We start from the raw sequence: 122,351 nt of genomic DNA on the forward strand, positions 1-122,351 counted from the left end.
GCGGTCAGACAATGCAACTCGCAAACACTTCCTGAAACTCAGCGCTTCAGAAAACCACACGCTGAAAGCCCCCGCTGAAAAGGATCATTTATAAAAGCAGAATGCATGAACACGCACATAAACGCAGCACACTCTTACGCTCCTGTAACCTTAAAAAAAAAAAATACACATGTGGTATAGAAAGATTAATAGGTGTGAAATATTTCTTAAGAGACTCGTTTTGGTTTCCTCACACTGTAACACATTGTCTGTGCCTACTTCAAATTGTGTGCCCAGAAAACAGACGTGCAAGAGTCTCTGCTTTATGGATTTTGTCTCCCGTGCAAGTTATTTAAGCAGTCAGTGCCCCTTTGTGGTTGTTTAGCTGCATGGAGAGCAGCCTCACCTCTACATGACTGGCTGTGTGACTGGAGGCTGTGCAAAGGATTACGGCTTGGATTAAAGTCTTTAGAACAAGCTTAAAGTGATTATGCACACAATCGTACACATGTGTTATCCTCATGCATTATACGGTACCTGATGCAGCGCACATGAACTCCCAGTTGCGACAAACAGGGAATCAGTCGTGTACCCTACAACATCGCCAGACCTTTCTTATTATAAGAGTGCCTGATCGACACGTCAGTTCCCTAGGGTGTTAGAAATAATCAATATTTCTGTCTACAGTGCCTTGCAACCGCATGCAGCCACAAACTGCAGTACATGTTGTTGGGATTTCATGTTATTGTCCAACACAAAGTGGTGCGCTATTGTGAAAGGAAAGGAAAAAAATACTTTTCTTTATCAACAAAAATCTATGTGCATTCGTGTTCAGCCCTGCCTGAGTCAGTCCCTTGTGGGGCCCGTCTTTCGCTGCAGTTACATCCGGAGGCCTTTTGGGGGAATCTCTCTACCAGCTTTGCATGTCAAATATTCTGAACTGGATTTAAATGTGGACTTTGACTGAGCCTTTGCAACACACAATGAATTTGCTTTGATGTAAACACCGGGTCTCCGCCTGTGGTTCTTATGGACTTACGGTGTCCAGCAAACGTTTAGATGTGCATCTCTTTCAATGAACGTGAATGAAGTTATCAGGTCATTAACACGATCGCTATTAGACAGAACTATGTAGACGATCTCAGCATTATTTTATCCATCCATCCATTTTCTAACACGCTTATCCCTTGTGGGGTCATGAGGGGTTGCTGGAGCCGATCTCCAGCTGTCAATGGGCGAGAGGCGGGGTACATCCTGGACAGGTCGCCAGTCTTACGCAGGGCAACACAGAGAGAAACAGGACAAATTCTTGCACACACTCACACCTAAGGAGAATTTAGAGAGGCCAATTAACCTAACAATCATGTTTTTGGACTGTGGGAGGAAGACGGAGTACCCGGAGAGAACCCACGCATGCACAGGGAGAACATGCGGACTCCATGCAGAAAGACCCAGGACTTGAACCCAGGACCTTCTTGCTGTGCCACTGTGCTGCCCCCTTCCTTAATTGTATTTTATTCATTTATCTATTTATTTGCAGCAGGCTCTGTATTTATAGTGGAGGTAGAACCTCCACCCCTGTTTCAGGCCTTTTGTAGACATGGATGCATTTGTCCATCTTCCAGTCCACTTTGGCCCGATTTGCAAAAAAAAAAAAAAAAAAAAGTCCCCACAGCATGATGCTGCCACCACCAATGTTTAATGTTGGGACAAAGCGTTGAGGGTGAACTCTTCGGAGCAGCTTCTTCCACACTTGTTCCTTCTGTTTTGCTTTCAGCGGTCGCCTTCTGCCGCGCGTCTATCTGAATTAGCTCTGTAATGAAATGAGACGATGTAGCCTACTTTGGTTCGGCGTATCCTTACTGGCACTAATCTCGTGTAATCATCATTAATGACTTGTAATTACAGCCGCGTCACGACGTCGCAGCGGGACTGCGTCAGCGTCGAGCGTGCCGCGTTCAAATGCCAGTTAGAAGTTGGTACGAGCCGCCGTGTTTACTTCATCGGCACGAAGTAAATCGTGGTTTTAGCCCCTGTTGCAGCCCGGGCTGCGTCATCATCACGATTCACGACAATCATTGGCAACGTTGTGCATATTAAGCCACCGTGCATTTTTGGCTGTAGATGTATCAAGCTTTTTATTCATTGTGTTTTATGGAGCGTCATTAGTCTCATGTGCGCTGTAAAAGATGTTTATGGAGCATCGACATGGCAAAATGGCTTAATCAGCCATTTTTTTTGCCTTTCAGCGCGAGCTTTAATGAATGGGGAGAGCGCGTGTCAGCGCCACATTGTTTGTTTATAACTCAATCCCGCAGGGTGGGTCTCAACCGGCTTCTTGGTGCTGGCATTTCCGGGTTGCATTAAAGGCACCAGCCCGCTTGACGCTGCATCTCTCGCTTCACTTTGCAGCCGCAGCGGAAAAAAAAAAAAAAAACAATGTCAAGGATAAGGACAAGAGAGACAAGATAGTCCCTCCACACCGAGGAACCGAGCATGGCCAGAGAGGGTCCTCGCATCCGCTCCAAGGAGCGCGCCGCCAGCCTGGTAGCAGCTGCTGCGCCCCGGCAACAGGAACCGCTCGGAGACACCGGGGATGCCGGGGAGTCGTTGCGAGCGCTGCCGAGATGGATGCGGCTGTACCTCTACGGCATGCACGGCGTGACGCTGGATGTCCTGCTCTCCTCTCTGCAGGGGGCTTTAACCAACCCGGACGCCAAGTTGGTGGGCTTCTCCTCGCTGTATCTGTGCGCCATGCACGCACTGACCCACTTCGCGTTGGAGAAGATCTACTCCCAGAAGAAGTGCTTCAGAGGTCGGCCCCTGGTGTTCCACCTGGTCTTTTACCCGTCCGTCTACATCGGACTGCAGATCCTCATCGGGAACGTCAACACGCTGACGGAGCGGGTGAGGGTGGTGTCTGCGACGCAGCTGGTGGTCCACTACGTCCTGGCGTTGTATTTCTCGCAGGTGTTCCACCGGGGGATGGCGCACCTGCGGTATCTCCCCGCCTCCCGCTGCGCCGACCTCTGCCAGAGCATCAGCGGTCCCGACGGTCCTCCGTCGGCCGGACTCCCCGGCTTCGTCCGGTTCCTGTTTTTCGGGATGCACGGCTTTCTGGACGAGGTGCTCTTCACGTCTCTGTTCAACCTGGTGGAGAAATCCGACGGGGGCCTCGGGGGCCACACGTCCCTGTGGTCCTTCCTGATGTACGGCAGCTGCAGCTTTGTGGTGGAGAAGCTCTACTTCCACCTGCACTTCGGCCGAGGCTGGGGGACGTGGCGGCGCCTGCCCATCTACGTCTGCTTCATCTACACCTGGGAGTTGTGCTGGGGGCTGGCGCTGAGGCAGTTTGACGCCTGCTCCTGGGATTACTCTCACTACCCGCACAACTTCATGGGACTCATCACCCTCCTGTACCTGCCGGGCTGGGTGCTGCTGAGTCTGTACCAGGACGTGCTGTCCAACGTCCTGCTGAGAATAAGGCGCACCAGAGACCGAGACTGCGCGAGTGGGGAGAACGGAGAGGTCAACGGACAGCTGGAATCTAAGAAAAACTAACTCTTAATCTGAAAGATGTACCTGACTCCTAAAAGAATGGATTTAGATGTATCTCAGCGACTTAGAGTATCACCAAAAAGTTGATTCGTTTCTGCAATTCCATTCTAAACTCGTTTAATGGCTGACAGGGTAAGACATTCCAAGTATTTGTTAGTTTGGGGAATTATGGCTTCCATCTGACAAATTCCCAAAATTCACCTTCTCAAAAGCCGAGTCGTTGGCAAACAAGCTGACAGTTCGCCAAGTACTGTATCATGGGCATAATAATGGAAAGTTAGGTGGAAGGAAAAATTGCTTATAGGTAATGACACCCTAACTAAGGTTCCCAGAAGATTTGAATATTACATAAGACAAAAAGATTTTTTAATCCTGAATGCTGGCCTAAATAATGAATGAGGTAAGGCAGCTGACTTAGTTGTCCAGTAGGAGGCCACTGAGCACCTCTACAGGGAGGGAAAGCCATAAAACTATTGTTTAAGAATAGTTTTAATGTTCACAGAGTGCTTTATACAAGCAAATTAAGTCAAATGTTGAGTGGAACAAAAAAGTGTTGGGGGGGAAAAGGGGGCCATTGTTAAAGCAGCTTCTTCTGCAGTAATTCATGCTCAGGGGGTGATATAGTCCAAGTGTCTATTTCTGTTAATTTTGATTATTTTTCTCTTACGGTTAACAAAAATAAAATATATTTTTCTCAGAAAGCTTCAATATTTCATTGAGCAAATAAAGCATATTTTTTAGACGGACATGCTGGCCTACACAATCATGGGAAAGACTTGACAGTACAGCTGACTGCCTTTCCACATAAAGGCTAAGGCACAAAAAATAATCGTTAAAGAAGCTGGCTGTTCCCAGAGTGCTCTATCCAAGCATATTAAGGGAAAGTTGAGTGGAAGGAAAATATGTGGTGGGGAAAGGCCGTTTCTAAATGAAAATTCAGCTTCTCTGAAAATTCTATTTTATAAGATTAATTTGAATAAGGGTTTTTCACATATAGGTCGTACGCCCATGTACTGTACAATATATACACATCTCCTATTTTCTGAGAAATAAACACAATAAACACAGAAGACTCGTCATCTTCACGTCGTAATCGTCAATATTAACAGGACACTTGAAATATATCGGATTCTCTGTAACGAATCTATAAAATGCATACATTTCTCTTCAACTGTGTTAGAAACACCCATTATTGTCCCACAGTGGGGAAACTCAGAATTGCTGAAATAAATTAACTTTTTAAGGATACGGGACATTTTTAACATGGACCTGTATAATATATTGAACATTTTCTAATCGTTCACTTTTTTGCTCTCCAATTAAGACCCGTGACTGTTTAAGTAACCTATTTAAAGTCAATTAACTTACTGCCATTTTTATCTTTGCTGTGGGAAAAAAAGGGGGATTTTAATATTAGAACCTTTTATATAAATATATATATATGATTAAAACTGTAACTGTTCATTTTATTATAGAGTTCAGCTGCAGGCCAGGGTCGGCCCAAAGCATCATAGAAAACAAAACTTGTGATACCCGATAGTTTCCATGTTATGCACTTTAAATTACAGCAGTGTGAGTGAATTGTTTTGTTGCTGAATAAGTTGACATTTTAAAAGTAGCCTAAATGTTTTTCCCTACTCCTTTTATATGAGGTGAAATCAGCTAAAATGCAAAAGTGAAAGAAGATGGAGATCATGACTCATCCGATGGTTTCCATCATTTACTGAGCCAGAAATAACTTCGGAAGACAACAAAGTTTCCAAAAGTTATAGTATACTTTATCTCCAGTAGTAACAATGTAGAAATAGTGTGTTTTACTTTGAGTTTGTTAACTATAATAGTGGTTGGATTATATGTAAATTGTGTTTTAATTGGAACAAAGATGATTTAAAGGTGTGATGATGGGTGATGGTGGGAAGGCTTTGTTCAGGGCCCCATACAGCCTTGGCCCGGCTCTGCTGCAGACTTAATTTATGTGTTGTGGGTAGTTTTTAGTCACAGAGAGTCATTCAGCATGTTATAACTCCTACACACCTAGCATGCTAGAACTGTGATTGAAAAAACTATATTAGATTTTTATTTTTATTTTTACACACAAATAGAAACAGACTAAATGCTACCTGATGTTCCAAATTAAGTATTCACAGGATTTAAATTTATGTGTGAGATTCACTTTTTAGAAATAATCTCAATATTTTCCTCAAACCGCATAAAGGCATTAGTTCAGAATGAAGAAGTTCCAGTAAACTGTGACGAGTCGACATCTTACCAGGTGAGATATTAACCTGGTAAGATGTCGAATTATCGTCTTAATGTCACTGGATCAGTAGCCACGAGAAGACATTAACCCAGACATAAATGTAGCAATGGAGCACCTTGAGCAGAAATTGGGAACCAAGTGGGGTTATCCTGTGAATTTTTCATGAACCAAACTTTGCTGGAGTGCCTTCCCGTGCAAACAAGAGATTCAATTAAACAAAACCTGACTCCTTTACTCAGCTACAGCTGTGGGTCCCAGCATCCCGGACCCATTATAAAGGGAAGAGTTAGACCTGTGGGGTAAGGGGGGGGGGGGGGGCTTAGTAATGAAAAATGTATTCCCTTCTACAACTGAGACAAAAACATTGGTGTACATTTGATGTTTTTTTAATAAGAAAGTAGCTTTCCTTCCTGTTTATGATTTAGCAGATGCATTTAGAAGTACAATTGTCCCAGTTACTCAAAAGTCTTGTCTAAATTATTGAATTTCTTAGAGCACTGAAGCTGGTTTGATGATTGGGTCTTCTTTGTTTTGTAACTTTTTTTGGAAATCTGCTTGTGGTGGACTTGGCAGCGTCACCGATGTTCTGTAACGCTTCAAATATTTACACCATTTACTGCATGAGTCGATGATTTTGCACATCCTAAGCATATTCCCTGACCGCATAACTGTTCTGTAGTCATACTGTAAATTTGTTTGAGCACTTTTCTTTTTTGAAGAAAGGCCAAAATGAGCTTGAAAAACACATGAAAAGTTTGAGCAACGTACAAAAAAAAAAGAATCTTACCAACAGCATGCACTGTCTTAAATATTTTTTATTAAATCTGAAAAACTTCCTGTTGCAACATGTGCTTATTGACTTTATTATTAAAAATCTGTTGTCATCAGTGTTTCGAGAGACTCTGTCAACAAACCCACTTTCAAGTAAAAATCTGTTTGCGTAGCAAGTTGAACCAGTTGGTTCGGCTTTCACTTTCGGCCGTTATCTGTTTTGTTGAACCATCAAATATAAACCACAAAATCACATGCCACCCCGTCACAAGCTGTTCTCAACTATACCATAGCCCTGCATGGTAAAGACGTGTAAAAGGCCAGTTTTTATTGAAGTAGCATCATCTCTAAAATAGGTGTATCTATGACAAACTAGTGTAAGAGAGGTTTGGACAATAACTACACTGCAAAAACAGAACTAAGTAAGTAAGTAAAATTTTTGTGAAATTAGTGTATTTATCCTTGATTTGAGCAGGTAAATAAGACTATTTGCCAATGGAATAAGATTTTTCCACTTCAAATAGGAACAATTCATCTCCATAATCTTATTTCAAGTGCAGGATGTCTAATTATCTTATTTTAGGGGTAAAGATACTCATTCCATTGGCAGATAATCTTATTTACTGGCTCTAATCAAGGACAAATAGACTAACTTTAAGAACATTTTACTTGTTTTTAGATCCGTTTTTGCAGTGAACAAGTGGCTCTAGAGTGTAACAAAAGATAAATAGATGGAAAAGCACCTCATGTCCGGCGTTAAGTGAGCTGGAGGATCCGTGATGCAGCTGTGGGACCGGTTCTGCTCCACAGACCCTGGGATGACAGCATCAAACCTTCTCTGACATGCCTGGGACATTTTACACAACAACCTGTCGGCTTTTTCCAGGAGTCTTTCAATCAACAAATCAGGAGCAAGGGAAGAACCTCTAGAGCCGGTTGTTGTGACATCTGAGGGTTAACAGGACTCCATAACCAAAATTTACCTGAATCCTTTTAAGCAGCTTTATCAAGAGTCCTAACTAGCTCTGGAGTGGCTGTATGCTCAGCGTGTGCACTTTGTAAAGCTAAATAATGACAGGGGAATAAGACTGCAGGTAAACATCGTTCTCTTTACGGTGCCTTGGAGATCCCCACTAACCTGGGCAAGCATTCAGCCAGCACCCAACCCAAGGGAGGCCTGGCGGGTACCCTGGTGACTTTCAGCAAAACTTCACCGCGCCTCACAGCGGGAACACAGGAACTACCTAATCAAGGCCCATTAGCGGCCACAAACTGATCTAGCACACTGATGTGTAAGCATGACATGGTTCCAGGCATACACGGACAGGAAGTGAGGTGAAGCAGTTTAGCTCGCCATTACTCCGCCTTCAGCAACTTAAAGGCTTTCTCTACAGAACCCGTACCGGTTTATCACCTACTGAAGCTATAAATAATCCGCTCGAATAGGGGTCATTATTTATCTCAAGTGCATAGCCTGAATAGTGTAAGAGTAAGGAAACCGCTGTGATGTTATCCAGCAGTTGCTGTCTGGGTTGGTTAGGAGCCTGAAGCGCCATATTTGGACAAAGGGATGACTCTGTGAAAGGTGATACTTTGAAACAGGCTGAACAAAAAGCACATAGTGGATATTTGAGGCCTGATATCTGCTCATCTAAAACACAGTGTACAGCACGACTCTCTGCTACTGTCTGCTAAACCAAACTGAGTGCTAGACAATGTCTCAAGACGGTTGTCTAGCACTAATTTACAACCGTGTGAAGCAACACGTGTATCGGTGCATGCACAAAAGTGCCCCAGCTATTAAGGGCTGCTCTGTGTCTTGATCAGTAAGAAGCTTTCCACATAAAAAAAACATATATATGTATCTCATTAAAACACGATGTGAGCGTTGGAATCCGAAGTCACATTCCTTGTTTGTACCCACAAACTTGGTGAATAAAGTTGATTCTGGTCCTGATTCTGATCGTCGAGTCTGCAAAACAGTGTTTGTCACACATTAAAGAAGCAAGATTTCTGACATGTCCTATTATTAAGATTTATTTAGGATCGAGCAAACGCAGCAATTATTATGATACCAATAATTAATAAAGTATAGTCATACAAACATTATGTACACTTATAAACAATCGCTCTAATTTGTACTCTCCAATCTCTCTAGTTATTTCAAGTGAAACATTCATTTGACATAAAGAGGTTCAACTTTATTGAACAACACACCACACTCACGTTCAGGTTTTGACATGATTATCGTGAAGCAATATCTAAGCAGGCCCGATCATGAACTAACTGATCAGTTGCTCCAGCTCCCTCCTCACTGTGATGCTCAACCTAGTGGTAATTATAATCTATGTGTCATGGCTTGTGGGTTTGTCACGAGACCAAAGTGCAGACAGGAACCCGGGAGCAGCAAAGCAAGTTAAGGATTTTGCTGAAAACGAGAAACGGCACTCGCGTGCAATGCACGAGGACAGGAAGGACAGAAAGTACAGGAAGAGGACCGGGTGGGACATAATGAAGAAAGCAGCGGTGCAAAATGGAAACCAGGGAGCTTAAATACAGAGGAGGAGGGATCAGTGAGAGATGGATCTAATGAGGAGAACACTGATCAGCTGAGGGATAGTACGGAGCAGAGGGAACTGGGAGAAGAAGACCGGTTACACACAAAGCACAAAACAAACTACAAGACCAACACTCATAAGAGAAAAAAACTAAAATGCGAAAGCCAGAACACAAGCAATAAGTAAGAAACTCAACACAAAGGAGCAAACTAATATGATAGGACCTAAACAGCAATAAACATAGAGGAATGAACTGGATATGATTTCATGAGTTTATATGACATCCTGCTTCCAGTGGTTGTTGTTCTTACCCCTGTTAGGACCAGCCAAGTCCTATGAAATGTGAAAGATCTTGACTTTTGACCAGACCAAACACGTGACCATGTGCTGGTAGATGTTATTTTATGTGGTCACATAACCCCGTTTCCTGACAGCAGACTATCAGTAGATGATTGACAATAAAGGGATTTGTGTTTTTCCAAGACAATAAAAAAGGCTGATATTTCACAATTTAACACACACACCAGTTGGGCTTTGATCCGACTTTTAACAATCCTGAATTGAACATTGACGTCGGTAAAGCAAGGTCGTTCCTTTCATTTTGCTTCACTGCAAGGTAAAAGCTTTGCTTTGGGGAGGAAAAAAGGTGAAGGAGAATTTGTGCAGGTTCTCACTGTGGACAGACGCACTACTGCGTAAAAAAAAAAATAATAATCAAAACCCCTGGGTGCGTCAACTGGAACAAGCGCAGCGCCAGGAGGAAGAAAAAGGTTCAATATGTTGATTTAGGGAATACAGGGTGAGTCCAGGGGAGGAAATACAAACACTGTTGCCACCAATATTGTTTTGCTTAATTTACATATGCAGTCAAATCATAGGCAAATATCCACTGGGGGTAATACTGCCTCACACACCAAACACCTCTGATACAGCGTGGTGCCTGGCTGTTGCTGATTTATTCTGCCTGTTGCAGCTGCATAGAAGGAAAACACTAAATGAAAGGTGGAAAAACGCGTTTGTTTTGTTCGTGGGTTTTTCCCTTCTGATTAATGCTGGCTGTTCTTTATTAAATTACGCTTTAAATTGTCAGATTAGAATGGAATTACTGATCATTTGTCCAACAGTGAGAAGAATAAAGATCGGTTCGGCGACAAAAGCTTCGTCCCGCTTCGTCCCGTTACTTAACTATACGATTTAACTGATTTACATTCAGACTGGATGCAATAGACCAACTCGAAAGTGGGCACAGTTGTGAAGTGTAAGGAATATGATACATGGTTTGCATTTTTTTTTTTTTTTTTGCAAAAAACAGTGCGATGAAGATTAAGCAACAAAGCAGACATGTCAAGGAAGAAGCTGTGGAGAACTTCTGGGTTAGCTTAAAGCCACACGGCGCTCTGTCCTATCCATCACGTGAAATTGAGTCGAGCATGGCACGACTGCAAACGGCTCGCCAACTAAACCAATGAGCATGGTTAGTATTAAGGAGAAAAGCCGCCGTGACACTTCTGGAGGAGCTGCGGGGTTTCATCAGCTCCGATGAAAGAAGCTGTATATGGAAAAGGTACGAGTAGTGCCCTCTGCAACTTCCATTTTTGTGCAAGAGTGGCAAGAAAAAAGCCATTTTGGCTGAAAGAAGGCCAAAAGTAGTCTCGTTTGCTGTTTGCAATAAGACGCGTAGGGAACACGACAAACATGCAGAAGACGCGCTCGGATTTGACTTGAACCTTTTGGACCTACATGCAACAATCTGTGTGCTATAACTAACACTGCACAGAGCATCCCCATAGTAAAACATGGTGGATGCAGTATTATGCTGTGGAGAGGTTTTCCTTGGAATGGTTCTCAGGGGTCACACTGCAAAAACAGAACTAAAAATAAGTAAAATATTCTTGAAATGAGTGTATTTGTCCTTGATTTGAGCTGGTAAATAAGATTACCTGCCAATGGAAAGAGTAGTTTTACCCCTAAAATAAGATAATTAGATATAATGCACTTGAAATAAGTTGATGGAGATGAGTTATTCCTATTTTAAGTGCAAAAATCTTATTCCATTGGCAGATTATCTTATTTGCCTACTCAAATAAAGTACAAATACACTCGTTTCAAGAAAATTTTAACTTATTTTTAGGTAAGTTTAGTCTGTTTTTGCAGTGCACCAACCTTTTTGAAACTGAGAGGAGAAACTGAGTAAAATGAATTTTTAGCTGCAGCTCACTGGTGGGATGTGCTAGTTATAGAAGAGACTCGTAGGCGCCACACGTGGTCAGAGGGGGATACCTGGTGCCCACGACCCATAAAATCACACAACATCCAAGTAAAATACAGTAAATTTGAGGTTTTAATGCAAAAACAGTTTAAGGGTTATGAAGACTGTAGGGAGGTAGTTCGATTTAGTTGGACAAGCCCCTGCGCCATCATCCCTCCTCCCTGAACAGGTTCCAGTAACATCCACTGGACCTACCGTCTTTGTCTCACTACACCGTTGTATTTCACGTCAGTGGAGGTCCGAATCAATGATGCGCCATGTTACTTGATCAGCACTGTCAGCACTGTCCCCCTCGTCCTGCCGGATCTTCCTTAACTCGGTCAGCATCACTGATGGTTCTGGACCCAGGGGGGGGGGATGCATGAAACAAACGGTAAACCTTACTGGTGCTTTGCTTTAAACACGTTAAAGTGTGCATGTAGGGTAAGGTGAGAGGAGAAGAAAAGGCGGGTACCCCTGGTTCTGTGTGTGTGTGTGTGTGTTGGGGGTTTACCTCCTCAGCAGGATGCTGTTACATGAAAGAAACCAAACTCGCCAGAAAAAAGGATCCCCTGAGTGGAATCCCTTCGCCACAGCGATGGAAGACGTAACCTAAGACGGGCCTAATCTCACCGAGTGCCCCGTTCAAACGGATCACGTCTTTTAACGCAATAGAAGGAGCGCTGTTCGTGATGTTGACACTGATAGTTATTTATTTATTTGTTTTCTGTTGCCAAAAATAACTGCACTGCCAGAAGACCAGGAGGACAAGCAAGGGCAATATCCTGCAATACCATGATTACAAACTATAAATCTACACCAGACCAATGAAATCTACTTTAAGATAGAAAACCTTTACTAGAATCCAGTAGACAGTTGTCCGTTAGGCTTCCTGACTGGCACACATTCAGTCTAGATGTTTTTCCATCCTGAGCATTGCAAATATTATTTCAAGATATATGTCTCTATGAGCTTTGCTTCTCTGGCTTGCTATCTTTTTGGGTGAAAGGCCATTTTTAGGTCTGTTTGCAGTTATGCCGTATTCTTTTTTATTTTTAAATGATAGCTTGCACAGTGCATGTTTCATAACATTACCTTCAACCAAACTTTTAATCTGATCAACCTTCTCCCTGTCTTCCTTGGTTTCCATGATACTCCATTTGCTACTTAAAAGATGTCTGTAGGCTGTTGGCTGTGCTGGATTTTAAAAATGCATGGTCACATGTGAACGACACATTTATTTCCCACACATTTTTCCCCCTCCCACGTCACAATTATATAATACTTTATGCTAGTCTGTCGCATACAATTCCAATTAAAGAAATGGACATTTAGATTTGTGTAAAATTGTGAAAAGGTTCAATGTGTGTGAATGCTTTTCCTTTTACCAGATTGGATCAGATTACAATAGATTAGATCACAGTAGATTAGATTAGGTTAGATTAGATTAAACTAGATTACTATTAGATTAGTAGTTATTGTCACCTCCCTAAAAGCTTTACCTAGAACCACCAAAACATGCGCTGGTGATTTATTTAAAATACATTTTCTGAATATCTGATTTTAATATAGCATAACACAGCAAAGCTGCTGCCTTTGTTAGTGTTTAAAAATCACAAATCTTGATTTTGAAAAAAATAAAACCTTCACTTATTTTATGTATTTATTTTTCTCATTATGGAATTTTTATAGTATTGTTTTTATGTGTGAGTGCACTGTGACAGCCATGGTTTGGACTAAGCAGCAGCCTGTCTGTACCAAGATACCTTTCCTTTGGGACAATGAAGTCCATCATGATCACTGTGTCCTGTAGTAGAAACCGAGCAAACGGTACAATGCTGCCACCTTGTGGTCACACTGAAACTAACAAGGCAGTTGGATTTATTATCCACTGGAGGGCCAAAGCTTGCATATACTGCTGATGAAAGGTTCAAGACAACTTGATAAAGAATATTTATTAAAATAATATATATATATATATATATATATATATATATATATATATATATATATATATATATATATATATATATAAATATATATATATAAAAGGTTCAAGACAACTGGTTGTCATTTGATATGATCATCAACCACAGACCGCTCCTCTTTATTTATAATACTGGCTGACAGCTTTTTTTTTTTTGGCTGATATTTGTTTGTACACAAAATAAATAGAAACTGAAATATGCCCAGTACTGTTTTTTCTGTTCTGATAACACTATGGCCAAATAGTTCCTGTTTTGTTTGTTTGTTTGTTTTTTGTTGTTGTTGTTTTTTTGTAGTTAGTTAGGTAATGTAGTTCCTTTATTGACCAATAATGTTTTCAAAAATTAATTTGTTGATCATGTTGAAGTAAATCAGGTGATCCATTGTGAAAAATTCACTTTTTGCACGTTTTTGTACTTCCATTTGGGTCTTTACTGCTTCCAGAAACAGTCCAAGCACTAAACTTAAACACCCAGTGGTATTGTCGGCATTAAGTAAATGTTTTTTAGAAGACAAGCCTTTTTGAAAAACTTCCCATTATCACATCACAGTCGGTGGGCTCTGCCCCTCACCTAGCAGCCCCAGGCGAGTGTCTTGGCTTCTTATTTTTTACCAGATTCTTCCGACCTTAAACAGCCATAACACCTCATTACACAAACCAACACCTTATAAAAACCTAACACTCACAGTCAGATGTTTAAGAAGATGTAACAGGACAGTTAAAACACTGCAGAAATGTTTCGCTTTTGCTACCAACCATATAGAAACCACTTGATGCATCTTTGCTGGTTTTTCTGGAGGCTCCACTTCTTCATCTTCTGGGTCTGACTCACAGATGTGCTGTTATACCATTGTACATGTTTGCACCCATTTTCCATGTACAAAGCACGAGTGTAAAACATTGAGTTGGGGGGGCGGCAGCCAGCTACAGTTTATTTGCATAGAAGTGAAAGATCCCTAAAACAACTCTTTCTCAAAGAAGCTCAAAATAGGCTAAACTGCGGAGGTGAAATCTCATTATCTGACAATATTTTTGTACAAAAAATCAAATGAACATGCTTTGTATAGCCTGTAGACTTATCCTAAATATTTTAAAGGAAGCATAATAGACCACCTTTAAGCATTTCTATATCCTAAAAAAGCTAAACGACAACTTATGACTTGATATAGCTTTACTTTTAAACATTACAACAGACACCTTTGTGTTTTTCTGGGCAAAATAATTAATAATTAGGTTAGTGACTGCAAGAGAGGACCTTGCAATGTCTAAATGATGACGAGGTACTATGATAATCTTACTGCGTTTCAGATTAGTTCACCTAGTTATTTTTCAAAGTCTGACATTGCAGTTGTTGTACTTAAATTCCCTATTAAAGAGGAAACTTCAACAAACACTATGTATATTAACTATGAGAAAGATTGTCAAAATAATTTCTACATTTTCAAATCCACGTAAACTGAAGCCCACCGTGACAAAACAAATGTTTAGAGGATTGAAACTGATTTTTTTTAACCCAAGTATGTTGCACCTACTCAAAAGTGGTGGTTTGATCATGCTGTTGACCAGATTTCATGGAATAATGATAAAAGAGGACCAAAGTTTGCAGTTTAATCTCAAACCAACAGCTAGATGGTTTCAACTTGGACACAACTGAGTAATCAAACAGAAAAACGATCCCAAACACACACAGAAATGTTTTTAGAATGGATAAAAAAGGGTGAAATTGATCTTATAGAATGATCATGACCTCATCCAAAACTAACCCAAACTAATGATTATAAATAAACTGCCAATTATGTTAAGAAGAGGAGTCAAATAGCCCGATGGCTACAACAACAAAAAAATTAGCCGTCTCGCTAATTGACATCTAATCATGTAGGGGAAATGTGTGCGTGTATTTGATCCTGCATAAAACACTATGACTTGCGTGTTCCAGAGAAAATCTCATTCTTGCAACCTTTAATTCATTTATAAAAAAGAAATCAATCAAAGAAATCCTGAAACGGTTAAAGGCCGCGATTTTCCTGTCCATGATGTTTGTTTCGTTGTTTTCTATCCTTCGGACAGATCGAGCCGCTAAATGCTTTTTTTACTTTAACCGCCGAACAAACATGGGCAAATGTGGAGGAAGTGCTATTGTGGCTCAGTCCAGCTGGGATCTTCAAAGGTTTGCTTCCTTTTTTTTTTTTTTTCCCCACCCCTCACCAATCAAGCCTATGTTTGTTCATTGTCTTCACTTGATTTCAAAACAGACTACCACCTCTTGCATGGGACAACCCATTTGGCTGACCCCGTCGCGACATTTCCATAAAACAATGGGAAGAGATCCGAAAAGGCGGGCATGATTAAACATTCATGAAGAAGCCTGTAAGGGATGTCTTCCTCAGGAGTACAAAAATATAATATTCATGTTGCCCCCCGCTCCTTCTATCTCTCATAGTCACAAAAATGGGTCAAATAAATGTTTTAGCTGCAGGCTAACAAAGTGTTCTGATGCATTCATACACGGCCTTGTAGGGATGTCATAATCCAAATAGGCCCCTTTTATGAGTTTTATGGGGAATTTTAATCCAAAAAAAAAAAGACAGAATTTGATTAAGGAAGTAAAAGATTCACTCGTGCACATGGCAAACTGCAATATGTTGGCCGGTCACATAAAATAGGCCAAAAATGCCCTGAAGTTTGCGACATCAACCGGACATAATGGGGGAAAATACTTTTGCAGGATGGAAAAGTTGTCAATCAACCTTCTTAATTGAAAGATTTTAGAGTAAATTAGACGCCGGTTGCTTTGCACAAGCTACAGCGTCTGCTTTCAGTTCACTTCTTGTCACTGTTGAAGCGAAGCGCATACCAACCGGTATCAGCCGTCTGTGTCATTGAAATTCAGTGAATAGCATGCCAGTGTCCTTGTCATGTGAATGCGCGCGGCTTTTACTTCCTCCCTCAAATTGGGACCTTTTTTTTTCTTTGGAAAGGTCCAGAACAAAGTTAGGAAAAATGAGTTTCACGAACCAAAAGGAAGTGAATCCAGCTAAGTTCCCTGTAAAGTGAGGAAGACTGTGGAGGGTGGGGGGGGGGGAGGGGGTAATGGTGTTTTAACTGGTTTTGTGTACTGTATTCATCATCACACATCACCAACTCGTGTCAAGAATTTCAAATCGAAACCCTGAAATAAAAAGGGGGACTCTTTCTAAGAAATCTCCCATCAATTTAGTAGTTTTCTTCTGAGAGCTTTGCCTTCATTTTTAGCAGTATCATTTCTCCCGAGCTGAACATGACATCATGTTCACTTCGTCTGACTGGGGAAAGGTTGAGTCACAGCGATGGTCACATAGCTGAGCTTGTATAGGTGGAGTAAGGCAGCGTTTTCCTCAGGTGTTTCAGCACCTGTCGTACGGGTTTTTCAGGTCTGACAAGGAGCAAATGCTGGCCTCCGACCAGTTTAGGAAAATGCAAGACATCTGCTGAATGTATGCAAGAGGTTCATCCGCAGAACTGGGTCAGATTTGACCGAGAGTGAAAAAGAATCTACTCAAGAAACACGAGTAATAATTAATAATCAAAACAAAATTAGTTCTTACCCAAAAAAAAAAAAAAAAATGCTAAACTCATACAAGGGGTTTGTTACTAAAAAAAAAAAAAAAAAGACATGGGATATCCTCAGATGAATATGCAAACAAGGAAATACAGTCCTATGGACAAACAGTGTGTGAACAAAACTGTATTGTTCCGATTTTTTTATTTTTTTTTTCAATACTCCAACTGCGTTGAGTAATACTGAGGGCAGGAACAGACCTGCATCTCAGTGGAAAGATTTGTTCAAACTCTCTGCCAGGGTAGAAGCAATTTAATTACGTTTGAGGAGGGGAGCGTCACAATACGTTTTTTTAAATGGGTGGCCACTGTCGATCTGTTGGGAATAGCGCTCTGGAAACAAAAACAGAACAAAAACATAAGGCGTGCTCCGATGTTGCAGGGGCAGCGAGCCCGGCCCATGTACGGGGGCTCTTGTCAGTTCTTCACATGATTCGGCTGACCCAGGTTCCTTTACGGCCTGAGGTCTTATCCCCTCTCTCTTAAACCCCCTTTCCCTGTCAGCCTACTTTGAAAAAAAATCAACCACTAGTGCCACAAAAAAACACAAAATCAATATTTAAAGAATAAAAAAAACACAATGACAAAAACCTGTAAAAGAACCTCAGAATTTATACTGTGCTGTCATATTGAGGGGTGTCAGTCGGGCAGCTATTATGGGGGGAAAAAATGTATAAATTAAGAAACAAATGTTGAAAGTTGAGGTTTTAACTCCTATTTAAAAATACAGTACATCACAGACTGTCTGTTTAAGGCAGGGCCAGTGGACAAGCCAGTAAATATATGGGAGCCACTGGCCCCCCGGCCCATCGTTTTAGTGCCGCCTCTGATTTGAGGTTAACATGTCTCTTTTGACTAGTTGTGTTCAATTATCTAGCTGTTTCATTGATATTAAGGAGCACAATAATTGGACATGTGCTAACAGCATAAAATGTTTAAAGACTACCTTAAAATAGTAAATACGACATAAACATGTGAATACATCGACACAAAACTACACTTCTGCTCCTATTAATTGTGATTGTTTAGCCCTATATTTCAAGGCTGTACGCGTACGGATCAGAATAGCGAATCAGAACAAAATCCCACGTCTCAAACAGCTTCGGTTGGTGAGTCTAACCGAGCATGTTGCTGTGCTACAAACACCCCGAGGTGCTTCATTAAAACGTGCACAAACCAGACACACCGCCTTTGTTTGATGAAACTGCCTCAACATTACTGATTCAGAGCTTACAAACGTAATTTCAAACAATTATATATCACGCCCAGCCAACATTTCTGTAAGTGGCCAATCTGGACAGGCAATTGGTTAAATAATGGCTCAAGATGGGAATGTTGAAAGCTTACTACTGATTGGTCAACGTTAATTGCCTGTATTTGATGCAGCATCATTTTGGGTAATGACTTGTGCAAATTTAATTAATTTTTTTTTTTTTATTCCCTTTGGAATTAAAATTAACACAAATGCCTAACTGGCAAAACAAATTTAATTTCCTCAACCAAAGTGGGTCCGATACAGGAAGCCCATTGAGAGCCCGGGCCCGCTTAGTACCAAACCCTTATATAGGAAATTCTTAACCAATCTGTAAAATCTGACCCAATCTGTATAATATGATTGAATTTGACTTTGTAAAGTGCCTTGAGATGACATGTTTCATGAATCTTCTTCTGTACAATTGCTTTCAAAATAAGGCACTGCATTCACGTAACTGTGCTTTGATTTGTAATGCCTCCTTTTATTAAAAGACTGCATATGTTACATGACACACTGCAAAAACGGATCTAAAAATAAGTAAAATATTCTTAAAGTTAGTGTATTTACCCTGGCTTTGAGCAGGTAAATAAGATTATCTGCCAATGGAATGAGTATTTTGACCCCCAAAATAAGATAATTAGACATCCTGCACTTCAAATAAGATGATGGAGATGAGTTGTTCTTATCTTAAGTGCAAAAATCTTGTTCCATTGGCAGATCATCTTATTTACCTGCTCTAAATCAAGGACAGATACACTCATTTTGAGAAGATTTTACTTATTTCTAGTTAAGTTTTTGCAGTGCATAGTTGGGGGTAGGTTCTTATAAGTTCTTGAACTTCTACCTACTCCTTTTGAGCACTACTAAAATGTCTTAACATCTCAATGTAAATCTTACTTGTATTTTTGCTCAAAGAAATTGAAAATAATTTAAAAAAAATTTTTTTTAAATAAAATTGAATTGAATTGAATTCAAACAGGCCTGAGCAAAATAAAATGGGAGACTACATACCCGTGTTGGTTGGGTCAAGTTAAAGCTTGACCCAAATATTCACTTTAGAGCATACATGTCAGATTAGGCCTTGTTGTCCTTAAGGCAAACTTCACTAAGTGGAGCATTAATAATTTTGCTTTATTTGCAGGCTATTAATAGCTGATTGTAAATGCAAATAACATTTCAAGTAGGAGAGAAAAAAAACAAATAATGTTTAAAATTTCAGCAAGGAGAACTTTTCACCTTTCAGAAATTTAATTGAAAAGTTGTTATTTAATCATTATTTTATACGCCAAAAATACACTTAAGCCTTCTCTGTGACCTTTTAAACATTGATACGCTTGTGGGATTATATTTCCTGCTGAGTTTAATAATTCTCCTTTTCTTGAAGCTTTACGACATATGCGCGGCTTCACCTTATTCCTTATCTCCTCCCAATTCTGTGCACATTCCTGCCAGAACAAGCCACTGGTGGACAGGATCAAACCATCTCTGCGGGGGACGCCCCACGTTCTTAATCGACGCGTTGTGAAACATGCGCAGTAGAATTTAATTATATATAATTATATATCACAAATCCGTAATTATATACTCTTTTTTTTATTTTAATGCTATTTAAAGTTACTTCATATTATTTGGGGGAGAGCTGGAAGAGCCGAGCACCCCTGTTCCCAGATTATGGACTCGCCCTAACTCTGCCATGTTGGATGGAGCTGGCTCAGGGCTTCTATTACGGCAGGACTTCCAAGGAAAGTTTTCTCCTCGTCCCGTCTTCGCCCTGTTGGTCCAGTTTTAACCCTTTTTTTTTTTCTTTTTTGTTTTTTGGAGGACCGGGGAGACGTCAACACCACATTCCGGCACTTCGTTTCCCCCCGCACCTCTATCACGGCGGAGCGGCGGAATAGTCCAAGCACCGGCGTTGAGGGAGTCGTAGGGGAGAGGAGGAGGAGGGGGGGCAGGCCACGGATGACCGAGGGATTGTTTATGTGTCTCTCCGGGGCTCCTACACGCAGTCAGTGGACGCAGGCTTCAGAAACTGATCCTTGATCATGAGCGGAATGCAGCCGCCGCGGCGGCCAGTCAACGCCGGCTCCTCGCTCCTGTCGCCGCAGGAAAACGACAGCCTGTTCAACTACCTTGGCAGGAAATGCACCGTAAGTTTGTGTGATTAAATGCTGGCATTCGATGTTGTTAAAGAAAAAAAAATGGCTAATGTAGCTAAGTTGTACCGTCCCGAGAGCTGACCCTCCCCTCCACCACCACCACCCCTCTTTCCAGCCCTTCTCATGCGGGCGGTGAGTTTGTGGCCTACGGTTTGAAATGTTACGTTAGGACTCCCTAAGTTAAAGAGCTGGTTTGTACGTAAGCGTCGGCGGGGCTGCGTGGGGCTCGCGGGCAACTTTCGTGTCCGTGTTTTTAGTTCCGCGCTGGCTCCAGAAATCAAAGTTGAGCGCTTTGAATCGTGCAGGAAATCCCGACATTCCGCTTTCGGCAGCCCGACCGCAGCGAGCCCGGAGTTGTGTCGGTGCTGTTAAACCAATCAGCAGGGAGGGGGGAGAGAAAAAAAGGAGTGATTTCTGTACGCTCATTACGTAACGTGGCTGAAGCCTGCTTGTGTTGTTTTTTTTTTTTTTCGTGAAGTCTGGGATAACGGAGCAGAGCGGAGTCGCTTTTAAGATTTATTTCCCCCCCTCACCCCAAATGCAAACCGGTCCCTCAGAAATCTGGGAGTAGCCTCTCCCGGTCCTCCACCATGACCTCGGCGCCGCTGCTGTGTCACCGCCGTTCGCTTTCATGAGATAATCTCGTATTACGTAAGAGACGGCCTGCGTCGTTTTCACGTCCTCCTGGCCAGCGGCGGTCCTAGCCCGCGTGGCCACCTGGGTAAATGCCCGCTTCTGTGCCCCCCGCCGCCCACCCCAGCCCTGGTGCAGTTAATGTGCTTCCATCCGTCACAAAAGGATAAAAAAAAAATAATAATAATACAGTAAAACATTAAATCCTTCACAAACCGAACGCTTGCAAGGGATTGGAAATAAAATTGGACCAAAATAAAAAATGCTAAGCGTTCTCATACAGAGCAGGACATCGCGTCAACCCAGTTCTCAATTAACGGCGTGTTGGTGCCGTTTACCCATTGGTGAAACGTGCCTATTACCTTTGTTTTTATTTCTTTTTTTTTTACTAATTTAAGGGGCCACTAGCCGATAAGTCTTGCTCTCAATGTAATGCCACAAAGATATTTAAAACTGCCCTAAAGCCTTGCTATAGCTCTCTCTGTCCGTCCTCCCTCACCCCCGGCGGAGGCAGCTGCTGTCACCGCCTGCTTGGTGAGCAGTTTGCACAATTTCAGGGGGTTATAACTACAGAGGCCCATAGGTTGTTTTTTTTTTTATTTATTTTTTATGACAGAGTGGGAGGCAAAACTATCAATTAAGTTCTCTAACATCTTGAAAGCTGTAGTCCTATGTGTTTATTATCTGAAGTCAAAGGTCAATTGGGGCTGTTTGTGGTAAGCTGACTAGTAGTTTCCAACCAGGCGGTCAAGCAAAACATATCCTCCATTTCCCCGTCCCCTGCTGACTTTTTTTTTTTCAGTAAAAAGTTCAATAGAATAAAGAATTTCCTTCCTTATGCATTTTTGTCATGTAGGTTAATTACATCCTTCCAGCCAATCACAAACACAGACCCAGGAATGCTCTGTCGTCAAGCTCCGCCCCCTCAGAGAGTTCAGAAACTAGCTGTTTTTTTTTTTTCGTTTTTGGAAAAAAGTTGGTTGAATAATGGTGTTGAGTGTTTGTGTGTTCTGTATCTAAAAAACAGGTCGCTAAGCAACAGCATAAAAGGGCCAGGGCTGCACTTAAAATATATGTTTTGAATTTGTTGATTGTCGATATCGATCAATATGGTTTCCATTTAATAGATATGCTTTTTCTCTATATCGTCCAGCCTGCCATCGTTACTTCAGCTCCTATGTAAAGCGTTGGCTCGGAGTAGAAGTCGTTTTGATCTCGCAGATTCTTGATTTGATGGCATTTCATTGGACCCCGGTGTTTAAAATCATTAAATTACTCTTGACGCGGGGGGCGATAGACGTTTGCTTATTGTGGCAGCCTAACAGCTTCCATGGTTCGCCACAGCTAACATGCGGTTAACCATCTCATCGTTTTTTTATAGTATAGCTTTAGGCTTCTATGTTCCATTTTTTTGGAGGTGTCTCTTCTCAGCATCCCTGATCTAAATGGATGGACCTTCAGCGAGCTTCTGCTGAACTTGATGACCGACTCAGAAGCTCACTCGGTCACTGAAGTCGGCGGTAATAAAGCGGGGGAAGATCTAGTGCATGCGGCCGATTATGTCACTACATCCATGACTCAGATTGAAAGAGATTGTCATTGTATGACGACATTGAGCAAAAAAACAAAAAAAAAAAAAAACTAATTTTAGCATCCATAGGAACGATGTCATTGCTTTTGTACAAAACTGATGAGCAACCATTGTTCCTCATGCTGCTAAAAAGACGTAGGATATCAACCATCACAGTTATGTTAGCTATACTTATACATCTTTTGATATATAGATTTTAGCAACAAAATGAAAAAAAGAAAAGCTGTAATACAGCACCCACTTGGTTTTGGTGCTGATTTTGTAGATCGGCTCTTCATACAACAAATACGACAGGTTGATGATAGGTGAATGGTTGCAGTCTTATTGCCGCTAATTACTGCAATAGCAGCTCGTTGAGATTAACCCACTTTCTTTTCCTCTACGTCGTTATGTTCCCGACAGTTTCCTTGAGCTTTAGCATCTCAGCCAATCAGACGTTTGCATCAAACGGCAGTAACAGACCTTGCGGCAGGGACAAGGCGGGAAGGCCAGATGTTGCATGCAAGCCGTCCTGCACACATCAGCTTTATTAGTCAGGCTTCCTGCTCTGGTGACCATTCTGCAGTGGAAACCTTTGTAAACAAGATAAAGGAGGGGAAAAGAGGGGTGTTTTTTTTATTTTTATTTCTTTGTATCAGCCAGCTGTCTGGCAGTGCACAGCAACAGTGTTTTGAATGTGGCTGACCTGAAGCCCAAAGCTCTCTAGCTGATCCGGGGGGCTTTGACTCGGCCTGCTCTCAGGTTGGTTTTCCTCGTAGCGATGGCCGTTTCCTGTAATTGTGCACGGCGGAGGTGCTCTACCAGCTGAGAAGTTTCTCTTCCTCTTTAAAAAAATAAAAATAAAAAACGTGGATCGACCGGCCGCGTTTCTCTCCGCTCAGGTGCCAGCCGAGAGGCCTTCGCTTCGGGAGAGGCCGCACTTCCCGTCTCATGCCACGCTTGGCGGAGCCCGCATGAGGTCACGCGGTGACAAGCCTCACCTGCTTTCTTTTTTCTTTTCTTTTTTTTTTTTTTTACGTGAGCTCACAGGTTTCTTAGGCGTGTCCCACGACTGTGTAACCTGTTTGAACGGCGGTGACGGCGTCCCTCCGGCTTCCTGGCTGTGTTATCTCGCAGCATGTGACAGAGACGCGGAGTCGGGAACATTCCTCCCGGTCCCACGCTCTGGTGCGTCGTCTCCTGAGGAGAGGGACAAAGTGACGGACGGCGGGGAGGGGGAGACGGGCGGTTATTGACATTGCGCGTCTCCATGCTGGATCTAATTAGAAAGGCCGGCAGTGAGTGATGTCCTGGCTTACAGCATGATTGCACGTTATGTAATGTACTTGTTATGCAGAAAATGTAAGAAACACAGAGTCCTCTTAATATTTTGCTGCCGCTCCAAGCTGAGCAGCTCTGTTATGTCTTTAATTTAAAATGAATTATTATAACGGAGCTAGATTAGAGTTAGTTTTAAGCTTGATTCTTTATAACTGGATGTGAGTTGGCTCTGGTTTTCTGTCTTACAAAGTGCTTAAAATGGCATTGTAGCCATGAATTGGCTCTGTACTGCACAGATCAAGCTGAATTTAATATCACAGTGAAATTTATTGTAACTAAATTTCTCAGTTTCTAATATTCTGGCTCAATTAATGCTATTCTGTTGCCTGTTTAAAAGTAAAAAAAATGGCCAAAAAGTGTATTTATTTATTTCTTTGCTTTCCTCCTTAATAAAAAAAAAAGTTGAATGTGTCATCGCCGTTTCAAAAATCATTCCAATTCGGTGTCCTCGCCTTTTTTTTATGTGGCATAAACTGATTTTTAAAAAAAATAGCAACGTATGGAGCACAGGTCAGCCCTCCCCCTGCCTCCACCTGTTGCTGCAAGCCGTCGGGTGGCGGCAGGAAGTCGACCCTAAACGTTTCTGCTCGTCGAATTACGCTGGTACAGGTGTTTGACGTGGCTTTGTTTTTCGTCTCGTTTATTGTGGTTATCTGCGTGGGTTTTTTCCCACATCTTTTGTTGGATATGTTGCTGCGTTTTTACCCAGGGTCATCATTTTGTTAAAAGCTCACCCTGGCTGCTCTCAGGATAAAGCCACGTGGCTCATTAGCATGTCTCCAGCTGTATTCTCTTCATCGTGGCTTCTTGAAGCTCTGAAGTCTTAAATTCAGAAACCTTATAATTAAGATGATGGAGACGTGTACGATTCGTGTGGCAAAAATGTCAAAAAAAAAAAAAAAAAGTAAAGAAAAGAAAATTGCACAACATGATCAGACTGATTTTTATTTCTGCTCCGTTCACATATCAGCCTTAAATACTCAGATTACTCGAACACCCGATTTCAGTAACTTTATTGTTTAAGATCTACAGCTTTTGGCTGTTTTTGAAAACGGCAAAGACCAAAATAGCCGTTTTGTTTATAGGACAAAAAATTAGAAACGTCTCTTTTCCAATCAGCCAGTGAGTCGTTCCTTTGTGTCGCCCTTCACACGGCGACCAAAGTGCTTTATAATTAAATTAATTAATTAATTTAAAAAACATGCAGAGATGATCCACACAAACGCATAGAACCATAACATAAGCAGTGGTGAAGGGTGGATCCATAGGGAGCTGGTTCCAGAGCCTGGGTGCTGTTTGGACCTGGTCCTTGGTGCATCCAATCAAAACTGATCTGAACAGCTCAAAGACCCGGCAGCCACGGCAACAGAATAATGGCCGAAGAGGAGGAAGGCGCGGATTTGCCATCTCCACGTGAGGACCGCTTAGAAAAAGGTTTAACTTTGGTCTGAAGATGTTTTTATGATGTGGTCAGTTTTATTCTGGAACAGGAAATGTTAGTCAAATACGACTCCCAGGTTCATGACAGCACTGATTAAAAGTCATCACTGGCAGCGATGTCACCAGAAGACATGCTCTCAGCCCCCCCCCCCCCCCCCTTTTTTTTTCTTCTATTTAAAAATCTAAGCTGCTGAGCTGCCGTTTGATAGCGGTGACTCAGTTAAGGAGGGAGCGCTAACTATTTTAGCGTGGTGTTCGTAGTGAAATGCTGCTCTGATTGACACGCCGGACGCCCGCAGGGACACGGATGGACAACAAAGTCTCTGACTGGCTTCACTCATTAGTATTCCTCCTGCTGTTTTTCAGCATCAGAAGTGGTGGAAAGGGTCCAGTTCACTCGGCCTGTGTGTGTGTGTGTGTGTGTGTGTGTGTGTGTGTGTGTGTGTGTGTGTGTGTGTGTGTGTGCTGACTGCCTAATCAGCAGTCGAGTCCTGCAGGAAGTGCTGTGGTCGACCTCCTCTGGGTTTTTCTTCTATGTTTTTAGGGGGCTGGGAGTTTGAAAGAAAGGGGGTAAAATAAAAAAATGTGTTTCCTCTGCTTGATGCGGTTTCAGATTTTTTTCCCCCGAGGTCGTCTTTTTCTGCATTCAGCTCAGAGGTCGATCTGGACTTTTCTCTTTCTCCCCGCTTCCTTTTGCTCGCATGCCGGTCAACATTTAAGATGGCTTCGTTAACGTGTCTGCAGCGCTGCAGAGACGTCGTGGACTGGCAGAGCGTAACGAGTTTGAGAGCTGAGTTCAGTCCGCCGGCTCAGAGTAGACGAGTCCCGGCCGGTTACACAACGCCGGAGCGTGGCCGCTGCATGCCGGAGAAATACGCCATAAAGAGGAGGTCTGGCTATTGAGAAAGCTGCTTCATAAGCAACTTACGAAGCCCCCCATCTCTTTCTGTAGCCTTTAGCTCTGTCAGGAAATATCTGAGCATCATGGAAAGACAAAGCCCCCCCCGACGCCAGGGAGTCACATCAAAGATTCATTGTAATATTGCTGTAGGGGCTGCCACTGCTTCTTAGTGTGTTAAACCAAATTCTTCACTGTGTTGGGCTTTACTTTATTTCTTTTTGCTTTTTTTTGTTATTTGCCGAGCAGTTTGTGAGAAGATGCTGATGTAAGCAGTAGTTACTGGAACTGAGCTCAGACCTAAAGCCCCCACTGGGGTATTTCCTCTCCTGATGCTCCTGCTTCCAAGTGTGTGTGTGTGTGTGTGTGTGTGTGTGTGTGTGTGTGTGGCGCCCCCGTCCCCAGAGAGAGGGAGAGAAACGCCCTGCAGCCGCATGTAAACGCTGCAGGAGGCTAATCCGGCCTTATGATCTTGTGTCTCGGTGCTCTACAGGTGTGCGCACTTACACGACTTTAACCATCTGGAGATGAGAGGCGAGCTGAACCCCCCCGCACACACACACACACACACACCCCTGCAGCTTAATCGTCGGGGACGCAGCCACATGAATGCGCTTGAGATGGCAGATCGCGGATCCAGAGGGTCGGCCGGGGCGTCTGCTCTGTTTAACTTCACAGTGTGTGTCTAGGGAGGAGCACTAGTGTTTGGCTGCTGGTGACATGCTGGCTTTTAAAGCCTGCTGCATGCGTGCTCCGGTAAATGTAGTTTCATAATTGAGAAGTGAAGCCGTATTTGTTGTATAAGATGCACCATGCGGGTCGCTTCTGCCTGCTGCTGATAGAGATCTGGGTGACTGAGGTCATAGTCGGGGAGAGTTGTGGGAGATTGTAATGTTTGAACTTGGAGGCTGCAGAGAAAAATGTGGGCTCATCATAATCAAAATCATCAGTGCATTATTCAACTATACTATCGCAATATTATATTGTCCCAAAGTCATGTAGTTTGTAGCTACATAATTTCAGATGATATGCACGGAAACCCCAGTAATCATGTAGTTCTGCTCTATTTAATCATCAAATATAGTAGATTAGGAATGAGAAGCATCGTCCTACCTTGATGCCTCCATGATTCAGTCTTATTCTTGAATGTATTGTTTCAGGTTATCTACTGTCTTTACCCATAAAGAACAATTTTTGCTTTCATCAGTCCACAAGAAGTTCCTCTTTACTTCTCTTGTTACATTCCCGAGGCTTCTTGGCTTCAACTGGGTGTATTCTAAATATCACCGTAATTGATATTTAGAATAAAATATATATCTAAATATCATTTCACCTGTTCACCGTTGGTTTCTAATGGAAAATGTCCATTTTCGTTCATGGATTTATGGGTTTGGATCATTTTAGCTGAACGTTTTGGGTACTACTGCTTACATTTTCCCTCTTTGATCAACTTTTAAATCACATTGCAGACGACCAGCATCTTGGAGCTTAGGGATGCACCAATATGAAAGTCTGCACCAATACCGATATCTGATATTAATATTGTCCTAACTAACCCAACATTTACCCATACTGTACACGTTTCCCATCTTTTCAACTCCCTGAAAACTCCTACTGCCCTTCCCAAAACTTGAACACAAACGGCAAAAAGATGGAAATGGGCATCGGTTGTCAATGTCGGCCCAGTTTTTACTCATGGGACCCATACCGATATGGACAAAAAAAAGAAGACTTGGTAGCGATGAAAATGCCCATGTATCGTTCCTCCCCATGTTAAACCAAGCAGTGTACCTCAGCTTTTCTGAGAGGAATGCTCTTGGGCTGGGCAATATATCGAGATTTAATAAATATCGAGATTTTTTTAATGCGATATAAGATGATTTATATTGAGATGGTCTGTGTTGTGTTATAATTCTACTTTTATGTGTTCCTGCAGGTTATTTTTCAGCCGTTTCTCGTATTTATCTGAAGCTGCTTGGTTAAAAAAAATGTGCCTGTGAGACATTTGGGATAAAGCTTGGATTCAGAGACGCCGTTCTGTAATTACTTTATAAAAAGAAAAACATATTAATATAAGTGTTGTATATTAGCATTCAGCCTAAAAATACCAAGTTATTGTTTTTGGTTCATATGGCCCAGCCCTAGAACGCGCTAGAACCAGCATTTGCTGCCTGCTTCCTTAAATAAGGGCCTCTGGGGTTGACTCCTGTGTTTTCCCAGAGCAGAACCGACGACCTCGCTGATTGACCTCCAGCCTGAGCGTGAGCGTTTCTAGGGCTGAACAATTTATCGCATTTTCAATATAATCGCGATTTTAAAAAAACACAATTTCCAAATCGCAGAGTCTGCAATTTTTGGCTATGTAACAATTAGGGAATTAGACGCGTCCATTAGGTGTTGGTAAAATGTTTAAAGTGGGTTTGCCTCCACATGGAAGGGAAGACAGTTGCAGCAGTGAGATAATCTAATTTTATTGTTTTTAGAGTTTATATAATCATACAAAGCATTAAGTACAGGTCAATCAGTTTAATACATAGACTTGCTTGTTGGTTGGACTTTATGTTCAACAAGGATCGATGTCCAATTAAATTAAAAGCTGTTCTCTTGAACAATATTCTGATTAATAGAAACATTAAAAGTTATTGTTTTAAATAGTTCTTGTTTACAAACATCTTTATTTAGAGCCCATTTTTGTTGCTTGTGGTTAATGCAGAGAAAAGTCAAAATTGCAATTTTGGTTGAAATATATCGTAGGCAGAACGCGATCATTACTGCTCTGAGTTTAGATGCTGTGGGTCTTTTAGCAACTGATCTGCACAGCGAGGAAACAAAATGATTTGTTGCTTGTGGTTAATGCAGAGAAAAGTCAAAATTGCAATTTTGGTTGAAATATATCGTAGGCAGAACGCAATAATTTCTGTTCCGAGTTTAGATGCTGCGGGTCTTTTAGCAACTGATCTGCACAGCGAGGAAACAAAATGATTTGTTGTTTGTATATGTTTAAAAAGACATGATAAATTAAACTGGGGGGGAAAAAATCGCATTAAATCGCAATATTAAGAAAAAAAATCGCAATTAGATTATTTTCCAATGAACCACTCCCCAGTGATCCAGTCACTGATGTCCGACTGCTATCATTTCCGAGCGCCAACGATACGGTTCTGATTACAGAAGGTTAAACAACAAACTAAAAAAAAACCTCTCTCCCCCTGCTTCCTCTGCAGGCGTTGTCTTCAGGAGTGGTCCAGGTGTTCACAGCAGACCGAAACGGCAGCTGGAACAAAAGATGCTGCGGGGTGGCCTGCTTGGTCAAAGACAACCCCCAGCGCTCCTACTTCATCAGGGTCTTCGACATCAGGGTAGGCGCAGCCAGGATCCTTTTTATGTTTCAGTGGAGCGTTCCCACTAGGAGCGTAAAAATGAGATCCGCACCCACTTAATACCCATAAATAGCCTTTATGGCGTCGTTTGATCTCTGTGATTAACAGTGGAGTAATGGTTGTTAAACAGAAGGTTCTTGTCTTTTTTTTCCACAGGAGGGTAAGATGATGTTTGAACAGGAGCTGTACAATAACTTCAGTGGTAACCAACCCAAACCTTACTTCATCACATTTGCTGGAGACGTGAGTTGTCCCTGTCTGCTTTAAGTGACCGGTTGATATTCATTAGATGTTATCTTCTGTCCTTTTTAGGAATGTGATTTTGTAAACTACACAGACTTTTAGAGCACTTTTTAATAGGGGACCTTTTTCCAATTTATTATTATTATTTTTTTATATATCAAAGATGAAATAGCTCTGGGATCCCACTTAAGTTTAGATGGACCACAATGTAAGACTATATGTTGAGGGAACATGTTGTCGGTGGGTGCTGTGGCTCAGAGTCCAGCACGCTGTGTGTGTGGGATTACTCACGATGGCGACGGAGCTAAGTTTGCTCTCTGCGTGCGCCAATGAAATAACAATTAGGGTGGTGCTTCATTTGTGTCATTTAAAAATAAATGTTTCTGTTTATGTGCATCCGCAGTCGTGTCAAGTGGGTCTGAACTTCACCAATTCAGAGGAGAGCAGGAATTTTTATGCCACCTTAAGAGACCTGACGGAGAAAAGAAGCAGGAGAACCGGTACGGCCTTAACGCTTAATTCCCTGCAAAAAAAGCCACCGCTGCTCTGCCGTGTCTTACTAAAGTGTTCACACACTTTGAAGTTTTTCACACTTTTTTCCATGTCACAACCCCATACATCATTTGCAGTGGAAGGAAAATTATATCTTTTTTTTTTTTAAATAAATGAATTTAAAAAAATCTGAAAAGTGCGGCATGCATGTGTATTCAGGACCCTTATACTCTAATAAGCCTAAATGAAATCCAGTGCCGCCTTGCATTGGTCAGTCACATCAAATCTTCAATGCGAGTTCAGTGTGAAAAGCTTCAAGGGGTGCAAATACTACTTCTTTAAAATCAGTGACAAGGTTGGTGCATTTTACCCTGTGGTTGACACGGTTTTATTCAGTTAATGCAATGAAAAAAGCGATTGTTGATTGGTGCACAACATCAATTTATGTCCAAACGTGTCAATTTAATTATTTCTTTTTTTGATGCACTGATCTTGCCAAAGCTGTTTCTTGTTTTTTGTCTCTAACCTGCCTCATGTATATTCTTTTCCTTTTCTTATGTAAATTTCCTCCACTCTCAAACTGCATGCTGCACCACTTAAGTGTTATTAATTCAACAAGAAAATCAATTTGCCCAACAAAATTGAATGTCATGTAGAAGTTATTTAATTTTACTAATGGAGTTTGGTATTAGGTTAAATTCACACACAGGGATGTATTTTCAAGTGCTTGTTGGTGTTGCAGTGGTTATGGCTTACGGATAATGAATACACAAAACCCTGGTGTGTTGGAAAATTTTAATATCATGCAAGGAATAAATGTTTGAAATGTATAACTCCGTAATGAATTAATGAGTTTCATCTTTTTGTATTGAATTACTTACACCCTGTGACACTCTTAATTGTTGAGGTGCTCCATTATTTTTCTCTTATTCTCTTTTTTTTTTTTTTACAGTATAACTGCAGGGAAATATTGCCTCTGATTAACAACAATTCTTCTTTAACACCACATACTTTGGATCATGCTCTGTCTTCTCTTTCCCTTGGGACCTACTTACCTACACCTTTCTTAACGTGTCATGATCACTTTTCCATCACGCCTGTCGTCACAAGCTTGATTAAAAGCTCTTTCTCCAATTCTTTGGCTCATTTCTTACTCTGTTCCCCTTTTGAATCCACCGCGTTTTAATGACTAACGCCGTTTCCTCTTCAACCTTTAACTGGAAGACAAACTTGTGTCTTTGAAGTCGTTCTTTTCAGTCGTGCTGTTCAAATCTAGAAGAATGTGTATTTTTGTGACTTGTAGAAACAACATGGCTTGTCTTCCAGACGGTCTGGTAGTGTCTTAAACACACTAACTGAACTTTCTTTTTTTTTTTTTCTCGCCAACTCCACCTGCTGACTCCCTGCACTGAAAAATGCAACAACAACAACAAAAAACACCTTGCTCTTTATCCACATCTGCGCATTCCTTTGCGCTCGCTCGCTTTCTCCTCTAATTAACAGAACGACGTGTCAAACAAACGCAGGGTTGTAATGATATGATTTATTTGTGTTCACAGAGAGGAAGCGAGACCCTCCGAATGGTACGTTGTTGGCTGTATGTTTTTGAAATGCTGAATATTTCGTCTGAATTTGTCATTCCTCTTTGACAAAACGTTGTTTTCTTGCGGTCCTCTGCGCTGTCAGCAAACAACCTCATTACTGCCCCCTTGTGGTTGTAGTAAGGCATTACATCTAGCTACAACCAGATGTTTTAAGTTTTTGTTTTGTTTTATTCGGGGAGGAGAGGGGGATTTCAAAGCCAAAATGTGAAACTGAGGTGTTTTTTCCTGCTTAGAAACGTTTTTGTTTTTGTTTCATCTTATTTATCTTAGACCATACCATTTTTTTTTCTGTTTTTGCCTTATCCCATCTTAAATGTTTCAGATAATCAAACAAAACCTAATATCAGCCAAATATGACCATAAAATGAAGGTTTTTATATTATCTCTGTATTTTCAGGGGTAAAAAAGATATCCAAACCAGCCAGTACCCTAAACTTAATAACCGGTTGTTCCTCCTTTGACAGCTGCCAACAAAAAATGTACCAGGAGTCTCTTACAGCACTCCTGAGGACCAGTACTTTTTTTTTTTATTCTTCTTCTTCTTCTTTTGCAAAACCTTTTTCTAAGTCAGCCATTTTGGACCTTTGGTGGTGGAACAAAAGAATATTGATCCATTTACAGATTAACTTTGGATAATTGCACTGCTATGTGCTTGATCTTAAGGTCACACATTGTTGGTGTTTTAACAGAGGTGCGTTTGATTTTTATATCCACGTTCACCTCCATGTGAAAATCGGGCTTCGTCTGTCTCATCCCTGTCTCTCTTTTCTGTGTCCTTTTCCCAACATCCCAGCTCTGGCCTTTGCTTTCCTCCCATGCTCTTTTTTTTTTTTTTTTTTTTTTTTTTTTTTTTATACTGTGTCCTGTTCCAGCTGTTCTTTGCTCATTCATGACCTCAGCTGCTCTTTTCCCCTTTGCTCATCATTTCATCCGTCGCCATTTTCATCCCGTCTCAGCCTCTTTACTCCGTCTGCCTCCCCTTTTTTCTCCCATCCTGCGTCCTGATTCATCGTGTTTTAGAAAACGTCAGAGATTAATGTGGGGATTATGCCGTGGATGGGTTTTAATGGTTATGTAAAGGCTGGGCAGCACTAGCTTTCTGGGATTAGATGCGTTTGCGTGTTTTGCGGGGTGAGACCAGGGAGCTGGTGGCAGCGGACCCTGGCCGACGAATCGATCCTGGCAAGCCGAACTGCGCGTCGCTCTCCTACGAGTTGGGAATAAAAAGCAGCGTGGATATACGTCAGCTGCTGGCCGGCTGAATGTTGGCTGTTTTTACCCGTGGCAGTGTTGGACGTTTATCTTTCTAGAAGGCCAGGAAACTTGGCATTTCCACCAGAGGTCTATGCTGTGAAAACTGGACGCGTCTCTGGAACCAAACAACTAGATGTTCTTTTCCATTAGTTTTGGAAATCTTTTTGGATGCTCTACCTGCTTGGTACCCTCTGCAATATACTTCTTACCCTGCGAAAGAATACCTTTATCTGCTTCTTGCATCAATGCTATATTTTTCAGTCGGGATCCGCTCCAACAGCTGCAATGATGTTCTGCACGACCTTTCTTTCCGCCCCCTCTGAGGAGCTTCATTCTGAGGGTGGGGTTGGAGGAGGAGCAGCTCCGGTACCTAGTGGTGGTGGTGGGTTGGGTCCAGGCTGTCTTTCTTCATTTCACTGCCTGGTTCTCCCTCAGGACGAACTCTGCCCGCCTCTTTCCGTTCGCCCAGAGGAGCGAGCTCGCTGCCCGGCCGGTAAAACGCTCTTAGACGTGGGTTTGAGCGGCTGCCGAGCAGGAGAATCCAGGCGCGGTTGGGGCGGGGTAGGAGGGCGAGGCGCTCGGTCGGCGTCCCCATCGCCCCGCCTCACTCCCAAATGTTTGTCTAAAGAGAGATCCAGAGGTATCTGTCCAAGTGAGCAGACAAAATAGGGCTTTATAGCCTAATCATATGACAGAGAATGAGGTTAGGACAGCCTGGTGTTGGTATTGATAGAAAACCTGAATGTTTTTTCCGTTTCAACTTCAAGAAATTTACAAATCTGGTTTATGAACGTCATTCTGATTAATCTGATTGCATGAAAGGCGTAATCAGAAATGTGCAGGAGCCTATAAAGACATTTGAATAATATTGGGAAGTGTAATATGGCAAACATTTATATTGGCAGTTTTCTAGTGTTATGGCTTACATCTCGTGAAAACCCAAACTTTTGTTTACCAGAAAATGTGAGTTTGATGAAGTAATGGTAAGTAATGGCCTACGCAATCATGAATAAGACTGCCGAGTTGACAGTTGTCCAGTGTTGTTCATAGGGAGTGTAAACCACAAACGATCATTGCCCATAAGAAGCTGGCTGCTCAATGAATATCATATCTAAGCATATTCATAGAAAGTTGAGTGGAAGGAAGATCAACAATCAACAAGAATAACTGCAGGATTAAGGTGGTTGTAAAGTGCAGCTCTTTTAAGAAGTTGGATATCGACGAAGGCAGCGGCTGGGGCCGATCCTTCAAGAGTGACTGTACAAAGATGCATATCTAGAACATGGGCGACAATTAGTACATTTATTTATTTAGGTCATTACCAGGGCTAAGGAGGAAAAAAAAGGTATGCCCTCTTTAAATGAGTACATTTTCCATTTTGGAAGTTAAAATATTGTTCTATCAAGTCCAAAATCAGCTAATCTTCTAGTAAACCTAGGGGAGCATCATGCTGATTTTATTTTCCAGCAGGAGCTGCCAAAAGTACCAATACCCGTGTAAGAGCATGCACAGGAACTATTGACCGCTGATGATCTGAAGGAGACTAATAAAGTAACCTGGGCCTCCTTAACGGCTCAGCAGAGCCTGAGGCTGCTCTCCATGGCATGCTGCATTAATGCGGTGATTAATGCCAGGGGAACCCCCGATGGGGAGCATTTACTGCACAGTACATGGACTTTCCTGACATTACTGTGATTAGAAAGCCGATTTTTTTTTTGCTAGTTGGACATTTATTGTGAAACTCAAATTCACGGTTTCATCAGCTGTAAGTCATAATCCTCAAAATTGACAGAAATTAGTGCTTAATATCTTTCCCTGCGTAAACTGGTTATAGCATTAGATTTCTTTTTTTGAATACAGGTAAAGTTTATATTTACACATAAGTTCTAAGGCTTTCAACATGGTCAGTTCTCCATGCCAGTTTTCCATCACCTTCTCATGAACTTGTCTTTTTTTGTTTAAACGTCCAATCCCTGTTTCTCCAGGACCCGCGTTGCCCATGGCTACCATCGACATCAAAAACCCAGAAATCAGCAACACTCACCGTTTTCACAACAACTCTCAGGTGAACAACCTTATGCACACCTCCTTCCCAAGGCGGATCAAAAAGGACAAAGTCAAGAGGAAGAAGCTGACCAAGGCCGACATCGGCACACCCAGCAACTTCCAGTGAGTGACCTTCCTTTTTCCCGCCACGATGTAAGAGACTCAGCTGATTGTCTGTAACCCATTTCTCCGGCTTGTTTAGATTAAATGTGTTAAAGTATGGTTTCTGTTAGGAGAGTCATTTTCCTGCTAAAGAAGTTATTTATTTATTCAACGTGTGACAAACTTCTCTGTGGTAAAAGGACAGGGAGCGGCTGCTTTTACAAAACTGGCTTAAGATGACGGACCAACCTCTTAGCTGTAGTGCGCTAGCTTATTGACTCTGTGTATAACATCTGTGATAAGTTACATAGGAACATAAGTTCTGGTGTCTGAGAGCTAAACATATAAGTTCTCATGGAACCAGAGCATACGACAATGACTAATGTGTCAAAATTGAGAGAGCTGCTGAAGGGGCCCCCCAGAAAGCGGCTAAAAGTTCCACGTTGTATTATTATTATTAAGATTGCAATATATGCATTAAATGCAGTATTCAATCTGAATCAAACTATATGAAAAATTGTTTTAATAATTTGATATTGTTTAGACAACCTTAGCAAACAAACTAAAAAAAAAAAATCTGGCCTGTTTGTGCTTGTTAAATACTGTTAAATATAAACTTCTATTTTTTTATTGTTTTGTTTTTTTTCTTCCCTTACAGGCACGTTAATCACGTAGGATGGAATCCAAACACCGGCTTCGACGTAAGCGGCATCGATTCCCAGTCTGTGTTCGTTTCGCGTGTCTTCTCGTGACATGTGGACTTTCTTCAAACTCCTCCGTCTGACAGTCAGGCATGCCTCTTCGAAGCAGATTACTTAAAAATGTAACGTCGGCTTCCAAACGTTAATCCGAGCTGCCTGGGAAGCGCCGTGCAGGGAGATCAAACCTGCATCTGCATAATCTATAGCGCCGGTACCAAATAGCACGACGAGCAAAACGTCTGGATTCCGGATGATAGATTTTAGTTCATGCGGGTCGCAGGGCTCATTAAGCCCTAAGAGAATATTAACCACAGACCATCTTGGCTTGATGAATTAAGGAACCTTTTTTAATAGCTTAGTCATTTATCGGGTGCTAAATTTCCTCGCTCAAAGGTAAAAAGGAGCTATTTTTTGCACCACATTGATCATTTAGTTTCAAAGTATTTTCCTCCCATTTTTAATTTAAGAGCTTTGGTTAGGTCTCCACTACTTAACATCAGGTTAGATTTAACACAGATTTCAAGATGAGGGGAACTTTATGAAAGGTGTAAATAAACATCATAAATATTTGCCAGAATGTGATCCAATAACCAGGGACTTAAACTTCATACTTTTACTATCTGGAATATAGTGTGAAAAGAAGGTTGGATCAGGTGTTTTATTCACCGTCAGAATTTAGGTTCTGATGTTCACCACCAGGTGGAAGCAGAGAGCCAGAAAATGTTTTTTCTCCTGTCAATAAGTTAAGGCGAGTTTCAGCTCAAAATGTTGGACAAGTCCTTCAAATATGACATTCCCTCCTCCGTTCAGCTCCGAGTAGGAAATCATGACTACACTGACAATGATAGGAAGCTCATGTTCCAGCTTTTTCCTCCCATTTTTAACTGGGACATCAATCAAAACAAACGTAATCTTTTTATAATCTTTTTAGTCTGGATATTTATGATTGATGAAAGATTTTTTTTTTATTATTTTTTTTTTAGAGAACCAGATTACATTTATGACTCTTAAACTCGCAACATTGTTCAGATTAGTAGAATTTTTTTATTTTTTTTCTTCATGTTCTAATTAACATGAGGGTAGTTATTTATTTGACATTATGGCAGCTGGTTACTAAGGGGATCTGAAAAAGTATTAATATCCCTACCACACTACCAGATGTTGCCACGCTGCAACCACAAAGTTTGTGTATTTTTTGGATTTTTTTTATTAAACGTAAAGAAAAATGAAAAACTGTTTATCTGAGAGCAGTTTGGCTCAAAGCATAGACATGTTAGAATGGCCTAGTCAAAGCCCAGATCTTAATTCAGTTGATGACAGCCCTCCTCCTATCTGAGCTAGAGCTATTTTGCAAAATAAGTCATTGTTTGTGGTTGTAAACTGATGATTTAAAAAAAAAAAAAAAAAATTTGTTGCAAATTAACCGTGCATAAATGTGTTTTATTCTCCTTTTCTATCCCTTCTGTAGATGAATAACCTGGACCCAGAGCTGAAGAACCTGTTTGATTTGGCCGGCATCTCCGAGGCTCAGCTGAAGGACAAGGAGACCTCGAAGGCCATCTACGACTTCATAGAGAAAAACGGAGGCGTGGAGGCCGTCAAAAACGAGGTACGGAGACAAGGTAAGGCGGCCCCCCACTCTCTGCTCGGTGTCTGCATGCGATCCGGATTCAAAACGCCTCTTTGGAATGAGCGGGGGAAAAAAACAGCTGCTCAGTGGGACATACAGTCATTGTCAATAAATTAAAATATAACACATTACATTACGCAGGCTGGATGTTTAGAGCCTTTATTTCTGTTAATTATGATTATTTTACGCTTACAACAAATTAAACGTGATTAGAATATCACATTAGACCAATTAAAAGAATTTAAGGGGAAATGTGGGCTTAATGAAAAGTATGTTTATTACAACTGTCAAATCAGCCTCCTTGGAACCAATATAATTTATTGCATATGACTGTATTTACATATTTTTGAGGGTTGTGTGAAATGTTTTTTTATTATTATTTTACTATGGGTCTAACTGGTGTGGTGGTTTTATCCTCAGGTCCGCCCAGGTGGAGCGGTAGGTGTCTGTGCATGACCTGCTGTGAGAGCGCGTTCTGACGGTGTGTGCATGCGCAGTCACGCTCAGGGCTCCACCGCGAAGCGTTTGCCGTTTTGACACCTCACCTTTAGCTGGATGCCCTGTCACAAGACTTGCTCGATGCGTTTTTCCGACGTCTCGTTGGAGACTTGCAGAGCGTCTCTGTCCCTGAGAGCCTTAAGAATTTTCACGTTTTCTGGTTGACCTTGTTTAACCCTTTGCATGTGAGTTGACGCGGGATGACTTTGGGTTCACGTGCAGCTGGAACTTGATCACATCTCGTTTCTCAAGTTTTATTCACCTAAATCATTTTGTCACTTTATAACGACAAACTACCACGTTTTTTTGGGGTGGACGGAGTATTTTATGTGATGGATCACCACAAACAAGTGCACAGGTGCCAGTGCTTTCTCCACAACTACAGTTTCACGTCTTTGGGGGTCTCTGTAATCACTCTGAATTATCTAGAGATTGAGATCTTTTACATTCTTCTTTGTGAAATGGTTCATGCTCAGTCAGATTCAAAGTATTCAAAGTCTATGAACGGCAATTCTCAAGTCTTCCAACTGATCCTCCACTTTAAGGTCTGGACTTTGACTAGGCCACTCATGACGCATGACAATACTTTAACCTAAGCCATACCATTGGAGCACTGGCTGTGTGTTTAGGGTGAACCTCCATCCTTGTCTCAAGTATTTTGCAGCCTCTGAAGACTGTTCTGTTTTTAGCCCCGTCCATCTTCTCCCTTATCCTGACCAGCCCCCGTGTCGCGGCCGAGGAAAAACACCCCCGCAGATTGATTTAAATGCCACCTACTTGACTTGTGCGTATCTGGAAATGGGACTTTTTTTTTATTGTGTTCTTCTGGCCACTTTTCCATAAAAACCTGATTTGATGAGCGCAAGACTAATAGTTGTCCTTGTTGAAGGAGATCCTTGAAGATCCTCCCATGTTAAAATGGGCCTCCATGGCTGCTTCTCTAATTAAAGGGCCTTTCCCGACAGCATTGGCTAAATTCATTTATATGTATTGCATGCACCATGTAAAACTGGTTCTGCGTTATACAGAACAAAGCACAAGTAAAGGGACAGACACTTGCACAGCCAGTTTGAAAAAAGCTTATCGGTTTGCTCCAAAATGAGCAAACAAACGTGTTCCTCTATCACATAAAATCCCAGTGAAGGACATGCAGTGTTGTGGTTGTAGTGTGACAAAGGGACGAATGCTTTGTGTTTATCAGTTCTACTAACATTATTGATATTCGCTACAGGGAAGAAGGCTGATCGTGTATGGCTTAACTTAATGACTGCATGGTTTGGCACACGGAAAGTCTGCAGAGCTGCCAGACATTTGGCTCTGAGATCTCTAGTGACGGCGATCCTCCCGCCGTCCCGTCACAAAAGGGAAAAGCGAAAACCTGACGGTCAACGTAGCCGTCGGTGACTTGCGGTCATGAGAAGTCCCAATCATTTAATTTCCTGCTTTGGTCTGTTTTTTTTTTTTTGTTTTTCTTCTCTCTCTCTCAGCTCCTCCACCACCTCCACCCAGAAGTGGCCCCCCTCCTCCACCCCCACCCCAACATCACAGCGCTGCTCCTCCACCTCCTCCTCCTCCATCCCGGGTTACGCGGGGCGCCCCGCCACCTCCTCCCCACTCCAGACCTCCCGTCTCAGCGCCCCCACCTCCGCCCCCATCCCGACCGGGGATGCCGCCCCCACCACCCAGCCGAGGCGGCCCCCCGCCCCCGCCAACCCCGGCTCACGCCTCCATCCCCGTGGCCCCGCCGCCCCCACCACCTCCGCCTTCCTTAGCTCCATCCAGCAACGGCGCGCCTCCTCCGCCGCCACCTCCCCCGCCTCCCGGACCTCCTCCTCCACCCTCCCTGGACGGAGGGGAGGGCAAGTCTGCGCTGCTGAGTCAGATCAGAGAGGGAGCCCAGCTGAAGAAGGTGGACCAGAAGGAGAGACCGGTGTCCAGCGGCGGCGGCGGCGGCAGAGACGCACTTCTGGACCAGATCCGACAGGGAATCCAACTCAAACCTGTGAGTGTTCGTCTGACGCTCACAGCGTCACAGAGTTGGCTTTGGGTTACTGTGCATTTCCTCCCCCCCAACGTGGCAAGACTCATTCGTTATGACTTACCGTCTTTACAGAGGGATGATGCTTCTGAACCGGCGCCTGGTGACGCAGCCCCCACAGCGGGCATCGTCGGGGCCCTGATGGCAGCCATGCAGAAGAGGAGCAAAGCTATTCACTCTTCGGGTACATATACGTTCAGTAGTTTCTCTCCTGAACATCTTGAGATGTAGACATAGATCTCACTCAGTTACAATAAATTAAACCTATTTAAAGACGTGCAAATGAGTAAATATTTTTAGCTGATCTTCCCGCTAAAGCATGCATGTCCCCAGTTCATATAAAACGGGTTTTCCATATAAGCACCAGGCTCCTACTCTGTCTGGTGACGTGTTTGTTTTCATTTAAACATTTACAGGTCTAAATTAGTAACAAATAAGAAACCGAAGTGTGAAAAATCTTCTGTATATTAAAGCTTTCCTTACCTCCTCCCTTCCTGTAAAGCTCGACCTCTGTTCAAACATAATGTGCAAATTCACATTGAACATCTCTATTTATACTCTACTTAAAAATGAAGTCGATTGAGAACTAGAATTTTTAAATAAAATGTCTTTTAGGGGGCGTAAGTAACACAATGTTGGCTTCATGGCTACTACACACTCTGCTCAGCAGGGGGAGTTTGTGCATCATCTTTCCTGCAAATCCTAAACCTCTGAAGAAGATGCTCACACGAGAGATTGGAATAATTATTTTGCATATTCATGTTGTTTACAGAATAAAAGAAACATTTGTAATATTAAATAGGTTTTTGTGTGTAGATATTCATATAAATAGAGTGTTGTTAATATTACAGAAAAAACAAGTTATTATATTCAATATTTTGTTGTCAGATTTTACTTACATTGATGACTTGCAAGTTTTAAAATATTACAGGGGGAAATAAATCTGGAGCTTTCCCCTAATTTTTTCTTTTTATGAGGATGTCTTGATATGTATTTTGCCAGCATTTGTCCTGAAGGTCTTTCTGATATTTTTCTTCCACATTGGAGCTTTTTTGTCTTTCTTTCACTCCATTAACCAATCATTTTACACAGGAATAATCTGTTTATGTGGTAAAATCAATTAACTTGGATCTTTGAAAAATGTTTGTAAAAATCCTAGTTTTGTTCCTGAACTCTCCTTTTAACGAACGTTTACTTCAATCTTTTTTTTTTCCTCTCTAACCAATTTTTTCATTGCTCCACAGATGATGACGATGATGACGAAGATGAGGAGGACTTTGAGGAAGATGATGAATGGGATGACGAGTGAACCTTTTTGGGGCTTTTTTTTTTGTTCCCCCATGACACTAAAATTTATCCCAGTCTTTCTAAATTGAAATCGTTGACTTTATAATTATAAATGTTCTATCAGTTTGCTGTACATTTTTTGTTGCCTTTATGCTTTTTTTTTTTTTATTAATCTGTGCAATACCTCATTTAATCTATAAATGTTTGTCAGTCTAATCTTAGAGGTTGTTCTTTATCGCCGTTGGCTGCATCTGTCTCCTGATAGGATCGTTTTTCTTCCTTTTTGTTGCTCTATGGCTTCGACCTTCTGTATTCCCAATTGTGCTGATCACCATCAGTTGGCCATTATTTTCCTACCTGCTGCCTCCTACCACACGTGACCCATCTTTGTTCCCATCTCTTTCTTAATGTGCAATTTAAAATGTCTTCAGCATTTGAGCTGAATGTTTGCTACATATATATCTTTTCAGCGACGGATGAGAGGACGAACAAGATAGCGAGAGACTTTGCCACAGATTCTTAGTTATTTGTAACATTGTTAGAAAGGGAGAGACAAAAAAAGTTATTTTCATACCCTATTGTTCTGTAGTTTATTTTTACATATTCAAATAATTCTAGTTTATTGGTCATATTTTCTTAAAAAAAAATTGAGGAAAAAAAGAAGATGACGGCACTCTTTGGAAAATTTAGCTCCATTCACTGTGGACTGTAAATTTCCTTTAGATTTTGAGTCTTTATATTTTTGCACAGATTGGAAAAATGAGACTCGAGGAAGGAATATAGAACATTTTTAAGGTTTACATCATAACTTAAAGTACACGTGCTTTAAGTAACATTGCCGAATACATGAGGACGCGAACTGGTAATCTATCACTACAAACTGTAATAACATTAGCCTACAGTGTTATGTCTGGCTTTTTTTTTTTTTTATCTCAGCAACACTACACGTTTAATTGAACATCATCTTTGTTCTTTTCTTCTTTCTTTTTTTTACAGTAGAAACCGGAGTATTAATAAATGCCTGTTGATTGTAATCAGGTGATTCCTCCTGTGACGGTAAAATAAAGATATTTTAGTTTTGCACACTGATCTTATAATGGGTCCATGCTAAGTTTCAGTACATCTCAAGTGCTGGCACATTAATCACCTTCTGTCATGTATTCACTCAACTAGCATTTTATCATGAGCTGTAGCATTAGGGACTCTATGCATAACAAACACTAAGATATAATGCTGATATTTTATTTTCAAGTTGGAGTGAAATTCTTTACAATTATGCTGTATGGCAGGAAATGTTGGGTTTATTAGAGGGATGCATTATTGCAAGAAATATGAGGGAGAAAATGTTCTCAGCTCAGGGGTTCTTGAATTATATGTTAGACAGGAGAAAAAAGAAATGGTAAAGTATGTTAGCCATTAATTGCCAATAAAACTCCAGTTTTAGTTTAAGGTCAGGATTATGTTGAACTGCTTATGATGAATGTGAGGTGATGGTCAATTATCCCCTTCACCATTTGGCTTTATTTATTTATTTGTATTGGTTATTAAAATGGAAACCTTTTTGTTGGCACCAAAAAGTGCCATGTCAATTTTGAAATGCTTTAACGTAAAAAACAAAACAAAACAAAAAATAGCTATAAAGCAGTCTAGCTAGGGTTTCAAACTACTACTAAGATTAGTACTCTAGCACTTTGAAAATAGGATCTAAACAAAAAGATTTTCTTGTGGTTCTGGTCATGATGCAGGGAAGTTCAACATGATGGTGCTTGCATTAACTCCTAAACTGAAAAATCGAGCAAATGGCCTCAAAATCCTAATTCTGCTAATGTCAGTGTAATTTCTTAAGGTTATGTTGAAGGAAACGCATATCATTCATTTCGCACTTTCAACATATCAGGGTTTTTTTTTACATCATAACCCTAAAAATCAAAATACACACAAAAAGGTGCCGTGTGCCACAGGATGTTTCGTACCCATTGAGGAAACGTTTCTTACCTGCTTTAATGAAAGAATGAACAATTCTAACTTTTGTACAGGCGTCTTGAAAAGTCTGAAGTTTGGGACGTAGAAAATAACTGCTTTATAGTCTTTATAACCTCGCTATCAAGCTAGGTGTTTATAGCTTAGCCATCTAGCTAGGTGTTTATAACCTAGCCACCTAGCTAGGTGTTTATAGCTTAGCCATCTAGCTAGGTGTTTATGACCTAGCCATCAAGCTAGGTGTTTATAGCTTAGCCATCTAGCTAGGTGTTTATGACCTAGCCACCTAGCTACGTGTTTATTAAAGTCCCTTAAATGATCATTTAAGGGACTTTAGTGTTTATGACCTAGCCATCAAGCTAGGTGTTTATAGCTTAGCCATCTAGCTAGGTGTTTATGACCTAGCCACCTAGCTAGGTGTTTATTAAAGTCCCTTAAATGATCATTTAAGGGACTTTAGTGTTTATGACCTAGCCACCTAGCTAGGTGTTTATAGCTTAGCCATTTAGCTAGGTGTTTATAGCTTAGCAATCTAGCTAGCTGTTTATGACCTAGCCATCTAACTAGCTGTTTATAGCTTAGCCATCTAGCTAGGTTTTAAACAGCTAAAACAAGCTTTCTTTTAGGTTCAATGTTTTCTGCCATTTCAATTGAATAACAAAATATTTTAGAATAATAAGACGGGACTTTCAAGTAAAAGGTTTGGTTTTCAAAAACCCAAAGAAAACTGTTTTAATACTAAAATCTTCAATCCACCATTTCCTTTGAAGTTAGTTTAAAATTTGTTTGCATTTGTCCTTTTCATGTTGACTATACTCCCATCAGCCAAATACAAAATGGAACATAGGTGTTAATGGTTAAATCATTGGGAAAATTTGGTGAGTCTTTGTACCTGCAAAAGTCGAATATAAAGAAGCAAAACTTCATCGTGCACGAAAAGGAGCGATCTACCAGCGCACAATTCGTACTAACATAACCTTTTTCTTTCTACTTTGACAAAAAATGTTACAGAATTTTATTTTGAAGTCTGCCAAAATATATGGTTTTATGACTATGAAGAAATGTCCACCAGCAAAAGGTTGCATTTACATTTAAATATTTAATATTTAAAGTCAACTGGCAAAAATAGAGAACCACAGTCGAAGAAATTTTAGGTGTAAATTTAAATAATTAAAATCTTTGAAAATAATGTAAAAACTAAATTATGTGGGATTTAAGTCTTTTGGAATGTACCTCTAAACCATTAAAATGCTTGACAAACAAGAAAAATAAACTGTAAATACACAGATATAACATTTGTTTCTGGGAACAAATGAAAGCATAATCAAACACAGCTTAAAAAAAATTGTTTTTTTATTTTCTTGCTTACATTTTTTTTATCATTTCTGTTGGCAGCTATTGTAGCGCTATGCCACACTCCAGGTTCACTTAGCAGCTCATGAAGTTTCAGATATTCATCTTTGCTGGCCTTAAATGACAACTATGAATTATGGGGACTTGGCATTGATCATGTGTGCTCAAGATTTTAGCTCATGGCAGCTTGTGTTGTAATGCAAATGGACCAAGTAACGGCATCTTATTCTGAATACTTGTAGCAGTCCTATGAAAAAACAAACAGGGTTCTAACAATTATAGAAAACCATAAATAATGTCCAGACCAAAAAAATAATTTGGTGTCCTTTCTTGCTGTTTTTCTTTCTTTCTTTCTTTTTGCCTGTTGGCAAAAACCAGACTGTCAGTCTTAAATCTTATGACTAAGAAAACAAAGTGCCACTTGCTTGATTAAGGTGAAGAAGTGTTAAATATACTTTGGGAATTAATGAAACAACCATATTTTTCTGTCTCTGCTTCTTTAGGAAACTGTTAAAAAAAGATGCCACCAAGTCCTGTCAAAGAGACTTGACAAGTAATGAACTCCTTAATATTGTAAACTTCAATAAAAGTTTTATCTTCATGAATATTGTTTTTTTATGTTATGTATAATGCTTTCCTTAAATGTTATTTCCTGGGAAAACCTATTATTACATATTTTGTTGCTACTGTTTTGCCTCATAATACAGGTAGAAATGGTAACTGGGAAGCACTAGCAAACCATGCACAGCATGAGGGCCCCGGCTGCTCCTCTTCACCTATAAATAGAAATTAAGTTATGAAATAAAGCTCAACAAAAATGAAAAAACCAAGTGACCTCTTTCTTAATATGTATAGACAAAATGACCTATAATGAATAAGAGTCTTCTATGAGCAGGTTATATATTTTTAGGTAACGTCTACATCAGCTGAACTTTCATCAGGCCCCTTTGCTGCAGAGCTTATAAAAGGGATTAGAGCAGGTATGGCACTTTCCACTGATGTTACACCACAGTGGTTCCACAGAGACCAACATGTAAAAGCCAAAAGCTTTTATAGAAGCAGCGCTACAATATCATTTGGGTTTCGACTCGATGTTAGCATACAGCTGGGTAATTTGAATAGTTTTATTACATAACATTCTGCACCAATTTTCCTCCTTTGGGTAATGGCTCTTTTGCAGGGTAATGGACACATTGCGGATAATGTAGCTTGCTTGTAATCCATTTTTATCTGGAAAGCAGATGGAATGCTTTTATGGACAAAAAAAAAGAACAACGAAATGTTATCTAAGATCTGCTTTCTACACGCGCACATATCAAAGGTAAGAGAAGATTAAGTTTAGGAATACTATTGTAAAATGCAAAAAAAAAAAATCTTTATACCCTTCTCGATAAATAGAATAATCTTTTATAACTACTGACCAGATTTTTGCTAAAACCACCTTGCTGTCATTCCAATTTAGCTCTTTTTACAATCCAGTATAGATACAATGTATGCTAAATTAAACATTGATTTAAATCCTAAATCTGACAGAGGTGTGAACAGTTCTGGGCTTAAAATGTGTAAATTAAACACTTTGATCCACTTCAGTAAATGAACCAAACAACAGACAACAGTAGAATAAACTGTCTGGAGTCGGCATGCCCGGCCCACGCATGTATTTTCTTTGAAGATGAAGCGCCATTTAAAGGGAAACAGTCGGGCTTTCCTGTGGAATAAGAATAATTTTAGTTTGTCAAATAAAACCCAATGAAACCTTTTTTGAGTTTCTGGTTTTTACGTGAAAAAAATCTGAAAAACGACATTTCCTGAATTTGGTGTCTTTGTGGTAATTTCAATCATGTGTAGACAAGGATCTAGGGGAATATGGTTTCTTTTATTAACATTTCACTCAACTTTGACAGAGATTGCAAAAATTGGCTCGTATATAAAAGTCGCATGGCTAAACTCGTATGTAACCCGGTGTCCTTTATCCTCATGCCAGCAAATACAATGTGGAATACCCAAAGAGAGTTGAATATTAGGTCAGCTATTAGTGAAATGACCATTTGACACACAGTTGGCACAATGGACTCATGCATTGAACAGATAGAAAAGTCAGGGGGCATGAGTTATGGCTGGTGATCTTAACAGCCTCAGTGATATCGGGTGGTTTAGGGACATTTTAGCATTTTTAAGGATGTGGTTTGGAGAATGATGCTAAAATTCTTTAGGGAACAATGAAACTTCTGTACATTTCTCAAAATGATTCTTTATGGTTGTAATTTAATCGCCGAAAGTCTGTCTTCTATGGAAGAACTTTGAAAGGACTTCCCCCCCTTTGGCGGATATGACAAACCCCTATGGTTCTGGCAGAGGAAGCTAAACTTGTGGATTGCATACAACAGCACTGTCGCTACCTACCTGCTAAAAGTCTCTTCCTGAACTCTCTGTTATTCTTTGAACAGCTGTGCAGTCAAGAAGACGGAGACTTCTGAAGACCAGGATTAGAATGGCTCAAGGAGGAAGGTTAATCTCTCTATGTTTCCAATCAAACCCTCCTCACATGTTCTCAAGGTCTCTTCCAAAGTCATAAATTCATTGTCTTCTCTCTGATTGTGTCTCTTTTTATGCTTTTCTAACCTGAGCGTCTGACCGTGCTAATACCTTTTAATGTAGTTTTTCTGATCTTGCACACCTGTCACATTCTCCAGATGTTTTGGTTTTGTTTTTACTTTTACGATTATGTTCTCGGTGTTTCCTTGTTGTTTATGTGTGTTCATTTTAGTCTTGTCATATTAGCTCATGCGTGTATAGTTTCGTAGATTATTCTTGAGCTCTATTTGTTATATTGGATGTATTTCTCTCAGTTCAGGGTTCATCTTTTTTCCTTTGGTGAGAAGGTTTCTTGTATCTTAGTTCAGCTCATCCGTGTTAATTGGTGTCCTGTCTTCAGCGTCCCTGATTACCTTCTTCCTCAGCTGCTACTTTCCTTTCATAATCACGCTGCCTTCCAGTGTCATTCTCCTCATTTCCCTCAGTATTCAGCCATCGCTCCCGGATGGATACTCCCATTAAACTGCCCATTTCTGCCTGTGACTCTGCCTATGCTTTATGTCCTGTTCTCTTCTTGTCCCATGCTCTGTAAGTTTACTTTTTCATTTAAATCCTTCAATTTATCATGCTGCTCCTGATTTCCCATTTGCCTTTTGGTTCAGCTCCTAACCCACCAATTATGACAATACCAAATTGGAAGGGTAGATGTTTAATGTTGATATCTAAAATAACAATAAAAATCCTTTTACGCTGGGAGCTCTGAGCATAGTACTAATTGTAACAACAATAATAGTAACAATAATAATAATAAAAATAACTGTTTTTTATTGCAATGCTGTAAACTCCCTTTGAAAAACTTGGAAAAATCTGGCCTTACTCAAAGGAGGTAACACATAAATATAACTGGACCTTTTTTATATATATTTTTTTTTTTTAAGGTTACAAGAGTGTCTAAAATGTTATTATTTGGAATCCATGACTGCCAAATCCTCTTGGCTTTAAATATGACGTGATAGAGGCCCATTTGTTCAGCTACTGTTTAACACCGGAATAACAAAGCAACAAGTTATTGAAGTAAGGGTTAGTTTTCATATGTTAGGAAATTGCTACAATATATTAGTTACTCACCCAAACTTGCCCATGTCCACAGACATTACAAGTGGCGTCTCTGGCATGATAAGTTAAGTGGGGCACAAAAGCCCAATACCTATTAGAACCAACAATTTTATTTATTTTTTTGTGATGCATACAACCTGACTTTGATCAATTTTAAGTGAAACAGATAAATTAACTTAAACCAACACACTAGAAAAATCCATTTTATATAAGCGAAATGCAATAAAATTTCTATACATAAAATAAAGGCTCACTCATTGTTAATTTATTGAACGGAAAAGATTTACATCAATCCTTCAATGAGCTAGCATGGACAACCAACACTAGATGGCTGCACGCTTTACGTCACAATGTAAACATAACGTGTGCATTTCCAGTATTATGATTGGACAATCCAAGCTTGGGGCCAAATGTATGAGATGCCACAGGTCACTACAAGAAACCGGAATGAAGACTCAAGTTTATCTTACCCACTATGCAAACTGAGGAGGATGGTAAGGCAGTCCATATATCTTGAAACCTTACTGTTAGAGAACCGCAGCAAAAAGGGAAAACCTTAAATCCTCAAGACTCCGTACCTACAAGTTTTGACTAGTTTTGAGCATTACCAGGGGTGCCAAAATTTGTGATGGTGCCACAATGGCTGATGTTATACAGAGGGTAAAAAAAATTTGTTGCAGGTTGTTTACAGATCTAGAGTACATTTATTTTACTAATGAACAAAAGTTATTTTAAATTTAAAGTCATGTTAAAGAATTATGAAAGTGTTTTTGAAAGAATAGCTCACAAATTGGGGTCTAATTTTTTTTTTCATTATTTATCTCTCAGGGGGAAAAAAAACGCCAACTCCAAACACATAGTATTAAGCCCCTTTAGCAAAAAAAAAAAAAAAAAAGAAACTTCAGTGAGACATCTTCTGGAGCCATTTACCAGTCTCTGGCATGTCTGAGGTAATGGGCCTCACTCCTCACTTTCAGCTGTGAGATGCTTGAGGCATTTCTTCCATAAACGACATGTTTCAAGTCAAACCCCCATGGACATCAACATCATGAATTTGACTCTGCCCCAGTCTTTTTTTTTTATTCACAGATTGTCTCATATGTTCCTCAAGCATGGTGGAACATACGGGGGATTTCATGGTTATGAGCTGGCCAGCTCATGTTACAATAAAGCATTCCCCAACCATGACACTTCCACCTTCGTGCCTCATTGTTGGTATTTATTTTCCTGTAAATGTTGGATTTGGTTTGTAGCCAACATGTCTTCAGTTATGGTGTGCAAACAATTCTGTTTTAGTTTAATTTGTCCACAAAAAAAAAAGAAAAGTCCTCCTCTTGCAGCCTGTTAGTGAAACTATGAAACAAAATAAGTTATTCTATTTGTAGCTTTGAAAAAGTTGGATAAAATTACTTTAGATTAAAAAAATCCCCAAGAATGGATTTAGCTTATTTCCTATTCTGTATGTTTGTTAATGTATGAAATAATTCTAGTCAAGGATTTGTTTAGCTTATTCCTTTGTTTTTCCTGTTTGTCTGTAATGTTTTTCTGTTCATGTGCAGCACTTTAAATTGCCTTGTTAGTCAAAATGCTATATAAATAAACGTACCTATTTTCTGTAAAGTGAGGTGGCTGACTTCATAGTCTTCTGAGACCTCCATAAAGACCTACAACCTGCTACGGTGTGCGTTCTGAAGGTCTCAGACAGCTGTTTTGATCTCACCATGGTGTTTATTTTCATGTCAACAGTGCGGAGCCTGACCCAAACTAAATGTCTGACGCTTCAGCAGGGCAAACCTCGGTCATAACGCTGATCGGGATGGTCTAAACTTGTGCATCTGATGTCATGTGCATTGGTTTTTAGAGCCTTTTTGAAGGGAAAAAATAACATTGGAGTTGTCTTAGTTTATTCCCCGCCAGAACTTGCATTCTACAGAAACATTTTAAAGGTCGTTTCTTGACCTCAAGAGTTGTTATTGCAACGTATCCATCAGGGATTCCATGGCTTGGTGTCACATGATATCTGTAGGTCATTGCTAAATTTTCTGAGAAAGAGAAATAAACAAAATAAAAAAATTGCTGAAGATAGCAGATCAAGTCCATGTAATTAGAAACACACCTTTTTAATGACGTGAAAGCACAATAAGTCTGCAATTGACGGATGAAATATATGCTCTACAAATACACTTGACATTTAAAACTCAACAGTCTTTCTTGTTGCATTATTTTTACCTATTTGAATGAATTTATTCATCTTCTTTGATTTAAGGTGCATTAAAATAATTAGAAATGTATAATTTAATGTTACATTTTAAGAGACATAATAAAGCAGCCTCTTGGCTGACGCGGGGAATATTGATATCCGCACTGATGTCACAGTGAGTGTTATTTTTTCTCTCTCTCTCTCCTTCACTAGTTCTGCGTTGCAATTTGTTCAGTCAACGTGCGCAAAAAACACGGCTTAAAAACACGCTTGTTACACGAGTGGGCGTGTGTTGTCAGCGTCTCCGAGAGGGAGAGTGCATCAGCGGCTCCTCACCAATAAGCTGACTCACTCGGAGTGACAGAAAAAAAAAAAGGGGAGAAAAAAGATCCGCCTGTGTGTGCTTCCTATACGTCCTCATAACAGCTTGTCCCCTTTTGAATAAAACTCCTCCAGTGAACCAAAGAAGACACGGACACTGCTGCAAGTAGAAGCAAATGGGTATATTTAGAAATAATTCAACCAAGTAAAGATTGTATTTACAGCCGTACAAGAAAATGGACACTTAGAAAACGTCAGTAAAAACCAGACACTTAGAGATTTCAGAATAAGAAAACCAATTTCACTTTCTACTGTGAGTGGATGCAAAAACAGCGCTTAGTCCCTTACAGATTCTTTCTATTTATCCTTTTTTGTCACACTTCAACATTTAAGATCCTCTTTTTTTTTTTTTTTTTTTTTTTTACTTATTCCAGGCTAAGATAACCTGGGCAAATACAATATTCAGTTTTCAAATCAGAATGTTATCGATTTAAGGGGTAAAGTCCATTCAAACAATCCTTGCCTGAGTTCACATTTGGACCTGATTACTGCCGACCCTTACAATTAAGAAAATCCTTAAAACAGAACCCATCTGACAACATGAAGCTGGCTAATAAACATCGAACAACAACTCATTATGCCCAAATCTGAAGACATTTAAGAACAAATTTCCCTTAAAGTCAGGTTGCCTTGGACAGCGCATTACTCTTAAGAAATTAAATCTTCATTTGGAAACCGCTTTCTGTACTTTTTCTCGTTATGTGCCTGATATCAAAATGTGTTTGATGATCTGAGACATTTAAGAGTGATATTTTGCAAAGGAGGGGAGGGGGGGGGGCATCATATCTTGAAGTCTTGAACATAATTAGAACTGAGTACAAATTTCCAGCAAAGATTTTCATTTTCTTAGCGTAAAAAAGTCCGGTTTGTCTCCTCCTCCGTCATCGCGATCATTATGATGCAGAGCGGCTCTTAGTGGAGATGATGAGGAACCTCCACCTGGAAAAATGACAGATTATGTTAGAGGACAAGAAAATGAGGCGACGGAACGATAAAGAACATTACAAGGCAGGAGGGGGGGGCACTGATTTGACTCTAGAACGGCAGCAGCGGGGCTGCTTTCAGCCGAGCTAATGTGATAAAGTGTCAAGTCTGTTGTTATCCAAGCTCCGGTGAACAGTTTCTATAAATACCTGCGCTGAGTGGATGGAATTTACCAGCTACAGCCAGAGACCCCATTATCTGAGGGCACGGATGATTTTCCACAACACTGTAACGAGCCGTGCTCCAGCTGCTGGGATGGCTAACACTCCAATCTCCATTTACTGATAAAAAAAAAAAAAAAAAGGGAAAAACTCTAAAAATATAGGCTTTTAGGTTCATAATTTGCCCCGCTAGCTATGTTTTGCAGCTTATCATCCACTTCAGGGGGGAAAATGCAGGCTGTCTGACTTTATCGTTGTCTGTGTTCTCTGTCCTAGCCTGGCGGTAAAAGCAATGTGCTCATACCAGTGCAGGCTGGTGGGCAAAAAGCCGTCTCTTTGCCCACCTACTGCTGTCCAGAGACGGATAATACCACGTCGGCCACTAGATGAATCAGACGCCACTGACTCTGTGTCATCCTCGTCTAAATTAAACTCCCCGCTTGTCCAGTTTGCCTCCTGGGAGTTTTTGCCTGCGTCTGCTTTTCACCCAATGAGCAAGTCATCTCGTTAGGATTTTTTTGCAACCACCCCTCACCCGTCTGAGGTTCCTGATGCTGCTGCCGCGGATGGACTCCATCAGCTGGTCGTGGGCGGACCTCATCGGCGTGGAGGGCCTGCTGCCGCCCTCCTCCCCCCGCCTCTCTGTCGCCACGGGTCTCAGGGCGTTCTTGAGCTCCTTGAGGATGCAGCCCGTCTCCTCTTTCCCCTTGCCCCTCTTCCCCTTCTTCCCCTTCGCTTTGGCCGCCTTCTTGCTGCCCGCCTCGTGGGCCCTGATGACCTCCGCGATCATCCTCGTAGGCTTCTTCTTCTCCTGTTGGGGCGGGAGAACCGGAGGAAGAGGAGGAGGAGGCGGTGGAGGAGGCGGCGGCGGAGGAGGAGGCGGCGGTGGTGCAGGGGGGGTCTGCTTTTTAGCCAGGTCGTTTCGGGGAAGCTTGGGGGAGGACCAAGGGGAACTGTAGGGGGATGAACTTGGTGTGCCTCGCTTTTGAAAAGAAAACGCACACACAAGGAGTAAATTAATGGAGAAAAATGCAAGATAGAAACATGTTTAGGTGTAAACGTATAAATGTGCGATGTGCTGCTAAAAGGTAGTGACAAAAAACCCTTAGGAACCTGAATCTTTGCACACATTAAAGTCATTTTGTTTCATAGTTTCACTGATAGACGTTAAAGTCGAAAGCTGTTTGAAGCTTGTGAATAAATGTGAAAGCATCTCTTGAAGCAAATCATCTTATTCCGCTAGTTTAGAACTCAGCGAGCTTTCAAATGATCCATAATTAGTTCATTATCCTTTAAAAATGTAAATAGTTTGAGACGTGTTGGACAAGTGCCCACAGCTTCCCGCCAAATTAGAGAAATTAAACGGTATCTTCTCTGATTTTAAATCCCCTCCTAAAGCCTCCCTTTCACCCCAGGTCTTTGACACCTTGTGTGATGTTGGTTTTAGCTTATTTTTCTATTAGTCGTTGTAGTTCACTTTCAAGCTGTTTTATATATTGCTTTAGGACAGGGCTGTTATTTCTGTGTTGAGCATTTTTTTTTATACTGTTCTCATTTTAAAGAATGCATTTCTTGTTTTTAACTTATTCTAACGTTGGTCCTGCGTGGGTTGTTTTAAAGTACCTCATAAATAACGTTAGATTGGATTGGGCTGGATTCCCCTGTGGTTGTCTGGAACTCTTCAGTCGCAGAGTTGGGTGAACAAAAGATTAAATTTTCGGTGCACTATTTAAGATGTTCTTTTAACTGTGGTCATCGGAGCCTGAACACTAAAAAGCAGCTCAATCAGGTTGTCAAAGCTTGATCCCCCTGGCCATGATTTGGTTGGGGTATACAGTTGTCTGGGTCAACCTACAATTATTCACCTATTTCTTCAGGTTTTAGCAAAGTTCACCTCAGCACACCTGAGCGACTGTCTTTGGGAGTATTTATTGTCTTTGTGTCTAAGATAGCAGACTCATCCAAGTCTGAAGAGAATCCCTCCTTGCTTAGTTTTCTCCCACAAATGTCAGCCAGGTTAAATATAAGATGAATTACATGTGAACCCCTTCACTTTATCCAACTTATATTTTGCATATTAGTTTACCTGGAGCATTTTTCTTTCAGTTGCCAGTTTTATGGTCATTTATGCTATGTCTTTGTTTTTTTACTGGACTAATATTTAAATTGTTTCTGTGTAATCAGTGATTGGTTAAATCTTCACTATGTTAAGGTTTGGTTCCAACCTAATTATTCAGTGTCAGTATTGAAGGGTGAGGATTGTGATTCTCAAAAAAAAAAAAAAAAAAAAAAACGTTATATATTGCACAATCCACACTCCACACTCCACAGATCATGCAACACTATTGCTATCAGGGCTAAATTTATAGTCTGGTAAACTCAAGAGAATTATTTTTCTGTCTGAAGGTTTCAAAAATTGTAATTGGATTGCAAATAATATTACATCCATTTATCTAACCAAGATAACCAATGTATAGATTCTGTTCAAATGATCACTTTAATTTATCTTTAACTTTTTTCGATGGATGGACTTGACTTTTTTCAGCTGGATTTTAAGCTAAGCTATAAAGGTTTTAATTGGCTTTCATTGTGAATGATTGGATTTAAAGTAACATAAATTAAATAGAACCAAACCAAATCGAATGAAGTGAATTGAATCTGACCAAATTAACCAGCCCTGGTTGTATTACAGTTGGATTGAATCGGGCTGTATTCGGTGGGATTCTGAACTGAACTTGGGTGTGTTGGACTGGCCTGTAATTTCATTGTATTGTAAGTAGTTGGAGGGAATGGAGTTTAAATGAATTGACCTTAGCTGACTTATGTCCAGCTGTCTGAAGCTAAGATACTTACCAGGGCAGAGGTTCTTGGGTTGATAGCTCCATCTTGCGCTCCCTGTTGCTGTTGCCTCTGCTCCTGCAGCCGTTTCTGCCTCTGGCGGTCCTGGTTTCTGGTCAGTATTCCAGTCATGCTCATTCTGGGACCGGGAAGGTTAAACTGGTAACCCAGCTTGATCAAAGTGTGGTTTTCCCTCAGAATCTTCACCATCTCCATTTCCACCTGTAGCAGGTTGTGGCAGTTAACGGTAATGTTGGACACCACAGTCAAACATCCTCTACTGAGACGGAAACCAACCTGTCCTCCACACATGTGCCGCTGGTTGTGAAAGCGAAGCTCAGTCAGGGTGTTGTTGCCTGGAAGTGCTTGGACCAACGCCATCACGCCCTTCCCGCTCACATAGTTGGACTCGATGTTCAGACTGATGATGGATGCGTTCTCCCTCAACATCTTAGCAATGGCCACAGCAACGTGGTCATCAGCCCGGGTGTTTGCCAGACTGAAGACTCGCACGTGGCTGTTGGCTGTCAGTGCTTCAGCAAATCGAATAAGAGTTTCCTGCAAAAGCAATAACATTTAAACAGAGACTCCTGAACAAAGAGTTTTATTTCTTAAACCATTACCTTGGCACCAAATCTTGTAAACTCAACTTTTATTTAATTTCCAGTCACAACAGATGTCAGACAATATACATATCATTTCATGACCTCTGATTCTGAAAATAAGCTAGCATAGAATTGGCAAAGATTAATCAATCAACTTGATTTGTTTGTGGCTTTTGCAGCAGTTTGCAAGACTTCACTACTGGGTTTCAGGCACCCTGGGCTGCCTTCTTCGTCTGCTTTCCATGCACCCCACCCCTGATGGTGCAAATCAAGGTATGACACCCTGGAGTACAGAGCCATGTTATCCATATGAATTCTCCCTATGTTGGTTCTCTAGACTTTCTGGAGGTCTTTCAAACCTTGGCTGCTTTTTCCCTCATTTTGTTACAATCCTTAGGTGTTTGTCTTTTGAGATTCCTTTGGGAATTCTTTGCTGTTTTTTTATGTTTTCTAGTTGCTGCCATTTTAGTTCATATAATTGTTGGTTAGGTTCTTAGTTCGTTCTTGTGTTCTTCTATATTTTGTATTATTTCAGTTAGATTTCTTCAGTGTGTTTTCCCTCTTCAGGTCCCACACTTCCCCCTTCAGCTCCTCTGTCTTCATTAGTATCAGCTGTTCCTCAACTCCACCTGATTGCTCTCACCAGTTTCCAGTACGCCTTTCTCCACACGCCCTCTGAATGGAAGCTACCTGGTTTTCGTTACTCATTGCTGGTTTTGTCCGTTGATTTCCCGCTCTCCGTTGCTCTGCCTGTGCTTCATTGTGAGTTTTATTTTTGTTTAAACCTGATCCCTTCACTGCTCTGCATTTCAGGCCTGCCTAAACTGAATCATGACATCTTTCTACACCTGCATCAGCATCGAACTTCAAGCTGGGCTTGTTGGATTGAGATTTCTGCTTTTAAATCATACAATGAAGAGACAAAAGGTAAGCTGTTGGCTATTTATGGTGAACATGTAAATACTTGTTTGTCTGTTGTTACATCTTGACTTTTGAATTACTCGGGAATAAAATCATTCCCAGTCTGTCACAAGGAAGGTTTTCTTTCTTAAAGTGTATGAAAAATCCTAGAAATAGTACAGTATTGTTCAACTGCTTTATTTTCAAAGATTTTTGGGACAAAACTCTTCCTCTTTTGGCTTCAAGCTGTCAACCTACAACATTTTTAATTTATGCTCCACAGTGCTTTATCATCATCTGTTATATTTGCTGGAACACAGAAATACATTTAAATGAATAGCAGAAAACCAGAAGAAGCTTTGATTAATTACCTTTTAAAAAGATAATTTAAGTCAGGCTTCTTGGGAGCAAAGTAAATAGAAAGTAGGGATGTTTTGAGACTTTTGAACAGTACCATTCATACACTCAGCTGAGGATAATTTTCTAGGGAAAAGGTAGAAAAATCAAATATGTATGTATTTGTTAGTAACATGGAGATGTAAAAACTTTAAATGTATGTTGAAAAAACATTACTGGATTAATAAAATGCATCAGCTGCTTTCAGAGGGAAAAAGACAACTGCCAACACAATGGTCACTGGTTGAAAAGTCAGACAAAATGTGACACTTGTTTGCTGATCATGTGAAGCATAAATTATGCGTGCAATCTTGAATTTGTTTATTCCTCTTCCAATGTAATTCACTAACTTTTCACTTAAAAAAATTGCATCCTTTTTCTAAACTTATTAAACAAGTATAAAAATTCAGAATGGACAAATCTGCCTTTGCAGTTTTTAAGCCTGCAAATGGGAATATTCATTGGGTTTTCCACCTTTTTTAACTCATGAATTATCTTAAAATCCCTGTAGATGCTCAAATTAGCAATACAAATGTGTCTTCATTAAAAAGGAGAGAAAATTATGTTACCTGTTTGATGTCATCGATGTTGTTCAGATTCACCTCAGTGAGTTCGGAGTCATTATTGAGAACTCGTTGCAAAGCATCGTCAACAACTGTAGGGTTTCCACTGGAGTTTGGGTCAACTGGTGGTGGAGGTGGAGGTGGAGGAGGAGGAGTCCGCCTGATAGGCTCCACCTTCTGAGGCCTTAGGAGTGTTGGTTCAACCACCTGGGTTGTCAATAGACTTGAATCTGTCGGGGGTGTAGAATTTGATCTATCGTCTTGTTTGTCCTCTTCCATTTCATCATCGTCATCATCATCTTCTTCTGTTACAGGCTCCTCTTCCTCGCTTTCCTCCTCTTCTTCTTCATCTTCATCACTGTCTTCCTCTCTGGGATCTTCCTCCATAGAATTCTCCGACTTTTTGCTCTCCTTTTCATTCTCATCATGTTTTTCCTCCTCCTCTTCACTGTCCTCTTGGGTCAGACACTCGTCATCGTCTTCTTGTTCTTCATCCTGTGTTTTGACAAAACGATTAAACGCTTGGAATGGTAGACCGTAGGTTTGAATAAGGACGATGTTTAGGCTCAACAAGCACAAAGTGTTTAAGGCTAAATTATCTGACGTATCACTTGTCTAAGCTCTCACTGTGCTGAGAGAACAGATTTCCCCTGACAGATTTGTTCTATTTTTGCTTTCTTTGTCACATTCAGTTGCAACCAGATACACACATGCACTATATAAAAAGACACATGACTTTATTTTCTGATTGTCTGACAGTAAATCATGCTAAACCTTTATTGTTTTAGGTGCACTAAAGTTAATGCTGTTGCCCAAATGCCAGAATAATGAGATTTTTTTCATATCATTCTTCAAAATCAGAACTTTAGCCTTAGCCTTGTTGTCCTCAAGCCACTTTGTAACGGGTTTGGTGGTATGCTTTTGTCCATTTGGAAGTCCATTTGTACCAAAGCTTTCAAATTGTCCTGGGATGTTCCTTAGATATTTTTCATAAAATGCTGAATGCGTTCGCAAACTGAAATTTTGCTTATGTTGCTTTTGTGGCAATGGCTTCTTCATCACTGAATGGCATTTCAGCACAAGTCAGCCCTAAGAGGTTTGACTACATATTAAAAGCAGAACAAATAATTCATTACTGACAACCAGCTGTGACTGCTTCTCTTACCAGTTTGGGACTTCCTCCTGCTATCTCGTTCTCCAGAAGTTTACGGGTCTCATTTTCCCAGTACTTCATGAGGGCCTCTCTGCTGAACGTGCCCGTCGGGGTCTTGTCTGTCTGATCTCTCTGTCTGAGTCCAATGGGCACGTTGGCGTCGGGATCAATGTCCACCAACTCCTTTTCCAGCTCAGCCAGCTCCTCCGGGCTGAGTGATGCCAAGAGCTCATCCTCGTCGACATCTTCATATTTACTCAGCTCTCGACGATAACCGAAACAACTCATGGCCAAATCCTGATCAGCAGTCAGAGATTCACCGGTTGTTAATGAGGCTATGATCTAGCGTGTATCCCAGAAGGAAGAGGTTTGGATAAAGGGACTCAAACAAAACATAAGGTTCACCATAAGGCTTGGGGAGATCTATGAAGACCTCTGCAAAGTTAGATTAAAGATCGGTTGATCCATGCCAGGAGGAGATGTTTCCACAAATTGTGTCCAGTCAAAAAGTAGTCCTGATGAAAATCGACTCCAGTCTGAACTGGACTCCTCCTGGCTGACGGACTTTATGTAATGGTGTGTGTGTGTGTGTGTGTGTGTGTGTGTCTCAGTGTCCTCTCCTTCCTAATCTCGCCAGCTGCTGTTTAGGCTTTAAGAGGGGGGGATCAGAGGGGAACGTACCAACGTGTGGGCCCCATGATGCAGCGTCTTTTTTTGGGAGCCGTTGCCCTGAGAGGCAGAGCTACAAAAAGCCTGTGAGCTCAGAGGCTCTGTGGCCCGTCATTGTAGCAGCCAGTCACTGTGACTTGAACGGCTTTGTTCATGGCCAAAAAAAGACTAAACCTGATCAGAGTAGTATAATAAAATAGGGATGTGTTTAAAGAGTCCAACAGGTTTCAAGGATTGACTGGGAGTCCTTAAAAAAAGCCACAACAAGGTTAAATTTTTAATTCAGTTTTAATTTGGAAGTAAACTTACAAAGGTATACAGGTTCAGCAATGAGCTTTCTCAGCAGCCGTAAGCATACATAATAAACATTTCACAAAGCAAACATGGGAAGCAGTGGCTTATATGGGATGACACTGTTATACGTACAGTGATGTGGAAAAATGGTTGCCCCCCTAGCTGATTTATTTCGCTTTTGCTTCTATGTCATACTTAAATGTTTCAGACCATGAAACACATTTTGGAATCAAAGATAACTAGAGGAAATATTTAGTGCAGATTTCAAATTATCAAGTGAACAAAGCCACCCACCTACGCGGCCCCATGGTATAAAGTAAGTAACTGTGATCAGTCGCATGTTCTGGTTCAGTTTTACAAGCCAAACATGGACCTGATTTCTACCTAACCTTTGGAATAAATAGATAAATAAATAACACTAAAAAAATAACCTGTCTGGGAATATGAAGTAGGCTTAAAGACTTCACAAAGCTAAACATTATGACTGGAAATAAAGAAATTCAAGGAAAGTTAAGAGGCTTCTGACAAACTTCAGCATAGAAATGGTCACAAAGCCATAGCTAAAGCTCCAGGGAACAACTGTGAGAACCAACATCCAGAAACGGAAAAAGGAGGACGAATTCAGCTCTCTCGTCGAAAACTAAGATGGAGAATATCCCGCTATCACTTTGTGACCTCAAACCCACATGCACTTGAGTTCTGCAGCAACAAAATGATCCAAACCACATCAACTAGTCCCCGCCCCCCCAGAATGGCTTGAAAAAAAGACGGAAAGTTTAAAAGTTGCCTGGTCAAAACATAACCAGATGGAAATGCTTTGGTGTGACCTTTAAATAGGCGGTTTATGCTCAAAAAGCTATTTTGCAAAGAAATGTCAACCTAAATTCCCCCACAGCGATGAACAAGACTCACTGAAGGCTGTTGGTGCTGCCAAGGGTGGCAAAATCAGTTATTAGGTTGCTTTTTGTGTGTGTGTTTACATAGCACCAGGTTGGTTTGCATAGCTATTTCCGCTAAATTAATGAAACCATCATTTCATAACTGCATTTTGTATTTACTAATTTAGAAGGAGCAAAGGTAAAATACCTGCTAGAATCGTAAATGTTGCAGACTCCTACTCTGGCACATCGTGTTGATAATCTACCAATTATAAAGTCCTTTCCAGCAAACAAATAATAAAGCAAGCTAAGAACCTGTGTTCAAAGACAGGACGGTATAGACTCTGGATTCCTGTTCAGGTTTTTGGCAGAAGCTTGGTTAAAAACGCCTGGCTGAAGCATGCGGAGCAACCAGAAGTATTTCTGGTTCATGCATCGGGGATGTCCAAGTCAAGATTTTTTTTTCATAATGTTGGAGAACCTCTAGATTAAACCAGTAATAAGGCTAAATCTTTGTTGGGGAACCTATGTTGGTACTGAGACTCCTTTTCAAAAAATGCATACCACCACAGACAGCTAAAGCCTTTAAGGTCAGTACTGTCTCCCTGCGGAATCAGTATTATTCGATTACATTTATCCATTTGTAGGCATTTCTTTGGTCTAATGGGTCAAAAAAATATTTTTGTTTTAAGGAATATTCAAAAAGATTATTCTGAGACTGGAAGGTTTGATGAAAAATTGCAGCAGGGAGGCTTAAAAAATGGTTGAACTTCTAAAAAGAAATCTAAAAAGATACTTTTTAGAATTTAAGATGCGCTTCTTGAGGGTTTTGTGATCTTGATCAATTTTGAACAAATTGATTTTCACAGGGAAAAAATATTACTGTTTATCATTTAATTTGTACTGAATTTTCTGTGGGGGTGTTAAAAAATGTTACTATTACATCCCCCATTTTCAGATTTCTATTTACTGTGTGAAAAGGCCAGAAGGTAAATACTGGTTGTGAATAACAATACCTTTGTGCTTTAGCTTTCTCATTCATTATTATATCAAGTATTTGTCCCACAAATTCTGTTGCTCTTGTTTGTCTGCAGTTTTCTTCGTCTGCTTAGTGGCCTGACTGCATTCTCTAATTAATGGCTTTGCAGTCGTCTGATCCAATTCACCAGATAACCCAAATTTTGTTTGCTACTCATGCAGTTTTCGGTTGTACTGGTTTTGCAACGTGCTAAAGAATGTACATTCAGAAAATTGCAGTTTTTGTAAAAACCGCTTAAATTGCACACATACAAAACTCCTAACTAGTCCGATGGGAGCTTGTCGTCACTAGACTCCACCACAGAAGTCGTCCTCGCCGTAGGTCAGGTAGCTGATCAGCCTGGGAGGGAAAGTGAAAGCGGCCATGGCCTCCGGGTCGCTCAGCATCCTGATGTTCATTCTCCCTCTAATGACGAGTCGGCACAAGTGCTGCAGGGAGCGCGGCTCGCCTGGGGGCAGAGGCAAATTTAATTAGTCTCCAGCTACCCGGAATATCTAATCAAATCAGTGAAAATGTGGCTGCGGTTTTACTCAGTAGGGCAGAAATCTCCTCCCACTCCGGCGTCGTCTCCAGGGTGCGTTTTAGGTTGAAGCAGATGCCGATGTGGCTGACGTAGTCCAGAAGAATCCGGACAACGCCACCTGCCAGGTGGGCCAGCCACGACACCGACACGAACTCGCAGAACTGAAAGAACAGAGACCAGGAATGTCCTTTTATCGCTGGCTCATGCTTTCTTCACTGTAGCATGAGGAGATGGATGCATCGCTGTCCGTTCATACCGAGATGACATTAGGCTGACTGTAAGAGTTGTAGGCCTGACTGTGGAGGTCAGACCAGCTACTATCCAGATCTTCATTTGTGTCATGGCAGCACTGAAAGCACCTACAGGAAGTATGGGAGGTAAAAAAAAATGCTATTTCCTTTCACAATATATTTTCATTATAAATGCTGTTTAGATGGAGTTTTAATCATTGGTATACGTGCTTGTCAGCCTGATAGCCGCTGTTGAGCAGCAGTCGCAACATGGCGTGGTCTCTGAGGCAGTACTGAAGCGCGGTGGGGAACACCGTGTCGCTGATCACTCGGAAGTAGCAGTTCACCTCGGCTCCGTAGGACAGCAGCAGCTTCACCAACTCGTACCTGGACACGGCGGATCGTTTAAGGCCGGGCGGCGTTAACCGTACGTCGGACAGAACGTGCCAAACCGCCTCCTGCTGACCTCTCAGCCCGCACGGCAACCAAGATGCACCGCAGAGGGTCCACGTCTGTTCTCGCTCCGGCCCTCAGCAACATCTCAGCGCAGGTCACGTCGCCGTTGGAAACAGCGAAGTACAAAGGAGTCTTCCTCAGGTCGCCATAGTTCTCTGTATGCATTAAAAAGGTAAGTGGGGAAGTTGTATCAAAATCTCAATTGCATGTGTAAGTTGCTTGTGTGGCATGGTATTAGTCTAAATCATCATTTTACTCCAAATAGCAGGCCATCTTTCCCCCCATTCAGTCAACACAATAGGTTAAAGAGCATCTTTCGTCATTTTCACAACTTTTCTTCTTCAGTTAATTTCAGGCTTGTAGTTTATTATAATCATCTTAAATTCTTCGATCGTAGCCAATGGATATCTTAAAAGTGTGAAAGAAAGCAAGCTCAAGGCAGGCAAGTGTTGCGTGACGATGTTATGTATGGAAGCCCAAGCTTGGACATACATGACATGATAGCTGCCCAAGAGTAAAGAAGTTACAGCAATGTCTCTCAATGTGAGTTTATTAGGTGAAGATTTCTATGGCAATTTCTCTAGTGAGGGGTTGGAAGAAACACCATGAGGGAGCAGTAGGCTGGAGGCCAAACAAACCGGCACACTATCCGGAGATTTAAAAGCGCTTTATGGTGAGCCTAGGCTAACTACTGCAGAGTAGGACCTCGTATGACAAGAAAAAAAAAGTCAAAGAACTGAAATTCTTGCAGCATTCATTGTTACGCTGTGATTTTTACTCCCTTTCTGACCAGCATTCTTACTCTGGTTGAGCATTCACACCAGCCCTGTTTAGTTCACTTTAATGGGACTCTGGTTTGTTTGTTCAGAAAGTTTTGGTTTGTTTGGGGAGGTGTGGATGAGCAAACAAACTCTGATGCGGACCAAAGAAGCGAACTCGGGTCCGCCTCAAATCCTAGGTCTCTGCTCGGTTGAACTGAACTCTGGAGAAGTTTGAATACGTATGGTAAGGCCAAGCGGACCGCAGGCCGCTGCAAAAGCAGGAAGCGGACTAGAATCTGGATAAATACAATCGTATTTGAGCAACAATACTAATCAAGTAAGTCAGATACTGTAACTACCTTGCTCGACATCTGTGTAAGCGCGACATCTGTTCAATGACATTTAAGGCACCTCTCGCATGCCACCAACTCATACGGAGCCGTCTCACCCGCCTTGTGATAAATCTAAACATCGCTGTGGTCCTCTGCCCCGTCCTCCGCTCATGCTGACCCCATGCTTGAATTGTGTTTGTCTGGCACACTTGCGAAAGACAGCATTGCAATCACACGACTAACATCTGTTGCCATTCCATTTTTAATTATATTTTCCCGGTGAAGGAAGTTGTGCTGTGTTGCTGACCAACCTCTGTTCCTCTTTGTTTCTCGGTGCAGGGCACCACAGCACCCCCACAGGCGAGGGGTCAAACAGGTTGGTCAAAAGGTTTGGTTCGTTTGAAAAAGTGCAAACCGCAGCAGCTGAACATTTTTCCCCCCAAATCAAACCAAGTCTACCAGACTATTGGAGGTGAAAACAACCTGGGCGTGCATCAGTTCTACCATATTGCCAAATAGACGTGTGACCAGAAATTAATTAGTCCTTACAGTGATTGTGAAAGTTATGGCAAATAAAAAGTAATTAAGTCATCAAAACCCACTGAGTAAATCTAAAACCTTATTGTTGTTTTTGAGGCTGATCTAAGTTTGGAAATTAGACAGAAAACATCCCCAGGACCGATTTGTCTTATTACAAAATCTAACATGTGTTGGCAAACTCAAACTAATTTCTAGAAGCAAGTCATTGCATTCAATCACTATGCATTCATATTGAAGCAGACGATGCATTTTTCACAGCTATAAGCCATCTAAATGCAGCACCTCTTGCAGAAACACAAGAAGTCAACATTGCATGCACGTAACTTAATCATAAGTTTAAGCAACTCTATAATTCTTTTCAAAAGTATCCCCCCCACCCCCCTATGTTTTTTTACAAGGGATTTTATTTGGTCTTTATGTGACAAATTAACACAAGGCAACATGTAATTGTGAAGTGGATAGAAAATGAAAAGTACATTTCACTTTGTTTGTACAAATAATCATTTGAAAAGTCTTGTGTGAGCATGTGTTCAGCTACCTTGAGCCACAACGCTGAAGGAGCCCTGTTTGGCTGCAGCTACACCTGCGGGTCTTTTTGGGTATGTGTCCAACAGCTGATCACTTCTAGAACTGAAATATCTGTTTCATACCAAACCGCCGTAGCTCTGGCTGTGTGTTTAGGGCGGTCCTGCTGGAAGGACCTCCGCCCCCGGTGTCAAATCTTCGCAGCCTCTAACAGCATGATGTTGACACCATCGTGTTTTGCCGTAAGGATGGTGTGTTCAGGGTGATGTCTTGTTGTTGTTTTTTTAATTTCTTTTTTACCACACATAGCTTTTTCCTTCCAGGCCAAAAACCTCAACTTTGGTTTCATGTGTAATGAATATTTTCTTCCAAACGTTAGCCATGTCACCTAGCTTCTAGGATATAGGACTCATTGTGGCTTTCTTTTCCTCATGTCACCCTTTCATTAAGCCCCGTTTTATAGAGTACTCAATAAACAGTTTCCCCTTTTTTATAGATGTTCTCACCTGAGTTGTGGATCTCTGCAGCTCCTCCAGAGTTACCATGGGCCTCTTTTTCGATTAATGCCCATGTTCTGCATGTACTGTAAGACTACTTTGAAGTAAACAGTCAGTCGGTTAAACTGATTCACCTGCCAACCAAATCTGTGGCCCAACGTTTTTTTTTTTTCAATGTTTCATGTTTATTTACATCCGTTGTGCTCCACTCTCAAATGGCCACGTGGCCATTAGCGTGTTGCAAGCACACGCTAATGGGGGTCGCACCTACCAGAGATGTGTTTATCTAGCCGGGCGTTGACGTCAAAACCGTGCTCGATGAGTAGCTCGAGACACTGAGCCTGTCCCCCTTCGGCAGCTGAGTGGACAGGGCTCTGGCCTGAGAGACGGATGGCTCTCTTCGTCGTGGCAGCGATCAGAGTTCTCAGGACTCTGTGGTAGACAAAGAAAGAGGCAGCAACCGAGTGAAAAACACCAAACAGGACAAAGGGAACGCTCATTAGTGGTTTTGAGCTACAGTGCTACTTAGAAGCAGAACTGAGAAACAGCGAACAACAAAGGGCTCTTTGTGCAGATGGTGAAGATCTCTCTTGTTCTGCAGAACTTTCACTCTATTGTTTGCTTGTTTTGATGCAAAAAAAAAAAAAAAGAATCGGGGTAAGTCATTTTATTTAATCTAGAGCAAGTTCTTTAATAGAGAAACTGAATCTGGTGTCATGTTATGAGCCGAACATAATTTCGCATCTAGTGCATCAAGACGACGTGTCGTGATTTTTCAAAGCGTGCAGGCAGAACCCACAGTATGTGGCCTTCATACGCCGCTCTGTGTATGGGCAGCTGGCAGGCGTAGCTGGCCACGTTTGGGTTGGCTCCGTGCTGCAGAAGCAGCTTGACACAGTCCAGGTTTCCTGACCCAGACGCATCATAGAGGACTGTGTCCCCGTTTCTGGCCTGGGCGTTCACATCCCCACCTAGAGGAGGGCAGAAGAAATACAAAAACAGAGGGATGAGTTAGGAAATGCTGCAGGGTTGGATCATATGCTCCCAAAAGGGATGAGTAGATTTTTTTTTTTTTACAAAGGGGCATGTGGAAGTTTTACCATGCTGTATGAGTATTTCTAAAGCTGCGGTGTTGCCGTACTCAGCTGCAATTCCCATAGCGGTCACACCATGACCGTCTCTGGCAGTGACCGTGGCTCCATGGCGAAGCAGGAGCATCAGAATAGCTGGACAACCCAACTAAAAAACAAGATAGGACACAAGCTGTTTAACGAATCTAGAAAACGTTATCTCCTATCCAGTAGTGTCTTTACTTCACAAGAAGTGTACACTGACAAAAAAAATCTATCTGATTATGAAGTACGGAGTTCCACAGCTGCACACAATACAAAGCTTTTAAAAAGCTCTCTGAGGGGAAACAAAACTGCTAAATTCTCTTAGTGTGTATTTGGGTAGATGATATTTCAAGAGGCATAATTGAGCAGGCCACTTTGGCTGCAGTATATACTATGGACTGAACAAAAGTAAAAAAAACAATGAGGGATTTCATTAAAATTAGAGGAAATTAAGGAAAAAAATACATGCCCAAAAACTGATCAGTGTTCTTATGCCTTATGTGATGTCCTCAGAAGGAGTAGAAGCCTTCATAAGGATAACGCTATCTTGACTAGATTTCGTTTTACAGCAAAATCAGAAAACTAATGGAAAAGCTGACCTTAATGTCTTATTTTATAAGTGACTACATATTAAGTGATTTGAATTGAATTTGCAGAAAAGTTTGTATTGTAGCTTTAAAGCAGCGCTCACCTTGGCAGCTTCATGAGTTGCTGTCCACTTTGTGAGACACAGCTGTTCCACAAAGGCCCCGCCCTTGATGAGGGAATAAACACTGTCGTATGAACTCTGTCTCACTGCTACAACGTAAGGAAAATATGAGATTCAAGGGTTAAAAGAAAAACTCTTATAAAGGTTTTTTTTTCACAGATGACTAAAAAACGCAGTAAATTAAGGACATAAACAACAAAACATGAACTTCTTGCTGACTTTGGTGACTTTAAGCAATACCCTTTCTCTTAAAAGAACAATTCTTGTCGGCAATATCACAAAAGATTAACATCTTCAAGGTCCAGTTCAGTTTTTGTTGTTTCGTGTTGGTCCTGGTGTCTATGAGTAGTATTTTTTTTCCCTGCAGTCAACAGAAAGGACTTCATCCTTAACACAGGTTAAAAACCTCTGTGTTTTTAGGTTTTGATTGGTCGTTTAGTCAACATAGCAGTGGATGTGTTTTGCATCCTGGTCGTTAAGTTTTTGTCGTCACTACAGAGTAATTCTGTCGCCTGCTTATGTGCAGTGAGTGTAGCTGCTAAAATCCCCCATTAGGAAGCAGCTTATCCCCCAGAATTGTTTTTACTGTTGTGAACTCATGGAGTTTTATGCGTGTTGTTTATGTTCTCTACTTGTAGCCATTTTTGTTCACTCATTTGGGATTAGGCTCTTGGTTTATTCCTGATCTTGGTATATATTGCATGACCTCTGATTTTTACTGGTGTTCCTCTCTGCTCAGATACGGCTCATTACTCTCCTCCCCTCAGCTCCCTCTGTCTTGACTGATCTCAACTGGTTCTCATATTCCACCAGAATACTTTCACCTATTTTTGCTGTGCCTTTTGTTGCGTTCCATTTGCTTTGGGAAAACAAAAACAGGGGCTGGGAATCGGGTAAAACCGAGTAAAAAGCATTCCAGTTATTACAGTCAGGATTCCAAAATAAAAAATAACTAAAAAGTTTGGATTCAAATATGGCGACGGCCAGGAAAGCTGTTGTTTTTTTCATAGTGCCTCTTATAAACGTCTTTTAAAGCTATACTTTCCACATGTAAACAACACTTTTAATTTGTTCAGTTCAGAGTTGCAGCCTTTACGTGAAACATTGATTTTAGACGCATTCTTACAACTGTGTCTTGTAAAATAAATATGGTTTATCACAGCTTGCTGTTGTTGATGTGAGGAGCTGCCATTTTGGATCTGAATATCGGCCTTAAAAATATTATCCGACTTTCAGAGGGGAAAGTTCAACTACAGCAGCTGTCACAGTTGATTTTTCCAATTGGAAGCCAGGATTTCCGAGTTCCCACAACAAATGGAATGTAACATTTCTCCATTTTTCCCCCTTGTATGTAAGCTGTCTGGTTGTCATTGTTCACTGCTGGTTTCTTACATGACCTCATTCTCTGTTTTTTGGCATTTTGCACCTCTTGCCTGTGTAAGTTTGCTTAATTCTTCAATAAAGCCGTATATTCATTGTGCGACCTCTGAGTCCTTGTCTGCATTTTGGTCCTTCTAAAACCTCACAACACACTTTCTCTCTAACCAGCAACGGCGACAATGTAAACTTCTGATTTGTGCTAAAGTTACCATAAAAACCTTCAAGGAAAGATTTAATCTTGTATTATTATACGACATCTTCCTCACACCATTTTAAAACAAGTTATTTCTCAATACAACTAAAGAAAAACCCAACCTTTATTTTAAGAGATAATTGTTTTTACCAGAAATCTGGTGCCAAAATTATTGGCACCCTTAACAATTCCTTTCAAATAAATTGAACTATTTCCTTTTATTACTTATATGAACCTTTTTTAAATGGTCAAAATGTTGTAAAACCTTTTTGTCGGGGTATAATTATGATGAAAAACAGGGGCCCATTTCTATCAACTATTTGTCCAAATGGGAAGGACAATGTGACCATGCAGACAGGAAATGTGGGAAACAAGACTAGGAGGATGTTGAAACAAAGATTTTCAAAAGTATGTTTCCAAAGCTCTGTTACAGAACTGCTTGAAAGTGTTTCTTCAGGTTATCAAGTTACCAAAGCAAAGATTTTGTACATATCCAACTTCACCGGCGGTGCCAGTAATTGTCGAGGGTGCTGTCAATGGTGAAAAATTACTCTTCAATAGATATAATAGGAGAGTCAGGTAGCTTCACTTTCCAATGAGAAGTTCTTGTTGAGCCACAAAACTGATGCAGCTCCTATTAATAGCTTCCTCGGACTATAAACTACATAAACATTTTTCAAAAGGCAATTTATGTGTTGCTGCTAATTATACCATAATACCCTCTAATAAAATGTACTTTGTTTTTGTAGTCATGTATCAGTCAGTACTATAACATTAAATTAAGTAAAACGTTTTTGAAGAACACGCTCAAAGGGGTGGATAGGACTTTTTATCCAGCTGCTTAAATAAATGCAACAAGAACAATATGTTGCCAGAAATAATATCGCCATACAATCCCCGCATGTAGCTTGAGCAAAATTCTAGGTTTTTATTTATTGCTATGATTTCCTTCAGAAACTTGTCCAAATCCACACACTTGAAACCTGCCCAAGAGCTAGGGCTTCATTAAAGGGGCTGACTCCTCCCCACTGGCTCGACAAAGCTGGCTAACCGTTGCGTTGTGTGTATTTCTTGTCTGTTCAGCGGTGCGACTGTGCTACCGAGGAGCAGAGGAGTTTCGTTCCTGGCGTTTGTGTTTTGCGGAGAGGCTCCGTAGTGCAGCAGCAGCTTGATGTTTTCCACGTGGCCAGCCACCACTGCCAGGGTCAGAGCTGTGTCCCCGTCCTTCGTCGGCTCTTCTAGGGTCATGTTCATGGACAACATCACTGCAAGGATGGAAAATAAAGAGTAGATATAGGGAGCTGACATGGAGCTAAATCCCTCTGTCAAACTCGGGTGTGCTCTCCTACCCTGCAGCACCACTTGCAGCATTTCTGTCTTTGGTTGTACGGCTGCTGCGTGCAGAGGCTGCCAGCCCCTGCTGTCGCTCTCTCTGAAGGCGGACACACAGCGCGACAGTGCCTGCAGTGCAGCTACATCACCTGAGGAGACCAAACCGGGGATCCAAGGGATAAGAGTGTTGAATATGAAATTTAGACATTCTTGACTGCAGACTGAAAATGCTATAGAGCCTTGCAAATGTGCTCCTATGCCTTGGACCTTTCCAGATTTTGTCAGGTTCCAACCAGAAACCATAATCTGTTTTATGGGTATTTTAAGCAAAGGATCAATGCCATTTAGTTCATAATTATGAGGTGAGATGAAAATCAAAAGGACAGTGGTTTTCAACATTTTTTACAAACAAAAAGCTGCCGTGGAACGTTACACACCGTTGTTTTCAGCCTCCCTAACCCTGATACTCCTACATAAAATCTACCGCAGCCTCTTCCCTACAAAGCAAATACCCACGTCAGCCATTCCAAGTGATACACGACGATGGCAGCATCATGCTGAGGCCTTTCTTCAGCAGGCACAGGGAAGCTTTTTGGAGTTGATTGGAAGATGGATTAAGCTAAATTCAGAAAATTTCACAATGGCCTAGTCAAAGCCCAGACATGGCAATTTACTATTTTTGCAAAGAACAACAAAAAACATTGAAGGTTGTGGAGGTCAAGTTGCAAAAATCTGAAAAAGTTCAAGTGATATTTGTTGTACACTGCTGCTCGTGTCCGCATATTACTTTACCTTCTTCTATAGCCATCATTATCTTTGACAAGTTTTCAGCGTTTGGCTGTTTCCTGGAGAGCAAACACAATTTTACTTGAACAGTTTACTGGTCCTTCAGTAAACTTTCATCAGCGCTACCTATTAAACAAGTGTCCCTGAGCGCAGCCCCAGGCGCCGCTTTCGTGCATAATCCGATTTTACATACCAGGGTGCTGGCACTGAACAACGCAGGTTGTAGGCATCTTGAATGCTCTCCATGATGGCAAACTCAATCAGCTCGTCGTTAATGCCTTCCTCTTCAAGGTCATCCATTTCTGCGTGAAGGGCAAACGCGATTAGATGAGCTTTGAAGATTTGGGGGGCAACATATTAGGAAAAAAAAAGAACGTTTCGAGAATCACATTTGCCTGTTGTTTTGTGTTTTGTGGTTTAGCTGTGTGCATGCAGTGTGTTAAAGGGTTACTCTATGGCGACAGCTCATGCAGGGGTGAGTCACAAACGCAAGCAGTTTAGTGTCACACAGTTATGCCATGTTTTGATATTATTAATAATGGCTGTCCCTCACCTGCAGTCTGAGCAAGTGTCCTTGAGTTTTCTAGTAAACTTGCCTCTGTGCTCGTGTTTTCTAGGATCCTGGGCGGTCTGGGTTATTTTTAGAAGTGGCCTACTTCAAATGACATGACCAGGCCCAGAGTGTGCTGTCTGTCATTCTCTCTCTCTCTCTCTCTCTCTCTCTCTCTCTCTCTCTCTCTCTCTCTTCTCCCACAGCTACACTGCGACGCTCAAATCGAATCATTTCGGTGACATGAGGATGAAACCCACATGACAAGTTTGTGTAACGATGCCACACTTAATATGGCGAGCACAACGGCTCCATTGTTGCGAAGATCTGCTCTTTTCCTTGTACTGTTTTTAGCCCAGAAATATAATGAGGCTTCACAGACGAGACGAATATAGTTAATTTGTTTAAGAAAAACGTTGTAGTTTTTTTTTTATTTGCCTGTTGCTTGTTTTGACTCTGTGTTTTTAAATCGGCAGACGCACCAGAGAGCATATTGTCCAGGAGTGAGCGAGAGCAGAAGGAAGTGCAGACTGTTGAAAGCTACTTCCTATGCATGTGTTTAAAGCTGCTAGTTATTGCTTTGTCGTTTTTCCACCTTGACATTGCAGTGAACACATAGTTTTATTCTTCAAAACATCTTTCCATAACTTTATTGACTGATTCCTGTCCTGAGAATTTTCTTCTAAAATGAGACGAATCAATGACCCCGCCTCCTCCCCCCTCATAAACTCCTCCCCTAGCTAAGCAGTGTCTCTTCCTTTCCTTCTTCCCTGTTTAATTGCAGAGCCATTATCTATTGTGCTGGAGAAGTGAGCAGCAGAGAGCAATCTATCACCATCTATGAGAACCCCAACTCCTATCTGTCTACGTACCCTTGTCACAAAATGACTCCTGGAGCTGCATCAACTTTCCTTGGACCTTCTTTATTGGACCATAGAAAACCTCAGCAGCCAAAGACTCCCAATTCCCCCCATCACAGGATTTGTAATAAAACACTTTAACTGCCTCTGAGTTTTTGGTCTGCTTGTGTCCACTAGTCTAGCTCGTGACAGTCTTATTGAGCTAAATTGTCGCATAAACCATAATTAACTCTAAATTGGTTGTTAATGTGTCAAACATTAAATCTGATCCGGTCTTTTAATCCAGTGGAATGATTCAATGTTTGCAATAGTTGAATGTTAAAACAGCCACAGTCATGGGATAGTCATAATGGCTAAAGTGATTAATTAATGACATCATTGGAGCACAGACATCTTTCTGACATTTATAGAACGTGTTTGGGGAACAAAAACAGTGGAATTAATTACCTTTTCCACATGAAGTAGGTTTCACTTCACCCAAAGTCAAAGACCGATTGGTGAGTACCTGGAGATGACTCCATCCTTACCTGGAAGTGCAATCTTTAGACAAAAACTTTAAGAATCCATCACAAATAGGAATTGCCCAACAAAGTGAAAGAGGACTGATCAACCTTTTCAGGTTCTAGTGGAGTAAACGTTGAAGGTCTTTTTGTGTCATACTCGTTACATCTATTTCTGTAAAAAGTTGTGTACAAGTCCAGTTTTCCCCTGCACACTTTCCTCTGTGTCAATAGGTAGTTTTCTTTAAGTGTGCTTGCCTACCACCTAATTTATTGTGATACAAACTTGTGAAACTAAGAGGTTTACGAACATCAATATAATTTGATGTAGGTTAGTTTCACCTGTTTACCTACAAACATTGGCAGCCATCCCTTACAGCTGGAAGACTTTTCAACACAGTGATTGATAATCACTGCTACAAAAGCGACATCCTTGGAGATTATCAATATAATCAGATGTTGATTTAAGATAAGTTTTTAACTACTGCTTTTATCATTTCCAGCAGCGGGTAGCTGCGCTGCAATGCTAACACAAGCTGCAATGCTAACACAAGCTGCAATGTTTTACTTTATGTATTTCTGGTATTTTCAATAACAACGCCATTGCATATATCCTTTTCGGTAACACCTTCACAGAATAATACATTGTTTTTGCAGCCTGTTGTGCAAGGTTTTGATAATTTGTGCTCCCTGTTATTCTGAACATCATTACCAACACCAATGTTCAAAACCTTCCAAGCTTTCTTGTGATTTATCTTGTAGCATCTTGCTGTACTAAAGTGCTAATACTGGATCGCTAGCAAACACGTTTCTACAACTTTATTTCTTTCATCCTTTACATCTGTGTTTTGTCACATAATGGGTTTTTTTTTTGTGTTTTTCTACCATTAAACCATTTTCCTAGAAGTGGGTGTGAGAAAAAGAAAGAGCTATGTTCAACAGAATACAGCCATATAGCTTGCGTCCCTCGCCTATGTTTATCGCTGTGTGCTACCTCCATCCATACTGAAGTGGAAGCCACCTTTAATAGCTGGAGGGCTCTTCATTGTGGTGACCATTCATTTCCACTATTATACCGCAACATTATGATATTGTTGAACATAGTGATGTCGAGACCATCATGGGGCTTCTAAGGTGCTGCTTTTCAGACTTCCTGCAACACCTAGCTGCAGTGCAGTGCCAACTTCCAAATTTAAGCACATTTATTTCTGCCAGTTGCAATGTTTGAAAAACCTTTTCACTCTCCTGTTGACTAATAATACTGAGCATTATCTTTGTGTACATCCATTAGAGACACTGGCTGCCAGGCTACCACAGGGCTTAATTGATGAATAATTAACCTGGCATTAGAGTCTTTGCCCCCCGCCCCCTCCCCCCCCCCTCCAGAGATAACCCCGACAAGAGGGCGACCAAACAAAGTGTACTGTCCTCAGGAAACGAAGAGTTTGGTTTTCTAAATGATTTGCTTCTCCTCATTTCCTGAATCTCTCCCTTGTGACAGCTATTGATTTGGTAATGGAAATCATTTAGGGATAATGCATTTTACGTGGGTCCACTAATCAGGGAGTATCAGCAGCAGATTATGTTGCGAAACGACTGCACATGCACTCTGAGAGGCAAGAGCCCAAAACTTCTCTAATGGACGAAAACGAAACAAACAAACAAAATATAATACGTTTACATTATTAAGCGAAGCAAGGCATAGCATGGCTGAACATCTGATTTATCTATTCTCACTTTCGCAAACAGCTTGGGGAATAACCCTGACATATTCCAAGTGAGATATTCTCGCAGGACAACAAGCACCCACTTCTCCCGATGACCAAATTGATACGTGGGAGTTTATGGAAAAGTCTCAGACAGCGTCAGAGCGTGACATAATGACTCAGCTTGTAGGCGGCCTCTCCACCGCGTCAGAAGACCCCACCAGTTTTGTCTGAAGTGAAAGCAGACTGCTGGCCCATCTTCGGGCTTCACTACATGTCGGGACAGCACCTACACGCATGCAAACATGCACAGAGATCTGAGTTCTTTTTCTAAGCGCAAAAGGCTGAATTTCATGAGCTGGATCTGAAAAACCTTGGACCCTTGCTCCATATGAGGAAGAAAGTAAGTCGATTCTTTGCATTTTTTTGCATGCTCTTTTGCACAGACAGCCAAACTGTCTGCTGATGCCTGGTAAATAGCAAAATTGTGCTTTCACTTCCATCACCTTTCACAGCGGCTATCACAAATTGATAATTTTGCAGCCGCGAGATGAGAAAAGCACAAATGTGAAATTGTTAGTTTTGCAGCAACTAACTCTTTTTAAATAAAAAAAAGAACAAGAAGATTAAAAAGATGTAAACTGTAAAAAATATTATTACTCCAGTATAAAATTTCACTTGTGGGAGGAAAAAAAGACCCATGCTCATGATACAGAATGCTCCTTTTAAAAGACAATTTCGTGGTTCATATTGGCTCCATATTGTGCTGCGGTTGCACTTTATAAAAAGGGGTTGCAAAGTGAAAGGATCATAAGAAATGTAACAAAGAGAGCCTTTTAATCGTTTAACATCAAAAGCTTTGATTTCAGGCTACAGTTACCTTCTTTGTCTCTGAAAAGTAATTTGAAAAATAGAATTTAAAATAATGATACTGATTATTTAACTTCTTAATGTCGAGAATAACGTTTATGTTGCTCTCATTACGCAAATTAAAGCTTTCACAAACTAGTTTTTATTTCATTAAAACATTAATAGACCAAAACACTCAGTTTACTGAGTTGTAATCATTCTGACGTATTTCCATTTTAAACCTTTTTTTCTTTTAAATGTAATTTTGGCTTTTATCAGACTTACACTGGCAGATTAATGAAACCTGCTACCTATTTTTTAATATTCTCCTTTATAATGCTTTAATTTTCATATATGTGGCATGTGTCACTGTGTATAAATTAAAATATTTGATCAAAATTGTGTTTTAAAAAATCTGCTATCAGTGTGACGTAAAAGGATAAAAGGATTTAGTCCTGGTTTAAGCCATATATACAGTATATTGCCATTTTCACAGTCTATGGTGATAGTAAAATCACAAATACCTTTTGTGGTTTCTTACATATAATGAAGGTTTAAAAAATTCCTAACTGTCCTAAAATACAATCCATTTTGGTATACTCCTGCTGTGGGTATGGGCTTCCACTGCAGGATTTTACAAAATGCAAGTACATTTCAGGAAAGAGATGTAAGTGTATTTCACACTGATGACATCACAAAAAGTGTAAGGATCAAATTAATCAGCTTGCATTGGTAATTCTATGGCAGATAAAGGACTTTTGAAACAAAGTCTGACACAATAGTAAAACAAGAACATCTTCATAATTAGGTAAGAAACTGCATCTTGAATGAGTTGATTTTTTTCGGCAGAAAAGTTTGTCTACTGGCCTTAAAGGATCCCTGTTAAGTGCAGAATAATCGAGGTCAGGTTTGATGCAAGCATATTGGTTTTCAGAACTACAGATTTAAATTGCAGATTTGATTTATTTAAAAAAAAACTCACAATAGCTCTTTAGATTAACACAAACCAGACCACCCTTTACGGTCACATTTTTATTTCTTAACATGCAAAACACAGGGGGGTGCTCCTTCTCCAATACCCCTGGGCTTAATGGCACCCTTGGAGAAGAGCCATTTTGCCCATATCAGAAACAGCCATTGCCCTCGGCAAAGCGTCAGTGAAAGTTATTAGTCAGTTTTCTGGTGATGAAAGAGACAACTACAAGTATCTTGATTTTATGTAAAGTGGGATGAGAAAGCAAAACAATATATTATTTGATGTCTATGTTTTGGCTTCAGATCATCAGCACAACTTGTGTCCTCTTGGGTCTGTTTTCAAGTTTGCGTCTCTGTTCTGGGAAGTTTGGAACACCAATAACTGATGATGTGAGCAAGCTGTCCATATTGGTGAGATTACTACCTTGCGGTCAGAATCGCATTGACGGCATACGTTTCTGAACGCGCTGCGTATTTAGTAATTGACCCTAATGCTATTCTTTGCTGCCTTTATTTCCAATGCAGAAGCAGAATATCCCCTCTGATTATGAGATTCCTGTCAGTTACATTCCCAAAGAGGTGGTATGTATCGCAAATAGATAAGAAACAGTCACCATCGTTGAACGAGGAATGAGAAATTTCAACATTAACCCAGATCTGCTTGTGTCACAGGCCGGCACATGCTGGGTGGTTTTAAATATCTATCCTTTGGAGCAAAGTCTTCGAAAGCTGGCCAGCATGTTTGGTGCCATGTCCTCCAACAAAGATAACATAATCGTCTTCATTGCAATGCTGAAGAGCTTACGCTTCACCTTTGACCACGAAGAACTGGTGGGTAATAGATAGCTTCTCTCGCTGTGTGCTCCTTGAGTGCAAACATAATATCTGGCTTATTAGCTAGAAAAAAAGGACGTTGAAACAACTTCTACTCTGATAGGCGGCTCCGAGGAAGCCGACACATGAAGATTTCAGGATTGCTTTACACATTTAATTGCATAAGTGAATTATTTCAGGATGGTTTGTTGGCTGATCCCCCAGGAAACAGCAATGCAGGTCTTCCAGTGTCACTATCAAGAAAAGAGCTTACTGTCTGGACTTTACTTTGACTACATCCAAGACCTACTAAATGCTGCAACTCAAGGAACATCAAGCTTTTCATGCAAGCCGCCACCATGCCTTAATCATCAACAAACCCCAGGTACATCATTCGGTTCCATTAGTTAACAGTTTTATTCCAACAGATGCTTCAAAACCCCAAAGGGGGGGAAAAAATCTGACAACAATTATAGATTTAATGTCGTACAAGAAGTGTGATGTCATGCCCGCTGACGATCTTGTTTCTCATGTGTAAGCATATTCAGTTACAGCTGCAATTATTCTCTTCTTGCAGAAGGTCAAGAGGAGAGATACAGCTGGTTAAAGAGGAGCCCCTTGCTTTTGGTGATAATCCCATTCACAGCCTGTGTTGTGCTAATAGTTTGGCAGGTAAGAAGACTGTTGAATTTCACCCCGTTGTCTGAAAGGGACAATAAATATAATTCAAATTATGTAAAGTTCTCTTAAACTACAGCTTGAAAATCAAAATGAGGACCAAGTCTTTTCTTTATTCTGAATAAAACATTGGTAAATAAACCTTTTGGCCACTTGGTACAACAGCTGAGCTGAATGTGGTTTTCATTAGAGAAATCTGGTCACCTTATGATGGGGGGAAAAAGTTGCATGCAGCCTGGGGCTATCGCTGTCAAGACGTACAAAAGAGCTGATCTCTTTTACATGATATTAGCATGTAAACTTTCAGCTTTAACTTGTTTAATGCTGCACTTAAATGTGCCCTAGAATGATGAATCTCTTTAAATGACTGCCGTCTATTTTATTTGCTTGTTTAACAACTTGACAACTGTTTGCAGGGAAATGGCTGAGGGAATGCTAGCTAAATGCTAGCGAAATGCTAGCGTTTGCCAGCAATGGTTCTATGCTTTAAGCAAAATAAAGACGACAAACACATGAAAAATATACCTTTACACTAATAGTTCTTTAATATGATTTTTTTTATTAGACTTTTCAATATTTAAAAAATATTTTATTTGCTTCTTAAGAAAATATTCCAGTGGTTAGCAAACCAATTAGTAGCTACCTGCTAACGTACTGCGGTGTTAAACTGGCTGTTCAGTTATCTTTAAACCATGTTGGAAATAACACAAGAAAACACCGTTAAGTCAGAATCCTGTCTGGGGAAAGCTGGAGGTCATCCAGCAGTCCCAACTTGAATTCAGCAGCTTTCCTTATAAAACCCATAGAAATGTACAAGTATTAAACTATTTGTAAACACTTTTCATGGTATATATATGATTTATCCATTGCCATACATGATTTCATACAATATCTATTTGTAAAATGTTCCTTCAGTGTTAAAACGCTTAAAGTGATTGTTGTTGTTTCCTTGTTTAGCTAGTCGTAGTTAGCATCACAGAAATTAGCTAATCCTGTTGGTTTTCCAATCAGAACCCTCTACTCAGGTGTGACGTCATTCCCACATCTGAGCTAGGTTGGCCACTACTCTTACTCCTTTGTAGGTACAACTGAGACAGATAATTTCATGAATATATATATATATGTTGAAAATATATAAGCAGTATTTATTAATAAAACACAAAGCCCAGTTCTCATTTCGTAGTTTCCCACAAAAATTTGGGAAGGTGGGGGGAATAACACTTCATGGTGCCTGAGGCGAGTCAAGCAAATTCTTTATCAGTGCAAAATACACTATTTAATGTAAGAAGAGGAAAGACGTTTAGACCATTGTACACATGTTAGTTATGAGATCGTGACTTCCATCACATCGTCCAGCAGATAAATGCTGTGTTCTACTTGTACTCTAATTAAACTTCCAGAGGTAAAAGAAAACAACAACTGTGTCCTCATAAATAACATAAGGACCACGCATGTAAAAAATAGTGGGAATGGCAATAATAAATTAGATCATACTCATCAACCTTCTTTTATGAACATGTGAATAAGGTTTGAAAGCACACCATTCAGATAAGTACCGTTGAACCGGGGCATGGTTGTGTTGAGAGTGAGATCATTCCCAGGTTTGACTCCCAACTTCCGAGTTAAATGAAACCACACGCCGTTTAACCCCGGATCAGAGAATAGCAGCGGTTAATTGCCTTTTGGTTTTAGTAACCTCAACACTTTCTTTAAAAGGAAAATCCGGATGCTGAATTTCCTCCCACATTGATTTTTATGTGTTTGTGTCTCTCTGTTGGTCAGTCTAACAAATCTCGGGAGAGATTATCTGCCCACATGTTAGAGAGCATTTCCAAGAAGACAAGGCTTGTAAATTTGACAGCAGTTCATCAAATATTTAAGGTGGCATTTGGAGCCCTGGTCATTTCAAGGCCACTTTTACGATTATCTGCCGGTCGTACTGGTGCCTGCTTGTGTGGTTTTTTTTTTACATTCATTCCTCCCTTTTTTTCATAGGTAAAGTCTGGGAGACGCCTACTAGCGTGCAACACTTCAAATGGCCAAGCCGCATCTCCTGATCCCAACATGATCCCAACTGTGTCTGTCTCCATCCCACTTCAAGCACTCGCCCACGCCGCTGACAGCCAGCCAACGGGGGAGGCAATCGCTGATCATGAGAGTGGATGAAGCGTGATGCAGCGCTGAAAAACAAAATTAGTGTGGTCTGTCACTTTTTCCTGCTCAAGCGCCAGAGAAACTGGACGAGAGAAAGCTGAGCTGGTAAAAAAAAAAAAAAAAAAAAAAAAAAGCAAGGTGTGCTGGCAAAATTCCCCCGGCTCTTCAGTCGGGACAAGAGTTATCTCAATAGTTGGTTCACTCCATAACTGCCTGCTGCAGTAAAAACATGATCTTGTCTTGGCTGGTGAACGCCAGCTCTTGGCTGGTCTGCTCCGAGAAGCTAAAAGCCACTTTAATGTCACTCAGAGGGGTGGTGGGTCTCATTTGGGAGCTTATCAACAGAGCTTCACATCAGCACAATGCCATACAGTTTGGAGAACCTTGTTGTTTTGAGATGGAACGACCGCCCTGATGTCATGGTTGTTGAAGTGAATGTCCTTTCATTTCTCTACAGATCTCCTGGGCTGAATTCTTTGGAAATCTTTTAAGGAGTTCATAGAAGAAAGTCCATTCCTACAAAAGTCCTCTGTCAAAAAAAAAAAAAAAAAACCCACAAAGAGAACTGATCCAACTTCTCTTCTACTTGTTGACATTGTTGCGTTCTGTTATCTGTCACAAATTATGGACCTACTAGTCACAAACATCACTCTGAGTAGTTCAACAAATGTCCGACTTCATGAATCAATGATCTGACCAGATGGCAGATAGCCATGGCCAGCGGCCCTTTGAATCCGGTCATTGTGCTTTCGAAGCTGTCGCACAGTGAACTATTGCCGCTCCTCAGCCACTGCGAGTGTGTCGGGAGGTTTTTTAATGCCTCGGCTACGGAGTCAATCACTTTCAGTCATTAGAGCATGACTCTCAGAGCGTATAAGTGCTCTTGTGCTGTATGTGTGTCAGAGAGCGTGAGCAAGAGACAGGACAGGCACGGCAAGAGAAAGCGAGGCAGATAGAGACAGACAGATAGATGAACGGATGAGCTCAGTGAGGAGCATAAGGAGGGATTGTTCCCATCACAAAAGAGCAGGCCGTAGGCTGGAGGAAGTGCCAGTTACAAATATGACCAATGTCGACAGATCTCTATGAATCAACAGGCTAAGAATCTCAGCAGACCGCGGGCTATTTAGCTGAATCTGCAGAGACTGGCCGGCATTTCAATAACAGTTCGCATGATTTATTTCCAAAACAGGCCAATGACATGTAGCTTGTTCTACAGTGAAATGTTTTGGATGAGGTTCAAAACCAAAAACTTTTCATGATCTCCTGAGTGTGGCCCTACTATATTGATGACTTTTAATTTTGTTATGGTAAAAAGAAAAATGTATGTGTGATGTTTAAGTTATTTTACACTTTGAATGTCTTGCAAAATCTAATGAACCTTTTCTAACATTTGCAACAACAGACCTATTTCAAATGTAAACACTTTAGGGTCAGGTTTCTTAAGCTGCATTACACGCAAAGCTGGTTTCACTTGGGCTACCTTTATGGACCGCCTACACTACTCTGGATTTTATTTTCTTAATACAAGTTTTTTGAAAAATCTGCATGGTTTATACTCTAATGATCTATTCCAGTCAAAAATGCTGCAACACTAATGCTGCACCACTAGGTGGCAATATTGTTACTGTTAACTAAATTAAATTTCAAGAGAGCAAGATCCTGTCCTGATCATGGTTAATGGTACATGGGCTCCATCCTGATACCCTTATTAAGTGAGGACTCTTTAGCCAAAGCTGAAGTGCGTCAGCGGTCGCTGTGATAAGTGCTGTCCGAATAGTGCAGTCAGTAAGGAAGGAGGCAGGAAAAGGAGCCTGTAAGCTTCCTCTAATGGCTAGTTTTGTCCATAGTTTTGCCTAGGACCCCGCGACGTCCCTTACCGGAACTAAGAAGCCTTAAGGTATCCCACAATCCTTTGCGTGACATGACTTATAAGTACAGCCACAACAATTGTTGTCAAATCTGGGCCTACAGCCTTCCGAAAATGAACTACAAAATGCTTGCTCTCTTCTCCCTAGACATATTCGTTGGGGCTGTCCTTATACGTCATGTCACGCAAAGGATTGTGGGATTCCTTAAACCTCCTTAGCGGCAGTAAGGAAAAGACATAGAGGTATTCGGATGGAGATCTTACCAGTTAGACTGTTTTGAGATGCAATCATGCTGTTTGTACTTGGGAAAACACAGAGATAACAGAGCAGCCCCAAGTTCAGTATACAAAAGAGCTGTAGTGCTTATTAAACATTTATTGGTGCTCCAAACAGTTTGTATATATTTAACTCAAGAGTCATACCAAGCAATGGACAACCTCTGTTTGTGGACATTTTCATAAAGTATTTGAATGCATAAAATGCAGCTAATTACATTGTTATCATCTTATAATGTGTACAGTAGTTAGCAGCACAACAAAAAGCAAATCCCACCAGCACTGACTTAGGCAAATGCAGCAGAAAGCCGGGCTGGTTTAGACATTCTCCCATAATAGTTGTTCATGTTTTCCTTTAGACTGTTTACTCTTTTCTCTAAGTCATCAACATCTGCAGCTTACATTTGAAGGTACAGAAACAGACTCAGGACAAAGTAAGACAGATGTGACTCTTTTAGGCCCAGAATGCCAAACTGGGCATGTGCATAGAGAAGGTGATGGTCATTTAGCCCCTTTTCCATTTTGTACCTTTGTAGTTTTGGTCGCTTTGTGTCTGGCTTTTTTTTTTTAGCATGGACCTGTTCTGTCTGAATGATATTTTGTGTCAGTTGTACAACCATTTGTAAATTTGTACACACCAAGGAGACAGCTTATACCAGGCAGCTGTAACAAGCAAGGATTTAAACTAATCAACTTTCAGGAAATAATGACCCATGACTCCATGATGTTATATTTTGTGATTCCACTGTCCTAAACACTACATTTTTGGGAGATCTTAAATTTTATTTGAATTTCATGTGAGATTTCCTAACTTTTTACGACCATTAATATCCATAAAATTTATGAAAACGCTTCAGTACAACCAACTAAACTAATAGGCCATGGTTTAAGTACATTGGTACAGAATAGCTTGTTAACAGAAATGAGGAATAACAAAGCTAAAATATGGCAATGTGAGGCCTCAAAATTGGGGTTTGAATTGTCCAATGGGCGTATTGACCAGGAGATGCAAACAGGGACCCCTATAGTCATTGTTTTTACTGTTCTCCAGATATCCAGCCCAGACTTATACACGATAAACTGAATGTATGAATGTAAATATTGATTTGTAAAATCTTTATCTTAGTGTTTGTCACCAAACACTGCTGTTTTGTATGCACAGGAGAGGGAAATGGAGAACATAACCAGTTTTCAATATATACCGGGGTAAATAGGGGAAAAATAACAGCGATGTAGATTTAATTGCGCCCAACAGCCAAAAAGGAGGGGTTTTCCCAGATATATTGATCTTTGCTTCACCAAAAACGTATGAACTCCCAATGCAAATTGAAGCAGATAACAGTTCACCAACGAACGTGGTGACTGCTTATGCTATATTCTCTTTATCTTTAAAGACGTAATTTGGATCTGGGGATATAGTCAAAGCCAACTTAGCCGTGTTTAAGTTCAGTATCTAAAAAGTGGGACGAATACCTGTGCTTAGTGACCAATCTAAACGCTGTTACCATTACAAGCTTATCCTGATCCATTTATCTGCATGTTTGTACTGAGTAAAAACTGTTGTAATGTGTTCACTGAATGAGGTTGCAGAGTATGTTGTTTCTGAAAGAAAGATAGAAATAACTGCAAGAGCAAAAACTGTTCAGAGAGCATTAAATGCAAAGTAACAATGTTGGATTTCGAGATCAGGTTCGGAGAGAAATCTTGGACTTTCCAACTTGGGATTCTGATTTCACGGGTCTTTTTGTTTATCTTTGCAACTTGAAAAAACTTGTAAATGTTAACTTCTGAGTAAAAAACTGGACCACATAAATAAACCCATGCTTCAGCCGGTTATGCAGTGCCAAAGAGCAATTTTTCTGTCTTTTTTCTGGGCTCTGTTCTTTGTCTATCAAATGGTGGTACTTGAAAAAATAAGTAATGTTTAATAAGATGGAATTTATAAAAAAAAAACAAAAAAAAAAACTTGACAATCATTGTTATGTGGCATTCTTTGTTTTACTGGCAAATAATCGGCACAATAGATTATAGAGAAGTCCAAACCAACCTGAAACTGAGTACCACAGAGGAATATGGGAAGTTTTCACATATATTTGGGAATATAAAATATACTGTATATGGTTGTCTATTATAAGACTAGATTATTAATTTCTACTAATAAAATGGTGTGTCTAAAAAAGCTGGAGTGTGTAAAAAACAATGACTCTAAGCCAGGGGTGTCCAAAATGTGGCCCGAGGGCCTGTTGTGTCTGATTTTATGCAGCCCTCCAATTGCATTTCAAGAAAGACTTGACCCACCAGCACTGGTGGCATTTCGCAGATGGAAACTTTAAATTTTTGATTAAGGTAAATGTATTGTAGACAAGTTAAAATCTTACAATTAGTTAATTACAATTTAATTGAATGTTTGGTACAAAACAAAACATTTGTCTTTTAAGAAGCAAGCTTTTTACATCTACTTTGATTTCATGACTTTTTTCTCAAATGCACACTTTGTGGCATCAAAATCTGATTGGAAACAATTTAATAAAAAAGGCCAAATACAGTTTCATACCTTTTTTTTTTTTTTTTTTTTTTTTTTTTTTTTTTTTTACAATTATCATATTTTGTTGGGCAGGTTAAAAGACAATCACAATATTTTTGGTTATGTAATTTATTTTTAGTAATTTTTTGGCCCTCAAGTGCTTCGATTTAAGAATTTCGGTTGTTCTGTAGTACACAGAACCTTTGCTCATGAAAACTTTGGCACTTAACATGATTTCTGTAATACGCTAATGAAATAAAAACTTAAAGGCAACATTAACGATAATTAATAATAATAATTATAATGTATCAGTTGCAACCGAGCTGGCTCAGTATGCGGGCTCATTTACATTAACTGTCCAGCCCCTCTCCCATCGGAAAGGGTTGTTTTCTTCCTAAGATAATGTGTATTTTGTAACCTAATCTAACCTAAAATTGGTGGCCAGAAGTAATGAAAAACATGAATAATTTAGTAAAAGAGGGAGGGACAGAGGCAAAAAGAGTACAGATGCCATATAAAAGTGCTTCACGCTTTCACATTTATTTCCTGCCATAAATGAAATCAAGATTTTGTGTAATGGTAAATTAATAAATTAACAAATAACTATGATATGATAAAGATGTCCTCTTATATTTTAAGTAAAGACTCCAGACCATTTTGGCTGATTTATTAAGTTTAAATATAATTATTATTTTATATATATATATATATATATAAACCTTGAGAAGGTAGGAATGACAGAAAATGTGATTACCAAAGACTCTATTAGATGGATGGATGGACTTTTTAGAGAATGGGACAGGGAATGAAAGCTGCTGGACAATCCCAGTACTTCTTAATTATCCAAGCCAGTGAAATTCTTCAATCAAACTTAAACTGCATAGGAGCCTTCATATTATACGTGCTTTGAACATTTTTGATAATGTACGTATATAGAAATGTCCATTTCTGAATAAACACTCGAACTTGTGAAGAATCACTCGGGAGCCAAATGATCCGGATCTTGGGGAAAGAGCCGAACCGAACCCCACATCCTTGAAGACGGGGCTTTTATGTTATAGAGCAACATCCGGCGGAAGTAGTCGGGCTTTTGTTTTGGAAGGCTGGCACTCGGTGGCCGCCATTATTCTTCGTGGCTTGACGCCCGAGATAAGACGGTTAAACATTAGAAACTATTGTATTTCCAGCGTAATCTGCTGCTTTATTGGTTTGCTTTGAGGCGTCGGTCTGTCGGTTGAGCCAACCGCGCATCTTGAGGCCAGTATGGACCGACGGTCCGGCACAACAGGTAAGATGCTAAGCTAACCGTAGCCGCCGCCGAGGATGGTGTAAAATGAGAAACCGAGCGACGCTCGCGCTGCTGCAAGGAGGCTGTTTTCTCCTTCTGTGCAACACAAACACGCACACACGTCTGCTCCGTTGTTTGCTGGAGAAATGTGACGAGCGAACGGCGGTGTGGCTTTGACCGCTTGGCGCTGCGGGTCACGTAAAACGAGGCGGACCCGTCCCGCCGCGGAGCATCGCCCGGAACAGCTGATCCAGCATCGCGGCGTGTGTTCGCTGGGTGAAAGTTTGAATCGTATGGGTGCCACTCGCTGTTGGCGCTCAATCTCTCCATCGCTCCACACGCACACGCAGACGTGCACTTTTCCAGAAACACCGCCGTCTGTGCGCCCTGAAAAAAAACAAAAAAAGAAGAAGCAACATGCGGCCGCTGCTGCAGCGCCCCCTGCGGCTGCGCGGGGCTACTACCCAAAATAATCTTAACTGAAATAGACCACAACAGTGGGGAGGTGGCGAGAACATGATAGGTTTTAAACATTTTGCGCTGATAGAAATGTGAAAAAACGTGGCTTGTATATCTCTGAATAATTCAGAGTCGATATTTTCTTGAACCGCCTTTTTGTGGCTGCAATCACAGCTACAAGTCTGTGGGTTGTCTCTGCTAGTTTCCCAGATCTAGAGACTAAAAGTTTTTTCTTTTCTTTTTTTGCAAAATAGCTCAACCAGAATAAATACAGAACATCTGTTATTTGACTGGGCCTTTTTAACACAGTGACATGGCTTTGATCTAAACCACTCTATTGCATTTTTAGGGTTTATGTTCTTCTGGACGAAGGGCTGTTCCCTTGTCCCCAAGTTTTTTTACAGCCTATAATCTAACGGATATCCCTCCAGGATTGCTCTGTATTTACCTCCGTGCATTTTCAAATAACTGGCCAGGTACCTGCCCCCGCTGTAGAAGAACATCCCCACGGGTTAAAGCTGCCGTCACCATCTGCCATATTGGCGGGCGCTCTGTTAAAACCTCTCTAATGTTTTATACTGTTTTTAAATGTCTCTGAAGTTTGTCTTTTGCATAGTATTTTTAAACTTAAAATGGACCCCGATATCTCTTTTATTGCATTTTTAAAAAAAAGAAACGTACAAAAATTGCTCCTCTAACCGGCACCGGCGGCGTCATTTGTAAGGCTTGCAGCTGTAACGTCTTCCAACCTGCTCCCAGCTGCAGGTGGCGCCCTCCCTCTGGCCTCCCTCCGCCTGCTGGCCTCCCCGCTGCAGCTGTCCTACTCCTACATATGGCAGGTCATACGGCAGAAGAACGTGAAGCACTACAGCAAGGTGGAGGAGTTTGTGACCATGGTGACGCAGACTGTTCCCGAGCTCCTGAGCTTCAAGCAGACGGCGCAACTTATCCTGGGGCTGAGAGCAAGAGTGAGTTGTTGTTGTTTTTTTTTCATGCATATGACAGAACACATTTTTTTTGTATTTCCTGACTGTTCTTACATTTGTGCTTCTGTTTATTCTCCCAGATAATCCTGGACCTGCTTCAGAACGACGGCCGGCCAGATTCCAAGACCATTCAGACCCTTATAAATAGGTTAAAGATGACATCGTCAGCGGTACGCATGCAACGTGTTGATACTTAATTAATTAAATAGTCACGTCTGCCGTGTATCCCAATTTATCGCAGTCTGCTAGGATGCTAAGGCAGGAATATATAATCTGACCCGAGTGTTTTACAACCCCAGAAGGACGTGGAGGTGGAGAAGTCCCAGACAAACTTCATGGTCCTCATCCAGAGCCTGCTTAAAAACCCCACTGAGAGGAAGCGCTTCTTTCAGGTATGAACCCGCGTGTGCGGTTCTCCGGCCTGTTGCGTGCCTGCGTGACACACGAACCCGCCTCTCTTTGCAGGAAGTCTTCCCTGTTCAGTACGGCGTCAAGTTCGACACGGCTCTGCAGGCCTTGATCGCTGGCCTGGTGTGCAAGTTGGAGCAACTTCTTCCCGTTCCCAATCTGTCCCAGGTATGCACGCGTGTGTGTTTTCTTTCCCCTCAAGAAGAGGAAGAAATAACCTACGGGAATAGGATTGCGACTTTAAGCGGTGCAATAAAGTTTGTGTTGAAAACGCACTCACACCTTTCGCTTCTTGGTGCTTCTGCTTTAGCTTGGTGCCATGATCTCTACGGACGCCTCGGTCCTCGATGCGTGCGGGGCGTTCCTCCCCGACCGCGGAGATCTGAAGACCCTTCTGCAGCACCATCAGAGCAAAGGACTCCTTGGTGTTAAAGGTATATTTCAAAGTTCCAGCCACACACTTCAGAGCATGTTAAAGTGGAAGAACAGGATGCGCGGTGCTTAAACGTTTTTGAAAGTTAGGTTCTGGAAAGTGTGGCGTGCATATGTATTCAGCTGCCTTTACTCTGAGCCCCATAAATACAATTCTTTTTAACTGTATGCCTTCAGAAGTCATCCTGTTGATCAATAGTCTAACTGCGTAGTTTAACCACAGTATAAAAGCAGCTGATCTGAAGTCTTGGTGATTTGTTTGACTGCATTATTGAACACAAAAGTCAGCAGACAGGCCACGGAGGAGGTTGCACTGGTGCAGGGAGAACATTACTCAGATAAGGAGCCAACTTGGTCGTGGGGACGTTGGAGGACCTGCAAAGAGCCACAGCTTGTCGTCATGCACTCCACAAATCTGGCCTTAATGGAATAACGGGAAGAGAAATGAAGTTATTGAAGCATTAGCAGGTTGCAACACGTCATGTAGGGGAGGTCGCAAACAAGTGGCGGAAGGTGCTCTGGGCAGATGAGATCAAAATTGAGACCACGCCATGTAGCAGAGAACTAGCCCTTCATACCACCTAGTACTCACCATCCCCATTCTAAAACATGGTGGCAACAGCATCAACCTGTGGGGGATAAACACCGATTTCAATTATGGGAGAATCCCCGTGAGAAACGGCAGAAAACATCTTTAACGCCAACCCTGACTACAGAGTCAGTGACAGTGAGATCAGATCATATTCATGTGTTGGAATGGCCTAGTCAAAGTCCAGACCTGAGTCCAGGTAGACTGGAAAACTAGTGTTCTCTGGTGCTCTCTCTCCAGATATATTCCAACAGATGTGCTGCTGTAAAAGCAGCAAAGTACCAGAGAAAAAGTATATATATTATATATACTTTATGGCTGTAATGTAACAAGATGCTAAAAGGTTTTAGGGTTGTTTAATACTTTTTGAAAGCACCTTTAGTCAATTTTATGTGAGCTTCAGGTGGAAAGGAGAAATAACAACCCTCTACTTCTTTTCCTGCAGCAACTGTCTCGACGTCAGTGGGCGACTGCGTGCTCTCCTCTCTGGCTTTCTTGCCCAAGCCGGTGGAAACTCCGCCGCCGCCTCCTCCAAAGCGCGTGGAGGCGCCAGTCGTTGAAAACAGCCCCGCCTCTCTGAGCGACAGCGAAGACGTCGGGGGCTTTTCGGATGACGCGGCGAGCCCGGCGGCTTCCGTCGATGCGCCTCAGCAGGAAGTGCCGATAAGTTACAAAACGGCCGTTGGGGACGGAGCGAAGGAAAGGGCGGCGGCAGAGCAAAGCCAGAACCCCCAGCAGGAAAAGAGCTCCGAGCCGCCGGCGCCGCCCGCCGCGACCCCTCAAAGGAAGGACGGCACGGCAGCAGCGCCAGAGAGAGCAGAGCTGCAGCGGCTGCCTCTCAAATCGATCCCTTTCAGGGTCGTCCCAGTGCCGGTCAAGGCGGCGTCCCCCGCGGCGAAGGACAGCCAACGGCCTCAGACGCAGAGGGTCACTTTGCACCAGTGGGTGTCGCAGATCGCCACCAACACCATGTCGCTCCCGGCGCTGCCGCCGCTCCCCGCGGGCCGACTGAGCGACGACGACGACCCGAGGCCGAGCATACGCCGCAAGAAGCAGCTGCGGCACCTGGTGGACCGCTTCAGCTGCGCCGTGTGCGACAAGAGCTTCCCCTACCAGTCCAAGCTGATGGACCACGAGCGCATCCACACGGGGGAGAAGCCCTTCCACTGCTCGGCGTGCAACAAGAGCTTCCGCACGCAGGCCTTCCTCAACAACCACCTGAAGACGCACAGCACCATGCGGCCGTACGCCTGCGGCCAGTGCGGCAAGTGCTTCACCAAGCTGCAGAGCCTGACCAAGCACATCCTGGCGCACAGCGGCCAGAAGCCGTTCTACTGCAACGTCTGCAACAAGGGCTTCACGCAGTCCACCTACTTCAAGCGCCACATGGAGTGCCACACCAGCCAGATGACGTTCCCGTGCAAGCACTGCAGCAAGACCTTCCCCACGGCGTTCAAGCTGTCCAACCACGAGCGCTGGCACACGCGGGACCGCCCGCACATGTGCGAGCGCTGCGGCAAGCGCTTCCTCGTCCCCAGCCTGCTGAAGAGGCACATGGGCTACCACATCGGCGACCGCCAGTACCTCTGCTCCCAGTGCGGCAAGACGTTCGTCTACCTGTCCGACCTGAAGCGGCACCAGCAGGACCACCTGCCCAAGACCAAGATCCCGTGCCCCGTCTGCCAGAAGAAGTTCTCCAGCAAGTACTGCCTGCGGGTCCACCTGCGGATCCACACCCGGGAGAGGCCGTACCGGTGCCCGCTGTGCGACAAGAGCTTCACGCAGGTGGGCAACCTGAAGGTCCACATCCGGCTGCACACCAACGAGCGGCCCTTCAGCTGCGACGTCTGCGGCAAGACCTACAAGCTGGCGTCCCACCTCAACGTCCACAAGAGGACTCACTCGTGCAAGAAGCCGTGGACGTGCGAGACGTGCGGGAAGGGCTTCACCGTCTCCGCCCTGCTGCGCAAGCACGAGCAGATCCACGTGAAGGAGGCCAACCCCGACTTCGCCGGCAAGCGGCGGGTGAAGGGGAAGCACAAGAAGCAGTCCCTGAGCAGGAAGTTCGACGAGGAAGAGGAGGGGAGCGATGAAAATTATTAAAGGAGACGCGAGGACTGATCTCTGCTCTGATAGGTCAATGAACGCTGCTGCCAGACGAGAGACACTTTGAAGTTGCCTCAGACTAAAGACATGGCTGATTAGGGGACGGCTGAATCTAAAGGTCTTAGTTGGAAGGTGGATCATGTAGAATAAACTCAGCGTAGGGCTGGACGATACAGAAAAAAAAACATATCGATAAAACAGAAATCCTGTTGATCGATAACTTAAAACATGTTTTGAATTTACTGATAATTATGTTTAAGTTAACATGTTTTAAAAAAAAAAAACATTTGTGCTCTCTGAAGTCTTTGAAGGGGGCGGGGCTTGGTGACAGAGGGTTCCTGGGTCTGCGTTGTGATTGGTTGGGAGGATGTAACGACTGTATTATTAACCTACATGAAAGGCTAGAATGTAAAAGGAAGGAAAAGTGTTATATTGAACTTTTATTTTATTTTTCTATCATCGGTAAACGTCTATCAATCGACATTGTTGTTGAATTATCGTCCAGCCCTAACTGAGCGGCTCTCATATGTGCTCATGCATGAATATTTAACTTTCCTTTTGATCGCAGTTCATCGCTATAATAATATAAACACACAAAAGTTTTGTTAAAAAGAAAAAAAAAACATGCACCAATCAGGCAGATGAACATGTCTGATTTTGAACATGTCCTACTTTTTTTTTTACCTGTAACAACTTTAAGGCAAAATAGAGAAACTCACCACAGGTTCTTTGTACAAGGTCGTAGATTTGGATCCAACAAAAAAAATTAGGAGTTACGACATTATCCGCATTAACGCATTATAAGCTGTCTACATCACATTTGTTATTTTGAATAAACTCAAAAGAGTTGACTTTTATGTTTAAAGGCCGAAAGAGATCCAATTTTTTTATTATTTTTTTTATTTTATTTTACTGTTTCACCTGCTGATAACCAATCAGAGACCATCTCCGGCCAGCAGCTCAGAGTCCATTTTTAAGTTACCTAAACAGATGAAAAAAATCAGATTTTTGCTGTTGAGACACAGTGAAAAAATCAGAGATGAACCATTTGGGCTTTTTCTGCCCGATAGAAGCGCAGCAGCTTCTTTGATGGAATTTATCAGCTATGAATCCAACAACAAATGAAGGAATTAAAATAATATTCCCTTTATGCATCACAGCACATATATCCAACCTTCATCTGCTTTTTATTAAAGTGTTGTACATTACATTTAGATAGAGACCATCAGGGGAAAAATCAGCCAGTTCCAATCTCAAGCATCATCCTTTGCAGAAGGCTGTATTTTCATAGTCAACTTGTAACATGATCACCTAAACTACATGTTTTTCAAATCATGTGACGTTAGATTATTTTTACCCTTTACTGTGTAATTAAGCGCTGTAGCGTATAAAGGAAACATTTTCTCTTAGTGTATTTTGGTGGAAAATGTAACTGTTTTCTTTTTTGCTTTATTCAACCATTATTGTAAACATTTCATCTGGTCTGTTCTAGTCGAACGCCATAATCCTTTCTGTCTTGATTTATGTATCACAGTTTATTTCTATTTTAGTGCTCTCGTAGGAGAAACTGATTAGATTTAAAGTCGATCACAACAGGTCTGTGGTTAAAATGTGCTGTAATTTTAATATTATGTGTAAGTAGTCATGTATATACACTAGTCATTCTTGTTCTCAGTATTTGTTTTATTTTCATGCTTTAAAAAAAAAAGAAGTAAAGGAACTGTTTCAGTAATCAAGTGCGGGATCTTATCAATTTATTGTAGATTTTTATTTCAGCCCCTCTGAAAAGTCCCGGCTAGAGAGAAGCAACGCTTTAGTGAGCCTTTCTGCTCCCGTTGCTGTCTGCGGGGCCCTCCTGTTTAAAGCTGGGTTGAGTCTTAAACGTTTTCTCGGAGTAGAAAGAGTATGGTTAACAAGTGATGACTGTTCAGCTAATCTGAGGCTGTGCGAGTAGAGCACTAATCAAAAACGCAGCCAGGCGTCCGTTGGTAAGTAGTGGAGCTGCAGATATCCACTGTTACCGTCAAAAGGTAAAGGTACTTGTAAATATACAATAACAGGCCTAAATACATCAGCCTATTAATAGTAATTTATATTTTAATTAGAATACATTTTATATAAGCAGCTGCACATCTGGTAGCACGATTGTCTTACAGCAAGGAGGTCCTGGGTTCAAATCTCAGCCTTTTTGCACTTTTGTAAAAACATGTTTATCCAACAACAACTTCACATTTGTGTGAAAAAATATGAATAAGAATAAGACCACAACATGGAAGAAATTAAGGGGGAAAAAACAACAAAATAGTACATAAGCAGGGGAAAATGTATATACAATAGGCATACTTAGCAACATTGTTATATTTAATATGACAGTTTCATTTTTATTAGTATTTCTTGGGAGATACGTGCCAGAGCTTTGTAAAAAATCAAAAGGTGAAGCAATAATTTGAAAACTGCCGGCGATTGTCTTTTTATAAAGTCTTTTGCTACAACAGCGCCATGCACCTAGGAGGAGGGTCCCGTACCAAGATGGCGGCTGTATTGACCCATGGCTTCAACGCACAGCTGCAGTAAAAGGCCCATTCAAAAACGTATGCTCTGATTGGTTCACTTTTTATAGCGTCACTAAAGCGACGAGAAAACTGGGCGCCATTTTGAAAAAAAAAAAAGTGAAAACATTCCACATTAACCTTTATCTTTACTATTATTATTTCGTAAGATTTGTTTCCGAGGGAGAAGACACGGACATGGAGCCAACGGTGAGCTGGTCTCCCGAACAAACCGAGGCGCTCCTCTCCCTGTGGTCGGAGGAGGAAATTCAACGTGAGTTGGCAATATCGATAAGGAGAAAGGAGGTTTGCAGGGAAATGTTGGGCAGTCTGGCCCCTCTGGGGAGTCAGTCCCTCTTTAAAGCAGTGGAGACAAACCATAAAGGCGACAACCTTCTTATTGTTGTGAGGCGATTGAGTGATAGTTGAGCTCCTAATTCCAGACACGGAAGCAGATTCGTTGTGAATATATTGTCAGAAGAACCCAGCAGCACATTCACTACAAGCACAATAAATGCACAACTAGCAACTAACCAGGTGGCGTTGGTAATCTCATCTTTACTGTATGGAAATATTATTCATGTAACCCTTGGGGTTCCCTTTCCTGTTGTGCTCTCTACCTGTGTCCCTTAGACACATACACAAAAAACAATAACCCTGCCATAGAGAAATGTTGTGGATAAGCATTTATTTATTTGGGTAATATTCCTTTTTTAATTATTGTCATAATCAACTTCAGCTCTGGTGATGTGTAACAAACATTCATGAATTAATCAATTGTTAACCCCTCATATCCATTTTTTTGGTGATCTAATTATTAACTTACTACAAAAAAACTACAAAAGTTTGTGTATGATTTCCTTCTTCTTCTTCATCCCATCCTTTATCTGCAAATAGTATTTTTTTGAGGAGGGATACTGCCTGGGCTGAAAAGTACGCATGTTAAAATAAATTAAATGTAGCACACAACGAAAGCCTCACTGACTGATCACTTTATTTTTTATTTTTTATCTCTTTTTTTGTGCATTGCCATCAATAAATGAATTGCTCCATATGATTCCCTAGTACACACTCACACACACAAAAGAAAGTTGCGTTAAAGAAAGGTTGTGCAATGGGTATCTTCTTTCTTCGGAAGAAGAAAGAAGATACTTTCAACGGAATAATTTGTTTAAATGAATAGCATTAACTTTAACCGTCACTATACATATGAAATATTCCTGAATGTTTTCTCGTGTTTTCTCAAGTCATATGTTGATCAATGTTTTTTTATTTTTTTATTTTTTTTGAGGTTGTACAACCTAATGTCCCAAACAAATATGGCAACAACAACAAAAAAAAGTTGCATTAAAGAAAGGTTGTGAAATGGGTATCAACGTCTTCTTTCAACGGAATAATTTTTTTAAATGAATAGCAATAACTTCAATCGTCACCATACATGATCAATGTTTTTTTATTTTTTTTTTGAGGTTATCCAACCTAATGTCCCAAACAAATATGGCAACAACATTGATTCAGATCAGTTTTCATGTAATTGTGCAACAGCCGTCGAGTTCCTACTGAAGGACAACGTTGTTAAGGACCATCGGTGAAAGGCGAATTGAAATGTTTGCACTAAAAGGCTCATTTAAGAGGGGGACATGATGCACCAAGATAGCCAAATTTAAATACGGCTGCGCTTTAAACATTTTATCTGTTTTGTCTGCTTGCAGATCCAACTCCCAATTCCCTCACTTCAAGTCTCCATAGATCAAATAAAAAGGAGAGCTCAGACGACGGCGTTTTCTACTCCGTCAAAGTGGAGGATCCTAACGCTCCGTGTACGAGTAACGGAGCCGTCGAGGCTTCGTTGCAGACTCCGGCCCTGTGGTCACCCGCCGCAGTGGAAAGAAGAAGAGGTGAGATGAAGGGGCGATCCCTGATATCTTATGAACCGCACCTTCCAGCACAGTTGGAAGGGATCACTTGACCCAAGCACTGACTGACTCTTCACCTTTTGCCGTATTCTCCTCGTTTTTTTTCTCAGATAAGCCCACATGCAGCTGGTCAAAGAAAGAGGTCCTAACGCTGCTGACCCACTGGGCCAATCCGGCCGTGCAGCAGGAGCTCAGTCGCAACGTGAGGAACAACGCCGTCTACAGCAGCCTCAGCGCCAAGCTGGCGGCGCTCGGCTACAACAAAACGGCGCAGAAGTGCAAGGAGAAGCTGAAGAAGCTGAAGCAGGACTACCGGAGGATCAAGAACAGCAATCACCTGGACGGCGGGAAGAATATCTGGTTTGACATTATCGACCAGGTCCTCGGCGCGCCGTCCGCCGCCGCGCCGCAGCGTCCAGAAACGCCGAGGCCGTCCTCAGCAGATGGCGCTCTGCCGGCCGTGTTTGAAGAGAGCTGTAAAGGTAACCGGGAAGTAAATATTCCCGTTCCTGCGGCTTCCGGTAGGTGAGAGTTACGAGCTGTCAATGGGCCTCCTTTGCAGGATTTTCCCCTCCGGCAAACGACTTCGAAAACTCGGAGCCGGCAGCTTCACCCACCGACATAAAGAGGGAAGCGGATTTCTTCGTGGTCAGAATCGAAGACGACGACGACGCGCCGTCGACGAGCGCCGCGGGTTCCTCCTCGGCTCAGCAGACGCCCGACATGTTTGCAACCAGCCACGTGGGAAAAAGAAAATGTAGGTACACAAGCCCAGGACTTCATAGGAGGCTAAAAAAAACCTAAACTTAGGCTTAGTGTTTGCTCTGATTGTCCGTCACAAAACTAATTTCGATGCGTGTTTGGGATGATTTTCCTGTTAGAGTTAGACGGGTAAAGCTTGGATGCAGTCAGGTGTTCTGAGCGTCGCCTTCAACGTGAGCATAGAGGATTCTCACCGAGAAATAAGCACATAGTTTTGTTATATCATTATTCCACCTTTGGAACCTGTTCAGACGTCTCGCCTAAAGCTCAAAGCGATGTGCATGAGATCATGTGACCTGCTCAGCGGGACGGGACCTGACCTTTATAGAGCAGGGGTGTCAAACTAATTTTGGTTGAGGGGCCGCATACAGCTTAATCTGATCTCAAGAGGGCCACACGAGTAAACTCATTGCAAGATTAAATAGAACTAATAAAAGTGGACTTGTTGTTGATTTTTATATTAAATGAATTTCAGTTTTACACAATATATTATGAATAACCTCAGCGTTTTTAAGAAAAGTATGTGCAATTTCAACAAAACTTTTACTCAGTTAAACATTTACTTGTGCATTATACATAAGAACTGATCACAGTGATTGTACAATGTTGAAAAACATTTATTTACATTTTTTGGAACTTAAAAACACTGTCCTGCATGACAAAATACATCAAACAGGTACAAATTAAGAAATTATTTAAAATCAATTTTCCACATCTGAAGCTCAGTGCTACCATCTGCTGATTAAAACACAGCGCCCCTTGTGGACAATAAAAGAACTGCAGATTTTCAATTAAGCGAAGTACATGTTTTGTTCAATAATTGTTTTATCATTCTCTTCCTTTTATCTCCTCTTTCTTTCACCTTTTTTTCTTCTTCTTGTTCTTCCTTTCCTCTCCTACTTTCCCATTGTAGTGTCCATATCATTTGAGATAATCCCCGCATGAATCATAATAAAACTATTCACATTCATAAATCAAGCGGAGCACTATGGCAAAAGCAGTACTGCTCCACTTGTGAAAGTCAAATCTGATGAGCTCTTTTTGGCATTAAGACAACAATTCTTATTGCCACATTGCCAGACAGGACACTGCAATAAAAAATATAAAAAAATGTTGTTGTTTTTTTTTATTTTTTTATAATGATACTCCATTTAGCCCGCCAAACAATTTAGTCCGGCCCGCGGGCCGTATGTTTGACACCCCTGTTATAGAGGATCACGGATGCATTTAAATTGTTGTTGTTCCACATATTAAGTGTCTCTCTTTCTCTCTCTCTTTTAATCAGATGTTCACACGTGTAGCTGGTCTAAAAAGGAGGTCCAAGCTTTGTTGGCATATTGGGCCAATCCGGCCGTCCAGGAGGAGCTGCGGCGCAACGTGAGGAACAACGCCGTCTACAACAGCCTCAGCTCCAAACTGGCCTCGCTGGGCTTCAACAAGTCCGCGCAGAAGTGCAAGGAGAAGATCAAGAAACTGAAGCAGGACTACAGGAGGGTGAAGAACAGTCAGCATGTCGGCTGGGCGAGGACCGCGTGGTACGGGATTCTGGACGAAGTCCTGGGTTCGCAGGGCGCGGCGTCGAAACGTTCAGAAGCTTCCAAGCCTTTATCCACAGATCCCAATGAGGTGGAGATGGAGGCTGATGGTCAGTGGAACATTTAGCAAACTATGAAGTTAGTTTCTGTTTAATTTTCATCTGCTCGCAAGTTCCCAGCTGGTTTAGTAACAGGGTCGCTACTAGGGCTGCACAATTAATCGCATTTGCAATATAATCGCAATTTAAAAAAAAATTAATTTCCAAATCGCAGACACGTCCTTTAGGTGTTAGTAATATGTTTAAAGTGTGTTTTCCTCCACATGGAAGGGAAGACAGTTGCAGTAGTGAGATAATCTAATTTTATTATTTGTTTGATTTTTATTTATTTATTTATTTATTTTTTTATAATCATACTTTTTTACCTGAGACTTTCAGGAATCTCACCATAACATCAAGTTCTGGTCAATCAGTTTAATACATAGACTTGTTTGTTGGTAGCACTTTATGTCCAACAATGATTGATTATCCAAAACAATTAAAAGCTGTTTTCTTGAATAATATAATAATAAATATAATAATAAAAACATTAAAAGTTTAAATATTGTTTTAAATATTCCTTGTTTACAAACATCTTTATCTAGAGGCCATTTTTGTTGCTTGTGGTTAATGCAGAGAAAAGTCCAATTTTGGTTGAAATACATCGTAGGCAGAACACAATAATTTCTGCTCCGAGTCGAGACGCTGCAGCTCTTTTAGCACCTGATCTGCACAGCGATGAAACGGATTAATTTGTTGTTTGTATATGTTTAAAAAGACATGATAAATTAAACTGAAAAAAAAATAATTGCATTAAATCGCAATATTAAGATAAAAAAAAACGCAATTAGATTATTTTCCAAAGTCGTTCAGCCCTAGTCGCTACGCAGTTTGGGAAAGTCTGCAATTTGACGTTTTCCAGGTCCGAAAACATAGCGTGGAAAAATATTTCCAGACCTTTTTTCTTACTGAAGTTAAAACATTCATCCATTTGTATGCGGCTTCTTCTTTTTGTCCATCCATTCATGCTATTTTGAATCTGTCCTCCTACCATTATTTTCATTTATTCTTCCATCATCCTGCCATCCGTTTATCCATCAATCCTTACCGTCCCAGGTTCCTTGTTTAAGTCCTGACCAGCTTAGAAATTTAAGCTACAACCTTTGTACGACACCAAAGAGATCCGGCGACGTTAGGCATATCGTCATCAAACCTGGTGGACGATTTTAAACTTTCTTTTTTCTTTTCCTCCAACCTGACAGATGCTTGTAAGTGGTCCCCCGATGAGGTCCAGGTGCTCATCACTCTCTGGGCACAGCCCAACATCCAGAACCAGCTGCTCGCCTCGGAGGAAAACGAGGAGGTGTTCGCGTACCTGAGCGACGAGCTGGCTCAGGTGGGATTCAGCAAGTCGCCGCAGCAGTGCAGTCTGAAAGTGGACAAGCTCAAGCAGCGCTACACCGAACTCAAGCAAGCGGGGGCAAACGTGAGCGACAAGAGCGACTGGTTCGCCATCATGGACAGCGTTCTCTTCCCCGAAGGAGAAGCCTCTAAAGAGCGGAGTCTATCGGCTGTGCTGACGGCCTCCAAACCCCCTGAAGGTGACGGGGGGAAAAAAAAGACGAGTATGCGGGAGCCGTTCGCTGGGGTTCACGTCAGTTTTTTTTTTTTTTTCCGCAAACAGATTTCTCGCACACCCTGTGGGCGACGGAGGAAGTGGACGCTCTGCTCACCAAATGGGCGGAGGAGCGCGTCCAGGAGCAGCTGAACTCCACGCAGGACGACGAGAGGGTGTACGCGCAGCTGAGCTCCGAGCTGGCCACCCAGGGCTTCGACAAGACCACCAGCCAGTGCAGGACCAAGCTCCGACTGCTGAAGCAAGAGTACGAAAGGATCAAGGAGCAGAAAGACTCCAAAGCGCAGAAGACCAAATGGTTCGTCATCATGGAGAAGGTTTTTGGTTGCAATAAGCCAGAAATGGAGACGAACCCTGTTTCTGTGGAAACCGCACGGCGCGCAAAGCCTAAAAGACCGGAGGGTAAAGATGAGCAGTTTTCTGATTTCCACACAAAAAAACGGAGCACAAATCAAATTATTCTGCCGGATTAACAAGATGATTTTGTTACACTGCAAAAAAGGGATTAAAAGTAAGTAAAATTGTCTTAAAATGAGTGTATTTGTCCTCGATTTGAGCAAATAAATAAGATTATCTGCCAGTGGAACGAGATTTTTGGACTTAAAATAGGAACAATCACCTTATTTCAAGTGAAATATATTTAATTCTCTTATTTTAGGGGTAAACATACTCATTCTATTGGCAGATAATCTTATTTTCCTGGTCAAATCAAGCACAATTACTCTCATTTCCAGACAATTATGCTTACTTTTAGTTCCCTTTTTGCAGTTTACAGATAGAAAAGTGCTAAAAGGTTTTTACAGGTGTGTCTCAGTTAAAGGAGATATTACCAAAAGGCTTATTTGTTTTTAACATTTGATTGAAAATGTTAATCTCATACATTAATTTACTGCAAGCAAAAGTTTATTTCTGTTCATTTCTCTTTTTATGAATATAGAGTTAGAGGACCTGTTTTTTTTAATTATTTTATAAAGTCTCATGGCAACAGAAATGTGCCATTTGTGTCCCGTCTCCTGGATAAGTCTGTTTAGTGGCTCTTGAAGCTCCCTCAGTAGTCCATGCCTTCCCCTGAATGACACACAATCCTCACAATCCTCTCAAGGCTGCAGTTAACCTTTTAGTCCACCTTCTTAATCACACTTTTTACTTCGTCTTAAGTTTCCACGTAATATACTGTATTTGTGCACTTCTTCTAAAACAGATTTTCCTTCCACTTAACTTTTCGATATGCCTAAGCATCTTTTTCTAAACAGTTTTTTTTCCTTCCAATCAGCTTCCTGCTAACGTGTGAAACCTTTTTTCTAAATGTTTTTTCCTTCCACTCAACTTTCCATTCATATGATTTTGCACTTTTTTCAGTCCATCTTTGAGGCATAAATTAGAAATAAATTTCACTTTCTAAATTGAGTTTTGAAATAGATGTTGACGTTATTCTAAATAACAATACAACACTTTATAGAAGATAAAGTGTTAATGGTCTATTACTTAAAAGGTGAAGTTTGAATATTTCAGTCCATGTGCTTGTCAAGGAAGGAAGGCGGTGAAAGTTGCGTTTCATATTGGAATGCGTCCATGTTCATCTGCTCATGCCGGCACGTCGTCTGATTTCCAGGGTGTGGCTTGTCCATCCCCTCTCTGTGCCTCCTGGTTCCCACCCTGCGCCTGATGTGTGCCTTTGCCTGGAAGGTGATCCAGAGCGGCAACGTTGCACATTACCGAAAAGTGGAGGAGCTGGTGGTGCTGGTGACGGAGCTGGCTCCGGAGCTGCTCACGCCCAGAGAAAGGGTGCAGCTCCTGCTCAGACTGAGGGCGAGGGTAACCGAACGAAGCCGCATCAACATTGTGCTGTGGTTAAAAAAAAAAAAGAAAAGAAAAGAAAGTGAAAAACACATTAATAAGCACTTTTATATCTCTGTCGTAGTTTGTGCTGGAGTTGTGTCAGAGTAAAAACACAGCCAACCTGCTGAACATCCAGCCCCACCTGAAGATTATACAGGAGCTCAAGATGAGTGCTGGCTGTGGTCAAGAGGTACCTTAAATAATAAAGCAGTGGCCGGCTGCTTTTTTTATTTTGCATGATGTAGTTTAAGGCTTTCAATAAAGTGAATCGCATAATTAGCAGTTTTATCTTGATGTCTGTTTGCATCTGTTTGTCACAAAAGACACACTGCAAAAACGGAACTAGAAATAAGTAAAATGTTCTTAAAATGAGTGTATTTGCCATTGATTTGAGCAGGTAAATAAGATGATTTGCCAATGGAATAAGATTTATGCACTTACAATTAGGAACAATTCACCTCCATCATCTTATTTCAAGTGAAGGATGTCTAATTATCTTATTTTAGGGGTCAAAATACTCACTCCATTGCCAGATAATATTATTTACCTACCAAATCTAACTAACACTAACTTTAAGAACATTTTACTTATTTTTAGATCAGTTTTTGCAGTGCAACTAACATTTATTGTTTCCTTTTTTCCCCCCAATGGTTTCGACTCTAATTTAAAGGAGCTGAACGAGTTGGCGAGTTCGAAGTCAAATTTTGTCGAGGTCGTTTACGCCTTGCTCGAGGACGCAGAGGAAAGGAAGAGGTTTTTCACGGTGGGGTACCCCTTAAAACAGCCACTGTAATTCCAGCAGGATTTCACAGTTTATTCATTAAAGCCTGAACCCGCTGCTGGTTTTTGTCTTCGCAGGAAGTTTTCCCGATCCACTATGGACAACAGTATGAAGCCACGCTGCAAAGACTGGTTTGGAAATTCATCTCCCGACTGGACAACCTCTTGCCCATTCCTGATATCAAACAGGTGTTGTTTGCATCAAACCATGACGCGTCATCATTTATGTTCTAGCCGAATACGTTATCGCAAAAAGGTGCTGAATATTAAAGAAGGATGAGTCCAGAAGGACAGCTGGACTCATCTTCACATAGATATTTGTTAGCAGAGTGTTTTGTAAACTTTAATGTTAAATGAGGTTAAGAGGTTCAACCCGTTGGTGTAACTTTTCCTGTTCTTGTTATTTGTACAAACTAAATAGAATAGAAATAATAGTGGAAACCGGTGGTGCTTTTTAAGTTAACCTTCTTTTTATTATTCTAATACCCGTTACAGACGGCAGAGTGGCTCAGCAGCGCCCCCTCTGTCATGGAAGAATGTGGGAAGCTGGTTTTGGATCCAGAACATCTGAAGACGCTCCTGAACTTCCAAGAGCAACAAACAGGAAATCCAAACAAAGGTAATTCACTTTCACTACGGTCTTTAAGAAAATACCTTTTTCTTTTTTTGTGTTTTTAATGATTTTAATGTTCGTTTTATTGGTTTTTCTGTTTCAGGCTTACCTCAGGCTCAGAATATGTTTTTGCCTTCGCTGTCTCTTCGTCTGAAAATGAACTCGAAGCAGCAACAACCGGTCCAAGACAAAGGGTCAACTGCTGCTGCAGCTGATGATGATGATGCTGATGATGATGATGATGATGAAAGCCGAAGACGTGACAGCTCAATCCTGGAGAACCTGAACGAGAACCAGAGCGATAGTCTGGGAGCTGCAAACTGCTCAAGTATGTATGCAGTTGTATATTCCACCTGTTTTTACAGTGGTTTGAAGAAGTATTTTTGTTGTTGTTGTTTTGGTTAAATGTTTCAGATCAAAAATCCAAAAAGCAGTTTTCAAGTGACTATTTTATTTTTGGGAAAAATGTGGTCACAGGCATTTATTTATTTATATGATATTTATTTCAGACACACAAGTATATAGTAAATGACAGTATATGTCCATGTAACAAATTAATACAGTCTGAAAAGGGTGTATTGGCAGAGGCAATAAGCTTATAATGTCCATTTATTAGTCTAGAAAGGGTTAGAAATCTGTTTCTAAAAGTTTTGGACTCCAGTGATCAGGAATGAGAGCCATTAATCCAAATATAGGGAAAACATGGAACAGGGATAAACTTTCTCAAGAGTGGTCAGCCTACCAAAATCACTCCAAGAGCCCAAATACTCATCCAGGAGGTCTAAGAGAACCCAGAACAACATATAAAGCACTGCTGGTCTCACCTGTCTCAGTTAAGGTCAGAGGGTTAGGTTTTTAAAAGCTGTCCGACTTCATTTCAGAAAAAGATCATATTGAGGCCCTGACAGGAAAGTTCTACTGTTCGTCTACACCACAACGATGCGTGTTTTCTCTGAAAACAGGTTCCAGAGCCTAATGTTTTGAAAACATCTCTATCTCCGTTGTTGTTTAAACAGGAGAAACAGAGTCTTCCTGTGTGGGTAAGCCGTGGCGCATGCAGTATTTCTCATTGATGGCGCCTTTTTTTTTTAGCAGGGAGTGTTTGTACGTATGCGTGTGTTGTTGAGTTAAAAAACAAAACACAACCTACTAGTGGCGTGGCAGGAAAATTACATTGTTTTTGTGTTTCTACTAGCGTCGTCATGTAGATGTGAACAACAACCCCGTTTTTAATGGATCTCTGTCATGTGAGCAGGGCCTAAGTCAGACATTGTGGTGGTAGTGTGATGGTATGGGGTTGCGTTTAAGCTTTATGAGCTGGAAAAACCTCACAGAACCTCACAGAACCATGAATTCTGTTTCACCAGAAAATCCTGAAGGGAAAGGTTCAGCGATTGGTTCAACCTTACCTCATAGGCAGCAGACTCATAGACTCAAAGCACGCTGTCAAAGCCATCTCCAAATCTCCTCAATGGCTCAAAAAAGTAAAGATTAGTAACGGTCTAGTCAAAGCCCAACCTTCAATCTGATTGAGATGCTGTGTTTGAAAATGCTCTGAATTTAAACTGCTCTACAAAGAGAAGTGGGCCAGATTTATTTGCTGATGTAAAAGCCTTTCTGCCAATTATTCTAAACACTTCTTGGCATTTGTTACATCCAGTAGTGCCGCAACACGTTATTAGCTTTAAGACGTAATAACCTTTTCACATCACAGGGTGGTTTGAATAGCCTTTTCCCTTTTAAATTAGATACTTATTTGGAAAAAATATGTTTTGCTAATTACTTAGGTCATCTTGGTTTGATGATGGCATTTAATTGTAAAGTTGAAATAAATCTGGAAGCAAGGAAATGGCTTTTCACATGTTTAAAAAGTAGTGCAGTTAATATAAAAGTCAAATTTGATTTAAAAAAGGGCCCGTTTTCTTCGTCTCTTTCAGGCGTCATCTCTACACCTTTAAAACTGCACCGCTGCTCCATGTGTCCCTTTACTGACACCAAAGTGTCCGCACTTCTCAGTCACATCAGACAGGAACACCTGAGTCCGTTCGAGGACACTTTTGAAGACCACTTGTTTCAAAACGCCAGCATCGGGCTCGACTGCGAGTTTCCCAGCGAGCTCCTGTCAAATGTAGCAGCCTCAAACAGCCAAGGTCCTCCATATCAATGCGACAAGTGTGACAAAAGGTACCTCTCCAAATCCTCCCTGATCGTCCACTACCGGATCCACACGGGCGAGACCCCGTACCTGTGCTCCCACTGCGGCCAGGGCTTCAGGTCCTCGGCGTACCTCGACCTGCACACGCGAGTCCACACGGGAGAGCGGCGCTACAAGTGTCACATCTGTGGCAAGACCTCCAACCAGCACCTGACGAGGCACATGCGCATGCACAGGGGGGAGAAGAACTACCTGTGCACCGAGTGCGGCAAGGCGTTCCTCTCCAACGGGGAGCTTAAGCTTCACATGCGGTACCACACGGGGGAGAGGCCGTACACGTGCAAACACTGCGGGAAAGGCTTCATCGCCAAATGTCTGCTGACGGTTCACACTCGTCGGCACACCGGGGAGAGTCCCTACAGGTGCCCAATGTGTCCGAAATCCTTTCCCACGCTGAGGGCGCAGAAAAAGCACCTGAATATCCACTCCAACAAGAAGTCCTTACAGTGTTTGGAATGTGGCCGAATCTTCAGGCTGGAGGACACTTTTAAACTGCACGTTAAAACACATGAACTAATATAGACTCATTTTAATAGGATTCTGGGTTTTAAAAGAACATGGATTTTTACAAACTATTTAAGGTTTTAAAAAAAATCACAGCCTTGGTTGGCTCTTTCCATATTATATGACCTTGAAGGAAAAGAAACAGCTCAAGTCTGCAGTGCAATTATTTTATAAAAACTGTATAGCTAGCATTCCAAAAAAAAAAAAAGTCAGATGGCATAAAATGTTTATGTGCTGATGTTTTTATGATTGCTCTGAAAATAATAAATAATCATCACGACTTAGCCTTTTTTTCACTCAGATATATATATATATATATATATATATATATATATATATATATATATATATATATATATATATATATATATATATATATATATATATATATATATATATATATATATATATATATATATATATATATATATATATTTTTGTTTTGTTTTTTCAAATTACACATGGCACCCTAAAAGAAAGGTCTATTGAAAACAAAAGAAGGTGAATGTAAACATACATTAAACGGTTCCTTGACAGACTTATAACATATGAGCCGTTACTTGGAAGGCCACTTAAAAGTACTTTTTACACCACAGGACCCAAAAAACCAGAGGAATGGTTGGAAATTTACATAAAACAACTATAGGAAATATGACAATTAGCATGTAAGCTAGATTTAAGTTTTAGCTAAATCTATTTTTGGGGGGTGAGGGGGTGGGCGGCGCTGTTAACTAGGTATTTAACTGAATTAAATATTTTCCATCCAGATACATTGATCATATCTCCTTATTTAAGTTGGACCAAATGGGATGAGGATGCAACCCAGCAAGTTCATCAGTTCCTCACAGAATATTTAGCATGTTAGCCAAATTCAGGTTTAAGCTAAACATTCGGTTAAATGGGTAATTCAGCTTAAAATATCTAAATATTTACCATATAATTAATATTTAGTTAAATGTTTTCCTAATATAAAGCCATTTTTATCTATCTTAAATATTTAGTTGAATTACATATGTAGCTTGCTAGCTAAATTACATATTTAGCTAAGCAGTCGTGAATATGCTCGGCAGTGTTTGGATACAAATGTGGTAAAACATATTTCATTTAGCATTTGTTGTGCTAGGATTTTTGCAAAATGTTTAATTTAGCTTAAGGTAATTTAGCCAAACGTGTAGCTAATTTGAACTTTAAGCCAAACAAAATATTCAGCATGTTAGCTAAACTATGTAGCTAACTTAAATATTTGCCATACCAGTTTAATTGAATATTTTGATAAATATTCTGTGAAATATTTTATATTCGGCATGTTAAACATGCTAATAATTATTTTTAGCAAACTGTGCCGAATACTTAACATTGAGTGTGTGCAGTTATAATACAGACAGACAGATATAGATATATACATGAAATAAATGTTATTTTTTTTTTTTTTTTTTTTTTTTTTTTTTTTAGCAGGTGTCAACATCACTAACAGTAACTTTTTTTTTTTTCTTTTTTTTTTTAAGCAAATGCAAAATACAATTTTCAAAAATCAGATAAGTACAATTAAACATATGGCAGCCATAACAGATTTTTTTAAAAGACAGAAAATAAAATAAACTTAAACAGTCTCATTTAAGTTAAATCAAAAGTAAAAAGAAAATAAAACAAATAACACAGGGGTTTAGCTAAAGTATACTGTTATCAAATCTGAAAAGTTTAAGGCTTTGTTATTTTCCAGTAATTTGATCGAAGCATACAAATTCTTTACATCATTTTGGAATGCTTGGAAAATTTGGAGAAATTTTAAAAAATTAGCATTTGTGAATAAAGAATTTTCCAATAATGAATATAGTATTACACAGAAATTCTACCCTTTCATCTTGAAAAGTAATGCCAAATTTAACTCCTTTATATTCAAAATTAGGAATCACATTTTTCGTTGATAACCAATCATGAATCTTGTCCCACAAAGACTTAACCACACAACAACTGTAAAAAAGATGTTCTTGTGTTTCCAAATCTTTCTGACAAAAATTACATACATCAACATCAAATTTAAATCTTAAGCTTAAGAACTCTGCACAGGGATAAATATTATTTATAGTTTTAAAATGAACTTCTTTCATCTTGGGTAACACAGGAAATGAGTGTTCAAATGTGTGATGTATAAGACGAACAGTTCAGGTTTTAGTCGTCCTTTTTGCCCCAACAGTCAGGAGATTTTGTTCACACAGATCAGCATGGATTCCCCCCACTCCCACTGACCCGGGCTCCTCACCGTGCGACCTCCACGGAGCCTTCATCAGAACCGCTCACCAGTCGTCTGACCCTGGGACCTCACGGGAAAATCCCCCAAATGAAAATGGAGCCAACAGAGCCAACCACAGTTAGTCAGACAGTCGGTCCACAGTGAGTACGTGGGATATGTCCGCTGCTGTTCTGTCCTATATGAATGTATGTGCTTGTTCTGGACGTTAGTCACGCAGATCATATGCTGGAATGACTTAATAAGTACTTAATGCATGAAAAACAGGGAACATATAGGCTTATATAGACGGCGAAAGACGACTGAATGTTGTGCTTCATTCTCACTTTAAATGCATAAGCATCATAAAAGAACTAGAGCATTGTTGGCATAAATTTTAAATAAGACACTGAAAAACACGCTCTCTACAGGCTTTGCACATCTATAGACTTAAATATTTGCTCATTCTCTGAAAAAATAGCTTGACCTTAGTCAGATTGGACAAAGAGCAAAACAAGAACTTTCAGGTTTTGCCAGTTTCTCAGTTGGATTTAGGTCTGGACTTTGACTAGGCCATACCGACACATAAATATGCTTTGATCTAAACCCTTTTTTGCAGATGTAGCTGTTTAGTTTTGTCCTGTTTTGAGGTAAATGTCCACTCCAGTCTCAAATATTTTCAGGTTTCCTTCCATCTTCATGTATTTACCTCCATATGTCCCTTCTGAACTTCACTACAGCATGTTTCCCATTGTCATGCTTTATTATGGGAATTAGACTTTAGAATGATGTATAGGGTTACTTTTCCTCCCCCAGCATTTTGCATGCAGCCCCAGAAGTTAAAATTTTGTCTCGTCTAACCAGAGCTAGCGATGTTGTAGCAAAGTGTACCCTCAACACTTTTAATTGGCACCTACATTTGACTTTTAACATATAACAATGCATGTGATCCCATAAATCCAGAATTTAATGTCTCTGAATTGTCTGTGTTGGTTCTGTGCAGAATTGACACGTAGTAAACAACCTAATTTTCAAAATCAAGTTTAGTGTTTTCACACCTGTTTTTATCAAAAGAAGATTTAATTTATTCATAATTATTCAATAATGCCACTCTTGCCTTTACTAATAAAACCTGTGATTAAACTTTTTTCAGTATGTACGCCTACCAGCGTTAGTGATATGTTGATTCCACTGCGCCCTCTGCTGGTCAGAAATGTCCCGCACCATTCAAACAAATTTCAGATTATAGGGACTCCATTTTACTATTTGAAGTTCTATTCAAAAACATGAAATTGTTATATTACAACATTCAGAGCACGTTAACAGTAAAATAGCAAATTTTAGTCATTTGTACATTTATAAATACATTTTTTTTGGTGGTAACAATATTGTTTCCTCTGTTGTAATTAGCAGACTTGTATGTTTTCTACAGACAGCTTTTATTGGGTAATACAATATGTAAAGATCATATCTACAAAACGATGTGTAAAAAAAAAAAATTAGAAATTTCCCATTTGGTTGTCCAATTCAGTTAATGTCTACATCGGAGAAGATGATGCAGCTGATCCGTTGAGGGGGATCATCTAGTGGCTTTTCCATTTTCATGGGCATCCATCCTGTAAAGAAAGAGTAGAATAAAATCACAGGTTCAACCCTCAAGAACAGGACAGATGCAAAACGCACCCATTCTCCTCTTTGAGGTGCTGGTACAGCTCGAACTTGCTGTTCACTGAACTCGCTCTTCCAAAAAACTCCTGGTGCTTCCTAGAGTTGGCCACAGTGATGCGATTGGTCCACATGCTGAGGAGTGTGGCAGGACCTGCACAGAGCAAAGACCATCAGGGTCCGTTGTTTGAGACACACCTTGGTGGTTTTTTTTAGTTTTTACCTTCTGTATATTCAGGTTTTATCAGAAAATGTTTCACACTCTGAACTTAATTCAAGACAGACACTTAAAACCGTCAGCTTTGGTTTCTTTGTGCTCCATATGTGCTACAGAACAGAGATCTGACAGCGAGTGCGGGAACCTTTTGCTCTCTCTGGAGGCTGAACGTCCTCTGGGATCAGGCGAGGCTTCTTGTTGAGCGGCTCTGGTGAATCCGGGGAATCTTTGATCACTTCCGACTCCTGATCATCCTTCTCCAGCAAACCCTTTAGTCTGTAGTGGAGTGACAAATGTACAGATATGAGTGGAAGATTACGACTGATAAGAGCTGCACGTGCAGACAGGAAACCATCAGGGTGACCTCTCGGATTCCTGCCAGCTCTTATCTTCCGTCTCCTTGCTGCCGTTCTTCTCTGTCCTGTCCTCCCTGTCTTCCCTCTTCCTCCCTCGCTTCTTCCTCTCCTCCTCCTCGGGAGGTTTGCTGCGGCAGGCGACGATGCAGTCCAGAACCCGCTGGTGTCTGTCGGTGGCGCCGGCGTGCGTCTTCACCAGCGTTTCCAGCTCGTTCCACATGATGCGGTACTGCTCATCCCTGGTGATCACAGCGATTCAAACCCATTAGAAACGCTGCTCATCCCCTTGGTGTCCCAGACTGTGATTCTTGCTCATTCCAGTGGGTAATACAACGGTTTAGATCCATCATGGTTCTATTTGCAAGATAAATATCAAGGCAGTTAACTATCATAATCTGAACTGGGATTAAAAAAACGATAAGCTGCTGACATAATAAAAAAAAGATGAGCGGTTATATCACAAGATCTGGACTCCAAATGGAAACAACTTAAAGGAGCTATAAGTAATACTGACACCTTGTGGCTCAAGTCGGTACAGCAGCTTGCCAATCACAATCTAATATGCCGTTTTTTAAACGGTGTGCTGCTGTTGTGAATTTTTGCTTCCACGTTAACGATATAAAATATAAAGTATTCTGTTGTAGTTCTTGTCCGCTTCTCTTACTAGCTTCAATGTTAGCAGGCGGCTGCTCGTTTGCCAAGATAAAATACCAAATGCTGCGCTCTGTGTTGAGAATACTGGGAACTCTCATTTGATTGGCTCAGGAACCAGGAAGTAAACATGGGCTACAAACTACGCTGAAGTAGTTCTGGACCATACCTGTAGGTTTCAAAAGAAGAAAAAGACACGTGACTAAGACATTGTTGATGGAGAGGACTGAATATTTAAAAGGCAATGATAATGATTTAGGTTGATTTTACAGAAAATCTTACTTATAGCTCCTTTAAGGAGAACTGCAGTGGATGCTGTTTAAAAAAAAAAAAAAAAAAACACAATCGTGACCTGGGAAAAGGGGCTAGCAACAAAAAGGTGGAAAATGTTGATTTAATTCAAGTAACTTCATATCTGCATTTAGTTATTGTACGAATAATTTACAGGGTAAATTATGTTTTTTTATTTTATTTTAGAAATAACTGTTCAGCACCACTACATTATGAAGCACAGCAATTACTTGAACATGTGATTCTAATTCAAATTAAAAAAAAAAAAATCCATCCTTATTCTGTGGAGAGTTTAGTATGGGCTGAGGTGTTACTCGTCATAAAAAGGTTTAAGGTTGAAATCAAAGCACATTCACCTGGGATGGATGGCTTAAGAAACTACTCTAAATCCAACTGAGAAGTTCTGCTGATGGCCATTTCTCCAGGTTGCATTCTGGAAGGCAGTGCAGATGGAGGACCCTATATCCCTTTTAAAAAGCTCTCCAAATACCTCTTGGGGCCTTTGCCTCTGGATCCGACCGTGGAGATGGGGAGCGGGTCGTTCTTCCTCTCCATGTCGACCAGGTTGTAGATGGTTTTCTGGCAGGTGAGAACATCCTCCTCGGTGAGAGCCTCCTTCACTATCAGGTTGGCCAGAGGGACCACCTGGTGGAGATGAACAAAAGCACACACAGAGGTCTCCAAGTGCTGAACACCTCCGATTGGATAAATACAGTAAGCCGTGGGAGATCTCCCAGTGACGCTCACTGCCTGCATGTTGAAGATGGTGGTCTGGGAGATGATCATCGGCCAGTATCTGGTGTAGCGCTCCAGCTGAGCCTTGGCCCTTTCTACTGGCAGCTTCCCCGAAGGCTCGTAAGAAGACTCTGCGACAGGAGTCAGCCGGTTGTCCCTCATGAATTCACCAAAATCCTGAGGGGAGACGGCAACGCTGCGATTAAATCCTGAATTCATGCGTCGTCGGCGCTGCTGCTGTGGGGAGCTGAACGCACAGTGATCCTGTAGTCCGTCACCCGGCCGCCGCAGCCCTCGCTGATGGAGGGCGGGTCCTCTAAGGTGGAGCGGTTGCTGTTGAGGACATGCAGGAAGATCTCGCCCCCGTGGCTGCTCAGCATGTGGCTGATGACCTTTGACCCAGACTTTCTGGGCTGCTCCAGCAACACTGACCTCCCTGTGAGCACAAGAAAATCAGCAACCATCTGGAAACGTTATAACTTTTAAAGGAAGTGGGAAAGGTGTCTGCAGTTCACCGTTGAGGAGAAAGTTTGTCAGGCACGATGACGGACGACTGTTTACGTCCGTTGGGGAGATGCGGTAAGCTCCAGTGCAGTAATGCAGCTCTGCAGAAAAAAAATATATATTGTAAACGTGTTTTTAATTATTAAACCCAACAATGCACCCTTAATGTGAGAGATGTCAGTATCCTAAGGAGTAAAGCACTTTATATAATGTTCTTCATAAATCTTAGTTACTTCAAGATTATTTAACTAAACACATAGATGCCTACAAACACAAATGTAAAGCTGCACAGTTTATCGAATCCTAATAGTCGCTGTTTAAGAGTGGACAATCACAATGCACTGCTATGATTAACTATTCGGTAGGCGATTATATTATAGGTGCAATGCATTTAAACTAATTTGAAATGCTTTTTTTTTTTTCTAATCTGTAACCCCAGGTTTGACCTGCTGTTTTATAAGTTGATCTGTGGTACAACCTTGAGTTATCCGTTTGGTTTAGTTTTTTATTTGCCTTTAGGAAACGATCACAGCACGACATGGAGCTTAACTGCGTCTGTTGTTGATTTTTTTTTTTAGATATTTCTTCTGATTTCCTCAGTTTGAAAGAAACTGGATAGAGAGACATTCCTAAAGCCATTAAGTCATAACACAGATGATAACATTCAACTTCAAAAACTGTGAAATATGAATGTGCAACAAGTGTAAAAGCTTTCAAATTCATTCATGACTTATGGGTAAATAAAAAAAAATAAAAATAAAAAACTGGTGTGCATTGTGCCCACCGATGCTGTTGGTCCGTGGCGTGCACCATTTCAGCGTCATGGTCTCTTTGACTCCGTTCTCCCGAGTGCTCGTACCTGCCATGTGCAAGTCCCCTGCAGATACACACGGCAAAGATCAGTTATCGGCTTAAAGAGACACCATGCTTGTTTTACAGAAGGCCGGCGCTATGCAAAGCCTAAAGAAGGAGGAACTAAAATGATTGCCCAACTACCAATGAAGTAACCGTTCAACTAAAACGACCAAAACGTGTATATGACGAAAGACCCACCACTTTTAAAGAACTCCATGTGAGCGTCTCTGTGATGCAGGAGCTCCACGTCGTAATTTGCCGATGTGTTGGCATGCTGCTCTTCCTGTGCCGTCGACACGGAAAGTGACAAGAGACGATTAAGCGCCGACAACCAGAGCTCGGGTGCAAACAGATATGCAGAAGCAAACGTCAACTCTGCTTGCTGATTTCATGTTCCGAAAAGGAAGAATCGAGGACGGCCGAAGTAAAAAGGGAAAACAATGACTCCTCAGAAGAAAAAAAAAAAAAAAATGGCTGACGGGCAGCTGGAAAGAAAGAGCTGCCCCCGTAGCTTAAGGATCACGTCTGCTTTGAACACTTTGCAAACCCGGAAGGCAAAAAACTGCTTTAAGTTTGTCAACCATGTACAGCGCGTCGCAAAAGTATTCAAACATCTGATACTTTTTTTCTGCCTTTTTTCATGTTAAGGCAACAACCTTTCATGCATTTTGGGGGATTTTATCTAACAGCCTAACTCAGAGTAGTGGATAAGTGTAAACTAAAAGGAAAACAATGCATGGTTTTCAAAGTTTAATCACTTGGGGTATCTCTGCCACTTTCCCCATTCAACTGAAATTAGGCCTTGACTTTGACTAGGCCATTTTAACACTTGAATATCCTTTGATCTAAAACTCTTCCCTTTGCTGTGGTCTCAGACAGACTTTCTTCCTATATTAATGCACCTTCTTATCAACTCATCCCTGCTGCCCTGACTGTGCGCAAAGAAAAGCCTCCACACAGAAAGCTGCTGCCACCACCGTGTTTTCAGGTTGCTGCTCGTCACACAGGTCACCTGCACTTAAGGCATTTAGCAAACAGGACTTCTTAGGGCGTTATTTAATAAATGTCAGCTTGTACGACTAATAATTCTCTCAAAAGATTCCCCTAAAGGAGCTGAAGCCGTCTGCAGCTCCTCCAGAGTTCCCATGGGCCTCTTGGCTGCTTCTCTGATTAGTGCTGTCCTTGCCATGCCTGTCGGTTTTCCATTTTCAGATCATAGATAGACCAGTAATCTGTCATATGGTTAAAGTTTCTGATTTTTTTATTAACTATACCCTGGTTAGGCGTCTTCTGGTTGGACAGGCTTTTGTTTAGGGGTATTAGCGCAAGGAGGCCTGAATGCAAATGCATGTCACACGTTTCAAGAGGTTGAATATTTTTTGCAATGTACTGTACATCTGGATAACACTTATGGAGATTGAACAGTTAACGGCTAAATAACGTTCAGACTTAATGAGACGGCACAAGGGAGCACACGGACACGCTAAATGGATCAGAGGTTCCCGCTGGAGGAACGAGACTCAAAAAAGGAAGGGAAAAACAGAGCAGAGTCGGGGTGGAAAACTGTTCAGGAACACACACTGACGGTGGGAAGTAACTCAGAGGAGGCAAGGCTGGTCACATTTCCACTCAACAGTGACATCGTCCAGGTTGTTAAAGATTTTAATCTGGTAAGAAAACGTATCGAATACGGTCAATTCTTGCTCTTTAACCACATTTTCAGACCAACGTTGCCCGTTCTCTGATCGAGCCTCGGCACCAGAACGACAGCTTCAACAGCGGAGCTACATGCCGTGAACTCTTCCCTACTCCTAGCTTTGTTGTGTGTGTGATCAGAGTACTAACCTGTTCGCAAACATTTAATGTGGGCTAGCAAAACAGAAAATACAGCATGAAACCAGCAGCACGTTCACAGTCGTATCAACATGCAGATGGGGATGAGCAAAAAAAAAAAAAAAAAGATAAAAGGGGGGCTTGAGAGAGAGAGTCACTGCGGCGAGTCAGCGAGCAAAAAGAAAAACAACGGGGTTTAAGAGAGGAGGAGGCAACAGAGATTTAAGCAATTTCAACGGGGAAAAACAAACGAGCACTGTGATCAATTTATGTGGGTGAGCAAAACCACGCACACACAAAAAAAAAAAGGAAGGAGGAGCAAGCGTTTACCTTCATGGGGATGTTTGTTATGGTGGTGGAGGCCAGGTCAAAGTGCTGCTGGACCAAAATGTTCAGTTTGGAAGCCAGGTGTCTCCCGGCGCGCACGCTGTGAACTTCACTAGTGAGCAGCGGCGAGATCTGCAGGAGGCATGGGTACAGCGTGGCGTTACGACACTAGCAGACGGGCAGCGTGTGAAACGTACAAGCCGCCCCCAAAGGTTTCCACCCACACCTCTTTCTTGGGCCGGTCCGACACCAGCGTGTCCTCTCCCTGTGGGTAGATGTGAATTACGACGAGCTCGCACTGCTGGATGGCCATCAACCTGAAACCCACAGAGGCAAAGCAAACAGGGGTCACGCTTAGGGTACGAGACTGACCGGACCACAAGGAGGCGCTAAGCGGAGCAAATCCAGCCGTCTACAGACCTTTTTTTTTTTTTTTTTTTTTTTTTTTAATACAAACTTTATTTACAGATAAAGAATATACAATTGCAGACAGTAGTATGCTCGAGGTGCTGGGGTAACAGAATCACAAGATTCCTTGAAACAGACAAAGGAAATTACAGATTATAAATCAACTTCATCTCTTAGAGTTAGAAGTTTTATAGCTTTAGAATTGGTGCATATTTTTAAGGAGTCCAAAAAAACTTTTACATAAGCTCTAAAAACAGTGAGGTTGGGTTTGTTTTTAGCAAATTTACAAACATGTATGTGAAATTTGGCTAACAAAATAAGAAAATTTAAAATATAATCTTTCCCAGACTTACTGTAATTGGAAATACCAAAAAGAACATGTTTAATATTCAATAGAATAAGTATATTACATTTCTTGTTGACAAAATTATTGAAGTCACACCAAAAGATTTTGCTAAAAGAGCATTTCCAAAAAAGGTGGGTCAGTGTTTCTTGTTCAATGTGACAGAAGGAACAAAGAGGATCAATATCTGCAATATATTTGTTCAATACTGAATTTACAGGATAACACCTGTGTAAAATTTTAAGGGAAACTTCCCGTACTTTATTTGATACAAAAAACTTTCTTGGCAACAACCATGTTTGTTCCCAATTGATATCTGAATAAAGATTGTTCCAAAAAAAGATTGAGGCAGGTTTGCAAACAGTATTCCTTTGGATTATTTCTCTTATATGTTTATTTCCAGTTTTAATACTAAGAAATGGATCTGAATTACCAATAAATAATTCTGGAAAACTTGGACGCTGGACGCCGTCTACAGACCTGTCGGAGCCCGCTGCCAGCTTGTTTTGTTCTGAAATAGTCTCCTGGATGTAGTCCTCCAACATCCGCACATTGGTGTCACTGACCAAAACAGAAAAATTAAAAATTAACGTATACATCGAAGCGGTACTATAGAATCTAAGCGTTATCTGGTGGTATTTTTACCTTTTGGCATTGGTTAGGCAGATGATTCGCCCTCTGTTGGCCACTCTCTCGGCCGTGTCCATCAAGGCGGTGCGCCTCTCGTGCTGCAGCTCCGTGATCTTGCACAAAGCCTCCACGGCGGCGACCAGGCCGTGCAAGATGCTGCAGCACTCGGGGTCCTCGCGCGGGTTCGGCGGCCCGACGGCGGCCAGGGCCGACATGAGCTGCAGTTCCAGGGGAAAATGCTCCGCGTGAGGAGGGCGCAATCCGTTCGAGTTGAAACAGAAACGGAGCCGCTTCCCCCAAAAGAGCCCCGGGCTTTTTTGGGAGACGGGCAGCCGGTTACCTCGTGGGTGCTCTGATTTTCCCGCCGCCAGCTGTTTAAGGTGTGGAACTCCGAATCGCTCACGATGTAATTCACCTGGAAATGACAGAGACGGGGCAAATTCGTTCAACTTAGTTCAGCCATGCCATATTTGACATACAATGTCTTATTATTGAAACTTTAGGCAACCTTTGAGGAAACGGTTGTCTAAAGCAGGGTTCCTACAGCATAGGCAAAGTTAAACTCAAGACTTAAGACTTTTTAATGCCACTTGAAATAAAAAGTTAAGACCAACTTCACGATAAACAAAATAAACCTGGTTGCGACAACTTTACCCAAATGTTTATTTTCACATAAACCATTTCTGGCCCAGTAAACATGTTTAAAATTTTGAAAAAACATTCCATATAAGAAGAAAGCTAAAAAACACAAATTGCAGATATATTTTTTAACAACTACTGAACTGAATTCACAAACGTTGTTTTGTTCCCTACTAAAATAAACTATAAATCAGTTTTAAAAACCACAACATAACCAGTGCCAACTCGTTTTCGCAGCTATGGTCCGGCCGCAACAGTTTTTATTGGTTCCGCAATCGGGATGGAACCAATAATGGTTACATTGGGCCGTTTGGTAAATTTAAAATAATAAATATCATTGTGTCAATTATTTTACTGTTTGGTAAGGATTACAAAAATAATTAAACAAATACAAACAACAAATCAATTTGTTTCCTCACCATGTGGATTAGGTGCTAAAAGACCCACAGCATCTAAACTCAGAGCAGAAATGATTGCGTTCTGCCTACAATATATTTCAACCAAAATTGCAATTTTGACTTTTCTCTGCATTAACCACAAGCAACAAAAATGGCCTCTAAATAAAGATGTTTGTAAACAAAGACTATTTAAAACAAGAACTTTTAATGTTTCTATTAATCAGAATATTGTTCAAGAGAACGGCTTTTAGTTGATTTGGACATCAATCCTTGTTGAACATAAAGTGCAACCAACAAGCAAGTCTATGTATTAAACTGATTGACCTGTACTTAATGCTATGTATGATTATATAAACTCTAAAACAAGTAATAAAATTAGACTAGAAAAATTTGCATTTCCTGCGAAAATGCACTGTGAATGCAGATAGCTGAATGATTAAGCAAAAGATGCAGAAGATCTTTGAAGAAGAGAAAAAATAGCTGAAAAGCATTGAAGAAGTTGAAGAAGTTGAAAAAGTTGAAGAATTTGAAAGAGTTGAAGAATTTGAACATAAAAGAACAATAGCTGAATGATTAGAAGAAGAAAAAACTGAGGGAAAGGCACCAAACATTTCCTAACTCATTCTAAACACTGAATGGTTTAACAAAGCAGAAGTAGAATTTCAAACTTGAATATACTGTAGCCATATTGTGGGCCTGCATTTCTAGGGAGTATAAGGGGTTTCGCCCCCCATTGAAAAAGCATTGGATGTTTGACACCTCCTAACTTAGAGATGCTTTACGTGACGAGGCCCAAACTTGTTGTGGAGCATTCTGTATAAAGGAGGTACAGACTCTGTAAAGCAGAAGTTTGTCCGAGCTTCCTAGAGCTACTTCCAATTAGCAACATGCTAACCATTAGCCGCTAACATGGTTGTGCTCAGGATCACCGGGTGATTGTACTCTGTCAGTTTGGTCCAAATCCTGTACTGGGAAGTGCCTCAAATAGGGGTGCCAATACTTAATGTCACCAAACATGACCAAAGTTCATGGGTCAGATTGGCCTCCTTTAGCAACTCAGCCTCACCACATCTGGGCCCAGAACTCAATATTTGACCAAAATGGTCAGTAGCGCCATTTCCCACAGGTGGGTGGTGCTGTATTGGCCAATTGGGTCGTGTCTGGGCATCATGCCAGGTCCTGTTGGAAGCAAAGGCCCAATAGGAAAGCATGTGAAATCCAAAATTGGACAGAAAAATGACACATAGCTGAAAGTCACTTGAAAATTTTAAAATGTCAAGAGGAAGTGACTGTGCGAATTTCAGATTTCTACATTAATCACAGCCGCTGCAGTGAGCGATGAAAGTTGCCATTGTATCTCAATGAAGCGTCCCCCTCTGGCCCTCAGAGTTCCGTCGTCATGGAAACTCACTGACACACCTGCAGCGGCCAATCTACCCAAGTGCAGAGACTTTGCTCACAATAAGTCCCATTGGATTATAATGGAGAACTTTGCCCCGAACAACGCTTCATATCTCCTGATCCCTAAATGGTAGCGACGTAATTTTTTCTGCGTTTAGTTCGTAACGGATAGGGGAAGAAGAAAAGCTATCGTTTTTTGCTGGAAAAAGTTTAATAAAGGCGTAAAAAATTATGAACTAAAGGGGTTTTTTAGGGAACTTGCAAAATCCTCTAAAAACAGTCCCGAACAAATCGCTCTAGCTGAAAAAGTATAAGAGATATCAAAACAATTATTTCACTGTGAGTATCAGCAGGCTTTTGAGGACTATGTTGCTCATTTTTATGTTTGTACAAAAATCGGTGTAGGCACAGCGACGATGTAAAAAAGTGGATCATGTGGAACAATGCAGCTCTAAAGCATTTTCAGGATTTTGCACATTCGCTACTCCCGAACAAATTGTTCCTGCGGAAAAACCGTAACAGTTATCCACAAAATTCCTTTTTTGTGAGTGCCAGAAGGGTTGGGACATTCATATGTGAAAGTCTCATGCCTGTACATCAAACGGTTTAGGAGTAGCGACGATGCGAAAACGTGTGATGTTCTGGATTTTCAGACGTCATTTTTCAAAACCGCTCCATAGGAAATGAATGGGGGAGGTTTCGGGTTTGTGTCGCTCTGAGGTGATTTGCGAAAAATCTATAAATGCTACACCAATGACTGTTACATTTCCTGAATCCAGACAAAAATTCCTACGTTTTGATGTATAATTTATGTGGATAGGTTGAAAATTGAGCGAGTGAGAAGAAGTTGTTCGGAGAAGAAGAATTTGTTGAATTTCTAGAGTGCGCACTCTATAACTGCCTCCTTGACGACCATAGCAACGCATGTTATTTGCTGAATTTCTTGAAAAGCCAAAAATATTTTAAGGAGGTACTATATGAAAATGGTAAAAGATATGAAAAAGCTGAAATAGACCATAATAGCTAAAAGATATCACTACATTTTAAAAGTTGAATGGCGTTTCTAGCTGAAAGTAGGCTGAAGCAGTAAGCTGTCAAAAAGCAGCTGAAATGAGCGGAATTTTAGTGAATTACATTCATTTCCTATGGGAGAAAAAAAGCTGAAAATTTGCAGAAAAAGCTGAATATTTTAAAAAGTTGAAGAGTTAAAAGTACAAAAAGACATAGCCATCCATTCCAGAAGAAGCTGAATAGTTTAAAAGTTGAATGGTTGAAATCGGAGAAAAATTGTAGGAGGAGAAGCGAAGCAAAGTTTAAACAGTAAAAACGCATTTGGAAGAATAAACAGGAATAATAATAATAATAATAAAGAATAAAGAGAAACAGGATCTCAAGAACTGTGAATGCCTACTGCATTCACAGTAATTATCTCACTGCTGCAACTGTCTTCCCTTCCATGTGGAGGCAAACCCACTTTAAACATTTTACCAACACCTAATGGACGTGTCTAATTCCCTAATTGTTACAGAGCCAAAAATTGCAGACTCTGCGATTTGGAAATTGCGTTTTTTTAAATCGCGATTATATTGAAAATGCGATTAATTGTTCAGCCCTAAATAAAAGGGAAGAGGAGCTAATTAACATCACATTTTTGATGCAGCTCACTGGAGGGTTGTGCTACTTTTAGAACAGGCTCGAGGGCACCATATTGGTGACTCCCTGCTTTAGAGAATGTTCTCCGAAGTGTAACATTCAGGAAATGTTCCCTAGACTAGACGAGGTTAGTGTCAGCTGCAGCATGAACTGCTTCATCCAAAGCCCAGACATCAGCAAAGCCAAAAAAGGATCCAACCAGCTTGTCCACGGGGTAGACATCGAAGAGGATCCGACAGTACTCCATCGAGCACTCCACGGCGCAGGTCCACAGGGACTTGGACACGGGGGCCAGGGGGATGACCCCTTGACCCCGGCTCTTGGTCAGGACGTCACACTCCACCTGCTGACGACTGGACTCGGCCATGTAGGGACAGTGGTCCACCACGAAGACGGTCTTGTGTGCCACTGAAAACATCTTCATGTTGCAGATCTGCAGCGTGTTAATCTGGAAAAAAAAAAAAAAAACAGAACATCACAAACGGTTTGCAGTCACACGAAGTAATTTAACGCGTCGATATGACGTCAATGATCGTTTTAGACTAGTGGCTGTGACGATTTCCATGAAAGACAGGAGTCGGTTATCGCATTCAAATGACGCCGGCTTCTTTAGACTAAGCCGCTGATATATTTAATGTTGACTGATAGGCTAAACAAAACACCAATTATCTCACCTGGTCTGAGAATCTGATGGGTCTATGAACGCTTATCGCCTTCGATAAAACGGTCTCAGGACATGTTTATAGCTGCTAACAACGAGCTAATGTCAGCCGACGTGCTAAACCAACCGCCACGTTAGCCTGTAAGCTAACGACAGGCGAACGGGTTTATGGCGTTGAGCAGCACAGGTGCTTAGTTAGCCATCGTGTCAGCTGTAAGGCATTCATGTATGACTCCTCTGAAAATCCCACTGTCATGTGGTTCGACCAGTTGCCCGTTAAAGCTAAGAACAGACAATACACGTCAAGATAATTCGGGCTAGCTGCTTTGTTATTAGCGGAAATAGCTTCGGTGTTCCGTCGCTCTTTTGAGTCCCCCTCGTTGATGAGTTGCCGTTAAAAACGTTCCTACTTCCGATCGATGATGTGTTTCAAAAAGTTGTTAACTTGGATGATTATAACTAAGGAGTAAAGATTAATTAAAAATAAATAAATAACATAATTCTGCCTTACCTAGAATTAGATTACATACTAACATAATATAATTTACATAAAAATTATTTTCAAAACATAATATTAATCTTATGCTGGTGAAGATTCTCAGTCATCCAGGTCATGGTTATTCCAAAAAAAGGTAAAAAACAAAGCAACTGGACTTGTTTTCCGTAGTTGAAGACGTTTCGCTTCCTCTCCAGGAAGCTTTCTCAATTCAAAAAGTCTGGAGTGATGTGGAGTAACAAGCTTTATACAATTGGCAAACAAAGGCCTTGTAATGGCTTAGATACTTAGTTAGTTACTCCACAATACTCCAGACTTTTTGAATTGAGAAAGCTTCCTGGAGAGGAAGCGAAACGTCTTGAACTACGGAAAACAAGTCCAGTTGCTTTGTTTTTTACCTTTTGTTGGAATATTAATCTTATGGCCTACACAACCATAGACATCATATATGTATACATGTCTGTGTACACAACCACCAGAAGACTGTTTGCTTGACAGTTGTCCATCAGACAATCAATGACACTCTCCACATGGTGGGTATGGCACCAAAGACTTTATTTATTTATTTTATCATTATTGAGTGAAAGAAAAAAATAATTGCTGGAAAAGGTTTACGAAGGCTGTGGTTATCCCTGTTTATTGAGCACCTGTGCAAGCTGTCACAATTTTATCTCTACATACTCAGTGTCTTAAGTGCTTCA

General features: G+C 41.1%; 8 protein-coding genes across 17 annotated transcripts; 5 read left to right on the plus strand and 3 right to left on the minus strand.

The window, feature by feature from the left end:
* Nucleotides 1–2,442: 2,442 nt before the first annotated feature.
* On the plus strand, nt 2,443–6,684 carry LOC105915945 (transmembrane protein 229A). Its single transcript, XM_021309959.2, has one exon. It carries the CDS (start codon nt 2,476–2,478, stop codon nt 3,538–3,540), a length of 1,065 nt encoding a protein of 354 aa, XP_021165634.2. The 5' UTR covers nt 2,443–2,475; the 3' UTR covers nt 3,541–6,684.
* Nucleotides 6,685–19,919: 13,235 nt separating this feature from the next.
* Nucleotides 19,920–42,615, plus strand: waslb (WASP like actin nucleation promoting factor b). Of its 6 annotated transcripts, XM_021309940.2 has the most exons (12): nt 19,921–20,360; nt 29,476–29,610; nt 29,788–29,874; nt 30,278–30,374; nt 31,926–31,949; nt 35,210–35,393; nt 36,031–36,073; nt 37,542–37,695; nt 38,124–38,141; nt 39,689–40,203; nt 40,315–40,423; nt 41,484–42,615. In XM_021309940.2, exons 1-12 carry the CDS (start codon nt 20,256–20,258, stop codon nt 41,546–41,548), a joined length of 1,536 nt encoding a protein of 511 aa, XP_021165615.2. In that variant the 5' UTR covers nt 19,921–20,255; the 3' UTR covers nt 41,549–42,615. The 6 variants fall into 6 exon arrangements, with proteins under 6 accessions (XP_021165623.2, XP_021165615.2, XP_012706795.2 ...); XM_021309948.2 differs by lacking the exon at nt 31,926–31,949 and having other exon boundaries at nt 19,920–20,360; XM_012851332.3 differs by lacking the exon at nt 38,124–38,141 and having other exon boundaries at nt 19,922–20,360.
* An 8,577-nt stretch (nt 42,616–51,192) lies between these two features.
* On the minus strand, nt 51,193–59,300 carry lmod2b (leiomodin 2 (cardiac) b). Its single transcript, XM_012851321.3, has 6 exons — nt 58,704–59,300; nt 57,545–58,033; nt 55,372–55,632; nt 55,090–55,296; nt 52,772–53,218; nt 51,193–52,030 (listed from the first exon to the last, which is right to left on the minus strand). Exons 1-6 carry the CDS (start codon nt 58,977–58,979, stop codon nt 52,004–52,006), a joined length of 1,707 nt encoding a protein of 568 aa, XP_012706775.2. The 5' UTR covers nt 58,980–59,300; the 3' UTR covers nt 51,193–52,003.
* Nucleotides 59,301–59,629: 329 nt separating this feature from the next.
* Nucleotides 59,630–71,897, minus strand: asb15b (ankyrin repeat and SOCS box containing 15b). 2 transcript variants are annotated; one of them, XM_021309932.2, is made up of 14 exons: nt 71,504–71,893; nt 71,144–71,252; nt 70,957–71,009; nt 70,182–70,313; nt 69,933–70,097; nt 67,242–67,348; nt 66,536–66,674; nt 66,235–66,406; nt 65,707–65,867; nt 62,791–62,935; nt 62,556–62,711; nt 62,351–62,453; nt 62,102–62,255; nt 59,630–62,019 (listed from the first exon to the last, which is right to left on the minus strand). In XM_021309932.2, exons 2-14 carry the CDS (start codon nt 71,248–71,250, stop codon nt 61,859–61,861), a joined length of 1,755 nt encoding a protein of 584 aa, XP_021165607.2. In that variant the 5' UTR covers nt 71,251–71,252; nt 71,504–71,893; the 3' UTR covers nt 59,630–61,858. The 2 variants fall into 2 exon arrangements, with proteins under 2 accessions (XP_021165607.2, XP_021165599.2); XM_021309924.2 differs by having other exon boundaries at nt 69,933–70,313; nt 71,504–71,897.
* Nucleotides 71,898–74,552: 2,655 nt separating this feature from the next.
* On the plus strand, nt 74,553–83,870 carry LOC105916700. 2 transcript variants are annotated; one of them, XM_036148944.1, is made up of 7 exons: nt 74,553–74,969; nt 76,694–76,780; nt 76,916–76,972; nt 77,063–77,221; nt 77,429–77,588; nt 77,781–77,875; nt 79,877–83,870. In XM_036148944.1, the coding sequence occupies exons 1-7, from the start codon at nt 74,958–74,960 to the stop codon at nt 80,045–80,047; spliced, it is 741 nt and encodes a 246-aa protein (XP_036004837.1). In that variant the 5' UTR covers nt 74,553–74,957; the 3' UTR covers nt 80,048–83,870. The 2 variants fall into 2 exon arrangements, with proteins under 2 accessions (XP_036004837.1, XP_012706754.1); XM_012851300.3 differs by having other exon boundaries at nt 74,555–74,969; nt 76,694–76,801.
* Nucleotides 83,871–85,741: 1,871 nt separating this feature from the next.
* si:dkey-14d8.1 (zinc finger protein 835) lies at nt 85,742–91,730 on the plus strand. Of its 2 annotated transcripts, none has more exons than XM_012851287.3 (7): nt 85,742–85,993; nt 87,212–87,420; nt 87,519–87,608; nt 87,738–87,830; nt 87,904–88,014; nt 88,157–88,280; nt 89,313–91,730. In XM_012851287.3, exons 1-7 carry the CDS (start codon nt 85,969–85,971, stop codon nt 90,968–90,970), a joined length of 2,310 nt encoding a protein of 769 aa, XP_012706741.2. In that variant the 5' UTR covers nt 85,742–85,968; the 3' UTR covers nt 90,971–91,730. The 2 variants fall into 2 exon arrangements, with proteins under 2 accessions (XP_012706741.2, XP_021165580.2); XM_021309905.2 differs by having other exon boundaries at nt 87,741–87,830.
* Nucleotides 91,731–93,610: 1,880 nt separating this feature from the next.
* On the plus strand, nt 93,611–105,568 carry LOC105915894. The gene is made up of 14 exons (XM_036148946.1): nt 93,611–93,796; nt 95,235–95,420; nt 95,549–95,920; nt 96,001–96,195; nt 97,486–97,845; nt 99,036–99,374; nt 99,458–99,811; nt 101,022–101,224; nt 101,331–101,438; nt 101,919–102,011; nt 102,107–102,217; nt 102,524–102,647; nt 102,745–102,969; nt 104,579–105,568. Exons 1-14 carry the CDS (start codon nt 93,721–93,723, stop codon nt 105,376–105,378), a joined length of 3,546 nt encoding a protein of 1,181 aa, XP_036004839.1. The 5' UTR covers nt 93,611–93,720; the 3' UTR covers nt 105,379–105,568.
* A 3,439-nt stretch (nt 105,569–109,007) lies between these two features.
* On the minus strand, nt 109,008–121,521 carry ints13 (integrator complex subunit 13). 2 transcript variants are annotated; one of them, XM_036148947.1, is made up of 18 exons: nt 121,168–121,521; nt 120,693–120,941; nt 116,743–116,817; nt 116,418–116,620; nt 116,253–116,333; nt 115,248–115,338; nt 115,025–115,153; nt 114,707–114,730; nt 113,060–113,144; nt 112,791–112,883; nt 112,018–112,107; nt 111,760–111,938; nt 111,515–111,679; nt 111,258–111,412; nt 109,834–110,064; nt 109,615–109,745; nt 109,271–109,406; nt 109,008–109,203 (listed from the first exon to the last, which is right to left on the minus strand). In XM_036148947.1, the coding sequence occupies exons 2-18, from the start codon at nt 120,915–120,917 to the stop codon at nt 109,167–109,169; spliced, it is 2,130 nt and encodes a 709-aa protein (XP_036004840.1). In that variant the 5' UTR covers nt 120,918–120,941; nt 121,168–121,521; the 3' UTR covers nt 109,008–109,166. The 2 variants fall into 2 exon arrangements, with proteins under 2 accessions (XP_036004840.1, XP_036004841.1); XM_036148948.1 differs by lacking the exon at nt 114,707–114,730.
* Nucleotides 121,522–122,351: the final 830 nt, after the last annotated feature.

The sequence above is a fragment of the Fundulus heteroclitus genome, chromosome 17, assembly GCF_011125445.2.
Source record: "Fundulus heteroclitus isolate FHET01 chromosome 17, MU-UCD_Fhet_4.1, whole genome shotgun sequence".
In the NCBI taxonomy this organism is placed as follows: Eukaryota; Metazoa; Chordata; class Actinopteri; order Cyprinodontiformes; family Fundulidae; genus Fundulus; species Fundulus heteroclitus.

Coding starts and splice junctions, on each gene's coding strand:
- LOC105915945 (XM_021309959.2), top strand. CDS start 2,476: ATGGCCAGAGAGGGTCCTCGCATCCGCTCCAAGGAGCGCGCCGCCAGC.
- waslb (XM_036148896.1), top strand. CDS start 33,393: ATGCTCTACCTGCTTGGTACCCTCTGCAATATACTTCTTACCCTGCGA. Junction 36,074..37,541: donor ATCCAAACACCGGCTTCGAC/GTAAGCGGCATC, acceptor TCCCTTCTGTAG/ATGAATAACCTGGACCCAGA. Junction 40,424..41,483: donor CAAAGCTATTCACTCTTCGG/GTACATATACGT, acceptor ATTGCTCCACAG/ATGATGACGATGATGACGAA.
- lmod2b (XM_012851321.3), bottom strand. CDS start 58,979: ATGAGTTGTTTCGGTTATCGTCGAGAGCTGAGTAAATATGAAGATGTC. Junction 55,633..57,544: donor ACATCGATGACATCAAACAG/GTAACATAATTT, acceptor TTGCTTTTGCAG/GAAACTCTTATTCGATTTGC. Junction 52,031..52,771: donor GCATCAGGAACCTCAGACGG/GTGAGGGGTGGT, acceptor TCATTTTTCCAG/GTGGAGGTTCCTCATCATCT.
- asb15b (XM_021309924.2), bottom strand. CDS start 71,250: ATGGATGACCTTGAAGAGGAAGGCATTAACGACGAGCTGATTGAGTTT. Junction 70,314..70,956: donor AATGATGGCTATAGAAGAAG/GTAAAGTAATAT, acceptor TGGTCTCCTCAG/GTGATGTAGCTGCACTGCAG. Junction 62,256..62,350: donor GTCAGCCTAATGTCATCTCG/GTATGAACGGAC, acceptor CTGTTCTTTCAG/TTCTGCGAGTTCGTGTCGGT.
- LOC105916700 (XM_012851300.3), top strand. Junction 76,802..76,915: donor TGAGCAAGCTGTCCATATTG/GTGAGATTACTA, acceptor TTTCCAATGCAG/AAGCAGAATATCCCCTCTGA. Junction 76,973..77,062: donor GTTACATTCCCAAAGAGGTG/GTATGTATCGCA, acceptor CTTGTGTCACAG/GCCGGCACATGCTGGGTGGT.
- si:dkey-14d8.1 (XM_012851287.3), top strand. CDS start 85,969: ATGGACCGACGGTCCGGCACAACAG. Junction 87,831..87,903: donor AGAGGAAGCGCTTCTTTCAG/GTATGAACCCGC, acceptor CTCTCTTTGCAG/GAAGTCTTCCCTGTTCAGTA. Junction 88,015..88,156: donor CCGTTCCCAATCTGTCCCAG/GTATGCACGCGT, acceptor CTTCTGCTTTAG/CTTGGTGCCATGATCTCTAC.
- LOC105915894 (XM_036148946.1), top strand. CDS start 93,721: ATGGAGCCAACGGTGAGCTGGTCTCCCGAACAAACCGAGGCGCTCCTC. Junction 99,375..99,457: donor GGCCTCCAAACCCCCTGAAG/GTGACGGGGGGA, acceptor TTCCGCAAACAG/ATTTCTCGCACACCCTGTGG. Junction 102,648..102,744: donor AACAGGAAATCCAAACAAAG/GTAATTCACTTT, acceptor TTTCTGTTTCAG/GCTTACCTCAGGCTCAGAAT.
- ints13 (XM_036148947.1), bottom strand. CDS start 120,917: ATGAAGATGTTTTCAGTGGCACACAAGACCGTCTTCGTGGTGGACCAC. Junction 116,818..120,692: donor TCTACCCCGTGGACAAGCTG/GTTGGATCCTTT, acceptor TGTCATTTCCAG/GTGAATTACATCGTGAGCGA. Junction 109,407..109,614: donor GCCTCCAGAGAGAGCAAAAG/GTTCCCGCACTC, acceptor TGCTCTGTGCAG/GTCCTGCCACACTCCTCAGC.